Source organism: Delphinapterus leucas, chromosome 10 (assembly GCF_059928025.1).
Source record: "Delphinapterus leucas isolate spDelLeu-1000000601 "Yukka" chromosome 10, BTC_Dleu_Yukka2, whole genome shotgun sequence".
In the NCBI taxonomy this organism is placed as follows: domain Eukaryota; kingdom Metazoa; phylum Chordata; class Mammalia; order Artiodactyla; family Monodontidae; genus Delphinapterus; species Delphinapterus leucas.
Genome location: NC_143138.1, coordinates 52,816,934 through 52,943,634, shown reverse-complemented (window position 1 = coordinate 52,943,634; position 126,701 = coordinate 52,816,934). Strand labels below are relative to the sequence as shown.

Here is a 126,701-nt window from a genome sequence, read left to right as displayed (position 1 = left end):
AAGGCACAGTTGCGATTCCCCGTTTGAAAACAAAACGAAACATTTTATTGTAGAGGTTTTAGATTTACAGGAAAATTGCAAAATGATACATGGAGCTCTTGTATACTCTTCACCTAGTTCCCCCTGTTGTGATCATCTTGAATAATTATTACATTTTTGTGGTACATCCGTCACATCTAAGAAACAACTTTGGTTGGTACATTAACTAAATTCAACATTTAAAAAAATGAAAAAAACTTTTTTCAGTCAATGTCGCTTTTCTGTTCCAGGATCTTGTCCAAGATACCACATTAAATTATTCATGTCTCCTTAGGCTTTTTTTTTTTTTTTTTTTTTGCGCTCTGCTGCACCGCTTGCAGAATCGCAGAATCTTTAGTTCTCCGACCAGGGATCGAACCTGGGCCAGCATCCAAGTCCTAACCACTGGACCGCTAGGGAATTCCCTCCTTAGGCTATTCTCGTCTGTAATCACTTCTCAGATTTTCCTTGTTCCTGATGACTTTAACAGCTTTGAAGAATACTGGTCAAGATTTTTTTTTTTTTTTTTTTTTGCGGTACGCGGGCCTCTCACTGCTGTGGCCTCTCCCGTCGCGGAGCACAGGCTCCGGACGCGCAGGCTCAGCGACCATGGCTCACGGGCCCAGCCGCTCCGCGGCATGTGGGATCTTCCCGGACCGGGGCACGAACCCGTGTCCCCTGCATCGGCAGGCGGACTCTCAACCACTGCGCCACCAGGGAAGCCCCTAATTATATTTTATTGAGGCATAATTTTTTTTAATTAAAAATTTTTTTTTTTAATTTTTGGCTGCACGGCACAGCTTGTAGGATCTTAGTTCCCCAACCAGGGATTGAACCTGGGCCACAGCAGTGAAAGCGCCAGGTCCTAACCACTGGACCACCAGGGAACTCCACTGAGGCATAGTTGATTTACGATATTAAATAAGTTTCAGGTGTACAACATAGTGATTCACAATTTTTACAGGTTACGTTCCATTTATAGTTATTATAGAATATTGGCTATGTTCCCTGTGCTGTACGATACATCCTTGAAGCTTATTTATTTTAAACGCAGTAGTTTGTATCTCTTAATCCCCATACCTATATCTTGCCCCTCCCCCCTTCCCTCTCTCCACTGGTAACCACTAGTTCATTCTCCATATCTGCGAGTCTGTTTGGGCCTCCTTTTCTTTATCTGTGAAATAAGGAGGTTAAACTAGACAATGTAGGGGAAACCGTGAAAATCATTGAAATGGAGCAAAATGATTACTGGGTGTCTTCAGTGGAAAAATAGGCAGACACTATCTGAACACACCCTGCTGGGTCATCTAATTCTATGGAGTATCTGTGCCTTTTCTTGTCTTTGAGCTCTTTTGTAAATTCATAAATTGTAGATAACTGATGGCAATGCAAATGATTCTTTTTTTTTTTTTTTTTTTTGCAAATGATTCTTGTCCATAGGCATGCAAGTAAAGTTTGATAGGTGGAAATGCAATTGAATTCTTTCTTTCCCCGCGTTCTTACAATTGTGTATCAATTTGTAAGTTCATTATTACCAATTGCTTATATATGTGGTTCTTTGTATTATCCTTTGACCCAGTTATAATATCTTATTAGTCCTCTAATTTGTTAACGAGTTAAATAAAATCTTTGACCTATTATTATTTTATATTTTAATGAGTGTCACGATTTTACCGTGTTTAAAAAACTATCCTTTACAAAAATTGCTCAAAAATCCAATGATCACAAAACTATTTGGTAGATAACCATAGTTTTTTTAGGAGGATACTGTGGTGAAAGTGATGAATTGCTTCCAAAATTGCTTAATTTAGCCTGTGGTTATAATTATACACCAGAAAGATATAGATTAAAAAGATCAAATGCTTGCTATACACCTGAAACTAACACAACATTGTAAATCAACTATACTTCAATATTTAAAAAAAGATCAAATACTAGAGAGTAATGGATTTACCAAATACCCCAGGTGTATGCCTGAGTCATGTAGAAGCTAATTGGTTCAAGGTGTTTTCTGAACAGAAATTTTATTGGCCAGGCTTGTACCTGAGATCATTCAGAGTAGAGACTCTTCCAGCCTTTGCCTCGGCTATACTTTGGTAAATATGCCTTTGTCATGTGCCATCTATGTCCACTTGGGGCTTTCTGTTGACAGAAGCAGCTACAGCTTACTACACTGGGGTGGTTTCAAGCAAGACCATTGTGCAAGAAATGATAGTGGAGTAAGATTTGGGGTGGGCAGCCTTGAGAGGAAATGTACATATGGGAGAAGGAATTCTGAAGGGATCTTCACAAATCAGTCAACACTTGTACAGATCTATCTGTAAACCAGGTATGAGCTTTTTCTTTATCCAAGCCTGGTCCTAGGAAACTCTCCACGAGGTCATGGTGTGGCTTGATGGAGGGGCGGCAATGCAACAGGAGTGGGTGTCAAAGGAGAAATAGGTGTTGAATAAGTCCTAGCCATATGCGTATACACCTTGCGTGTGCCTTTTAGACCTGCTCCAATCTGCTCTCGTGTGTACGTGTACCACCACCATCTGAGGATGCAATGCTGCTGCACACCTGACCTCATGGCTTGGCAGGTCAGAGAGCACCCAGTCTACAGAGTTACCAGATTTCTCACAGCCAAGCACCTGGTCCTATCAGGGCTTAGTAACAAACCAGAAACTTTTTCTCAGAAGTAGAATAGTTAATAGCAGAAGAGGGCATGGCTTTGCTCCAAAATTGTACCTATTTAGACTATGATTTTCCTACTGGGGCTTTGTCTGGTACTTTTATTTACCAAAAACATTCAAGTGCTATGCTGTGTCAAAAGGCCCAAGTGGCAGGGTGGCTTGTACCGCAGCCTGGATTCACTGCAGTTTTATTGCTCTGGGACCCCACTTAAAACTGGCTTCTTTAAGGCAAGTGGTCTGGAGCAGCACATTCAAAGGTGGTATAATTTTGCCTTCAAAATCCAAAGAAGCTAAAACTATAAAACTCTTAGTAGAAAACATGGGTATAAATCTTTGTGACCTTGGATTAGGCAATGGTGTCTTACATAGATATGTGGTTTAAGATATGATACTTAAAGCACAGCAACCAAAGAAAAAACAGATACGTTGGACTTCATCAAAATTAAAAACTTTTGTGCATCAAAAGACACTATCAAGAAAATTAAAAAATCACTCACAGAGTGGGAGGAAATATTTGCAATTACGTATCTGGTAAAAGTCTAGTATCCAGAATATAAAAAGAACGCTTACAACTCAACCATAAAAAGACAACCCATATGGGAACATATGTATATGTATAACTGATTCACTTTGTTATAAAGCAGAAACTAACACACCATTGTAAAGCAATTATACCCCAATAAAGATGTTAAAAAAAAAAAAAGACAACCCAATTTAAAAATGGACAAAGGATCTGAACAGAAGTTCCTCCAAAGATATCCAAATGGCCAATAAGCACATGAAAAGATGCTCAACGTCATCAGTCATTAGAGATGCAAGTCAAACCATAATGAGATACCATTTCACACCCACTAGGATGGCTATAATAAAAAAGATGGGCAATAGAAAATGTTGGTGAGGATGTGGAGAAATTGGAACATACATTGTTGTTGGAAATGTAAAATAGTGTAGCCACTTCCAAAAGCAGTTCAAAAACTTAAAACCCAGCAGTTCCGCTCCTAGATAGATCACCCAAGAGAAGGGAAAACAAATGTTCCCACAAATACTTATACATAAATGTCCACAGCAGCATTATTCATAATATCCAAAAAAAAAGGAAACAGCCTGTCAACTGATGCGTGGATAAACAAAATGTGTATCTTATACAATGTAACGTCACTTGGCCATAAAAAGGAGAAAAATACTGACACATGCTACAACATGAAAACATGCTAAGTGAAAGAAGCCAGTCGCAAAAGACCACATACTCTATGATTCTGTTCATACGAAATGTCCAGAATAGGCAAATCCATAGATACAGAAAGTAGATCAGTGGTTGCAGGGCTGGGAGGAGGGGGATGGGGAGTGACTGCTAATGAGTTTGAGAGTTTCTTTGGGGGATGATGAAAATGTCCTGGAATCAGAGAGTAATGATGATTGCAAACCTCTGAGAATAAACTAAAATCCACTCAATTGTACTTCGTTCTTCTTTAATCTGAAAACAGTTCTTCAATCTGTCTTTGTCTTTCATGACATTGATGCCTTTGAAGAATATAGGCCAGTTATTTTGTAAACTGTCCTCCACTTGAGCTTGTCTGCAGTTCCTTCATGTTTAGATTCAGGTCATGCATTTTGGGGCAGAAATGATGTTGTCTTTCTCAGAGCCTTATTTCAGGAGGCACCTGCTGTCAATTTTCCTGGTGTCACTTTGTCTCAATACTGGTGATGTGAACTTGGATTGGGTGCTAAAGCTGCTCTCTGGCAGGTCTTGCCACTGTCAAGTTACTATTTGCCCCTTTACAATCAATATGTAATTTGTGGGGAGGTACTCTGACACTATGTAAAAAACCTATTCCTCGTGAAACTATATCACTAGCTTTAGCATCCATTCACGATTTTCTGAATCCTCTAAGGTTTTTTTTTTGTTTTGTTTTTAAATTTAATTTAATTTAATTTTGGCTGTGTTGGGTCTTTGTTGCTGCGTGTGGGCTTTCTCTAGTTGCAGCGAGTGGGGGCAACTCTTCATTGCGGTGCATGGGCTTCTCATTGTGGTGGCTTCTCTTGTTGCAGAGCATGGGCTCTAGGGTGCGGGGGCTTCAGTAGTTGTGGTGTGCAGGCTCAGTAGTTGTGGCGCACGTGCTTAGTTGCTCCGTGGCATGTGGGATCTTCCCGGACCAGGGATTGAACCCGTGACCCCTGCATTGGCAGGTGGTGAATCCTCTAAGGTTTAAAATGACTTGTTTCTACTCAGACTAGAGGCTGTTTAAATAATTGTTGTTTTACTCCTAAATTAATACCAATTCCTCTACAAAAGGGTTTGTTTGTTTTTAAAAGGCTTGATATTCTCCTGATCACAAGAAGGGCATCCAGGCAGAGGAAAAGTTTGACAAAAAGAATTAAAAAAACAGCAGGGTGCTTTCCTTTTTCTCTTCTCTTTTGTTTTCAAATGCAACCTCTGTGTCTAGACATGGAAATAAACACACAGTTGTTCAGTGTAATTGTATCTATTGTTTAGGGGGCTGAATCAGGCTGGTGGGGAGGACTCACTAACGAAGAGGTTAACACTATTTTTTCCTTCCCACTCAGCACCCATTGGAACAAGTACAGCTTTGGAAACGTAAAATAATGTTTTCGATGTCTTATTTTGATTTCCTTTTTTGGTAGTCCTGGTGATGGTGGGTGCAGATATTGGGGAAGCCAGTGGCTCAGGAGACGTTCTGGAAATAAAATGCTACAGGAACAAGTGATCAGACTTCACTGATGCATGTCTCAGCACACTGCTTCCTGGCTACAGACAACCTTAACTTCAGTTTTCTAAGCCCCAGTTTCCTTATCTGAAAAGTGGGAGGGGATAATAATAGTACCCAACTAATTGTTTAGCTGATTAAATGAGATAAGACACGTGAAGCACTCGGTATGGGGTTGGCACCTAATTAAGTACTCTGTAATGTTTGTTATTATTATCATTATTCAGTGGTCTTAACTGGGCAGCCGTTATTGCAGTGACTGCTTTAGGAGGAAGACTAAGTTGCCAGGCTGGATGCTCAATCCTAAAATCCTAATACCACTGCCTACTAATTTCATCAGTGTAGCCTCAGCCTGTCTGGGCTTTGAAGGGCTTTGTAGCTCCAGGTGTTGCCAATTAAAAGGCAAAGGCCTGAGGACATGTTCACGTCCTGTGCTGCCTTAGAGAGCAGAGCCCTGGGAGGGACAGAAATGCAGGCAGGAGAGCTCCAGCTCTAGAAGGATGGTAAGGGAGTGTCTGTAGCATCAAAATATCTGGGTTTAAATCTCACCTCCTGGGAATGAGTGGTGTGAGTTTCATTACTGTTTATTTTTTTTACTGGAGTGTAGATGATTTACAATGTTGTGTTAATTTCTGCTGTACCGCACAGTGACTCAGATATATATATATAGGAAGCTAGTGGCTCAGGAGACATTCATGGCCATATGTGTGTGTGTGTGTGTGTGTGTGTGTGTGTATGTTTTCATATTCTTTTCCATATGGTTTATCCCAGGACATTGAATATAGTTCCCTGTGCTATACAGTAGGACCTTGTTGTCTATCAATTCTATATATAATAGTTTGCATCTGCTAAGCCCAAACTCCCAGTCCATCCTTCCCTTACCCTCCTCCCCCTTGGCAACCACAAGTCTGTCCTCTATGTCTGTGAGTCTGTTTCTGCTTCGTAGATAGGTTCATTAGTGTCATAGTTTAGATTCCACATGTAAGTGATATCAGATGGTGTTTGTCTTTCTCTTTCTGACTTACTTCACTTAGTATGATAATCTCTACTTGCATCCATGTTGCTGCAAATGGCATTACTTTGTTCTTTTTTATGGCTGAGTAGTATTCCATTGTATATATGTACCACATCTTCTTTATCCATTCATCTGTCAATGGACATTTAGTTTGTTTCCATGTGTTGGCTATTGCAAATAGTGCTGCTATGAACATAGGGGTGCATGTATCTTTTTGAATTATAGTTTTGTCTGGATAAATGCCCAAGATTATATATATCCTGGGATTGCTGGGTCATATGGTAACTCTAGTTTTCTGAGGAACCTCCATACTGTTCTCCATAGTGGCTGCACCAACTTACATTCCCACCAACAGTGTAGGAGGGTTCCCTTCTCTCCACATCCTCTCCAGCATTTATTATTTGTAGACTTAAAAAAAATAAAGATTTATTTATTTATTTATTTTTGGCTGCGTTGGGTCTTTGTTGCTGCATGCAGGCTTTCTCTAGTTGCAGCAAGCGGGCTTCAGCTTCAGCGGGCTTTGTTGCGGTGCGCGTGCTTCTCATTACGGTTGCGGGGCACAGGCTCTAGGCGTGCAGGCTTCAGTAGTCGTGGCACGTGGGCTCAGTAGCTGTGGCTTGCAGGCTCTAGAGCACAGGCTCAGTAGTTGTGGCGCATGGGCTTAGTTGCTCTACAGCATGTGGGAATCTTCCCGGACCAAGGCTCGAACCCATGTCCCCTGCATTGGCAGGTGGTTTCTTCTTTTTTTTTTTTTGCGGTAGGCGGGTCTCTCACTGTTGTGGCCTCTCCCGTTGTGGAGCACAGGCTCCGGACGCGCAGGCTCAGCGGCCTCCGTGGCATGTGGGATCTTCCCGGACCGGGGCACGAACCCGTGTCCCCTGCATCAGCAGGCGGACTCTTAACCACTGCACCACCAGGGAAGCCCCAGGTGGATTCTTAACCACTGCGCCAGTGGAGAAGTCCCTGTAGACTTTTTAATGATGGCCATTCTGACTGGTGTGAGATGATACCTCATTGTAGTTTTGATTTGCTTTTCTCTGATAATTAGTGACATGGAGCATCTTTTCATGTGCCTATTGACACATGACACTGCCTATATGTCTTCTTTGGAGAAATGTCTGTTTAGGTCTTCTGCCCATTTTTTTTTTTTTTTTGTCAGGGATCAATCTCTTTATTCACAACAGCATTTCAGGAAAAGGCAAACTTCGCTTGCTGCCCTTTGATGAGGCGTAGCCTCTGCCCCCACCGGGCGTCTCCATGGAACTCTGCACCCCTTGGGGACCTTCCCTGAACCCCCAGCATGTGGGAGCCCCAAGAGATGACGGCCAGGGAGTAAGGCGAGGTCGGCATCACAGAAGAAAAACCAGGTGGCTCTTGAACCCCGTTCTCTCTGGCCTCACACCACAGTCCAGAGCGCCAGGCAGCCCACAGCACAACTTACTGTACAGAACACCCAAGGGCTCCAAGTCCAGGAAGAATCAAACGCAGGGAGCCAGGGAAAGCTCTCCCACATTTCTGTCCACAATAGCCAGTGCTGTGAGGACAGATGGCCAGCCAGAGGCCTCTGGCCAGCACCGTTCTGCTCATCTTTTTGATTGGGTTGTTTGATTTTGGTGTTGGGTTGTATGAGCTATTTGTATATTTTGGAAATTAAGCCCTTGTCAGTTGCATTGTTTGCAGATGTTTTCTCCCATTCTGTAGGTTGTCTTTTCGTTTTGTTTATGGTTTCCTTTGCTGTGCAAAAGCTTGTAAGTTTGATTAGGTCCCATTTGTTTATTTTTGTTTTTATTTCTATTGCCTTGGGAGACTGACCTAAGAAAACATTGGTACAATTTATGTCAGAGAATGCTTTGAGTTTCATTATTTATATCATTCTTTGGTTCATCAGTTTCCCCATTTGTAAAAAAAGGAATAATATTAATACTAGTATTTATTATATGTTGCCCTGTGGGATATTTGTAAAAGGCAACAGGTTCTGGCTTTGTTAAATCCCCAGGAGCTGTACGCACACAGTTATCTCTCCCATCCAAGGAGGGTGGCTGGACTGGATTGTGCATGTGCGCAACATAGAACTAGATTATTACCAGAGGTAGGTGGTGTTGGTGGATATAAAACAGATCTGGGTTAATCTGGACCAAGAGTCAGAAATCCCAAGTGGCCTTGATAATAATGGCCAGTATTTTTTTTATACCCGTTACCCTGTGCCTGGCAGTTTAAATACTTTACAGAACCAACTCATGACTCTTTACCAAAAACCTATGATGTAGGTTGTGTTTTGATCTCTGTCTTAGAGACTTGAAGTCTCAGGCACAGAGAGGTCACAGCTAGTAAGGGGTGGGGCCAATTCAAACTCAGGCAAGTTCATGCTTTTCATCAAAATATCCAGAAACACAAGGAGGGTAGAACCCAATGTCACTAAAGAGCGAGATCATCACAGACAGTCATCAGACACTTATGTCTTGGTTTATGGAGCCAGGACCTTGCTCCAGGGGCGTTGCATCCTGGGAATTCACCACTGCCTTGGGGAGTTTGTCCAAGTGGGAGCCTCTGTGCAGATAAAACACATCATTGCTCTCTCTGCGGGGGTTTGTACATGCAGGGGGAAAAAGCTCCTTGGTGCTTTTTATAAAAAATAAAAGCCTTGAAAATCCATAACTCTGAGTACATTCTCGGGGTGAAAACAAGTTCATCTCAATTTGCTAAGTCTGGCAACCCCAGGCAGTGGCTGCCCCGGTTTTCCCCTCCCCACCCATCTCTTCTTCCAGAGGTTGCTGCAGGCACTTGCTGAGAGCAAGTGTAGCCTGACTGCACCTTGCCTCGCCTGCCCTGAATCTCTCTTTCTTTCTGCTCCGGGGGCAGCTGTGTGGGGCTCCGCTGTGTTTTTTGTTTCCACTCCCACAGCATGAATACTTAGATTGTGTCCAATTGTCTGTCAACACAAACTACACTATGATAAACGCTCTCATCCTGGTTTCCATATGGGCCAAGATGAAAAATCCTTTGGGACATATAACCAGGGATATATTCTGTGGCCCAGGGTGTGTATATTCTTATGTCACTAAGAAATGCCCGATTGCTCTTCAGAACATCTGCACCACTCCTGCACCACTCCTGCCCGCGGGGCCTGCAGGACCCTATGCCCCTAATCCCAGCCAACACGTGGCATTATCCATCTTTCTAATTTTTGCTGGTCTAAAAAGTGTAAAGTGAACTCTCAATGCTGTTTCCTTTTGTATTTCTCTAGTTACTAGTGAGTTTGAGCATCCCAGCATAGGCCTTTTTGCTTTGTCTCCTATTAATTGCTCATTTTCCCATGGGGTTCCTTCTTGTTGATTTGCAAGAGTCTCTTTTACATCCTAGATATTAGTCAGCTATCAGTTTTAGACATTACAACTGTCTTATCTTTGTTATTTGTTAACTTTTTCCATAGTGTTCTTCATTGAACACAAATAGGTCATCAGTTTTATCAATTTTTTCCTATGGCGTGTGCTTTTTTTTTTTTTTTTGCGGTACGCAGGCCTCTCACTGTTGTGGAGCACAGGCTCCAGACGCGCAGGCTCAGCGGCCATGGCTCACGGGCCCAACCACTCCGCAGCATGTGGGATCTTCCCGGACCGGGGCACGAACCCGTGTCCCCTGCATCGGCAGGCGGACTCTCAACCACTGCGCCACCAGGGAAGCCCATGGCGTGTGCTTTTGAGTTTCACTGTAGTCCTTCTTAACATAGACAGTCTCTCACATTTTCTCATTTTAAATTTATATGTTTATCTTCCCATGTAGGTCTTTAATCTGTCTGGAGCTCACTTTTGTGTGTGGTGTTAGGTAGGGATCCAGTTTTTTTTTCTCTAAAACGTGAGCCTTTTTTTTCAGGACCTTTCACTAAACAACTGCTCTTTTCCTATTGCTTTGTGGTGCCAGAAGGTACCATGTTTGTCCTGTGCCTTCTTGAGATTAGACAAACCAGAAGAAGGCAGAACCTAGTGGGGGACAGAGGGGAGAGATGCCGCTGTTTGGACTCCAGGTATTTCTACATCCAGAAACCCTAACCCTGCCTTGTTTTTGCTTTACTTTTTGTCATTTGCAACTGAAGTGACTATTACAACCATGATGCCTTAATCTAGCTTCTATCTAGGAGAGCATACCCTCTTGACTAAGGCTGCCTGGGTTCCAATCCCAGCTCCACTACTAAGTGGCTGTGTGACTTTTTTTTTTTTTTTTAATCTTTTCTGGCTACACGTTAATTCAACACAAAACAATCTCTTCCAGACTTTACTGAGGTGGCTGACCACGTACGTCCACGACCAAATCTGCCTCTAAACTGGAATTTAGTTGCTGACCCAGCCCCGGCCTCGGCTTTCTTGTCGGCACCAGAGGGCACAGCGCTTCATCTGTAGGTGACTCTGTCGCCTTCCCCTCTTGTGAGTCTTGCAGGTCGCTCTCCCTCCAGACCTTTGGGCCGTGGCCTGCCAGTCTCAGGACGACTGTGGCGCAGGTTAGCAGGCACGATTTCAGGGGGCAGGTGGAGGTAATCCCGGAGATAATGGATACCCTCGTTGGTTAGGTACCAGTAGAAATGTCTCCAGGCAAACTGTTCCTTCACGTACCCTCATGATTTGAGAGACTGCATGGCCTTCATGACGTGAAGATTGGGCACATTCTTGTCTGCCAGCTCGGGGTGCTTAGGCATGTGGTTGTCCTTCTTGGCTACCATCACTCCCTCCTTAAAAAGGAGTTCATAAATGGCAATCCGGTTCCTCTTGGGCAACATCAACATCGCGACGGCTGCTGTGTCCGGGGTCGGAGCTGGAAAGGAAGGGGTATCGGTTGTGTGACTTTGTTACAAGTTACAGGATCTTTCTGGGCATCAGTTTCTCCATCTGATAAAATCAGGGTAGTAATAGTACTTAATTCATAGGATTATGGTGAGGATTAGATGAAATAATACTTTAAAGCAGAACAGCGCCTGGAATGTAATAAATAATAAATGTTATTCACTTGCATAATCCTATGTTCCCAATTAGCTGTGAGTAAATCGTGTATGATTTTGATCTATCTGGTTATATTCTAATTACACCTGAGAGGCCATTTAGGAAGTCATTTAGAAAATTAATTTTGGGGGCATACAAATAAATTACCTCCTAATTGATCTATTTAAAAAGTCCTTTTCAGGAATTCCCTGGTGATCCAGTGGTTAAGGTTCCGCACTTCCGCTGCAGGGGGCGTGGGTGTGATTCCTGGTTGGGGTTCGGGGTGGGCGAACTGGGATCCCGCATGCTACACCAAGCGAGGCCAAAAAAATGAAAGTCCTTTTCCTGCACTGCCTTCTTGGGAACTGTGACAGTCGCTGTCACTAGGTGGCGCCTGAGTGGATTACGGGAGTGTGAAACAGTGGGCCTTAAAGCAGCAGTCCCCAGTTTTTTGGCACCAGAGACAGGTTTCGTGGAAGACAGTTTTTCCACAGTCCCGGGTGTGTGTGGGGGATGGTTCCGACGGTGATACGAGCGATGGTTCAGGCAGTAAGACCGATGGGGAGCAACGGGGAGCGGCAGATGAAGCTTTGCTCGCTCCCCCGCCTCTCACCTTCTGCTGTGTGGCCGGGTTCCTAACAGGTACCGGTCCGCGGCCCGGGGGTTGAGGACCCCTGCCTTAAAGAGCATCTGAGCCAGGGTCAGCTCACCATGTGCCAGAGGGATTCATAGGTGAGGTTAATTTGGCCTGCAAGGAATTCACAAAACGTTTTAAAGTGCATCTGCTAATATTCAAAAATCAGGAGATTCCATATAAAAACCCGACTTCCAGTGCCTGGATACATAGGAAAGCCTGGCAACCTCGGACCTGCAGCGATGCTTCCTTGAGGGTGGGTGGGCTCCTCCAGTCCAGCACAGACCCATTTGTTCCTGTCATTTGTCCCTCCCTGGCTCCTCTAGGCATTTGAGTTTCTAACCCCTACGTATCCCAATCCTTCCCTTTGCATATTGGAGGCTGAGGTCCTACAGAGAAGGGAAGGGCTGGAACTGGAATCTTACCCGACAGAGCAGGGCTCTTTTTTTTTTCTTTCTTTCTGGCTGTCTCTCAAGGCTTGTGTGATCTTAGTTCCCTAACCAGGGCTTGAACCCGGGCCCATCAGTGAAAGCATGGAGTCTTAACCACTGGACCACCAGGGAAGTCCCCAGGGCTCTTTTTTATACCCATGTTGTTTCTTTTACACTTGGTTGTTTTCAGAGACTGACTGAAGCTAAAAAGTGGGTAAGACGTTGTGGAAGAACCGAAATTTGGGAATTTAGGGGCACCAGTTAGATGATTAAAATAAGGTGTGGGGGGACTTCCCCGGTGGCGCAGTGGTTAAGAATCCGCCTGCCAAAGTAGGGGACACGGGTTCGAGCCCTGGTCCAGGAAGATCCCACACGCGGTGGAGCAGCTAAGCCCGTGCGCCACAACTACTGAGCCTGTGCTCTAGAGCCCAGGAGCCACAACTACTGAAGCCCACGCACCTAGAGTCCATGCTCCGCAACAAGAGAAGCCACCGCGATGAGAAGCCCGCGCACCACAATGAAGAAGAGTAGCCCTCGCTCACCGCAACTAGAGAAAGCCCGCATACAGCAGTGAAGACCCAACGCAGCCAAAATAAATTAATAAATCAATTAATTAAAAAAATAAGATGTGGGAAAAAGTAGAGGTCAGTAGGATTCTTTTTCTTTTCTTTGTGCAAAATAACTTCATTGGTTTTGGGGGAAATAATATATATTTAGTGCAAAACATTCAAACAATACAGAAAGATACAAAGAAGAGGGTAAACATTTCCCCAAATTCCACTTTCCATTTATAACTCCCATTCATTTTGGTGTCTATGCTTCCAGCCCTCTCTCTGTGTATTTATAGATACACTTAATATAGGCACTGTCAGGGCCAAGGAGTATCTGGGAGTATGGGGCCTTAAAGTTCCCACACCATCTTCATCAGCTTCCCTCCAAGTAATTCTTTGGTATGGCCCATTGGGAGTTTTTTCAATTATATTAAAGTGGTATAAAAATGAAATGTCAAAACTTTATGCTCACCCCCAACTCTCTTCCAATCAGATTGCTATCCAGCCCACCTATATAGAAATTCTATATAGAAATTCTGGAGCTGCCAGTGCATGTTTCAAATTTTCCTAAGTGAGAACATACAAGTTGTTTTGTAAACTGATTTTTCCACCAATAGAATTCCTAGAATATCTGTCCCTAGTTTATGAATACAGACTTTAGAAATGAATAAATAAATCTCACCTTCAAGAACACCCTCAGCGGACTTCCCTGGTGGTGCAGTGGTTAAGAATCCGCCTGCCAATGCAGGATACACGGGTTCAAGCCCCGGTCCAGGAAGATCCCACATGCCACAGAGCAACTAAGCCTGTGTGCCACAACTACTGAGCCTGTGCTCTAGAGCCTGCAAGCCACAACTACTGAGCCTATGTGCCACAACTACTGAAGCCCGCGCGCCTAGAGCCCGTGCTCCACAACAAGAGAAGCCACCACAGTGAGAAGCACGCGCACCGCAGCGAAGAGTAGCCCCCATTCGCCGCAACTAGAGAAAGCCCGCGAGCAGCAATGAAGACGCAATGCAGACAAAAATAAAAATAAAATAAATTAATTAATTAAAAAAAGAAGAACACCCTCAGCGTCGTCAGGCCAAGCCAGTCATTTAATCAGACTGCTCCATCTGATTGATGACTGGAAAGATGGGGAACAGCTAATCAGAACCCAGTGTGCACATTCTAAAGTCTGTATGATTGCTCACAGTAGGCACTAATAGGAACAATCTTTTTTTTTTTTAACATCTTTATTGGAGTATATTTGCTTTACAATGGTGTGTTAGTTTCTGCTGTATAACAAAGTGAATCATCTATTCATATACATATATCCCCATATCTCCTCCCTCCCACCCTCCCTATCCCACCCCTATAGGTGGTCACAGCGCACCAAGCTGATCTCCCTGTGCCATGCTGCTGCTTCCCACTAGCTATCTACTTTACATTTGGTAGTGTATATATGTCCATGCCACTCTCTCACTTCATCCCAGCTTACCCTTCCCCCTCCCCGTGTCCTCAAGTCCATTCTCTACATCTGCACCTTTATTCCTGTTCTGCCCCTAGGTTCTTCAGAACCACTTTTTTTTTTTGATGACCATATTAGTCAGGTGTTTGCTGTAATAATATTACATAGTAATCAGCTCCCAAATGTCAGTGATTTATAACTACAAATGTTTATTTTTCTCTCACTGGTCTGCACACAGCATGTGGGTGGCCAGGCTTCCCCTGACCTTAGATTTGGGTCTGCTCCACGTGTTTCTCATTCCAGGACCCAGGCTGAAGGGGCAATGGCTATGCAGGGCATTCTCTCCTCATAGCAAATGTGCAGGAGGTCAAGCCAAATTTCACAAATTCATGTAGAGCCTCTGGTCTGTTACAGCCTCTGGTTTGTTACATTCACCCACATTCTCTAGACCAAACCCAAAGTGAGTGAGTTAGAGAAGTGTGCTCCGTCTGTAGTAAGCGATGGCGAGGATGGGGAGGGAAGAAAGAGTCATGAACAAAAATATTATCTACCACAGGGACCAACCAGGATGGGAGATAAAATGAAATTTAGACTAAGACCTATTGTTAAGCCTTATAAATGCAGTTTGAACCCACACGGCTTGAGAACCGCAACTGCTTCATCTAGTGTTGTCCCTTAATCAAAGAACCTTTGTCCTCAAAGACTCTTACTGAAGGCTCCTCTCTGATCGTACTCACTCTGCCTTTATATTTTATATGCTTTATGCTTCTGTATAGTATATGCTTTTTATGCTATTTAAAGTTATGAAGACCTCACCTGGGTCTTTAAAAAAAGGAAAAGGTTAAACTGCCCTATCAATTTTTGATTGCTAAGAGAACTATTTTGTCCTTTCCCTTTCCCTGCCAAAGTTACGCCAATCAGCAAAAACAAATTCTCCTGTGAGTAAAAACAAGGAGTATTGCTGCCAGGCAACAAATGAGAGAGCACTATTTTTATGTTTTTTGGAAGGTGTAGCATCTTGCTCCGCTGTTTCCATGGAGAATCCCAATTGTCAAGTTTAACCAAATGCTGGAAAATTGAAATTTATGCAAAGAGACTAGCTTAGTAAGCAATTACCTTTGCTGTCACAGCTAGGAGAAATATTTCGATGAAACCTCTTACCATAAATCAAGCATTGTCCCTTGGTATCAGTTGACTCAAATTAACACTTTCATGTGTGTCAACTGCTTTTCTAAAGCTATTGCAATAATATTTCAACAAAATCACAAATTGCATGCACACCACTTCCAATATAAATCACCATGGATGTTTGGAGCACATATGAACTACATCAGAATACAGTAAGGAATATATAAAGAATGGTTGTAGACAGGGAACTCCCTGGCAGTCCAGTGGTTAGGACTTGGCACTTTCACTGCCATAGGCCCAGGTTGAATCCCTGGTCGGGGAACTAAGATCCCGCAAGCTGCGCAGTATGGCCAAAAAATAAAAAAAGAATGGCTGTAAACAAAGGTGTCTCTTTTGTTAGCGTGGTAATGTATCAGTTTCTAAAGTTGTTCCCAATAAATTAATAAGAGAAAATACTCAATGTAATTCAGAAAAAGTAAAGGAAATGGAGGGAGGGTGGAGTTCAGAGACCAGTCCTATCAGATATTAAAACATACAGCCTGTCCGGCAGTGACGACCTTCCCATGAGAACTTGCCTCTTGCAAAGGATTTCCTTCATCCCTCTCCAGGAGAGAAGATGAAACACAAGAAGAAGTGCCTGGTGCAGAGCCCCAGTTCTTATTTCATGGATGTGAAATGCCCGGGATGCTATAAAATCACCACTGTCTTTAGCCATGCACAAACAGTAGTTTTGTGTGTTGGCTGCTCTGCTGTCCTCTGCCAGCCTACAGGAGGAAAAGCAAGGCTTACAGAAGGTTGCTCCTTCAGACAGAAGCAGCACTAAAATCACCCTGAATCAAGATGAATGGGAAACCATCCCAATAAACACATTTTGGATACAGAAAAAAAATTATTAAAACATGCAGGATAACCAAACGTAAAATAGAGAGCTAGTGGGAATCAGCCGCATAGCACAGGGAGATTAGCTCGGTGCTTTGTGACCACCTAGAGGGGTGGGATAGGGAGGGTAGGAGGGAGGGTGATGCAAGAGGGAAAAGATATGGGAACATATGTGTATGTATAACTGATTCACTTTGTTATAAAGCAGAAACTAACACACCATTGTAAAGCAATTATGCTCCAATAAAGATGTTAAAAAACAAAACAAAACAAAACAAAAAACATGCAGGATAAAAAAGAAAGGTATCGTTCTGATGAAAGAATAGGCAGCTAAATGGAATAGCATAGGGAGGTATGATAAAGCATATGATCTATTTCTATGGTATATACCCCAAATAATCAAAACTTAGGACTTGAACAAATACTTGCACACCAAAGTTCATAGCAGCATTGTTCACAATAGCCAAAAGGTGGAAACAACCCAATATCCGTCAACAGATGAATGGATAAACAAAACGTGGTATGTACATACCACAGAATATTATTCAGCCTTAAAAAGGAAGGAAGTTCTGATACATGCTGCAGATGAACTTTGAGGACATTATGCTAAGTGAAGTAAGTGAGACATAAAAGGACCTGAATATAATTTTAAAGATCCTAAATGCTGCTGCTGTGCTCTTGCATATTTATTATAATTATGGGCTTTGTTTTTCTCTTCTCCCGTCAAGTTCTGCTCCTGACAAACTGAAGACGTTTCTCTCGTGTTAGAGTTAAGTGATGTTTAGAAGGTGAGGTCAGATAATTATCTGAACTGTTTCAAAACTGGGGAGAGTTATGCTGACTGGCACACAGGATCCAATATACCTATTAGAAATATACATGAACTAAAAAAACAAAACAAAACAAACAAAATGGAATCCAATAAGTTGTGTGAGGGGTCCTGTCCCTGTGAAATGAAAAGGAGAGGTGGTCTAATACCAGCCCAGGCAGCTGGCTATGAACCACAGTGCTTTGGGGAGAGGAAGTTCCAAGAATAGAACCTCCAACTGCAGGCAGCCCTCCTTACCGCTGGGAAGCCACGAGTAAGGGGAATCTACATCAAGGTCAGAGTCCTTCTTATGGGAGTCAGTGAAGGCCAGTCACAGGCAGCAGGCAACACAAAACATGCTGGTCATCCAAGAAGAATGACCCCGTGTGAACAACACATGGCACAATAGCCCAGAGCAGAAGGTGAAAACTTGGATGTCCAGAGGGATCCACTGATGGAGTAAAAGGAAGGGCTCAGGACTTGACTAAGGTGGGACCAGAAGGAACCAGCCCTAGATCTCCCTCTACAACACTCCCCGCCACATGTGATGGTCCAGGTTCCGCTCTAAAGAAAAACAGAAAACTGAGACAGAGTACTAGGTTGTCTCAAAATATACGCACCATACGCTCACTGGAGTGATTTTATGAAAGATCCAGAGGGACTCAAATGGCTTTCCTAGACAATCTGCAATTATTCTACCTGCTGGCTTCTCCTTGGGCTAACAGATGAACACTGAAGGCTGAGTGTTAGCAAGTTAGCTGTTGACACCACTTTCTGAGGATCAGTTTGACTAACTTGTTTTCCTAAAGTTGAGTTGGGATTCAGTCAGGGGGTGGGAGTTTTAAAGGGCAAGGAGGAGAAGGCAGGGCAAGGAAAAGAGAGGGAGGGTAGAAAGATCTTCAGAGAAGGAGGTGTGAGAATAGGACCAGGAAGGAAGTTAGGAAGAAGAAAAGGCAAGATGGGCAATGGAAAGGGAGGGGCGAAAGAAGAAAAGTGTACACACAAGGTTTTTGTTCAAATGGACCTGCCTTACAACCCTCACACAGCAAGAATATCATTCAAACCTTGACTTTGTGTCCACCATGTTAGACTTGCCATAGTGTCTAGAATTATGTCTAAACTATAGAAAATGGATTTCTGTGTCTTCTATTTAGACAAATATTTCAGCCCATAAATGTATTGTTTTCACTTGTATGATGCCAAAAAACTAAAACTAAAATCTTGTTTGACTTAATTTTTTTCTCAGGAACTAAATGTGGTTCCACAAAGACCCAGATACATCTCTTTCTGTTGAGAGGAATAATGCCTTGTTTGGAAAAATGGCATTATTCCAAATAATGTCATCATGGCTGAGCACCCATAATGGTCCGGAAACAGTCACAAACCTGGCTATAAGCAGAAATTGACTTTAGAGCTAAAAGGAAATACTAGCCCTGAAGAGCCAGAATCATCTTGAAAAAGAAAAACAAAGTTGAAGGATTCAAACTTCCTGATTTCAAAACAAACTACAAAGCTACAGTAACCAAAGTAGTGTGGTATTGGTATAAGGATAGACAATAGGCCAATGGAAAAGAGAGTCCAGAAGTAAGTCTACATATTTATGGCCAACTGATTTTTGACAAAGGTATAAAGACCATTCAATGGAGGAAAGAATAGTCTCTTCAACAAAGGGTGCTGGGGGGAGTTCCCTGGAAGTCCAGTGGTTAGGTCTCAGTGCTTTCACTGCTGGGGCCTAGGTTCAATCCCTAATCAGGGAACTAAGATCCTGCAAGATGAAGCATGGCCAAAACAAAACAAAACAAAAAATAAAACCAAGGGGTCTGGGACAACTGGATATCCACATGCAAAAGAATGACTCTGGGTCCCTACCTCACACCATATGCAAAATTATCTCAAAATGAATCCACAATCTAAATATAAGGGCTAAACTTTAACACCCTTAAAAGAAAACATAGGCAATGGATTCTTTTTTTTTTTTTTGGCTGCATTGGGTCTTCGTTGCTGTGCGTGGGCTTTCTCTATTTGCGGCGAGTGGGGGCTACTCTTCATTGCAGTGTGCAGGCTTCTCATTGTGGTGGCTTCTCTTGTTGTGGAGCATGGGCTCTAGGCACACAGACTTCAGTAGTTGCGGCACACAGGCCCTAGAGCTTGAGGGCTTCAGTAGTTGTGGCATGTGGGCTCAGTAGTTGTGGCTCATGGACTTAGTTGTTCCACAGCATGTGGAACCTTCCTGGATCAGGGATCGAACCTGTGTCCCCTGCATTGGCAGGCAGATTCTTAATTAACCACTGCGCCACCAGGGAAGTCCCTGGTAATGGATTCTTAAATATGACATCAAAAGCATGAGCAACAACAACAAAATAGATAAATTGGATTCATCAAAAGTAAAAACACTGTGCATCAAAGGACGTTATCAAGAAAATGAAAAGACAACCTAGAGAACGGGGGAAATTATTTATTTATTTTTGGCTGCATTGGGTCTTTGTTGATGCACATGGGCTTTCTCTAGTTGTGGTGAGCGGGGGCTTCTCATTGAAAGGCTTCTCTTGTTGCAGAGCACGGGCTCTAGGCACATGGGCTTCAGTAGTTGTGGCGCATGGGCTTAGTTGCTCCACAGCATGTGAGATCTTCCTGGACCAGGGCTTGAACCCATGTCTCCTGCATTGGCAGGCGGATTCTTAACCACTGCACCACCTGGGAAGTCCCAGGAGAAAATATTTTGTGATAAGGGGTTAGTATCCAGAATATATAAAGAATTCTTACAATTCAACAATAAGAAGACCATCCAATTCTGAAATGGGCAAAGGACTTGGGTAGACATTCCTTCAAAGAAGATGTACAAACAGCCAACAAGCACATGAAATGATGCTTATTAGTAATCTGGGGAATGCAAATCAAAAAAATGTATAAATACACATTTCCATCTCGTTATGTTTTGGAGGGTTGAATACTGTCTTCTATTATTTGTTCATATGTCAGATGAATGCATTTCCAAAACAGTTGGAGCACAATCACAACTAGTCAATCAAGCAAATTAAGAAATTCAGTCCTAAGACTCTGTTTCAATTGCTATGGTTGGGGGAGCAAAGATGAGTTAGAGGTAGTGCTGGAGATTACAAGATGAGGGAGATACGGATGGATGGAGATTGAGGAAAGACAGCCTAATAAAATAAGGAGCATTGACACACATCAGCAAAGCAAGGTCTCAACCGCCCCCACTCCCTCCTCCACCTCATTTTTGGAGGGAGACAACCCATGCAGATCCAGGGACTCTAATGTTATTTTAATGTTCATATAATCTTTTCTTAAAAATTTGTTTATTTTATTTATTTTTGGCTGTGTCGGGTCTTAGTTGTGGCATGTGGGATCTTTCGTTGCAGCACGCGGGCTTCTCTCTAGTTGTGGCATGCGGGCTCCAGGGCACGTGGGCTCTGTAGTTGTGGTGTGCGGGTTCCAGAGTGCATGGGCTCTGTAGTTTGCAGCACACAGGCTCTCTAGTTGAGGCGTGCAAGCTCAGTAGTTGTGGCACGTGGGCTTAGTTGCCCCATGGCATGTGGGATCTTAGTTCCCTGACCAGGAATTGAGCCCACATCCCCTGCATTGTAAGGTGGATTCTTTACCACTGGACCACCAGGGAAGTCCCAATGTTCATATAATCTTTACCAGAGTGTTTTTTTCCTGTCTTCTCTGACTACTACATAAGTATAACCAGGTAAGCCAGTTCTCCACCCAGAACCATTAGGGACGAGGCAGCCTCGAGTCATCTTGGAAAAGAAATAATTATATGATTCAAGCTAGATGAGAGCCATACTTGCCTCTGGGTGAAATATAAGAGAATATGGCTTAGATGAGGTTAGAAACAAAAGATCAGAATAAGCACTTCTTTAATCTCTTATGAGAATAAGAATTTCAAGCCTCTCTCTGGAACTTTCTACCTGGCCTGGTCAGCTATATATATATATACACATCAAAAAAATAAAATCATATTAAAAAGTTCAAAATCACCCTTCCTTGTCCTTCTGTCCTACTCTCTAGGAGCAACTGCATTTAATACTTTAATTTGTTTATTCTTTTATTGGTTCAGGTTTCTAAATAATTACATTAATATTTTATTTATCAAATTTTGACATAATTTATGGCTTTCTGAATCAGTTTTAAGTCAGAGAAATAAAACCCTCACCATTTAGTAGAGAAAATGTAATAAAAAGGTTGGAACAGTAGTTCTCAACTGAGGGTGATCTTGCTCACCAGGGAACATCTGACAATGTTCTGACAATGTCTGGAGAAATTTTTGTTGTCAAAACTGTGTGGAGGCTACTGGTATCTAATGGGTATATGTATGTGGGTATATATATATATACATATATATATGTATTTGGCCATTCTATTACCAGGTATAATCAAGAGAGAGGCTCAAAATACTTATTCTCATAAGAATATTATATATAATATTCTTGTATATATAATATATAGATATATAATGTAATATATCTTATATAAATATATATTATATAATATAAATTATACATTATATATAAATATATATATAATGTTTTATATATATATATATATATAGAGAGAGAGAGAGAGAGAGAGAGAGGTGTCTGCCAGATTTTAGTTACATTTATATTTAGGTCACTGAGACTAGATATCTTTACTCATTAATGCTGTCAATCATAATTTAATGAGCAGTGTTGTTTATTCACGTTGTAAATGTTAATCATAGTTATATTTCTTTTCTTGTACAACTTTCTGTTCTTTCTTGGAATTAACAGTAGCCTCTTTTTTTGTTTGCTTAGTTTTCTGTGCATTTATCACTAATTATTCTCAAATTCCCCATTAGGTCTATAAGACTTCTTTGATATATGTTTTTTTTATGCATTCCTTCAAGTGCATTAGAAAGTCTATTAGTTTCTTTTCTTTTTTCTTTTCAGTGATCTTCTTCCTGTAAATCTTTCTCCTTTAGTGTCAGTCCTTTGACTATATCCGTAAGTTTCATTACCTTTTTCTTTTTGAAAAATGGTTTACTTTTGTAAAGGAGCTGTTATTATCCTCTGGAACTAATCAGAGAAGTGATGAAACTCTTAACACTTTGCCTCCTCCAATAAAACCTAAGTAGGGTTATTAGATGGATCAGCAGGAGGAGACTTAGAAGTGATTTTCTGAAAAAATTCTCTACCAGGCTGGGCTTCCCTGGTAGCGCAGGGGTTGAGAGTCCGCCTGCCGATGCAGGGGACGCGGGTTCGTGCCCTGGTCTGGGAAGATCCCACATGCCGCGGAGCGGCTGGGCCCGTGAGCCATGGCCGCTGAGCCTGCGCGTCCGGAGCCTGTGCTCCGCAACGGGAGAGGCCACAACAGTGAGAGGCCCGCGTACCGCCAAAAAAAAAAAAAAAAAAATTCTATACCAGGCTAAGGACATTTTTGACACTTGAACCACCAAAAGAAAGTTAAGTATTCTCCTTGTAGTTGAGTAGGGAGGCCAAGATAAAGTTAAAGTGGTAATTAATGACCTAAGAGAATGAGATGAAAAGGTACTTAATTTGAAGGCATTTTTATTTCTCTTAATATTGTTCTATATTGTTCCGCCTTATTTTATCTCATAATTAAGAACTGCTAGTTATATTGACAAAGAGTTATGTTTTTGTAGGAAAGCGTATAAGAGGCTTGAGGTACATTTCTGTTTCATTCTGATAATTCATGTGCTGGATCTTGGGGCAAGCTGCATCATTTACTGGTGAAGGCTGATACTTTATTTATTTTTTAATTTTATTGGAGTATAGTTGATTTACAGTGTTCATTTACAATGTGTTAGTTTCAGGTGTACAGCAAAGTGATTCAGTTATACATATACATATATTCATTTTTTTCCAGATTCTTTTCCCATATAGGTTATTACAGAGTGTTGAGTTCCCTGTGCTATCCAGTAGGTCCTTATATATAATAGTGTGTGTAGGTTAATCCCAAGCTCCTAATTTATCCCTCCCCACCATGTTTCCCCTTTGGTAACCATAAGTTTTTTTTGAAATCTATGAATCTGTTTCTGTTTTGTAAATAAGTTCATTATATCATTAAAAAAAAATCAGATTCCACATGTGAGTTCATCATATATTTGTCTTTCTCTGTCTGACTTACTTCACTTAGTATGATCATCTCTAGGTCTATCCATGATGATGCGGCCAGTGGCATTATTTCATTCTTTTTTATGGCTAAGTCATATTCCACTGTGTATATGTATCACATCTTCTTTATCCATTCCTCTGTCGATGGACATTTTGGTTGCTTCCAGGACTTGGCTATTGTAAATAGTGCTGCAGTGAACATTGGGGTGCATGTGTCTTTTCGAATTATTTTCTCTGGATATACGCCCAGGAGTGAGATTGATGGATCATACGGTAGCTCTACTTTTCGTTTTTTGTTTTTTGGGTTTTATTTTTGCGGTACGTGGGCCTCTCACTGTTGTGGCCTCTCTCGTTGCGGAGCACAGGCTCCGGACGCGCAGGCTCAGCGGCCATGGCTCACGGGCCCAGCCGCTCCACGGCATGTGGGATCTTCCCGGACCAGGGCACGAACCCGTGCCCCCTGCATTGACAGGCGGACTCTCAACCACTGCGCCACCAGGGAAGCCCTGTAGTTTTTTTTTTAAATAACTTTCTTTTTAAGAGTGTTAAGATCTTTATTATTTATTTATTTATTTTTGGCTGTGCCATGTGGCATGCGGGATCTTAGTTCCCTGATCAGGGATCGAATCCGTGTCCCCTGCAATGGAAGTGCGTAATCTCAGCCACTCGACCACCAGGGAAGTCCCCTCATTGTAGTTTTGATTTGCATTTCTCTGATAATTAGTAATGTTGAGCATCTTTTCATGTGCTTTTGGGCCATCTGTATGTCTTTGGAGAAATGTCTGTTTAGATCTTCTGCCCATTTTTTGATTCGGTTGTCATTATCTGTTTCTTTTAAATAATTTTTTACCTCTTCTTACTCTGTCTGTTGGTGTCTCTCTGTTCATTACATTATTTTCCCCAATGAGACAGTCACACAATAATTGATCCCTTTCATCTGATCTGTTTCAGAATTAATAGCAGTCCCAGGAGTATTACATCAGTCTACAGATGGGAAACCCTGGATTTAGTGAATCAAATCCAACTACCTTGCCTTTACTTTTATGGTTGTAGTAGACACTGCTGGTGCCCTGCCCTGATCCCGTTTACTGTGCTAGCTCCCCTCTTCCCAGCTATTCTAAGTGTTGCTGATACTGGCTCAAGCTTATACCCGTCTCTGGAGATTTATCCTTGGCCAGGGGGAGCCACCTTATTGGGAAATGCCTGGGAAGTGCTATTCCCCCTCAGGGCATCAGGCAGCCAATGACTGACTGATACGAGGATACAAAAACTGTCCCCTTGCCTCAAAGGGGACAACACTGTGGTGGCATTCACACTCCAGAACTGGGATCAGGCTGAAATTAGACCTCAGCTGAAACCTCATCTTTGTTTAGCCTCTTCCCCTGCTTCCCTTATCTTTTTACAAGTTTCTCCTGAAAGCATGACTTCGGGGTGTCACTTGTATAAGAATCTCTGCCTCGGTCTCTGCTTCTGGGAACCCAACCTAAGACAATGGTGAACGTTTTCTGGCTTTTTAGCATTCATCCTCCCTTCTTAATAGCACCAGAGTTTCTTCTTGGGAAATGACTTTCCCATCACCCTATCGTGGACAGTCTTGACGTGACTAAAGCTAGGTACCTGACCTTCCATCTTGGAAACTGAAGGGGTTTGTGGAGCATCCTTCCAGTAGATTCTTCCTCTCACTGCCTCGGGACAGCAGGCTCAGGCTTTTGACCTAGACTCCACCAATGTGACATTCTCTCCAGGGATTATGAATCTTGAGTGAGCAATACAAAGATATTGAAGTTCATTTTTCTCATCATGGGCTCCTGCTAGCCTGTTTCTCCTTCTCGACCTTTCTGTGGTTCCTGACTCTTAACTTCCAGCACCTTGATTCCCGCCCACTCCCAAGCTATTTGGTTATCCTTTTGTGAGTTATCCCAGTCCTTCCAGTAGTTTCCCTTTTGTGTAAGGTCTCTCACTCAGGTTCTCTTGCTTATAAGCAAAAGGATCATTAGCGATGCAATTACCTCATTCACTTTTATCTAAGTGCAGAGAGGAAAAGGAACTGGGGCCACATCACTAATTCAGAAGAGGGGAGACTTAGGGCCTCTGAGCTTGGTGAGTAAGAGCCTACCTGGACAAATCTTCTTGCTCCAACGAAGAGGTAGGAGTTTGCAAAGCATCTTTCAACTGAGTAAATTATAATTTCATCTTAGGTGAGATTCTGAATTAATTTATTCTCTTAGAAAGCTGGTGTCTGGGGACTTCCCTGGTGGTGCAGTGGTTAAGAATCCACCTGCCAATGCAGGGGACACTGGTTTGAGCCCTGGTCCAGGAAGATCCCACATGCCACAGAGCAACTAAGCCCATGCGCCACAACTACTGAGCCTGCGTTCTAGAGCCCGCGAGCCACAACTACTGAGCCCACATGCCACAACTACTGAAGCCCGTGTGCCTACAGCCCGTGCTCCGCAACAAGAGAAGCTACCGCAATGAGAAGCCCGCGCACCACAACGAAGTGTAGCCCCCGCTCACCGCAACTAGAGAAAGCGTGCGCGCAGCAACGAAGACCCAACGCGGCCAAAAAAAAAGAAAAAAACTGGTGTCTGGCTTTCAGCCACAAAACATACATCTCTGTCTGAAACCTCCTCTCAGTTGGCATTTTTCCTTTTCTTACATGTTAATGCATTTTTCCTTTTCTTTTCTTATATGTTCATGTAACAGTCCTAAAAACAAAACAATTCAACTTCATGAAGAGAGCTGTACTTCTTAAAAATATCTTCTGTAGGAAAAGAGACTTTCTTATGAGTGGAACTCTTCCCCCTAAATTGTTCAGTTCTGGGATTGTAGGGAAGGAAATGAGCTCAACAGAAAAACCAAAATAGATACACTTGATTCCAGAGGAATCTAAAGACAACCCTCTGTTCTGAGTTACCAGGCAACTGTTTCTCCAAGGATGCTGTCATTTTGATTTTATAGAATAATAGGGTGCCTGAATTTCTGCCTCAAGAGATTTTGGGATAATAATGAGTTCATCTTTTATTATTTAAAAGAAAGTATAAGGAGAAATCTCTCTCTTGCTTGGCACACGTTTCACTCTTTTTTCTTTCAGTTTCTTTGTTGTGTGTCTTCAAAGCAAACAGGTTTTCATCTGTTTGGGATTTTTAAAAAATTTATTTTATTTAAGTATAGTTGATTTACAATGTTGTGTTAATTTCTGCTGTACAGCAAAGTGACTCATGTATGTGTATATATATACACACACACACATTCTTTTTCATATTCCTTTCCATTATGGTTTATCATGGGATGTTGAATATAGTTCCCTGTGCTATACAGTAGGACCTTGTTGTTTATCCATTCTGTATATAATAGTTTGTATCTGCTAGTCTGTTTGGGATGTTTTTGTTGGGTCCTGCTAAGAGTGGACGTGGATGGAAGACCACTCAAGATGTTGATTTTTAGATGCTTCAGATTCTCATTTTATGGTTACTAAGTTGTTTTACCCACAAGGAACAAAAGAAAAAATTGCACATAAACATTGCCTAAAACAATAGTCCTGGGAAGCTCAGCCTTAGGCCTAGAAGCAAGGTCATTGCACACAGGTAAACAAACTATTATTGGATAAAGAGCTGGATAAAGAAACAGGCACATAGATGAGTCTTTTCGTCAGTATTTGAAAAAAAAATCTTTGCAGAAACACAGTTGTTTGTTCAGGTACTTGTGTATTAATCTCAGAATAGAGTTTTCTAAAAAATTCCATGGCTAATTTTCCAGTTTCTTTTTGTCTGTACCATGATTTGTTACTTTTTATTCATTTGTTTCTTAGTGAAAGCCTAAATTGTGCAAAGGTCTCTGCTGGACATGAGTGACTCCAGTGGAAGAGTCCACAGTCCCAGGCTTCAAGGCATCTACTGTCTAGAAATGGGAAGAGACAGGCCAACAACTCTTGAGCAATGATACAGAATGGAAACTAAGTGTGTACAGCTAGGCTTGAAAAGGTGCAGCCTAAGGGGCTCCAGGAGACCATGCATCGGGAACCCCAGCAGAGGCCACACTTTAGAAGAGTGTAGTCAGCAAGTCCCTGCTGCCTGCAAGGAGTGACCTCCAAACCGTCCCCTCCTCCAGGTGTCATTCACTCCAAATTCCAAACTCTAGGAGAAAGCAGCCAGCTGATCCAGAGGTCCAAGCCCTCTGTCTGTGTTGGGCTAATCAGGGAGGACCTTCCTTTTAGGAAGCTGCCGAGACTTTCCACTAAGACCACACATGTGGGGCGTCCCCCAAACAGAGAGCAGCAAATAGGAAGGTGAGGTTAGAGTCTAGAAACAAAGGGAAAGATCCAAGAGTCCACTGCATATATTATTTATCTTTGAATCTCAAAATCTAGGCAGAGTCTAGACACAGTGAAGACAGTTCTTAATGTTATTAGGGGAGAAACTGTCTATAGAAGATTGGAAGTAAAATCATCTACCCCAACCCTTTTATTTTAGAGTTAAGGGAACTAATGCCTTAGATGAATGTGGCCTACTGACATCGAGCCAGTTGAAGAGACTGGATTGCTATTCACTCTCTCACTCTCCGGTTGCCATACCCTGCATTGTTTTTAGGGCTGACGTCCACCTGGCACACACTTGATTGGCTGTACTGGTTGTCAAAATGTTGAAATACTTCTGAACGAGTTGGTAAGCAGCCACTGCCCTGATCCCACTGGTACAGACAATGTCAGGGCTCCATCCTCCACCTGACTCTCTGGGTGGTTTCACCTCCAGCACCTGTTACTCTGCAGCAGCTTCTCAGCCAAGGCACAGAGAGCCAGACGTGCTTGGGGAGGAGATCCCTGCCCAACGTGGCCATGAAACAGTGACCAAGAAGTGCTGAGATAACAAGCGGCTGGCTCCCTTGCCTTTGGTTGGGAGAAATCTGCAGCATAGCTTCAATCCAGAACTTCGTTTGTTTATTAGTGAAAGCCTAAACTGTGCAAGGTTCTCTGCTAGACATGAGTCTATTCCAGTGAAAGAGTCCACATTCCCAGGCTGTGGCATCTGGGATGAGGCATCCCTGAGGGCGTCTGTGATGGTTAATTTTAAGCGTCAACTTGACTGAGACACAGGGTGCCCAGGTATTTGGTTGAACCTTATCCTGGGTGTGTCCAGATGAGATTAGGATTTGAATAGGCAGACTGAGCAAAGCAGATGGCCCTGCCCAGTGTGAGTGCACCTCACACAATCTGCTGAGGACCTGAATAGAACAAAGGAAGGGCGAACAAAGAGACAGAGGAAGGGAGAATTCTATCTCTGTCTGATTGCTGGAGCTAAGACATCAGTCTTCTCCTGTCAAGGACTGGGCCTTACAGCATCGGTGGTCTTTGCTTCCAGGCCTCCAGATTTTGACTGGAAGTTATATCACCCATTCTCCTGAATCTCAGGTCTTCAGATTGACTGCAACTGTCTTTTCTGGGTCTCCAGCTTGCAGGCAGCAGATGGTGGGACTTCTCAGTTTCCATAATCATGTTAGCCAATTCCATATCTATATATATGGAATCATATATGTGTATATATATTCATTCCTCCCTCAGTATCCAGGAGCCCTCGCATATACCAAAATCTGAAGATTCTCAAGTCCCATAGACAGCCCTGTGTTTCTGCATCTGTGGATTCACCCAACCCCTGATTGTGTAGTACTATATATATTTATCGAAAAAAAATCTGCATATAAGTGGACCCATGCAATTCAAACCCATGTTGTTCAAGGGTCAGCTGTACCTGTGTATTCCATTGGTTCTGTTTCTCTGGAGAACCCCAATATAGCACCCTTGCTTGGCTTCCTCTCCTCCCCTGTCTTGCTTCATCCACTTTCTTAATGGCCTTCCCTGGGAACATTTCCTTAATAAATCACTTCCATGTAAATCTGCATCTCGGAATCTACTTCCAGGGCACCTGACCTTCTAGGAAAATTCCCCAAAGCCCCACCTCTCCACGGCCACTCTGGCCCCTTCCGTAGTATGCCCCATACCTCCCTATGACCCAGTAACTACAGGGTTAATGCTTGACCCAGCAAGGACCCTCCTGGACCTTATTTCTAGCCTACAACCAGCATTGGTTGGACTAGTCACTGCCTGGGTCATAGCAGTTGTTAAATATTTTGAATATAACCCTGAACCTATTGAAATGTTACGGCTACAAAATATAGAAGCTAATGAGTGTCTGCTCTACTCACAAAATCTTTCAGTTTCTGGGAAGACTCAAATATGTCAGGGCAGGTTCAAGCCACATGAGCTGGCCATTCTGGCCATGGCTAATTGGACCAGGGATAGACACTGCACCCAAGCTGAGCCAATGAGTTTCTTTCTTCAGAAACTTGACCTGAAAGACACAGCAGTTGGGACTTGTTGGGGCTGAGTCACCATAATGACATCATTGCCCAAAGGGGAAGGTCCATGAATTCCTGGTTCTGCCCTATCCAGGGTTTGGATGTTTAACTCTTCCAGTAATAGCTTTCCAATAAGTTCCCATTTTTGCTTACATTTGCTAGAGTAGCTGTTTCTTGTAACCAGAAGACTCTTAACTAATATCCTGTATTAGCATGTGGAATGACTACTACTCGTTTGTCTTTTTCACAGCCTCCAGCACCTAGCATGGTGCCCAGCATGGGTTAGACACTCAAGAAATATTTGCTGCCTCAATAAACAGCTCTCTGTAGGAAGGAGAAGAGCACCTTGAATCTATCTATCTATCTATCTATCTGATTTGGATAAATATATAGGGTTGAAAACGAGGAAATTTCATCCACATTGCTTGAGTATGTATGGTCTCTGGAGGAAAAACAAATCTGCATGCCTCTTGCTTTTGCTCGTATTTTTTTCTTCATTAAAGTTTCCTCCTAACTAATTAGCCTATCTCATGGTCTATCTTTATTCCTTAAATGGAAAACATTTAATATGCTAATTAGTGTCACATAGCTTTAAGGTAAAAATCTTTTTATAATTTTTATTTTTTGGCTGCATTGGGTCTTAGTTGCGGCATGCAGGATCTTCGTTGCAGTGCACGGGCTTCTCTCTAGTTGTGGCTTGCATGCTCAGTAGTTGTGGCACGTGGGCTTAGTTGCCCCACGGCATGTGGGATCTTAGTTTCTCCACCGGGGATCGAACCCACGTCCCCTGCATTGGAAGGCGGATTCTTAACCACTGGACTACCAGGGAAGTCCCTAAGGTAAAAATCTTAATTCAACATGAATTTAGGAGGTTTCTGAAATACATATCATGTTGGTGAATACATATTCCCAGCTAGTGAAGTAAACCATTTGGGCACCATTTTTTTTTTTTTTTTACGGTACGCGGGCCTCTCACTGTTGTGGCCTCTCCTGTTGCGGAGCACAGGCTCGGGACGCGCAGGCTCAGCGGCCATGGATCACGGGCCTAGCTGCTACGCGGCATGTGGGATCTTCCCGGACCGGGGCACGAACCCGTGTCCCCCGCATCGGCAGGCGGACTCTCAACCACTGCGCCACCAGAGAAGCCCTGGGCACCATCTTTGATGTCCCTATGTCACTATTACTTACTCCATTGATTGCCTTTCTTTAACAGCTCTAAACTCTACACCTCCCACTGCCCAGTTTTGATCTCTTAAGTTAGAAAGGGTAGCAACTGCAGTTTAGGAATTTTGCTTAAATGAAGAGAAAGTGTGCTCATGATAAAGTCTTTTTTTACACTGGTAAAACAAACTAGCTCTGTAAGTAAGGAGAAATAAATTTGGGGATATAAGGTAATGAATGAACCATACAGCTGTATGTTCTTCCCAGGCATCTTGAGAGAGAATTCTAGAAATTTCATTTCCAGAAATCAGGTTGTTGCCATCATCATAGAAAATCACCTCCGTCGAAGGCTGTTCTCTGACACAAAACAACTGGTTTTGCTGGTGGTGGCTTCTCTTGAATCATCAATAAAAGTTAGACAAAATGTGGGTGTAAATTGCAACAGTCAAAACAAGCAGAAACCCAGAGAAAGAAATCTGGGTTGTTCTCCCTCCTGCCTGTCAGCAGAGCAGTCTCTAGTTATTGCAAAGCAATTTGAAGGTTTGAGCAAACAGAATAAGTCCTTTGAAGGACTTGCAGGTATTGCTGCTTAATGAGGATGTCTGGGAAAACCAGAGGCTTGGAAATGAGGCACGAAGACTCAAAGAAAACGCTTTGTGTGTGTAGGAGCAGAAAATGGACTTGAACCAATAAGAACTGTGAAATGTTTTCATTTTCTGCCATTGGAGAAGGATCTGTGTGTGGCAAAGGTGTCACATGAACTTAATAATAGAAAACAGTCTATGAAAGACACCTTCACATCAGAGGGTGTGACAGCTCATGAGAAAGAAGCCTTCTCTTCATGACTCCAGAGCATTACCTCATTTTGCCCTGGGGTGGCTCAAGTGTACCCATCAAAGCAGAGCAGCCATCTGAACGCTGGGAGCACACCCACGAACACTGCTGTTTATTAACTTGGGACCTGTGAAGACAAAGCAATGTCCTCACTTGCAACATGGAAAAGCTGAAGACATTGGACTCTTGCTTAGGTCTCTTGATTCCACCCTTGCAATAGTGAGACCAGGTACCAGTTACTGAGGGCTTAGATGTGCTGGGCACTCAGCTGGGCCATCCTACACACTGTGTCTCAAAATCTCCCGGACAATTCAGTGGGGCAGGTATGAACCCCACCCCCTTCTTTACAAATGAGGGAACTGAGTCTCAGAGAAGTAAAGTGACTTGCCCAGGACCACCCAGTGGGTGGAGAGCTCTATCTGTCCCCAAAGCCCAGGGTCTTTGCTGCACGCAAATGCCTGGAAAAACTGAGGGTTGCTTGCTGCCTCTCAGAGTTGCAGGAAGATGTCCATCGCTTCTCTCTCGCCTTCTTTGCTACATAGTAGCATTTCCTGGCTTAAGTGTGGTCCCCAGACCAGCAGCATCAGCATCTTCTGGAGGCATCTTAGACAGGCAGAAACTAAGGCTTCCCCCCAACGCCAGACCTGCCCTCCAAAGTGGGAGGAGAACTGATCACCTTCCTCACTGTACATTCATTTCAGGCCTTTGATAATGTGCTAATTATCCTGTGAGTTACCTCAGAGCAACTCTGAGAAACAGTTTCCATGTGCTTCAACAAATCTTTGACTTTCAAAGTGTGTCCCTTCAACTGAAAAAGGGGTATCACTTCTGATGATCTCTTGCCAGAACAGAAATCTCCATCAAACAGGCAGGGGAAAGAAGCAAGGGAAGCATTCCAAAAGGCTCTCTGCTAAGGCTGTGGGCAGCTGCATTTACCAGCACCTGGGTATTACCAGGCAAGGCTAAATATTAACACCTAAGAAGATTAGTGGAGATTGCAGGAGGGGGACTCTCATTGGGTTAAAGGTCATTTGCTCTCAAATCTCTTGCTGGGGAGGAGCCTCACAGTGGAAGTGACAAGGCAGGAGGCCAGGAGAAAGGGCACAGTTATGGGGACGAGGCTTAAAGGGATTTCTCTTCTAGAGGGGAAGGTGGATGACCATGGGAAGGGCTTCTTGTGGCTCCAGGTTTTTGGATAGAACAAGGGGTTACTAGGCAAAGGAAATTAGTCAGCAAGAGAGATAAGAAGATAAGGACTAAACTTAAAATACAGCCAAGAGGTTGGCAAATAGAAGAAAGTAGTAATTCCAGACAGAAGAGAGAGAAGAAATTCTTCACCCATGGAACCATACTGGAATCACCGTATTTTGCGATTTTTTTGAGATTCCAACTTCTGGTTCCTTGGAAGTCTAAAGCCCTCCCAAAGATTTCTTCAGATTACCAGGAGCTTATTTTCTTATGGTTCTATCAAGTTTATGGTTTGCACATCTTTCTAATGCTTAAGTCCCTCCTATGAAACTTCATGCAGTGATTATGTGCAGCATAATACATGTTTTTCTTATTCAATGCATAAAATGATTCTGCCCAGAAGGAATTATATCCTGATTATTTTATGGATAAAGAAGGTAATGGTGGCTCAGAGAAGTATAGAAATTAGGCCAAAGAAATACAGCTAGCAAGCTGAGGAGCCAGGATTTGAATTCATATCCATGTGACTCACTGGTGGCCGCCAGTAACCCATGCCTCCTGGTGTTCATGCCCTGTGTGTTCCCTTCCCCTTGCATCTGGGCTGGGCCTGTGACTTGCTGTAGCCAACAGGGTGCAGGCAGAGTTCCAGACGCAAGCTCCTAGGAGCCCTGCGGTCATGCAGGAAGACTGACCTCCCTGCTGGAGAGACCATGTGGAGAGGGAAAAGCCCTGAGACCACATGGAAGAGGAGCCAGGCACCTGGGGACCAGAGTAAGCTAAAGCCCCGGACATGTGATCCCAATGTAACCACTCCTGTTCGCCACCAGCCTTGCCAGTGCTCTGAGCTGAGGCATTGGACATGGTGAACATTATGCTTCAACAGACATCAGGTGGAGCAGAGATGATGGGGCTGAGCCTGCTCAAATCCCTGACCCACAGAACTGTTGAAAAATGCTAAAAATGGTTGCCTTAAGTCAGTGAGTTTTGGGTAGTTTGTTGTGTAGCAATAAGTCACCAAGACACACGCTGCTGTCCTGTGGCTGAGGAGAAAGAGACAGTGATGAACTCACGAGGTCTTTGAATAAGAGGCAAGGAGAGGTGGGGAAAGAGTGGGTTAAACACGATTGTCAGGGTGGAGAGAGGAAAAGAAAGGGCATAATTATGCAGACCTTTAAGTAGGGGAAACAAGAAGTAAAGGAATCCTTAAGTTACCTTTACCAGCCAGCATTTCTGCTCTAGAGCAAATTCTCATGATAGAATTCATGCAAAGAAAATAAAAAGGCAAGATACAGACTATTTTCAACCGGAAGGTAATAGACCAAAGTGTTTAGAGTGGCTGTCTCTGGGTGGTGGGATTGCAAATAATGCTTTGTTAGTCTTGCATATTTTCCAATTTTTCCATATTTTCTACAATAACCTCTTAAAATTTAACTTAAAAAATTTTAATATCAAACAAGCAAAAGTACATGCATTTATTCCTGTCCTGCCCCTAGGTTCATTAGAACCGTTTTTTTTTTTTCCAGATTCCATATATATGTGTTAGCTTTCTGACTTACTTCACTCTGTATGACAGACTCTAGGTCCATCCACCTCACTACAAATAGTTCAATTTAATTTCTTTTTATGGCTGAGTAATATTTCATTGCATATATGTGCCACATCTTCTTTATCCATTCATCTGTCAATGGACACTTAGGTTGCTTCCATGTCTTGGCTATTATAAATAGTGCTGCAATGAACATTGTGATACGTGTCTCTTTTTGAATTATGGTTTTCCAGGGTATATGCCCAGTAGTGGGATTCTGGGTCATATGGTAGTTCTATGTTTAGTTTTTTAAGGAACCTCCATACTGTTCTCCATAGTGGCTGTATCAGTTTACATTCCCGCCAACAGTGCAAGAGCGTTCTCTTTTCTCCACACCCTCTCCAGCATTTACTGTTCGTAGATTTTTTTTTTTTTTTTTCGGTATGTGGGCCTCTCACTGTTGTGGCCTCTCCCGTTGTGGAGCACAGGCTCCGGACGTTCAGGCTTAACGGCCATGGCTCACGGGCCCAGCCACTCCGCGGCATGTGGGACCTTCCCGGACCGGGGCACGAACCCGTGTCCCCTGCATCGGCAGGCAGACTCTCAACCACTGCGCCACCAGGGAAGCCCTGTTTGTAGATTTTTTGATGCTGGCCATCCTGACCGGTGTGAAGTGATACCTCACTGTAGTTTTGATTTGCATTTCTCTAATGTTTAGTGATGTTGAGCATCCTTTCATGTGTTTGTTGGCCATCTGTATATCTTCTTTGGAGAAATGTCTATTTAGGTCTTCTGCCCATTTTTGGATCGGGTTGTTTGTTTTTTTGATATTGAGCTTCATGAGCTGCTTGTATATAGAGAATGGACTTGAGGACACATGGAGGGGGAAGGGTAAGCTGGGACAGAGTGAGAGAGTAGCACTGACATATAAACACTACCAAATGTAAAATAGATAGCTAGTGGGAAGCAGCTGCATAGCACAGGGAGATCAGCTTAGTGCTTTGTGACCACCTAGAGGAGTGGGATAGGGAGGGTGGGAGGGAGAAACAAGAGGGAGGGGATATGGGTATATATGTATACATGTAGCTGATTCACTTTGTTATACAGCAGAAACTAGCACAACATTGTAAATCAATTATACTCCAATAAAGATGTTAAAAAATAATAATAAAATGGAAAAAAAAGTACATACATTTAAAAATTTTCCATATACACAAGTGCTGCAGTAAAGTATTTGCCCTCTGTCCCATCCTTTCTTTCCCATCTTGAACCCTACAGGCAACTCCTTTAACTATTTCTAGTTTACTTCTTTGAGTGGTTAAGTCCACATCCCTAAATAATGTGCTTGTGCTTCTGTTACTTGGTTTATTAACAGGCATCTATTGGTTCCCTGTCTCAAAAGTCTTATTATTTTATTCAATAAACATGTTGAATATGATGTGCAGGTGTCACCAAGCAAGGGCTCTTGTGCCTGCAGTGCAGAAAGCCTCAAAAGACCCAAATTCCCCAATGGCTTCCAGGCAAGCGTTTTTAAAGACAGTGTTAGGGGAGAGGGTGGGAGGATGCATGACGAACTCGTGGAGTTTTTTCTGATTGGTTGGTGGTGAAGTAACAGGGTGATGTTTCAGGAATCTAAGGCTTCTGGTTCCAACCAGTCTAGTATCTGTGTGCTTGTGGTCAGCATGTAGTGTCACCATCCTCCACTTGCATAGGGGTCTGAGTTTCTGCAGAAGAACTCCAAGATATGCACCGGGCTGTTAAGTATATCCCTTTAGGAGGAGCTAGGAGTCCTATGACTCTGTTGTCCTGATCATTAATTGCTTGAGCTTGTTCTTTGGAACTTGGGGAACGCCTAGGAGACTAAAGCCTTTTTTTTCTATGAACAAGAAATGGGGGACATATGGAAGGAATTTTTACCTGGGAAGGCCCCACAGGGTCCTGCTTGGTTTCAGTCCTCCATTTTCTTTGCTATCCCTCAATCCTAAAGGAACAGGGTTTTGGATAGAGAGATTAATCATAAACTCAAGAGAACTCGGTTTTAGGGGGACTCGGTTTCACAGGCACCATTCAAGTACTGGTAAGAGGACAGAGAATAACAAAGAGAGGGCTCCTGCCCTTTTTAGAGCACACATTCTAGTAAAGGGCGATGGCTGATCAAAAACAAAGAAAGAAATAAAATAATATCCAATAATAAAAAGTACTATGGAAAAAACCACATAGGGTATGGACAGTATGGCTGAGTGTATTTTCCAAAAATTGGCTGCAGTAATATCTTCCATTCCACATGGCTCATCTAGATTCTTATCACTCGCCTATCAAGAGGTAGAGTGTATATTCCTTACCCTTGAATTGAGGTGGATTGGTGATTTACCTGTAACCAACAGAACACAGCAGAAGCAATGCCATGTAATTTCCAAGACTAGGTTGTAAAAGGCAATGAAGTTTCCCGTTTGCTGGAATACTTTCTTGAGACTGTCAGCTGCCATGGGAGCAGTCCAACTGCCCTGAAGCTGCCACACTATGAGGAAGCTCAAACCAGCACACAAAGAGAAACCACACGGAGAGGTGCTGAAACTGTAAGAGAAAGAGGTGCCCAGCCAGCCCCCAAGTGTTCCAGCCCACAGCCTGTCCCCCCCCAGCCACCATCTGATAGCTAGCCTGAACGGTGAGACAGAGCCAGCCTTGGAAAGATCTAGAGGTGAAGTGGTCCAGGCAGAGGAAACAGCAAGTTAAAAAGACCCGAGTTAAGAATGAGATTCACACCAAAAGACAAAGACAAGAATTTCCACATTAACTTTATTCACAATAGCCCCAAACTGGAAACAACCCAAAAGTACATCAACAGAAAAATGAATAAACTGGTATTAACCATACAATGGAGTACCATTGGGTCGTTAAAGCAATCAGTTTACTACACTTACATTCCCAGTTCCTCAAAATCATGCTGCGATTTTTCGTTTCTTCATACATCTTGTACATTTGTTTTCTAATGTTTCTAATTGGTTCTCTTTTGCTGTTGAAAGAAGAAATATATGCTTTCTTTACTACATGACTAATATCATTTAGCTTCTTCTTCCTTTTTCCTATTGTTTGAAATGTATTCCATGTTTCTTAAAAATATTCTTGTGAGAGCTCACTGAGTCTTTGATCTAAGGTGAACTGGTTGTGTTCAGGCTGCTTGAACAGCTGAGAAGCTGGAGTTTCTTTTCATAGCACTCCTTGGGGAGTTCCACTGTGTCCTATATACCACATCTTCCTTTGGCAGAAAGGATACTTGAGAGGCAAAATTTCTAAGCTCTTTCATGTCTGATAATAAGTTGGATGCCTTAATCTTTTTTTTTTTTTTTTCTGTCTGCGCTGGGTCTTCAGTTGTGGTGCACGGGTTCTTTGTTGTGGCGCGCGGGCTTAGTTGCCCCGCGGCATGTGGGCTCTTAGTTCCCCGACCAGGGGTCAAACCTGAGTCCCCTGCATTGGAAGGCGGATTCTTAACCACTGGACCACCAGGAAAGTCCCTGGATGCTTTAATTTTTTCCTTTATTTGTGACCTGTTGTTTCTTACCTTCCTAGGAAGATTGAGGGTCTTCTCTTAATCCATGATGTTCTGAAGTTTCCTTTTGGTACCTAGACTTGGGTTTAAAAAAAAACAAACAACTTATTAGACCAGGAACTCAGAAGGCTCTTTCAAAGTAAGGGCATATATCTTTGTAGGAAATTTTGTTCCATAGTTCTTTAATAATTTCCTTCCTTTGGTTTCAACTTTCTCTGTTTACTGACTTCCTACTATTTAGATGTTGAACTTCCTAGGGTGGTCTTCTATCTTCATTACCTCTTCTATTTTCCATTTCTTTGATTTTGTTCCATTTCCTGGAAGAGTTCCTTTTCTTTCAAACTCTGTTGAATTTTTTTTTTTTTTTTTTTTTTTTTTTTTTTTTTTGCAGTACGCGGGCCTCTCACTGTTGTGGCCTCTCCCGTTGCGGAGCACAGGCTCCGGACGCACAGGCTCCGGCCATGGCTCACAGGCCCAGCCGCTCCATGGCATGTGGGATCTTCCCGGACCGGGGCACGAACCCGTGTCCCCTGAATCGGCAGGCGGACTCTCAACCACTGCGCCACCAGGGAAGCCCTGTTGAATTTTTTTATATCTGCCATTATACTTCCAAAGATTTTTCTTGTGCTGTTGACTGTTTTTTTTCCCCCCCACAGTATTCTGTTCTTGTTTTATAAATATAATAGCTTCTCAAATCTCTTTGAAGTCACTTAAGTTTTTTTGTTTTTAAATTATGCTTCCTTCTGTTCTCTAGTTTATCTCCATTTCCTCTGGGGTTAATTGTACCTTTGACATGGTCTTTCTTTTTCATGTTTCAAATTTTCTTAATGTTTTTGGTAGCCCTTTGTTAACTGTACATACCCAAGAGTAAGAGACTGGATAGATTTTTCAAGGTATTTGGTACTGAATCCTTCTGCTGGTGTATATGTCACGCTCTTTCTTTTGGTCCTCAACTGAGAGGTGAAGTGGGCAGGGCTTATTTATGGGCAGACTTTGCTCTAGAATGAACAAGAAGGGAGTAGGCCTTGAGATGATAAGATCTCAAGATTCCAGAATGAGGACAGCTTCATTCTGGGAGCCCTCCAGGCAGTTTAGTCAGTTTCTTTAGAGTCTCTGCCAGATTGTAACAGGATGGTTCCCAATGAATCAAACCTCCCTGTGTCCATGCCTCTTTAACAATGGCTTTGCAGCTCTTCCATCAAAAGATGAAGTCTATTTCTTACCTATTAAACCTGGTCTGGCCTTGTGACTTGCTTTGGCTAACTGAATGCAGCAGAAGTAATGCTATGCATGTTCTGGGGCCTCAGTCTCAAAAGGCTTTGCAGCCTCCAGGTTCTCTCTCGGAAGCATGAGCTAGACTACTGAAGTGATGAGAGACCATGCAGAGAGGGGGCCAAATGACAGCCAGAACCAAGGCTCCAGGCCATCTTAGACCCCCCAGACCTGGTGAAGCTGCCAATTGACTGCAGCCAACCCATAAAATTGTGAGAAATAATACATGAATGTTATTTTATGCCACTAAAATCTGGAGTGGTTTGTTATACAGCCATGATAACTGATACAGAGCTTTAAAATTTTTTTTGTCTGGATTGCCTGTGTTCCACATGTGCGAGGTAGATGCAAAGTGGAGATCTAAATGGTTCAGTTATTCTGAAAACATTCAACTAACCCCTGTTTTCTGTCCTTCACCTTGCAGCCCTCTGCACCAAACATCTCTAAGCCTTGGATCTTTCTTGGTAAGGCAGAGAGGGCTGGTTATCTGACCCAACAGCCCATTCTTTTGTTCCCTACTTAATAGCACCACTCTGATTTTAGCAGCTAAGACTGTATAATTCTAGGGCTATTTTGTAGCTTGAGGCTGCCATATGAAGTTCTAGACAATGGGATCTAAGTGGAAGAGTTCTATGAGGTTTCCTGGCAGACTGCTTAAATGGAATTGACCTGCTAGGAAGGGTTCCTTTTGCTCTCCTGCTCTTCCTTCTTTCTGCTGCCTAGAATGTGGATGTAATGGCTGGAGCTCTAGTTGCCACCTTGGGCCATGAAAGGATGAAAGCTATATACAAAGGATGGTAGGGTTGAAAGACCAGACTGAATCCGATGGCAGAGTGCAGCTGCCCTTTTAGTTATGCAGTGCTTACCTCCAGATTTCTTTTACACGAGAGAGGAATAAGCTTCTCTCCTGTTTAAGGTACTGCTAATTACCACCCCCTACCCTGTTTTATGTAACTGAACCTAATCCTAGCTATTATAATTTGACCTCTGCCTGTCAGCCTGGGATCTTCATCTACTGTCCATGTTTATCTTGGTTGCTTTCCTCTCTCTATTTCATCTCTAGCAGTTCCATTGGACTTTAGAATATTTTCCATATCTCATCTTATTATGCTCTAACTTTTTGAAAATACAGAACATAATTATAATAATGATTTTAATGTCCTTGTCTGCCAATTTTAACATCTGTATCAGTTTGTGTCTACTCCGCTGATCGAAGTTTCTCATATCAAGATTTCCTACAGTTAATTCTCAAGGGGCTACATTCTCTTAGGTTGGGTTCCCCTAGAAGGAGACATGGACACAAGGATTTGAGTTGGGGGTGATGCCAGGAGAACGGGTAGGGGAGTAAGAAAGTAAGACAGAAGGAAAACCAACCAATGCAGGGTATGTTAATGAGCAGGTTACTGCTCCAGGCATCTGTGACCCACTCACACTGGGACCTGTGTGAGATGGTAGAGAACAAAGATGTCCTACCCACAAGGCAAGGAAACAGGGATTTTTAAACACCAACTCCCATTGGTCACTGGTTGATGGTTGCTCCAGGAGATGGCTTCCTGCCCTTGTAGCCTGCCTGTTCAGATGGGCCTGAGCAAGACTCCTGCAGCCAGAGAAAGCCCTCAAGTCACGCTTCTCAGGTGCTTGTAGTAGGAAGTGGTTGCTATATCTGGGAACAGTGTGTGCTGAGGGTATATGAGCAGGACTCTGACAGTGTCTGCAATACACACCATACCTGGAGTCCAAATCTTCATTCAACAAACAAGCAAAGAATGAGCTGCCTTCATGAAGGTCTTTGCCTTTCCCAGTGTGGGTTTCATTGACTCACTCTGACCCAATGCATGGTGTTCCTCCTGATTTATTTTTGCTCCTAGGCATTTCACCAAGCCTTGTGGTTTTTCCAAATGAAGGAAGAGATATTTTATCCTATTATATGTAGTCAGCTGATGGGGAAGGAGGTACCCTTTCAGGCTCTCAAGCACCAGAAGAACATAGCCTTCCTTCTAGCTGGGCAGCCAGCCCCCTGGCCATTCCATCTTCTGTGTCATGATGTAATTTAATTTCTAAAAACAACCCAAGTCTGGAGCCTGATGGCCTGGCCAAGTCTGGTCCATCTGGGCTGCTCTCAGAGAGGCTTGTTGAGAGCTTACACATAGGCCAGAAGTGGTAGACAATGCCCCAAAATTGCAAATGACTTAACCTCTTGGAGACTCAGTTTCCTATCTGAAAAACAAAAAAGAGGGTATGGGAGGAGGCTATCTCTAGGGTTCCCTCAAACTTGAGGACCCTGACTGGGGGTCCTTTAAACTCCTGCAACTCCTTAGCCAAGAGAGTCATCTCTGTCACAGATTCTCTCTAGGGACTGCTGAGTGGAGGCCGCCCCTTCACTCGGTCCCCAGACTCTTGGCCTCATTCCCTTTGACTTTGTAATCCCACACCTGAGAGTACATCCCAACAAAATACCCAGAGGTCAGATTGTCAGCACAAAGGTGTTCACCACACATTCATAGAAGAATGGCCAGATGGTTTATGGCATATCCAGGTGATGGAATAAGATTCAGATGACAGAGACATTGTGAATTTGTCAAAGGCATACAGATTCACACAGCCCATGATATGCTTTATGAAAAACAGGATATAGAACCATGTATGTAAAAGGATCCCAACAGGCTCTAATATATGATTATATTATAAAAGATCTGAATTTTCTTTATATATAGATTTATCTATCTTGTTTATGTATATATACAAGATCAGAACATGAATTACAGTTGATTTTTTCCCTTCTTTACCTTATTCTGTATTTTCTAAGTTTTGTAAAATTACCGGAAGTATGTATTATTTTTATGAACAAAAAGAAAACAAAAGTATTTAAAACAGCACATATCTGGGACTTCTTATTTGTCTGCAGGAGCTCTAGTGTAGGCACCAAGCATCCGCTGGACATCTTTGACTCGGTGGGCTTCATCGTCATGGCCATCACAGGTATTTAGCATAGTTCCCTGCATTCTCTAGATACGGATGATAGAGTCTGAGCCCTGTTCTTTCCTGACTCTTGCAAATGCTGCTGTCTCGGTTTTCAGCTGAGAGTCAATGGCGTCATCTTCTGCCCAGACTTGTGCTGACTCTACAGGGGGAGGGTGACCTCATTTACTTTGGGTGGAGCTGGAGAAGGGGGATGGGAACTGCAGATGGTAAAAGCTTCAATTCCAATTTGCTTTTGCTCCACAGCCAATACCTACAGCTGGATTCTCTGCTTCTTTACTTATAAGCAAATAGACCAGGGCTTCCCTGGTGGCACAGTGGTTAAGAAACCGCCTGTCAATGCAGGGGACACGGGTTCGAGCCCTGGTCCAGGAAGATCCCACATGCTGCGGAGTAACTAAGCCCGTGCGCCGCAACCACTGAGCCTGTGCTCTAGAGCCTGCGAGCCACAACTACTGTGCCTGAGTGCCACAACTACTGAAGCCCACGTGCCTAGAGCCTGTGCTCTGCGACAAGAGAAGCCACCACAATGAGAAGCCCGCCCAACGCAGTGAAGAGTAGGCCCCGCTCGCCACAGCTAGAGAAAGCTTGCATGCAGCAACGGAGACCCAATGCAGCCAAAAATTAAAAAAAAAAAAAAAAAAAGCAAATAGACCTTGCAAGGCAAAAATAGTTGTTCAGAAGTCCATACTGTCTGTCTGTGTGTGTGTGTGTGTGTGTGTGTGTGTGTGTGTGTATTTGGCTGAGAGGCTTGTGGGGTCTTAGTTCACCAGCCAGGGATCGAACCCGGGCCCTCAGCAGTGAAAGCACGGAGCCCCAACCACTGGACCTCCAGGGAAGTCCCCATACTGTATATTTTAAATGTGGGTCACATGGCTCATTTACGAATCAGACCCTGACCCTTGTCACAGGTGCTGTCAGTATCCCACCCATATGTCCTTCGGCTTCGTGGAGAACTTCCTAGTCTCTCTGTCCAAGACAGTCTCTGACCCTGGGAAGTGGGACCGCTCAGTCCACTCTAGGGCAGACCAGAGGCGTCACAATTAATGCCCCACATTCAGCCCTTAGTCCCTGAGGGATGGGAGTCGGTGTATACACACTCCACCTCTCCAGCCTCAGTGGGATGGTTTTGAGGCATGTTCCAGGACCTTCAGAGTCCTCAGAGGATGAAGCCGCAGGGGCCATGACAGAGACCTGTTGGTGAGCATCTGCTTCATTGTTTCTCCACCCTCCTTTCTCCTCTCCCTTACTGTGGTCCTCAATAAACCTCGCGCACCAAAATCCTTGCCTCATTCCATGCATACCTGATAGTGCTGTGGGCCATTTGGAATAAAAGACATCAACTTTATCCTCCCCAAACCAAGGTGGAATTAGGGGTATCAAGTTCACTTACTGCATAGGCCATAAAGCAGGAAAGTACTCTAAATTCCAATGGTTTGAAACACTCTCAGTTGGATATGAGCAATGAATCGTTTCCTGTTACTACAAAGAAAGAACTCATTCTGGACAGTGGCTGGAAAAGAAAAGAGAACCTACGTCATTTCCCTAAAGCACTGGAGACATTTCCTCCCAGGCCAGCAAGAGCTTTGAAATGATTGTGCCCTAAAAATAACATTCTCACTCCTGAATGCGTTATAAAAACTGAAACGGTGGGTTATTTTCATCCACCCCCAGAGCAACTGCTCAGGAACTCTGAACATCGGAGAGGATTATGCAATGACTTGCCACTGTCTTCCGCTTGGCAAAGTAAATCACTGCTCTGTGATGGGCTTTCAAGGTAATGCAATAGGACGTGTGAGGATCCATGCAAGGAGGGAAGGAAAGGGGTGAAGAGTGGGGAGAACGAAGAGAGGATTAGAAAGGGGGTCACACGCAGGGCCTGCCTGCCTTCCTGCTTACCTTGGAGAGCACCCCGCACTCGCCCTCTGCACCTTGCCCAGGAAAGCCCTGATCCTCTCTGCCTTATTCGCCCTGGCTGTGACTTTCCCCACACCACCCCTGGACTTGACCACTGGTCTAGAATTCACTACTGACCTAAACTCCATTCCTGACAGGTCCTTGGAGAACACACAGGCTTTCCAATGGAGTCAGACACTCCCAGCTTCCTGGAAGAAGCCACTGAGGCCACACTTGATTACAACTCAATTTACACAGAGAGCTTTTTCAGTGACGATTATACAGATATCACTGGTGTTTATCATGACTGGAGTACCAGACCAGCCCAACACCTCCTTGGGAAGTGACAGTAAGTCCCAAATAAAGAATTATTTATCTCATATATCGAGAAGTCCAGAGGTAGGTTGTTCAAGCCTAATATAGCAAATTCACAGTGCCCTTAGGAACCCAGATCTCTTGCACTTTTCTGCTCTTCCATCCTTAGCATTTGACTTTCATTCTCTTGACTACAAAATACTACTACCTTCAGGCATCACATCTATATTCAAAGAAGGAAGCCAGAAGGGCAAAATCCATATGTCAGCTGAGTCTTTCCTTCTCTATCACTGAAATAATAATTTTGCGGAAGCCCCATCCAATAGACTGCTGACCGAATCCCATTGGCTAGGAATGGGTCACCTGGTCTGCCCTAACCTGTATGGGAGACTGGGAGACGACATATTTTAACTGGCACATTGCCCCGAGACAAAATTGCAGTTTTGTGAGTGAGGAAGAAGACAAGAGTAAACATCGGATAAACAATTGTTAACTCATGCCATTGAGCCCACCTAAGCACATTGGGAATGGGGCGGTGGAGCAGGCGTCTGACCCCAAGCTTCCCAAGGCTTATCGCAGGGAGCAGACAGGGCCACTGGCTTTGTCCTCAAAGTCACAAAGGGCCTCAGATTTTGTCCTTTGGCCTTATATATATCTTCAATCATTGCATTTTATGTATATGTTAAATTATAAACTTATTAAAAATAAATATTTCAGGGGACTTCCCTGGCGGTCCAGTAGTTAAGACTCTGCCTTCCACTGCAGGGGGAGCAGGTTCGATCCCTGGTTGGGGAACTAAGATCCCGCACGCTGTGCGGTGCAGCCAAAATTTTTTTTTTTAATCTTTTTTAAAAAATAAAAATAGTAAATAAATAAATATTTGAGATATATAGTATCTTTTTTTTCCCCACAATTCCCTTTTGACTTTTCTTCACTAAAAAATTTTCCCAGGAGTTTAAAATATATCCTAGCTGTCTCTCATTTTCTGGCTCTTTTGCAATGACTTAACTAGTAATGATGGGCAGTGGATGGACATATGGGCCCTCACATACAACAAAAGCTCTCTGTGATCCAGGGAAGTCTGTGGGCTAGGTGGGAGCAAAGCAAAGCAAGAGATGTGTGATGCTGTAATTTTGGTTCTACCCATGTGTGGTAGAAGGTGGATATCTTGGGGCCATAGGCCTTTGGATGGTCTTGACCCTACCCAAGGGGCTTCCATAGACACTTCCCAAGGCAGTGCAAAGTTAAACTCCTGCCTCAGTACAGCCAAGGTCTGTTCTCTTAGGCAGGACAATAGACAAGAATTCTGAGTCAAGACCGTGACATCCAGGGCACCCGCTTTCCCCGAACTGCTCCCTGTTCCCCCTGTTTCTCAGCTCTCTCCTGTAAGGAATTTCAGTCTGTCTGCAGACAGGGCACATGCTCTAAGGGAAAAGTTGCTGTATTAGGTTCAGTTGAAGGAAACTGTACGTTCCACTTTAGCCAGTTTCTACTCACTCCAAATTCAGACACCAAAGCACCCCTAGCCTTTGGGTTCCCGTGTACTACTCCAGCTGCACCAGCTGCTTTCCTCCAGTTGTTGGAGAAAACACCAATAATGTTAAGAATGATGCTTTAGACGCTTCTACTCAAAGTGTGGTCCACACACCCACATCATCTGGGAGCTTGTTGGAAATACAGAATTTCCATCCTTACCTCTGATATTCTGAATAAGAATCTTCATTTTAACAAGATTGCTGGTGATTCAAATGCATACTGAAGTTTGGAAGGTCAGCCTTAAATGTTAGCACCTTAAATCATGAATCATAAATCTAGCTCTCTTTGCTCATTCATTCAGCCACCTAATGATTATAATTTGACTGCTGCAGCAGAAATGCCCGACCCAACGTCCTTTTCCTTGCCTTCTTTTTTTTTTTTAATGTTTATTTATTTGCCTGCATCGGGTCTTAGTTGTGGCATGTGGGATCTTCATTGCGGCATGCAGAATCTTTAGTTGTGGCATGCAGGCTCTTAGTTGCGGCATGTGGGATCTAGTTCCCTGACCAGGGATCGAACCTAGGCCCCCTGCATTGGGAGTGCAGAGTCTGAGCCACTGGACCACCAGGGAAGTCCCCTCCTTGCCTTCTTTTTATTTATTTATTTATTTTATTTGTAAATTTATTTATTTATTTTTGGCTGCGTTGGGTCTTCGTTGCTGTGCGCGGGCTTTCTCTAGCTGCGGCGAGTGGGGGCTACTCTTTGTTGCAGTGCGCGGGCTTCAGTAGCTGTGGCTCAAAGGCTCTAGAGCGCAGGCTCAGTAGTTGTGACGCATGGGCTTAGTTGCTCCGCGGCATGTGGGATCTTCCTGGACCAGGGCTGGAACCCGTGACTCCTGCATTGGCAGGCAGATTCTTAACCACTGTGCCACCAGGGAAGCCCCTCCTTGCCTTCTTGATAACAGACTTCAATTTTATTTGGGCAAGCAATATGCCTGCCTAAATGACCACATTTCCCAAGTACCCTTGCAGCTAGATGAGGCTGTGAGATTCTCACCAATGACATATAGGTGGAAGTGTTTATGGGACTAATGGAAACTCTCTGAAAACCAAGTGGTATAGCCTTCTTTCTTCTTTCCTCCTAATTGCTGCCTGTGATATGGACATCACGGCTGGCCTTTAGAAGTCATCTTGGGACATGAGGTGACCTTGGGAATAGAAGTCACAGGCTGAGAATGGCAGAATAGAAAGAGGAAAGCTTATGTCCCGGAAGACACAGTGAAATTACTGTATCAGTCTGGATATGCCGATATAGTGTCATATATTATATCATATGTTGTGTATGTCCAGACTTCTTTTATGGGAAACTTCTATCTTGTTTAAGCCACTGTAATTTTGGGTTTTCTGTCATATGTAGTTGTTATTTAGGTAAGTGTCTAGAACTTATTGGCAAAAAAGAGAGCAAATATTCAGCCCCTTAGCAGTTAAATCTCTCTTTGTACATTAATGAGATTGAGATTCTGGTTTATACATCGGTCTCTCTGAACTCTGGTAATGTGAATCTGTCCCTGAGAAATGACCTGGTGACTAAGTGTTGGGGGAAGGGAAATAAGGGTGTCAGCCGGGAGGACCACCAGGTGGCCAGCTGGTCCCTTTCCAGTCAGCACCCCTCTCTCTTGCCTTTCATTTTCTTCTAATGTTAGTACATACTATTAGCAAGAAAAAGGAGAAATAAAAAGCCTAATAATTTCAGACAGACTAATCCATTGTTCAATCTCTAATCAACTTATTTGTAAACTGTTTTCTGAGTTATGAAGAGTTAATTTGTCTTTATAAACACATCAATATTCTAGACAGAACATCTCTTTTGAAGACTATTGTTCTATTCTTATTATTAAGCATGGAGAATTTCACTGTAATTCTGACATCTTAAATTATTTTCCAAACTACAGTTACTAATGGTAATATTTGTTGTATGCTTTCTACCTTACAAAGCCCCTTCACATACTTAGTTTTATTTAATCCTCTACAGCCCTGTGAGTAGGTATTCAACCCATCAACTTATAGATAAGGGAACTAAGATTCAGAGAGGTTAAGTAATGTGCCCAAAGTCACACAGCCAGAAAGTAGTAGTAATTTCACCAGGCTCCTGGCCACAGTGCCACACTGCTCTAATCCTTTGCAGGGCCTCACTTAATGGGGCCAGAAAGGATATACTGGGAAGTGGCACATAGCGTCCTCTTCCATCACATCATATAGCCTTTGCATATTTATGTGTGCAATCGTCTTTTTTATGTTTTTATTTTTTATTATTGCTATTTTTAAAAACATCTTTATTGGAGTATAATTGCTTTACAATGGTGTGTTAGTTTCTGCTTTATAACAAAGTGAATCAGCTATACATATATCCCCATATCTTCTCCCTCTTGCATCTCCCTCCCACTCTCCCTATCCCACCCCTCTAGGTGGTCGCAAAGCACCGAGCTGATTTCCCTGTGCTGTGCAGCTGCTTCCCACTAGCTATCTATTTTACATTTGGTAGTGTATATAAGTCCATGCCATTCGCTCACTTCGTCCCAGTTTACCCTTCCGCCTCCCCATGTCCTCAAGTCTATTCTCTACATCTGTGTCTTTATTCCTGTCCTGCCTCTAGGTTCTTCATAACCATTTTTTTTTAGATTCCATATATATGTGTTAGCATACAGTATTTGTTTTTCTCTTTCTGACTTATTTCACTCTGTATGACAGACTCTAGGTCCATACACCTCATTACAAATAACTCAATTTCGTTTCTTTTTATGGCTGAGTAATATTCCATTGTATATATGTGCCACATCTTCTTTATCCATTCATCTGTCAATGGACTCTTAGTGCAACTGTCTTTTTACAGCTGCAGGTTACACACAGGCTGCAAGCTGGTTTAAATTTTTCGTTTCTTTCAGAGGTAGAAAGGACATGAGGTTATCCGCTATTACGTACCCCCATCCCTCACATAAAGTCTCCAAAGCCCAAAGAAGTGAAACAATGTAATCCAAGATCTCAGTTAGTTAGATACAAGTCCTAGACTAAACCCCCAAACCGCTTACCTCTGGCAGAGTGAACGCTCCTCCTAAAACATCCTTGGTTTGTGTATCAAGATGCAACACTGGATGCTAGTTAGATCTGGCCCAGACTCCCACTGATTAACACCAAAATGAATCACTGGCTGCTCTAGGACCCGCATATTAGTACAGGAATGAGTCCACCTAGAAGCCAGAGCTTGCACAGCAGCTACTGTCTTAAATCAGCACGTGATTACCTTTTTTTTTTTTTTTTTTTTTGCGGTACGCGGGCCTCTCACTGTTGTGGCCTCTCCCGTTGCGGAGCACAGGCTCCGGATGCGCAGGCTCAGCGGCCATGGCTCACGGGCCCAGCCGCTCCACGACATGTGGGATCTTCCCGGACCGGGGCACGAACCCGTGTCCCCTGCATCGGCAGGCGGACTCTCAACCACTGCGCCACCAGGGAAGCCCACGTGATTACCTTTGAACTACCCTGAACTGATATTTGAAAAAAGCCTGAAATCAATCACTACATAGCTTTAGACTAAGTATTACTCTACTGGGCTGTAGACACATAACCAGTTTTATATGTAAGCCCCAAGCAGCCAGCTTATTTTGCAATGCAGGAGCTGTTTCTTCCACTGAGCACCAGATGAAGTAGCTGATTTGCAGTTAGGCTTCATGTTGTATGAAAAAACCTGTACCTTTACTAGAAGCACATTCAGTGTGGCCAGCCAGCGCCCTACGAGAGGCAGGTGAGCAGTGATGTGCCAGTTAGCTGGCTCTCTGAAATAAAGCATCCTGATTTGTAGCATTTGTGACATCTATGGGGTGAATACTCCCACCATAGCCAATTTCAAGCTACCAATGTGATGTCACTGAACACAGAGTTGGGAAGAGATGTGCACGTTTGCTCCAGTACCCGACTGAGAGCCGAGGACTGACTTGCCTGACTCAGAGATCAGTGGATTCTATCTCCCACTTTCCTCTCATTTCAGAATTCCAGAGCATACGTCCTGAATATCAGACATAATTAGCTGCATGATTGAATATTTTTGTTCTTTTCTGTGTTTTGTTTTTTTGGTCAAATGCATTTAATTGAGTCAATGCAAATGAATTGTACCTCTGATGTCTGTCTCACCTTTAGTTGAGAAACAGGTAAATTCTTTCATGCTCAGATAAAGTGGATCACTTAGATGATACTGTGGTCACTTGGGAACGAAAGGTCCCTCTGATGGCCGGGCTGAATTTACGAAACACCGAAGAATGTGTTCTTCCATCTCTACCTCAGTCTCAGCAATACCCCCAGATTCCTATCTGCCTTGGTCTCTCCAGGCAAACAGAATGAGGAGCCAGCTTCATGCTGGCAGCAACTTTAATATCCCCTACGTGCACGGATGTGTGGAAGTTGAAACTTTATTTTCCATCACTTTTTGTTATGTTGGTGGATATTATTTATGCAAGGTAATAAAAAGAAAGTACATTAGCTGTATCCCACTAAAAATAAAAAATTAGAATTAGTATAAAAGCATTAAAATTTTTTTTGGCAAGAATCATATTCTTGACCTTTTTATTAAGGTCAATATGCATATATTAAAGTATATGATGCACATTAATCTTAAATGTACAGCTTAAGGAATTTTTACCTAGGTATACACACACGACTAACACCCAGATCAAGACCTAGAACATTTCCAGCATCCCAGAAGTCTTCCTTATGCTCCTTCCCAGTCAGTATGTGCCCCGCTCACACACACCCCCACACCGCCCCGGCCACCTGTCCCAGGTATTTTTTTATTATTATTATTATTTTTTTTTTGTCTGTGCTGCACGTCTTATGGGATCTTAGACCCCGGTCCAGGGATTGAAACCGGGCCCTTGGCAGTGAGAGTGCCAAGTCCTAACCACTAGACCGCCAGGGAATTCCCTGCCCCAGGTATTTTAATGTTTGTTGTTGTTTTTCTAAAGATAATTCTTAATCATAGGCTCATAAAATGGTAGAATTCATCCAAAATGCTTATTGTACTGACAAGGCAATGGAAACTTAGAGGCCAAGTGACCCTCCCAAAATTGTCAATTTGTTGTCTGGGCTGCTTCTAGGAGCCAGAACCCAATTCTAGTCCAGCGGTTCTTAATGTGTGTCCCCCAGACCAGAAGCAACGGCATTATGTGGGAACTGACTATAAATGCAAATTCTTACGTAGCCCCACCCCCACCTCCTGAATCAGAAACTCTGGGGTGGGGCTCAGCACTCTGTGTCTGGACAGGCTCTCCAGCTGATTCTCATGCTCACTCAAGGTTGAGAACATCCCACTCACTTCACTCATGTGCCTGCCTCACCCCTACAGGTGTTTGATCTGTGAGGATTGAAAGAGACAGTGTATGAAGGATCCCTAACATGGAAGGAAGAATATCTAGCTTGGTGCCTGGCATGCAGTTGATTCCAAAAATGTTAGTTTCCTTTCACTCTGTTTATTCATCTTGATCCCAGAAAAGGACGTTGGCATCTATTTCCAACTTTACCCTTATGCTCAGTTGTTCAATGTGTACATATAATCGAGAAGGGATATAATTGAGATGGCCAACAAAATGGGTCACATCTAACAACGTGAGGAGACCAAAAAATGAAAGCAAATCAGGGGAGAAGAAAGAGACTGAAATTCTTCAGTCTAAGAAAATAAAGGCCAAGAGGAGACACAATCAAAACCATAAAATCTTGGACTTCTCTTGTGGCACGGTGGTTAAGAATCTGCCTGCCAATGCAGGGGACACGGGTTCGAGCCCTGGTCCGGGAAGATCCCACATGCCGCGGAGCAACTAAGCCCGTGCGTCACAACTGCTGAGCCTGTGCACTAGACCCCCGCGAGCCACAACTACTGAGCCCATGTGCCACAACTACTGAAACCTGCGCGCCTAGAGCCCGTGCTCCGCGACAAGAGAAGCCACCGCAATGAGAAGCCCGCGCACCGCAATGAAGAGTAGCCCCCGCTCACCACAGCTAGAGAAAGCCCGTGCGCAGCAACGAAGACCCAACGCAGCCAAAAAATAAATAAATAAATAAGTTAAAAAAGAAAAACAACTATAAAATCTTAGACAGAAGGTGTGAAAAGTGAGAATTTTGTTCAGGATATATTCCTTCCTTCTCTGCCCCACCTGCATGGGAAAACAGGACCTCCACATCCCATGGATGCTGGGCTTGGCCATGTGGTTTGTTTTGGCCAATGGAATGTGGGCAGAGCCGACACGCTGTCAATTCTGTGTGTGTGTTTGTGAGCTCTGCACCCGGGCCTCTGGAAGATTCTGACCTCCACCAGGAGAAGCACGTGACCCGGGTAGCCACTAGCCCTCATCCTGGACCACAGAAGGAGCCCTGTGAAGCAGACCCACAGTCTGAAACCGATTCCAGCTGACCTGCAGACCCACAGCCATGAATACATGCTTAGTGTAGTGTGCTGCTGAGTTGCGGGGTGCCCTTTTATGCAGCATTATTGCAGCGAAAGCTGACCACCCGGTATATCTGGTGACAAACTTTTATAATTTCCTAAACGCAAGGACCAGGCATCTAGACATTGTTTTGTGTGAAACTTCAAAAGAGAAACCATTTCTATCTGGTCCCTCTTCTTTAAAGCCTCCACTCTCACTCTCGATGTCCCCTCCCTCCATTGCCCCCGATTGTTTGGTTTCAGTCATACACTGTGGGTAGATTTTCCCCATCTCCTTATTTCCTCAAAATGAGCTGTCCTTTGGGCCATTCCTCAGAGTTTTACTTCCTCTCCAATGATGATATTAATTAAAGCTAATAATAAATAGTGCTTTCTACGAGGTAGGGAATGTTCTAAGTGCTTGACAAAGTTTAACTCATTTAATTTTCACAGCCGTCTATGTGGTAAGTACTATTTATTAATTTCCATTCTGTAGATGAAGAACTAAGGCAACAGAAATTAAGTAATGGCTCCAAATAGCACAGGGTTAGTAAGTGGACGAGTGAGGATTCAAGCCGGGTAATTTGACCCTCCACTCCAAGCTCTTTGCCGTTGTCCTTTCCTTTTTAGTGGGGGGTTAAATGAATCAGCTAATCTACATTAACATTAATTAGGTATCCAGTATTGGTTTATTATTTCCTCAGATACCATAATGTCAGGGACTTCCCTGGTGGTCCAGTGGTCAAGACTCCACGCTGGCAGTGCAGGCGGCGCGGGTTCAATCCCTGGTTGGGGAACCGCGTGCTGCGGGGCCGAATAAACCCCCCAAAACCATAAGGCCATAACTCATTACGTGTGCAAAGGGCGCCCTGAAGAAATGAATCTAATGATGGAATTTCGCCCTGTGACATGCCACTAAGTAGATAATTTGAAGGAGATTTTTTTCCCATGTCCCTCGGATCATACTCTAATTTCAAGAGGGCCAAAGAATTAGCAAACTCAGACTTTGAAAGAAGAAATTTTGGCAAAAAAAGGAAGTGACTCTTGTCTTTGGACAGTGCGTTCTCCACATGCAAATCACATGACTGTCAATGCACACCTGAGTGTCGCGGAGGGGGGCCCTCCTACCAGGTTCCTCCCCAGGATTTCAGACTCCGCCTCCTCATGCTTGTTTGGATCCTGGCAGCTTCGGTTCTATTGTTCCTGCATCGTGTCCGGATACAAAACTCCATCTCCTTGGTGGCTCCTGCAAGAATATCAATGAGACTAAGCATAGGATTGTTTTCTATTTTTACTGAAAACGTGTTAAGACACAGAGGAGGGGATCACATCGCAGATCACACAGTCTCTGCCATCTCGCGAGGCCCCATCCAGCGCCTCAGGTCACCCCCCTCTTTCCAAAACCACGACACCCTCTGTACACAGAGCCTTGGGTGTGCAGTCCCCAAGCTTTGGCTGCTTCTCTCAAGAGGACCAGGCCTACCAAGCCATCTGTTTCTCTAGCTTTCAGCTACCCTTTCCCCTAAAATTCTGATAAATCCAAATTTCTCTATCTTGTTACTGTAAGAAGTACTAAGGAAAGTGGTGGGCTATGATACCATTCCCCAACAAGAAAATCTACTTGAAATGAATAAAATAGTTCAGCAAAATTGGTGGATAAAGGATCAATATACAAACAGCAATAGCATGCTGATATACCAGAAACCAACAATTACATAACCTTAATTTATTATTATTCCATTAATAAATAACAAATGAATCAATGCCATTTAGCCTATTTAACCAGAACTATAGGGTACCTAGTGATAAGTCTAACAGAAGATATCTAATAGAACAATTTAACTCTTCCTTTGAGGGAGAGTGGATTAAATAAACTGGATTATTCATACAGCAGAATTCTGTATAGCAACTAAAATGAAAGATCCAAGACCCTCCTATATATCTACATGGCTCAATCTTGAAAATATAATATTGAGTGAAAAAAGCAATTTGTAAAATGTACACATAGTATAAAATTCCTGTAGGGACTTACCTGGTGGCACAGTTGTTAAGAATCCACATGCCAATGCAGGCGACATGGGTCCAATCCCTGGTCCGGGAAGATCCCACATGCCGCAGAGCAACTAAGCCCGTGCGCCACAGCTACTGAGTCTGAGCTCTAGAGCCCTCGAGCCACAACTACTGAAGCCCGCATGCCTGGATCCCGTGCTCCGCAACAAGAGAAGCCACCGCAATGAGAAGCAGACGCACCGACCGCAGCGAAGTGTAGCCCACCCACCCCAGCTCGCCGCCACTAGAGAAAGCCCGCGTGCAGCAATGAAGACCCAATGCAGCCAAAACTAAATTAAATAAATAAATTTATTAAAATAAAATTTATGTAAAAATTTTAAACCTACAATTGAATATACAAATATACATCTGCATGAGAATGAAATTCACCTATTTTTTTTTAAAGATTTTGTTTTTGATGTGGACTTTTTTTGTCTTTATTGAATTTGTTACAATATTGCTTTTGTTTTTTGTTTTGGTTTTTTGGCCATGAGGCATGTGGGATCTTAGCTCCCCGACCAGGGATCAAACCCGCACTCTGCTTTGGAAGGAGAAGTCTCAACCACTGGACTGCCAGGGAAGTCCCAAAATTCACCTATTTTCAGGATGAGCCTACCTCTAAGAAAGAAAGGACTGGAAAAGTGGACTTCCTTTAAAAAATTCTAAGAGGATTGTATACCTCAAATTTATACAGTGTTATATGTCAAATATATTCGATAAAAATAATTTCTAAGAGGGAAAGACGTTCTATGGTGATATTATGTTACTTTTATATAATGTGCATATTATTAATGCATATTAATATAACAATAGATATATATTACTTTTTGGTGTTTATACGTTTGAAATATTTTATGATTAGAAATTGAAATGGAAATTTTATATGGGTTCAAAAAAGGATTTCAATGAGATAACGCTGAAAAACCTTTCATCTTCTTTAATTACTTTATTTTGCTCTAATCATGTATATTTCTAAATGTCCAAGACAAAAAAAGGAAAACGAAAATTTGGTCCTTAGCAGGAAGCTAGAGAGGCTAACCAAATGTTGTAAAATAAGAGATCAAACTCCCTGATTGAAATTTTACCATTATGGAAAGATCAGATCAGATGTGCAATAACTTGCCCTTATTTTGAGAGGTTTTTAGGTAATCCTGAAACAGGGCAAGTCAGTTAACAATCCTGCACCTCAGTTTTCAGATCTAGTGGCTGAACTAAGAAGTCCCATCCAGGTCTAACATTTTATGAGATCCTAGAACCCTACGCTCTTCGTGTGAGCTTCGAACTCAGATCAGCTTGCCTGGAAGGGCCTGCTCCTGGCAAAAGTTAAAAGCAGTCTCTTTTCTGTCAGCTGGAGAGAATCAAACAGGGAAGGCTCAGAATACAGAGGACAATGTGGAGAGGAAATCAACACCTAGACTTGGCAGATCAATTAAGAACTGGCAGTGAGGGGAAGGATGCTGAGGATGTCAGTCCTGCAGGTAAGACAATGACTGCCCTGCCCTCTTTGACAACAGCTATGTTTAGGAAACAAGCATTATTTACTTTGTTCTTAAGTGTGGGGCTATTTTGAATTCTACTTTAACATGTATACATGCATCTCATTAACTATAGTAAAAATTGGATGGTAATTTAAATATATGCTATAAATTCAATAGTTGCAGTATGTTTGAAATAATTATTATAATGGTATAATGGTTATGGTTTTTGTTTGTTTTTTTGGCCGTGCCGTGCAGCATGCCAGATCTTAGTTCCCTGACCAGGGATCGAACCCGCGCCCCCTGCACTTGGAAGCTTGGAGTCTTAACCACTGGATGGTCAGGGAAGTCCCCAATAATCGTTATGTTTTTAAAGAAAAAGAGTCCTTGGTTTTTAAAAATATGTATTGAAATATTTATGGGTGAAATAATACTATGTCTTGGATTTGATTTAACATAATTCAGAGATGGAAGAAGAGGGTGAGAATCAAACTAAAATAAGACTGGCCATGTGCTGGTAACTACTGAAGCTGAGTGATGGGTTCATTATACCTCCTCTCTACTGTGATATATGTTTGACATTTTCCATACTATAAAAGGTAAAAATACTGTCGGTAAAATAAAATGCTTCACAAGCTAGCTTCTTTCCTCAGTTATCTCAGTTACTTGTAGAAATTCTACCCACTCTGACTTTAGGTGCCACCAATTGCCTGGCGCATTTTCCCAATCTGTTCCCACAACATTTGCTTGCCATGCAATGACAAACTTTTAAATCAACGTTGAAGTGGATTTCATAATGATCGAATTCTAAGAAATTTTCAAAGATTGGAATTTTCAGCTTTTCCACGGAGGAAAACTACTATAGTCTCAAAACTACCATAAGTCTCCCATACTGGATGGACCAGTAAAGCATTTCTTATAGAAAAACTGAACTCAGATTTGTTAAGTATTTACAATATGTCAGGTATTATTTGAGTTCACTATTTTTTATTTAACGAAGATTGATTTAATTAGAAATACATATTATTATCTCCATCTTAGAGATGAGAAAGCTTGACCTTGCCCAGGTCATACTGCTAACATGTTTGGAGCCAGGATCTCAGTCTGCAGATGGATAAATCCAAAGCCTGAGTTCTTTCTGCCGCATATCCTTGCTTTGTGGTCCAGCAGTATAGATACCCACTTGGAAGCTTGTTAGAGATGCACTCTCAGGCTCCATGCCAGTTCTACTAAATCAGAATCTGCATTTTAACAAGGTTCTAAGGAATTCGTGTGCACATTTAAACCATTTCAACGTTGAGAAACCCTGCTCTACAAAACACCTAATAACCTTATTTCAAATAAGAATAACAGTAAATATTTCTGCTGAGTCCTCACTATACGTCAGATTCCATTTGTTTACCTCACAACTCTATTAGAGGTGAGGAAACAGGCTTTACAGTTTAAACAACTCCAGGGTCACATAATAAGTGGCAGAGTCTAGATCTGAACTCAAATTGGTCTGATTCTGGAGCCTGGGCTGTACCCATGACCCCATGCACCTCACTGCAAACGCTGAATCCAAACACTTTATTTCATCTAAATGATGCAAATCAGCTATCTTTTTCTTTCTTTCTTTTCTTTTCTTTTCTTTTTTTTTTTTTGGCTGCATTGGGTCTTCATTGCTGTGCGGGCTTTCCCTAGTTGTGGCGAGGGGGGGCTACTCTTTGTTTCGGTGTGTGGGCTTCTCATTGTGGTGGCTTCTCTCTTCTTGTGGAGGACGGGCTCTAGGCATGCGGGCTTCAGTAGTTGCAGCATGCGGGCTCAGTAGTTGCAGCACATGGGCCCTAGAGCTATAGGGCTTCAGTAGTTGGTGAGTATGGGCTCAGTAGCTCCACAGCATGTGGAGTCTTCCTGGGCCAGGGATCATACCCGTGTCCCCTGCATTAGCAGGCAGATTCTTAACCACTGTGCCACCAGGGAAGTCCCTGCAAATCAGCTGTTTTATCTCTTGATTTATCATTAACATTGTTTAATCCAATACTTAGGTTTGATGGTGTGGACAGAGTCTAAAATGTCAGACTCAATATAATATTGCTGCTATTTAAAAGCAAAATTTTAGGGCTTCCCTGGTGGTGCAGTGGTTGAGAGTCCGCCTGCCGATGCAGGGGACACGGGTTCGTGCCCCGGTCCGGGAAGATCCCACATGCCGTGGAGCGGCTGGGCCCGTAAGCCATGGCCGCTGGGCCTGCGCGTCCGGAGCCTGTGCTCCGCAACGGGAGAGGCCACAACAGTGAGAGGCCCGCGTACTGCAATAAAATAAAATAAAATATAATAAAAGCAAAAATTTAAACCATGAGGTCACATGACAATATACTCCTTAGGCTAGAGCCGGTGTATTAAAAAATATATATGTACTAGGGTGAAAATTCTATTAGGTTACCTGTCATCATTTACCAATGAACTGAAATAAAAGATGAGGTTGATTCTTTAACACAATCCTGAGATTTTCTGAGGAAGAATCAGATAGGACATTCTGCTTCCCGATTTCACCTTTACAGTACTTGGCAACTCTAACTTTCTGTTCTCTTATAGTAAAAGTTGAAGATCATTAGAATCTCCTTAAACACCTTCGAATAAACAACTCTTTAATCTTACATGATGTAAAATAACTGATTCATTTTGCTTATAAGAAACTTCCCACTGGGCAATTCATTCATCCTCTTTCCCATGTGGGGAAAATGTAATGTTTTTGTTGGTGCAGAATATAATAGGTTATATTCTAGGCTTACTTTTAGTAAAAGCAATAAGAGACCACAATTAGCTCTAGACTAAAGTAGACTAAATTGTTATGAACATGAAATCACCTGCAGCTCCAAAAGACAGTGCATTTCTAAAAATGCCATGGAATTTCATATTTTTTGCCTCATGTAGAGCCCCCAGAGCAGAAAAACTTAATGACCTTGATGATCTAGTGTTGGCAGATCTCAATCTATAAAGTCAGTTATTAGATATCTTCTCCTTTAGGAAGTAAAGAGGCTGGCAGAGTGTAATTCTGGAAATCTAAGAAGTAAGTGGCATTAAAATCACTATTCTTTTGAAAAGGTAATGGACTTGAACTTCAGAGTATCTGATTACAAGGAAATGAGATCCTCCAAAAACATATGTAAGAAGTATCCAGCTAAGAATATATTAATCAGTGAAGCTTTTTCTTTCTTCTTTTTAGTGGGAAAGAACAGATTAAAACAACAATGACAACTAAGCATTCTAAAAATCCTAATTGTTCTGTATTAAAAATGAAGAAACATTCTTCTAGCCTAAAAGATAAGTCTCTTTGTTTTCCCTGTGTCTCACAGAGCATCTACTCCATATGAATGTGGATTGATTTACAGGTTGTTACCCTTTTATTCATCACCCATTTTCCAGGAATGAACATGGATATTGTGGTGAGGAGCTCAGTCAAAAATGAAAAGACAATTCTAATTATTGTCTTATTCTGGAATTTAAAAAACTATTCAGGGCATATTATTTTTCAGTGATACATTTATAAGCAAATGAAACATTTTTTCTTTGTAAACTGTAATCCTCAAATATGCTTGTACACAAACACACACAAATGCATACACAAGCATTTGTTTTTTTAAAAAGGAGGGGCATGGATTTCATTTTAGACCCAGAAATAGAGGAGATTCTCTTCTGCTGTTTCCTATGAAGGGGGGAAAAAAAAAGCCCCTAAAATTGTCTATTTCCATCTTCTCCTGTCAGGTATTTCCCCATCTCTTTCTTTGTCTAAGATATGAAGTTCTGTCAGGGCTCACCTGATAAAAATCCTAGGTGAGTGGTAGGAGAGAGGTTAGATCTGTAATTTAGAGGGACTGGTGACTGAAAAGTGAATTAAATACCCATCATTGTATTCATTCTAAGGAGGTACTTAGAGTGAGATAAAAACGACTCAAAGGAAAGCAAAGAAACCAAGATTCAGTGTCTCTTTTCCCTCTAATTGGATCCCTGGATCTCCTGCTGGAGAGTAAGAAAGGACTTACTCTTACTTACTTGTAAGCAAGGACTCTGCCAATTCTAGCATTACCGTTTTGTCTCAAATGTCAGGGATGTTAACAACAACAACAACAAAAAATTCATACCATGTAGGGCAGGGCACTCTTTAAACTCTGAAGTTCGTTCTGACACTTTTATTTTTCAAGTTGTTCACAAAGTCAGATTTTAAGGGGCCACTCATTGCCTTGTTTATTTCCTTTTTCTTTTGGTTTTGGCTTTTCAGCTGGCATTTCTATCAACTGTGATTGCCAGCATTTGGCGCAGCGGGTGAAGCAAGTCTTGTTTGAAAATCTGCCAGAGGCGGCCTGTGGAAGCTGGTACGACAGGAAGCAGCTTGAGGGGTGGCTGCTTTGTCTCAGTTCTCAAACTCAGAGGGAGGCATCCCTGGCAGAAAGAGGAAGTGGCCTGCATCCCCCACCTCAGCCCTCCAGAAGGCTCCCCTCCCTAAGCAGTTTTCTGCAGAGCTCTTGCGCCTGACAAATGATTGCTTTTCTTGAGACACAGAAATCCCTAACTGTGGCCTTGAGGAAGCTGATGAGTAAGCAGAGGATGATGGTTGACAGAGAGAGAAGAGAGACGTAGCTCCCGAGAGATGGTAAGATGGAGAGAGGAGCTGTCCCTTCTCTGACTAGTGTTCCATTTCCCACTTCCAGGCGCCCAGGCTCAGCTGAAACGAAACCAAAAAGGATATCTGGGGCACACCCTGGGGTACCCCAGCAGGACCTAAGTCTTCCCCATACAACAGCAGGATACTATTGAATATCATTGAGACACCTAAAGAGGCCCAGAGCCTTCAAGAATAGGTAAATCAGTGCTCAGGCAACCTGTTAAAGTAGCAAGAGGACCTGGGATACTTTTATATCAAAAAGCGGTTAAAATATTGTAAAAGAGAGCTCCTGCTTTCCGGTGTTGAAGAATTGTTTTGTATCCCCTTCTCCTCTTGAAACACACACACACATCGTCATCGTCATCATTCTGAAATTTTAGAAACCTGGTGACAAGCAGTAAATCTGTTTCTTTATTCATACCTTCAACAAATCTTCACCGAACGTCTGCTATGTTCTAGGCACAAAGTGCTTGGGGTACGTTAGTGAAGCTCTCAAGAGCTTAAGTTCCAATAAATAAGTAAATTCTACGGTCAGCCCTCTGTATCTGCGGGTTCCACGCCCACAGATTCAGCTAGCCTCAGATTTAAAATATTTGAAAAAAATTCCAGAAAGTTCCAAGAAGCAAAACTTGAATTTGCCATGTGCAGGCAACTATTTATATAGCATTTACATTGTATTTACAACTAGTTTCACAGCATTTACATTGTATTAGGTATTATAAGCAATCTAGAGATAATTTAAAGTATATGAGAGGATGTGCATAGGTTAAATGCAAATACTACCCCATTATATACAGTTGAGCATCCATGGATTTTGGTATCTGTGAGTGGGTCCTGAACCAATCCCCTGCAGATATCGAGGGATGACTGTACTATGTTAGGAGGTAATAATCAGTACATTTTATACTATGTTAGAAGGTAGTAAGTGTTATGGGAAACAAAAAGGCAAGCAAGGTAAGAAGAACCTGGAATTGCAGGGGTGAAGATTTAAGTTGCAGCGTTGAATGAGGTGGTAAGGGTAGACCTCATTGAGAGGCTGAGAACTGAGCAAAGACATTGGAGGAGGAGAGGGAGTTAGCCAATTAGCTATCTGGGGGAAGATATTGGTTTGGGCAGCTCCTTATCTCCTTCAAGCCAGAAGGAACAGCTAAATCAAAAGGATACACAGGGCTTCCCTGGTGGCGCAGTGGTTGAGAGTCCGCCCGCCGATGCAGGGGACACGGGTTCATGCCCCGGTCCGGGAAGATCCCACATGCCGCGGAGCGGCTGGGCCCGTGAGCCATGGCCGCCAAGCCTGCGCGTCCGGAGCCTGTGCTCCGCAACGGGAGAGGCCACAACAGTGAGAGGCCCGCGTACCGCAAAAGAAAAAAAAAAAAAAAGAAACATACAAAAGGATACACAATATGTTTAAGGAACAGCAGTGGAGTCAGTGTTGCTGGATGGGAGAAACTGAGGGACAGGGTGGAGCAGAAAAGTCCAGAGAGGCAGTGGAGGCCAGATTCTGTAGAGCCTTGTGGGTCATTGTAAGGACTTTGGCATTTACTCTGATTGAAATAAGCAGTGGCTGTGGGGTTTTGAGTAGAGTAACACCCTGGTGTGTGGGGGTGACGCTGGCTTATGGATCTTAGATCTCCAACTAGGGATTGAACCCAGGCCTCGGCAGTGAAAGCACCAAGTCCTAAACACTGGACCACCAGTGAACTCCCTTCTGGTCCACCAGGGAACTCCTTTTTAAAGGATCTCTCCAGCTATCATGTTGAAGAGCCTTTTACAGCAATTCAGGCAAGAGATGATAGCTCAAAGTGGTATCAGAGAATGAGTGATAAGAAGTTGGATTGTGGGTATATTGTGAAGTTAGAGACTCCAGGATTCCTAATGGATTCAATTGTGGAGTGTGAAAGGAATGTTGGAGTCAAGAATAGCTCAGGCAACAAGGAGCTGCTACCCAGTGGAGAAGGTGATGGGTGAAGTGGGATTTGAGGGGAGAGGTCAGCAGCTCAATGTGGAGCATGTTGAGTTGGAAACGTGCTGTTAGACATCCAAATGGAGATGTGGAAGAAGCAGTTGGGGGACTTCCCTGGTGGCTCAGTGGTTAAGAATCCGCCTGCCAGTGCAGGGGACATGGGTTTGATCCCCCGTCTGGGAAGATCCCACATGCCGCAGAGCAACCGCGGAGCAAGTAAGCCCATGTGCCACAACTACTGAGCCTGCGTGCCACAACTACTGAAGCCTGTGCACCTAGAGCCTGTGCTTCGCAACAAGAGAAGCCACCACAATGAGAAGCCCACGCAGTGCAACAAAGAGTGGCCCCTGCTCAACGAAGAGTAACTAGAGAAAGCCCGTGTACAGCAACGAAGACCCAATGCAGCCAAAAAAAAAAAAAAAAAAAAGCAGTTGGATGTATTAATCTGGAGTTCTAGATGGAGCTCTGGGCTGCAGAGAGAAACCTGGGAGTTTTTATCATACAGATGGAATTTAAAGCAACAAGACTGCATGAGATCACCAAAGGAGTGAGTATAGATAAGAGGAACAAAGGCTGAGCCCAGGAGTCCTGTAACATTAAGTGGTCGGGAAAATGAGGAAATGGTGGAGGAGACTGAGCTAGTGAGGCAGGAAAAAAAACCAAGAGAACATTGTGACTCGGAAGCTATGTGAAGAAGGATATTTAGAAGGGGTGATCAGCTGTACCATATGCTGCTGAAAGGTCAAGAAAGATGAGGAAGGCGAATTTACCATTGGATTTAGCAACAAGGAGATCATTGATAAGAAGAATAAGCAGTTTCTGTGGAGTCATGGGGTAAAAGTCTGATTGAAGTGGGTTCTAAGGGCAAAGGGGAAGAGGAATCGAAGACAGCATATAAAGACAAATATTTTAAAGAGTTTTGCTGTAAAAGGGAGGAAAGAAATATAGCAGTAGCTGGTGAAGGAGCAGGGTTAAGAGAAAATGATCCAGTTGAAATCAATAAATGATTATATAGCGAAAGAGGGGGGAGAATTGTTGGAGCACAGTGGAGGTGAGGAAATGAAATCTACTGCACAAGTGGAGAGATTGCTTTAGTGTAAGGGTATGGATTATTTGTCTATGATAACTGGCAGGATAATTGTTATGACAGTGCAGGCACTGGAAGGGGGTATATGGGTTAGTGGAAATCTGTGGAAGTTCTAAGTCTCCAAGTAGGGGGAAAAAAAAAGAACACGTAACAAAGGATTAGCAGTCAGAATGACTTTGGATTTCTCAGGGACAACACTAAAATCTAGCAGACAAGGGGTCAAGGCCTTGAAAAACCTAAGGGAAGATAATTTGCCACTTAAGAATTCTACACCCAGGCAAACTATCACTGACTGCCCTCAGGCTTCTGGTAGGGTTGCAAATGTGAGACACTGGCAGGATACCGCAGGGCAGAAAGAGCGGTTACTGCTGTGTTCCTTTACTCAAAGCCAAAGATCTTGCTGATCAACGCTTTTCCTATAGCTGCAGCTCTCTGGATTCTAGCAAACATCCCTTCCTTTTTCCCCTTCAGCCCTAAATCTTCCTGCTGTTGCTAGCCGCATCTCCTCGGATCAGTCACACCTTTGTAAATAGTTCCTTCATTAAGCTTTCATCTGGGCCTTGATTGAATACACAGGTCTCCAAAAATGTAGCCATACACTTTTATCTCATAAAACTAATGGAGAAAGTTCTCCACTAAGATAAGAAAGAAGACGACACAGGAATGAGGCAAAGAGAATCTGCAGAACAATGGTGAAAGGAGATTTCAGGATTAAATTAGGAATCTCTTTTGTATTACGTACAAAGAACAACCAATTCCAATTGCAGCAGGCGGGACGGCAATGACAGTGCAGGAATTCCACACCCGCTGCGGGGTTTGTGGACCCGACTGAAGAGTGGGAGGGAGCACTGTTCACCTGACATACCCCAGCGCGCCCAGCTGCAGCCTAGGGCTGCGGAGGCGGTGGCCAGAAGCGCTTCAGCCCGCTGAGCTCAGGAAGACTGGGGCTGCAGGACGGCGTCCCGCCGAGCCACCTGCGCACGCGCATTTCCCCCCTTCGCCGGCCGGCGGCCTGCTGCGCACGCGCAGCTCGCCGTCTCTCGCTCCGTCAGTCCCTGCAGTGCCTGGGCCCCACCCCCGCAGGCCCCGCCCCGCTGCCGTGCGCCGAATGCTGCATATCCGGGTTCTCGCCTCCGCCTCCGCCGCCGCCGCCGCCGCCGCCTCCGCCGCCGCCTCCGCCTGGCTCATTCAGCTTTGCTGGGAGCGGTGTGTTCCCGACTAAGATGGCGGCTGTGGGGCGACTCGGCTCTTTCGGTTCCTCTCCGGCGGGATTAACCTCGACTTACACGGGCGGTCCCTTGGCCAACGAGCTAACCTCGGGCAACGGCGGCGCCGCGGCAGGGGACGACGAGGACGGGCAGAATCTTTGGTAAGGACCGCACCCTTCCCCGGTCCCCGCCGGCACCCCCGGGCCGGGGACGCCCCGGGGTCGCGTGCCCGCCGGAGCTCGGCGCCCTGCCCAGGCCGCCGCGTTCTCGGCCGCCCCCGCCCGGGCGCGCGAGGCCGGTGCCGTTCCTCCCGCGCTGGGCTCCAGCCTGAGCGTGCGCCTTGTTCCCCGCCAGGTCCTGCATCCTTAGCGAGGTCTCCACCCGCTCGCGCTCCAAGCTCCCCGCGGGGAAGAACGTGCTGCTGCTGGGTAAGTGCCCCCACCTGCTCCCCCCTGCGCGGCCCCCCAGCGTGGCCTGGGTCTGTGTCCGCCCGCCGCTCTCTGGCTCGCTTTGTGCGGACAGCCGGGGCTGCCTCCGCCCCGCCGCCCGACCTGTGGCTGACAGCTGGGGGAGAAGGAGAACAGGGACCCCTGACCCGGGACCTGCAGGGACCCGCCCTCCCCTGAAAGTTTCTCCTCCCCTGGGTGTGTGGGGTTGGCCCTGACAGCTTCCTCCGGGAAGGACAATGCGATAGCCCCATCTGAGAGATTCTAGTGGCTTGGGGTTTACCTAGAAAATAAGGACGTTTTTTCTTTCATGACAAAAATTGGTAGCAGGAGGCTCTTCGCGACAGCTCCAGTGCAAATGGCATGCTATCAATATTTAATAGCCGGCTCTTTGTATAATTTACAGAAGCTAGAAATGAGGCCTGGTGTAGTCGTGATAAATGTAATTATTTGATTCAGCTTTTACGGGTACAGTGGGCTCATGTTGCAGCTGTCTTTTTCACTGTCACTTATAATTCTGAAATTTGTAAAGTGCAGTAAACGTTTACCTTTCTCGTTCAGTCCCTTCGGCCTGATGGGTGTAATAATGAGAAATGGTCTAACGTCTCATCTCCTGATCTATATTCCCTCTGCTCTCTGGAAGTTATGTATTTTGTTTCTTTACTGACTCTGGGGGTGGACGTGGAGAACAATTCACAGGTTCACATTTTTGCAGGCTTAGCTCCAAAGTAACTTAGAGATTTCTTTCATATTCTTTGGATGTGAAAATTTGAAGTTTGGCTTATAGGATGATCGTTGAATTTTAAAACTTTGGTTTTGATGTCTCAAGACTTTTTAATGTTCATTTAAAAACAGGAAGGGAAACAAAGAAGTCAAATGATACTTGTCAGGGTCCGCTTTTAATGGGAATGTTTAGATAGAAACAAATCATTTTTCATGAACTCTTGACAGTCTACAGTATATGATTCTTGGCGTTATTTAAAGTTACTGGAGCTAGTTGAAAAATTAGTGTTACCTTTTTTTTTTAAAAATATATATCACTTTATTTATTTTCATTTTTGGCCGTGTTGGGTCTTCGGTGCTGCGCTCCGGCTTTCTCTAGTTCCGGCGAGCATGGGCTTCTCATTGCGGTGGCTTCTCAGGCTCTAGGCGTGCGGGCCTCAGTAGTTGTGGCACGTGGGCTCAGTAGTTGTGACACACCAAAAAAAAAATCAAATACTGCCATTGTAAAGATAAGTTTCCTGAATTTTGCTTTCATTTTATAAGTTCCTCCCAATTATTCCTGTGCATTAGATGTTAGTTACATGGTTCTGTTTTTAGTGAAACAAAAGTGACAGTTTTGTTCATTTCTTTTTTTTTTTTTTTAAATAGATGTTCGTTTCTTAACGTTCCTAATTTGCACTGAGGTTGCACCATGCTTTTTTTTTTTTTTTCTTTTTTTTTTGGCGGTACGCGGGCCTGTCACTGTTGTGGCCTCTCCCGTTGCGGAGCACAGGCTCCGGACACGCAGGCTCAGCGGCCATGGCTCACGGGCCCAGCCGCTCTGCGGCATGTGGGATCTTCCCAGACCGGGGCACGAACTCGTGTCCCCTGCATCGGCAGGCGGACTCTCAACCACTGCGCCACCAGGGAAGCCCTAAATTTCCTTTTATATATGCTTTTTTTTTTTTTTTAATTTATTTTATTTTTTGGCCACACCATGCAGCACGCAGGATCTTAATTCCCCAACCGGGGATCAGACGTGTGCCCCTTGCAGTGGAAGTGCAGAGTCTTAACCACTGGACCACCAGGGAAGTCCCTTATATGAGCTTAATAGTTCATAAAGCTCCATCTAGTATCAAGTTATACAAGCTTAAAATTAAAAAAAATTTTTGAGTACTGTTACTATTGGGATTTTCATCAAAGTCCTTTTCAGCTTTGGAAAAAGCTGATAACAGATTTTTATACTGATTACATAAATAGGGTTAATTTTCTAGAATACCTCTGAAGATTTCTTAAAGACATTTTACCATCACATATTACGGCCGCATTCAGTTTATGCTGGTAGAGGGGAGAAATAGAGAAATAGGGATTGTGGTTTTCTTTGTTATGAGTTTGAAGGTGCTAGGCAGGAGGATGCTTGGCCCTAATATGTCTTTCATGAATTACGGTGATCTCTGGAGTCTCATATTTAAAAAACCAAATCTGAGACTATAACAAGGTTTTACATTTCCAACAACTGTATAGAATAGGAACATTGATCAAGGCTTAAGTACCCCAAACACAAATTGCAGTTTAACTTTACCTTGCTACACGGCCTCCCTTCCCACTGCCTGTGGGTGAAAGGGGTCAGAACTAGCAATGTGTGCATGTGTGTTAGCCATCCTCAAAGCATTTTCATACGAATCTTAGTTTGCCTCCTCTGTCCCCCTTTCCCCATCCCCCCCAAAACCTGGGAGATAGATGTTAACACCAATTATAGATGAGGTGCTGAATCTTGGAGACCTGTTCAGTGAGTTTTCCGAGGTCACACAGCTGTAAAGACCCTGCCTTCTGTGACTCTGGCGTGGTTTTCCAACTTGATAGAAGTCCCTTCGAGGGAGGAAGTGCCACGTACTCTTCCTACTGCATAACTTTTTTTAAAAGGCCATCTTTGAGTAAAAATACTAATGATTATTTTAAAGTAAAATCCAAATATTTGTTGGATTCTAGGATGTAGCTTAATGAGGGACACGTCTGTTGCCATGGCATTTGTGTTGAAGCAGTCATTTACCCGGGCCTGACCCCTAGTGAAACCCAGAAACACTATGGCATTAGCATTTAACCATTGTTTCATGAAAGATTTTGCGAATGAACTTGTTTGTTCGTAATATTAAAAGGAAAATCTTTTTTTAAAAATATTTATTTATTCATTTGGCTGCATTGGGTCTTAGTTGTGGCACGTAGGGTCTTTCGCTGTGGCGCGAGGGCTTGTGGGCTCTGGAGCGCGCGGGCTCAGTAGTTGTGGTGCGCTGGCTTAGTTGCCCCACTGCATGTGGGATCTTAGTTCTGACCAGGGATCAAACCTGTGTCCCCTGCATTGGAAGGTGGATTCGTAACCACTGGACCACCAGGGAAGTCCCTAAAAGGCAAAATTTCTTGTGCATGTGTTTTAAGTAGGATTTAACTTATAAATGGACCTTTTAAGAACTGTTTTTTCCTCTTTACCCTTTATATTTAATCAAACTTTACTACAGTGATGGTAATTACATGTATTTCAATAGCTGTTTTTGAGGGCACTTTCTCCATACCTTGGTTACTTAACCATGTTTTGATAAGAAAACTACCTAAGGAAAATAACAACAACGATACTTAAAATTTATAGAGCACTTACCTGTACCAGCCACATAAGGATTGTTTACATACTGTGATTATCCCCTTAAAGATCAGGAAACAAACACAGAGCTGTTAAGTAAATTGCTGTGAGGTTACATAGCCAGAAAGGGGCAACATCAAGATTCTGAATTGTGCGGCCTGGCTCCACTGGACTGTCTCTGCAGGAAGAGAGCTTTCTTTGTAGGAAAAGCAAAAAGATGTCTAGCAGTTATTAAGGAATTTTATCTGATTCTCTGTGATGTAATCTGTCTCACTGCAAAAAAATCTCGCTGATAAAAGATTAATTGAATTCATTGTCGGTGAAGATACATATGTAGCCCTGGACCCCAGCACAGTGCCTGGCTTACAGATAAGACATCAGTATAACTTCCTGATTTAAGGCCAGCATGAATTAATGAAAACTAGTTGGTCCTTCCGGTAAATCATGTAAGCCTCATTTTTCTCATCTGTAAATTGAGATATTTGGATTTAGTCATCTCTTAAGTCTTATCTCTTCTGACATTCTGTAATTATTTCTAATTGTAAAGCTTGTGAGTTGTATATTTTTAAAGAAATGTTTTGAGAACATATTGTAATTGGATTTAAATTAGTAAAGTATTTCTTTGTATATGTGGGCTGTTTGATTCCACTCAGGGAAGAAATCTCGAGTCTGCATTTTTCCCTGAAGGTGATAATTCAGGATAGTGTGCAGCCAAAAAAACCCCCACAAAATACTGAGCATCATCAGGAGTAAAACTGGTTTCTATTATGTTTGAATTATTGCAAGTAGGAAACCTCAAGATATACACTGGACTAGAGATCTGTTAAGAGAAGTAACTTGTCAAGTAAGTGAATGGTTTTCTGTGTGAGGACTTACTCTAAAAATAATGAAATTGTTCAGTCAGAAACTTAATTTTGGGAGAAGTTGGGATTAAAGATCCCCAAGGTTATATGACTTGTGGGAAACACAGATTTTTATCAGTTGATGCTGTTTTCTGGCATGATTGGTTATGGGCATGTGATGCAAGGAATAGTGGTACCACATATATGATACTGGACTGGTAATTTTCAAAGGATTAAGGAAACTATTGCCTGTTATGTGTCACTACTGCTAAAAAATATGTTTTTGAGAGTCCAGTGGCATATTGATATTTTATGATGGTCAGCAATCTATTAAGGCCACATAGTAAATAATCCAGGCTCAGTGAGCCATAATGGTCTCTGTTGTAACTACTCAACTCTGCCCTTGTAGCCCCCAAAGAGCCATAGATAATCCATAAGTGGATGGGTGTGGCAGTATTTAGTAAAATTTTATTTGCAAAAACAGGCAGCAGACCAGATTTAGCCTGTGGGCTCTTTGTAGACCCTTGCTTTAGGCTATTACGGGCATCAATTTTATCAGTAAGCACAGGTGCCAGTTAATAGAGGTTTCTGGTTAATGGAATATGATGTTTGGCCCCTAATAGGTGCTCAGTAAATAAACATTGGATGATTGATGACCAGCTTTTACTTTATTCCAGCTAGAGGTATAGTTTCAATGCAGGTTTAAGAAATGTCAAGAGTGGTTCATATATTTCCCCTTAGTGCTGCTGTCAAAAACAGAAAACAGAGCTGGAAGAGCTACAGATGTCAGCCAATACAGTGGTAAGTCAGCTGGTGTGAAGTCCATGTGAGAGAAGGTCAGCAAAAGTACTTTGAAAATGCAAAACACACAGGAGCTTTGAGTTAGGAAAAAGAAAAGACCCAAGTTCAGCATGGGACTGTTACTATTGAGTGACCATGGACTAACATTTTGGGGCCTTATTTGTAAAGTCAGGGCAGTGGCTGTTAGACTGCACAGGTAACCTCTTTATTTATTTGTTCATCAAGCATTTATTAGAACGTGCTGTGCATAAAATGCTCTGCTGGGTCATCTGGAGGAAACGGGGCTCACTAGGTCCCTGCCCTCCAGGAGCTTATAACCTTCTGTGGGGAAAGACTCAAAGTATATAGTAAAAAAAATCAAATGTCAGTCTGAAATAATTGCTAAATAGCTTACATAAGTTATTATGGAAAGGGTGGTATCTGAGTAAAATTTTGCTAAGTAGGGTGGGGAGGAGGACACTGCAGGACTAAGGGAACGTGTTGCTGTAGCTAAAAACCTGGTGAAAAGGCCTGGGGCGCTCAGGTGTGGAAGAGTCCTTAACTAGAGGCCCCCAGGTGTGGGAGTCAGCCCTTCCTACCATTCGAAGCTGTGGGATTGTGGGGCAAATTACAGCCTCCTAACTGAGATTCTTTCATAGTTCCTGGGATTAAAAGAACTGAAAGAAATTATGTGTAATATACCTTCCTCTTAAAATTAGTGTTCACTATTTTAAATTATAAAAGTAATACATGTTTCTTGCCAGAGAGAGAGAGAAAAAAATGAGGATAGGAATGTTCATTTTTTCTATGTGTATATTTGTTTCTTAAACAAAATAGGCTCATACCTTGTGTTTTGAAGTCAGATTTTTTTTCTTTATGTATCAGAGGGGTTTTTTTGCGTGGCAGTAGATATGGATTTCTTCCCTTTTAATGACTGAATAAAATATATGGTTCTATCATAATTATAAGATTGGTAAACAGATTATTATTGTTATACCCCATTTTCCACTTGCCAAATATTATCTTTGGGATAAATTCTTTTAAGTTGAATTGCTGGGTCAAAAGTATATATATTTTAAGTCTTTTTGTATATTACTAAACAGTATTTTTGGAAAGCTGTACCATTCTACATTCCTACCATCAGTATGTGAAAGTACTTGTTTGTCTAGCACTATTGCTGACACCAAGGATTATTCATTTTAATCTTTGCCTATCTAGTAGGCAGGTTAAAAATTGGCATGTTAATTTAAAGGCAGTTTTATTGTACAATATATATCATGTTTGTTAATTAAGAACTATTGCATTAGTGTGACTTTGACCTTCTGGAGCATAGGAACTGTTAATAACCATTGGATCAGCACTTGTTGGCTTTGGTGAATGTTTACTGAATTAAACTCAGTGGTTTTCAGATCATGTCTAGTCAGGCTGCAAGAGTGAGAGAAATGATTTTAATGTGATGTGGATTGCTGAATGATGATATTCAAAAGTGGGGAACTGATGGGGTGGGAGTATCATATATTATGCTTGTTACTTGAGTGTTGCTAGGTGCTTTACTGTGTAGCATGTTCACTGTTTTGGAGAAGAGGGCTTTGAACCCCAGGTTACACAGCTGAGCTAGGATTCAGGGTTGGTTTTGTCTAACTTTCCACTGTATGTGCACTCCTTGACGTATTGGAGGGAGGTAGTCTTGAGTCACCGGGTGCAGATGCTACAGCTGGTTAAGTTTCTCCCTGCTCTTGCCGGCTGAGGAAAGGGAGGAGATGCTCTTTGTGAGATGGACAGCAGATCAAAACCCCCCACCCTATCTGGGTCATCAGATAACTTATGGAAGGCCATGCAGAGGGTCCAAGCCCAAAAGTATCTCCAGTGATGACTCCTCATGGCTCTTGTCACCAGAGCTTTCAGGTAAAATAGGATGATTTATTTTATATCATACAAAGCCAAGTCAAAAATGTTAATTTTACAATGTTGGTATCTTACTTGGGTAAAGAAGGAATATGGCAGGTTAGAATTCTCTCTGTCATGATGCTGTGGACCATAAAGTTTCCTACAGAAGTGTGGAAGTGTGAATCAAAGGTCTGCATAGAAAGCAGGCATCAGGCACACAAACCTGTGCTGAGCAAGAAGAGTACAGTGCTTCAGCTTTCCACAGTAGCAGGAAAGGAAACTGGGAGGAAAGGGAGGCAGAGTGCTGCTTGATTTTACCTTTTGTCATCCCTGTCTGTCGTGAGCTGTGGGGGAGAAGACTGGAAGCTGCTCCTGATCAGTGACAGTGATAATAGTGTGGAGGAGCGTTGCTGGATTTAAATCCTGACCGACCCTTCTTTAGCAAATTGCTTAATCTTTCAGATTATACTGTTTGCCTTTTAGGATTATCCTGAGGATTGTATGAGGTAATGTTTGTAAAACACTTCAAACAGTGGCATACATGGAAAGTGTTCAAGATAGCTGTTGCTAACGTATTGTGTGTACTTAGTGTTCTGACTGCTCATTTTCATGATTCATGTTTTTATGTTATCTTTTTAAAACACTGTTGAGGTGTTATAAAAAATTTTTTTCTAGTGTATCACTGATCAAGGAGGTATGAATTGTAATAGTCAAAGAATTTTAAATCCATCACTTCAGAGATTTGTCTGGATTTACCTCCCCCTCTGTTTAGAAGACAGGGAGCAAATGGAAATACCTGACTTGTCTGGGTTCACACATCTTATGGTGACAGTGTTATAGTTGGAAATCACATCTCCTAGATCTTCACATATTTAATTCATTAATTAAATTATCATTATAAAGTTTATGGACAGTACATTGTATTGTTGAATTAGATCTTTTGAGGACGTAAAACAATATCATGAGCACACCTTTACCTCTATACTGTTTTGGTGACTTTGTGTGGAGTTTTTCTTTTGTAATCAATTTGGTTTTCAAATTTGAGCTGAGAAGTGAGAGTTGATGGCTGTTACTGCTTTATGGTAAAACCGAAGTTCTTTTAAGTGCTTGGATCCTCTACTTGGTTCACTCACAGAGAGTGACTTATTTGAATAGGGTTCAGACAAGTAATTTGAAATACAGGCTTATTTGCTATGGAGAATTTCATTGTAATTGGATCAACAAATCTTTCCTCCTTTTGGTCCATCCACTAGGACAGGGTTTGGCCTATAGACTGTTTTAGTATGGCCAGCAAGCTAAGAATGGGGTTCGTTTGTTTTTTACATTTTTAAAGAGTTGGAGGGGGGGAACTAAAGATAAATATGTGACAGAGACCTTATGTGACCTGCAAAGCCTACAATATTGCTATCTAGTCCCTTACAGAAAAAGTTGCCCAGTGCCTGGATGAGGACATGAAAATAACTTTAATAGAATTTGATCTAATGAGAAGTTACGTTTTTTTAAAATTTTTATTTTATGTTGGGGTATAGTTGATTAACAATGTTGTGTTAGTCTCAGGTGTACAGCAAAATGAATCAGTTATGCATATACATGTACCTATTCTTTTCCAAATACTTTTCCCATTTAGGTTATTATAGAATATTGAGCAGAGTTCCCTGTGCTGTACAGTAGATCCTTGTTGGTTATTTTAAAAATAGTTGTGTGTACATGTCAATCCCAAACTCCCAATTTATCTCCACCACCACCCCCCCCACCACCGCCTGCCTTTCCCCTTTGGTAACCATAAGTTTGTTTCATTCTGTGAGTCTGTTTCTGTTTTGTAAATAAGTTCATTTGTATCATTTTTTAAAATTTATTTATGGCTGCATTGGGTCTTCGTTGCTGCACGCAGGCTCTCTAGTTGTGGCGAGCAGGGGCCACTCTTCTTTGCGGTGTGCGGGCTTCTCATTGTAGTGGCTTCTCTTGTTGTGGAGCACGGGCTGTAGGTGTGCGGGCTTCAGTAGTTGTGGCTCGCGGGCTCTAGAGCACAGGCTCAGTAGTTGTAGTGCGTGGGCTTAGTTGCTCTGCAGCATGTGGGATCTTCCTAGACCAGGGCTCAAACCTGTGTCCCCTGCATTGGCAGGCAGATTCTTAACCACTGCGCCACCAGGGAAGCCCCACTGTATCATTTTTATAGATTCTGCATATAAGTGGTATCATATGATATTTGTCTTTATCTGTTTGACTTACTTCACTTAGTATGATCATCTCCAGCTCCGTCCATGTAGCTGCAAATGGCACTATTTCATTCTTTTTAATGGCTGAGTAATATTCCATTGTATATATGTACTACATCCTTTTTATCCATTCCTCTGTTGATGGACATTTAGGTTGCTTCCATGTCCTGGGTATTGTAAACAGCGCTGCAGTGAACACTGGGGTGCATGTATCCTTTTGAACCTTGGTCTTCTCTGGATATATACCCAGGAGTGGGATTGCTGGATCATATGGTAGCTCTATTCTTAGTTTTTTAAGGAACCTCCATACTGTTCTCCATAGTGACTCTACCAATTTATATTCCCACCAACGTAGGAGGGTTCCCTTTTCTGCACACCCTCTCCAGCATTTATTGTTTGTAGACTTTTTGATGATGGCCATTCTGAGTGGTGTAAAGTGATATCTCATTGCATTTTTTTCCCCCTTTGGCTGCATTGGGTCTTCGTTGCTGCGCGTGGGCTTTACTCTAGTTGTGGCGAGCGGGGGCTACGCTTCGTTGCAGTGCGCGGGCTTCTCATTGTGGTGGCTTTTCTTATTGCAGAGCACAGGTTCTAGGTGTGCGGGCTTCAGTAGTTGTGGCTCATAGGCTCCAGAGCACAGGCTCAGTAGTTGTGGCACGCGGGCTTAGTTGCTCCACGGCATGTGGGATCTTCCTGGACCGGGGCACGAACCCGTGTCCCCTGCATCGGCAGGCGGACTCTCAACCACTGCACCACCAGGGAAGCCCCTTGCTGAGTATTCTTGGTTGTAGGTTCTTCCCTTCCATCACTTTCAATATATTATGCCACCCCCTTCTGGCCTGTGGAGTTTCTGCTGAGAAATCAGCTGATAACCTTATGGGAATTGCCTTGTATATTATTTCTTTTAATAGTTTTTCTTTGTCTTTAATTTTTGTCAGTTTGATTGCTATGTGTCTCAGCATGTTCCACCTTGGGTTTATCCTGCCTGGGACTCTCTGTGCTTCCTGGACTTGGGTGACTGTTTCCTTTCTTTCCCATGTTAGGAAAATTTTCAGCTATTATCTCTTCAGATATTTTCTCAGGTCCTTTCTCTCTCTTTTCTCCTTCTGGGACCCCTATAATGTGAATGTTGGTGTGTTTAGTGTTGTCCCAGAGGTCTCTTAGACTGTCTTCATTTTTTTTCATTCTTTTTTTCTTTATCCTGTTCTGCGGCAGTGATTTCCACCATTCTGTCTTCCTATCTGTTCTTCTGTCTCATTTATTCTACTATTGTTTCTTTCTAGTGTGTTTTTTATTTCAGTTATTTATCGTTTATTTCTGTTTGTTCGTTAGTTCTTCTAGGTCTTTGTTAAACATTTCTTGTATCTTCTCGATCTGTCCCTCCATTCTTTTTCCAAGATCTCGGCTCATCTTTACTATTATTACTCCGAATTCTTTTTCAGGTAGATGGCCTATCTCCACTTCACTTAGTTCTTTTGGGGTGTTATCTTGTTCCTTCATCTGGAACATTTCCCTCTGCCACCTCATTTTCTCTACCTTACTGTGATTGTGGTTTCCATTCTGCAGCCTGCAGGGCTGTAGTTCTTCTTGCTTCTGCTGTCTGCCCCCTGGTGGATGAAGCTGTCTAAGAGGCTTGTGGAGGCTTCCTGGTCAGAGGGACTGGCTGCTGCCCTGGTGGGTGGAGGTGGGTGTTGTCCCTCTGGTGTGCGGGGTTGTGTCAGGGAGCGTGTTTAGTGGGGAGCTGTGTGCTCAGGAAAACTTTAAGTATTAGTCTGTCTGCTGATGGGTGGGGCTGTGTTCCCACCCTGTTGGTTGTTTGGCCTGAAGCATCCCAACACTGGAGCCTACAGGCTGTTGGGAGGGGCCGTGCCTTGGTGAGAAAATGGCCGCCTCCAGGAGGGCTCACGCCCCTGAGTACTCCTCAGAACTACTGCTGCCAGTGTCTTTGTCCCCGCAATGAGCCACAGCTGCCCCCCGCCTCTGCAGGAGACCCTGTAATACCAGCAGGTAGGTCTGGTCCAGGTTCTTATGAGGCTACTGCTCTTTTCCCTGGGTCCTGATGTGCATGAAACCTTGTGTGCGCCCTCGAAGAGTGGAGTTTCTGTTTCCCCCAGTCCTGTGGAATTGCTGCAATCAAACCCTGATGGCCTTCAAAGCCAGATTCTCTGGGAGCTTTTCCTCCCATTGCCAGACCTGCAGGCTGGGGAGCCTGATGTGGGGCTCAGAACTTTCACTCCTGTAGGAGAACTTCTGTGGTATAATTATTTTTCAGTTTGTGGGTCGCCCATCCGGTGGGTATGGGATTTGATTTTATCGTGATTGTGCCCCCTCTTACTGTCTCATTGTGACTTATTCTTTGTCTTTGGATGTAGGATATCTTTTTTGGTAGGTTCCAGAGTTTTTTTGTTGATGATTGTTCAGCAGTTGTGATTTTGGTGTTTTTGTAAGAAAAGGTGGGCTCACATTTTTCTACTCTGCCATCTTGTCTTGGAAGCTCTAGTTATGGTTTTTTTTTTTTTTTTTTTTTCTGTGCCCCATGGCTTGTGGGATCCTAGTTCCCTGACCAGGTATTGAACCTTGGCCATCAGCAGTGAAAGCATGGGATGCTAACTGCTGCACCACCAGGAAGTTCCCTGATTTGTTTTTAAAACACCTTTAAAATATGCCCTCTTTAAGAAAACCTAATATAGAAATGCACATTTAGATGAACTATTTAGAGAATAATTTTAACATCATCACTAAAGAGTGCTTTGTAGAAGGGCTTTCATCTTAGTCTGTTTAAACAGGAACTCTCTGCTTGTACAGGTATATGTTTACAGATCATTAACTGTTTGGCTGGCACACTTAGTGTGTCTGTTTCGCTGCCAGCTGAAGGCTCAGGAATTGAAGATAAAACTTTCTTAAAGTTCATAGATGTTACGTAGGTGCATTCTTTCAGCATTGTTTGAAGCCACACAGGCCCCATTGTCCTACTTGCCACTCTAAAGGTATATTAATTGGATAGAATGAAGTATGTATGTAATTTTTACTTTATTTTACTCATACTGTTAGGCTCTGTGTTGTGTTTTCCAAAAATGACTTGGAATTTAATGGCTTTTGTTTATTGAATGGTTAGGCCATTAAAGATGATTTTTAAATGTCCGTCAATTCAAAACATAGGCATCCTGAATTTTAACATTTTTTGATCCTTCTAATTGTATAATAGAATAAAGAGAAGGTTCATGACAGACTTTTTAGTATCTTCAAACTTAGTTCAGCTTGGCTGTGGCAAGGCAGCTGAATACTGACAACTCGGTACAGTGACTAGAAAGTTTTCCTAAGTTTAGTGAAGGAGGTATGTTTTATGATCTGTTATTGATGAGAGGGAGCCGCTTGAATTTTATAGGTATGAGTGATGAATTATTATAGTGGATTGTGGTAAAGGCCCAGGATAAGCAATGACAGATGAGGTATAGTTATGAAAACAGAGACTCCGTGCGGTTGTGATTAAGAGATAAGAATGTTGGTAAAGGATCTTCTGTGTGTAGGACAGGTGCTGTAGAGTGAATGAGTCCCCTCAAATTCATGTTAAAATTCTGACCCCCAGTATGATGGCACTAGGAGGTGGGGTCTTTGGCAGCTGATCAGGTCATGAAGGTGGAGCCCTCATGAATGGGGTTAGGGCCCTTACAAAGGAGATTCCAGAGAGCTCTCTCACCCTTTCTGCCATGTGAGGACACAGTGAGAAAACTGTCCCTCACCCAGGAAGCCAGCCCTTACTAGACACCAAACCTGCCAGCACTTTGATCTTGGACTTCCCAGCCTCCAGAACTGTTAGAAATGCATGTCTGTTGTTTAAAGCCACCCAGCCTATGGTGTTTTTGTTATAGCAGCCCAGAGAGACTAAGATACGGTTTCTGGTTTTGGCGAGCAAGCAAGCAAGTACCCGTTAAGAATGGGATAATTTCTTTCCTGTAAGCATCTTAAAAGCAAGGACTTTATATCTTGCTTACTGTTAAGATTACTTGCCCAGAGAATATTTGTTGAAAGAAGGGGACAGACGTGACACACTGAAGGAAACACACAAATAAGCTGACACACTACAGTGAAGTATATGACACACTGAAGGAAACACACAAATAAGCTGACACACTACAGTGAAGTATATGAAGTGTGTGGTATGTTGTGGAAGTACAAAGGAGGGTGCTTAACCAGACTTCTGGAGTAAGAGAAAGCTTCTTAGAGGAGACTAAACTGAGACAGGAAGGATAAGGTAGGGTTCTCCCAGGTGCAGTGAGGGGAGGGGAAGAATGTTCCAGAAAGAAGTGAAAGCGTGTGTGAAGATTTAGAGTTGAGAGAGCAAGGCCTCTCTGCTGCACTGGAAGAGGTTGTGAGTGGCTGGAGCCTAGCGTGCAGGTGGTGGGACATGGTGAGAGATGGGCAGGAAAGGTGAGGGAGCCTTTGCAAGGGACATTGGCCTTTACAGTTTGCCCTTTACTGCGAGAACAGCAGGAAGACCCTTGGGGTTTTTTTTCTGACATTTTATGAAAATTCCCAACATATGGAAAAGTTGAAGGAATTTTACAGTTAATATTCATATACCCAAACCCAGTTCTTCCATTCACATTTAACTATTTTTGCCTTATCATATGTGTCCCACCATGCAACTATGAAAAAAAATGCATTTCAAAGTAAATTGCAGATGTTGGTATATTTCCCTTTAAATACTTCAGCATGAATATCATTAACTAGAATCCCTTTCAGGGTCTTAAGAGGGAGAGTGGCATGATTCAGGAAGATCACTCAGCTGCAGGGTACGGAATGGATTAGAGCGTGGTATGAACTTGGTGAATGTTCACTTTTGAGTGGTATGTTTATATAGTGAGAGAAGAGAACTGGGAGGCCGATGGGTTAAGACAGAGAAAAAGCAGTCTAACAAGTAATGTGGTTGGAAGATGTGTATAACCCTAGAACAAGACTATATCTTTGCAAATACCTCAGATGAGATTTCTGGAAATAGTAGGTAACAAATGAGATTTTGTTTACAGAGTATGTCTTCATTGGCCTCTGTAGACCTTTCAGGAAATCTGTTTTCAGATGTCTGCATTTGCCATCAAGACAAATCATGTCAGAGTTCATTTAGGTGTAAAAAAAAAAAAAAAAAGTGACAGCAACAGAAAATGGTCATTATAATTGAGGCTTAAGACTTATTTTAAAATGTGTAGAATATGAATGTTTAATTTTCAACCATCTGTAACTTCCAAATGTCATTAAAGTTGAAGACGGGAGAAATTTTGTTCCCAGAAAGACTTTGTTTCGGCAAGCAAAGTACGTCTTCAAGCATCTTGAGAATCTTCTTTGTTAGGTTTAGAATATTCTTGAGAATAAGATATTCTTCTGTTTTTCTTCCCTCATTGTATTTTCTTCTGAGGACAAAGGGGAGTTGCACTCTTGAGAAGGTTGACTTGGATTCTCTTGGGAGGTTTGGATTACTGTCACCATGTTCCCACAGTCTTTGTGACTGTGGCCTGGCCTCAGTTTCCTCATCTCTAAGTAGAGAGGGTTAGAGCTCCTTATAACCTGTATGTGTTTATGAAATGTTCTTTATTCTCATTGTGAACACTTGTAATTTGTTACCAGAAATGAGAAATTTCAAATCACAGAATGGGAGGAAAAAATCTCTAACTACCATATTTACCGTATTCCATTTATTTGGCAGTATACTCTTTTTTTCCAAATTTAATGTTGTAAAATTTTTCTTAAAATGGGTCCCCAAGGGCTTCCCTGGTGGTGCAGTGGTTGAGAGTCCGCCTGCCGATGCAGGGGACATGGGTTCGTGCCCCAGTCCAGGAAGATTCCACATGCCGTGGAGTGGCTGGGCCCGTGAGCCATGGCCGCTGAGCCTGCGCGTCCGGAGCCTGTGCTCCGCAACGGGAGAGGCCACAACAGTGAGAGGCCCACGTACTGCAAAAAAAAAAAAAAAGGGTCCCCAAGTTTTAAAATTCCAGGAGAGAAGAAATTAGTATAGTAAAACAAACTTTCCCAATCCTTAGAGGTAGAATCAGGAGAATGGGAACATAACCATCCATCACTCAGAGGCTGCCCACAGAGAGGAATGCATTAAATCATTTTTCTTTTTCTTCTGAAAATAAGTGACCCCTGGAAGCAGGAGTGTCTTATTCTTTTGTCATAATACAAAAATAATAAGCAGTATGTTTAATAGTCTTCTAAAGATTTAATTATTGTTTATTTGTTGTATATTGGAAAGAGGGTGCTTTGGAGTTCAATTCATATGAATTCAGATTCTGGCCTTGTCATTTCCTACCTGTTTGAGACTTTGGATAAGATACTTTAACAATTCTGAGCCCCAGGTATCCTCAAATGGGAGGTAATCATCATTCCGCTAGAGTTGTGGTTGTGTTGGAATTACTGCTGGTTAAATGCATACGGTAGGCACTGTGTGTTTGCTGCTCCTGCTGCTTCCATAGAGATGGAAGCAGAAGCCAATGATGGTTCTGTTTGACTAGGCTGTGGGCAAAGGGAGGTAAACTACAGTCCTTTAATTTTTCTTATATAGAAGCACATTGATGGACTTGAAATTTCATCCCTTTTCTGTCCTGACTTCTGAGGCTTTTGCATTAATGCACACTAAAGTTTAAAAACCCTCCCAGGACTTCCCTAGCAGTCCAGTGCTTAAGACTCCGTGCTGGGACTTCCCTGGTGGCACAGTGGTTAAGAACCTGCCTGCCAGTGCAGGGGACACAGGTTCTAGCCCTGGTCTGGAAAGATCCCACATGCCGTGGAGCAGCTAAACCCGTGTGCCACAGCTGCTGAGCCTGCACTCTAGAGCCCACGAGCCACAACTACTGAGCCCACATGCCACAACTACTGAAGCGTGTGCACCTAGAACCCATGCTCCACAACAAGAGAAGCCCGTGCGCTGCAACGAAGAGTGGCCCCTGCTCGCTGCAACTAGAGAAAGCCCACGTGCAGCAACAAAGGACCAACGCAGCCAAAAATAAATAAATAAATAAAATTTATTTAAAAAAAAAAAAAAGACTCCGTGCTTCCACTGCAGGGGGCATGGATTTAACCCCTGATCGGGGAACTAAGATCCCGTATGCCGCAGGGCACGGCCCCCCAAAAAAAAGAACCCTCCCTAGGTGGGTAAGGGGACAGAATTTGTATTTGTTCATTCAGGGATTTGTGAAACTTGTATTAATATCTTGGCATATTTTTTTGTTGTTTGAGACAGTCTGTCAGTGGCTACTGTGTAGGAGGATTAGGAATATACTTTTCACTATGAAGAGTTAATAGGTACTGGAGATGCAGCAGTTATCAAAACACAAAAATGCCTGTTCCTCTGGAGTTTTGGGGGGTAGGGAGTGACTAAGCAAAAAAAAGAAAAAGCCGTATTATGTTAGTAAGTTCAATGGAGAAAAAACAAGAAGCAGTAGGGGTGTTGGGAGGTTGTGATTTTATTGATTGATTGATTGAGGTTGTGATTTTAAATGAGGTGGTTAGGGACAACAGCCTACCTGAGGAAGTGATATTTGAGGGAAGTTACGAAGAAGCTTAGGTAACACATAGAAGAGTATGTTCTAAATAGAGGGAACAGTGGATAAGGGCCTTGATGTGGGACTCTTTTATTAATAATTATGTAAGTGAATGTTTGGGGGGAAAATGCAAGATAATGATATTAATACTTCTGTGCATATTGAAATGTGAGTTCTTTATGGGACATCCAAATAATGATGACCAGTAAGTAGTTCAGGAGAGACTGAGGCTGGAAAGAAGTCTGTGAGTCACCAGATTATAGGTGGTATTGAAGTCTTGTGTGGAGATTCCACTAGAATTATATGTAGAGCGAGAAGAATAGAGGTCTGAAGAAGGAACCCTGGGAGACACAAATGTTGGGGGCGGGGGTGGAAGCTTGCAAGGAAGACTTAGGACCAACCACCTAAAGGTAAGTGGTAGAACAGGAGGGGTGGCGCGACTGTAGCTGTGGCAAGGGAGGGTCTTCTCTGCCCTCTGTTTCCCTTAACCTCTCTGCCAGCTCCCAGCCAAATCAGCCTTTGAGTTCAGCTGTCGCACCACACCACTAATACTTTAGTTAAGGCCTACCTCATTTCTTGCTAGGACTCCAGTAATTGTCTATTATCTAGTCTCCTTACTCCCAAACCTACCCTTGTCAGTCACTCTTCCACACCTCTGTGATAGCAGTCTTCCTAAAATACCTAAATACTGCCAGTGACTCTTCAGGATAAAGCCTAACCATCTCAGCCTGGCATAGGATGCCCTTTGTGATCTGGCATTCCCTTTTTATTCTCACTTTCTGGCTCCTTTTCCCCCTTACATTCTGAATTTCATGCATTCAAATTATTTGTCCCTTCTAGAAGGACACTTCTTTGTCTCCAGGCCTCTGTATATGCTTTCCTACTTCCTGGAATGACTAACTCTCTGTGGTTCATTAACACTACAAGATCTGGCTGAAGTGTTACTTTCTGTGCAAAGCCCTTTTTGACTTCCAAGCAAATCCAGGATCTTCCCTTTGCTCTGGTTTCCTGCTTGTTGCACATCTCTAGTGCAGTCCTAATGACAGTATCTTGAAATTGTCTTCTGTTTGTTTTCCCTCTCCAATTTATGAGCTCCTAGGACAGCAACTTTGACCTGTGGATCTTTGTAATCCTAGCGCTTGGCTTAGTGTAGTAAACGTCTAAGTGACATCTAAACGTCTGAGTTCTCAAAGTGTGGTCCTTGGACCAGCTGCATCAGCAACACCGGAAACTTGTTAGAAATGCAGATGCATGGGCCCCACCCCAGACTTACTGACTCAGAAAGCCAGGAGGTGAGGCCCAGCAGTGTGTTTTAACAAGACCCCCAGGTTATCCTGATGCATTTTTTTTTTTTTTTTTTTTTTTTTTTGCGGTACGCAGGCCTCTCACTGTTGTGGCCTCTCCGGTTGCAGAGCACAGGCTCCAGACACGCAGGCTCAGCGGCCATGGCTCACGGGCCCAGCCGCTCCGCGGCATGTGGGATCTTCCCAGACCGGGGCACGAACCCATGTCCCCTGCATCAGCAGGCGGACTCTCAACCACTGCGCCACCAGGGAAGCCCTCCTGATGCATTTTTGAGAACCATTAGTCCAGTGAAATGAATGATGGTCAGCATTCACTGGGGAGGAGTTTCCACCACGGTGAAAAGCCCGCGCACCGCATCGAAGAGTAGCCCCCACTTGCCGCAACTAGAGAAAGCCCGTGCACAGCAACGAAGATCCAACGCAGCTTAAATGAATAAATAAAATGAATTAAAAAAAAAGTATTTATGTATTTTATTTTTCACTGGTTAACCTTATGATGTCCATTTTAAGCATGATCATAATGGAGCTCATGTCATTATCATAGATATTCCTGTTTTCAACCCAGTCTGTATTTTGATGGACCATTTTAATGGTTCACTGCAAAAATAGTACTGAAAAGTAAATACTCATTTAGTGGCAAGTTCTTTATTGCTTAGTTAAGTCTATACTTATTGCTGTGAAATGTTGGAAATGGTTCAGAACCATTCTGACCAGTACAGTTGAAAATAGCACTGACTGCTCTGGGACACTTTCTTTTGAGTTTGGCATACATACCTATGTGGCCACTCTCTTCTCTGTTCCGTCTGCATCACTTGGCCTCAGCTTGGTACCAGAAGGTTGATAAACACCAATGCAGAGGTGGGTACTGCAATTTTCTGACAGCATTTAGATATAAAGATAGTTATTCAGAAGATCCAGGACATATAGAATTTTTTAAGTGCTTAACATGAAAATGAAAATAACTTTTAAATTCTCAGAGAACTCATGAGTCTTCAGAAATAAGTCCTTAGATCCAAGAAACTTACCTTTATTAAGTACCAATAACACAATATTGCCAATAACAAAATAAGTCCATGAAATAGTAACATGTAGTATTTAAATAAATTCACAATATAAAAGAAACTCACCAAAACATTGACTAGCTAGCCTAGTTTCCAACTTTTAAAATTTGTGCCAAGTTTAAATCACATGATTTCTTGCTATTAATATTTTTTAAGTCTACATTTTATTTTTGTCTATTCTACATTCTCTGTGCCCTTGTTTTTGCCCAACTCACTATCCCCAATCCTCACTCCTCTCCTTTGCGCATATTTCTTATGGCTTCATGGTTTTGGTGAGGCTACAGTCACAGTTCCCTGCCCAGGTCAGTTTTTATGTATTAGCCTTCCTCCATGAGTGGCCCTTAGGTATGCACATAACCCCAGCTGGGCCAACTTTACCTGAGAGTCTTCAGACTGAAAACTGACAGAGTCTTTTGTTCCTTGTAGATTAAATGAGGATGGCATAAGAGTTGAGCCTCCTGAAAAATACCCATAGAGGAAGCCATTTGTAATAGGATGAAATGAGACTTAACAAGAGGAGCAGAGATACCAAGAGAGAGAATCCTGGAGGTGAAGTCTGCATCTTCACCTGTATAATTACCTAGTTATTTTCCATCAAATTACCCTTTTGGTTGAAGCTCGTTCCAGTTGGGTTTTCTCTTGGCACACTAGAAAGCATTCTTTAATAATCCATATTATAATTTTAAAGATTTGTCCTTTTTTACAGGTGAAGATGGAGCTGGAAAAACAAGCTTAATAAGAAAAATTCAGGGAATAGAGGAGTATAAGAAAGGAAGAGGATTGGAATATTTGTACTTAAATGTTCATGATGAAGACAGGGATGGTGAGTGTCGTTTATTTGTAATGTAAATTTACTGAAGTCTTTCCAAGTTGCACTGCTGTCCATATTAATATTAGTCTTTGACTTTTCTTAGTGTGTCATTTTTTACTAGGAGACCTACTGTGTCATGCCAGTCAGTAAATAGTTATGTTAGGGCATACTTTTATTGGTTTGAGATTGGGATTCATATAGTGGTATTTTTAAACGTCTTAAGGTATTGGTGTGCAGACTTTAGCTTTCTTGCTAACCTTGAAGAATCTCAAATTTTCAGTTCATTTTCCCTCCGATAGTGAAATAATAGTATCCTATGATTGTTTTGCCCTCTTTTTACCATCGTCTCATTTTTCGACATGAAAGTGGCATTTACTCCCCAGCTTTTCTTATCTGATCAGCCATTTTTTTCTTCTATAGATCACTTGCCTTCTCATTTTCGTATATAATATCTTGAATATGCATGGCTCTATCTGCTGATGGTAAGAATAGAAACATGTTATTCAGTCTGTGGTTTGGGATTGAGAAATATGAAGTAGAGGATGCTGATTTTCTGTGTTGGCAGTTAAATCATTTTCTTGAGTATTCATTAGGACTTTACTGAATTGGTAGATGTAACTCAAGTAGGTGAACCTTGCCAAAGGAGACATCTCCTGTGGAGATGCCTTAAAATACCAAGTAGTATTGTTAGTTGGATGATGAAATGACTTTATCCTGTTGCCTTGGTAACTTTCTTTTGTCTGTTGTAGATCAAACAAGATGTAATGTATGGATCTTGGATGGAGACCCGTATCACAAAGGCCTCCTTAAATTTTCACTGGATGCCATTTCTCTGAAGGACACTCTAGTTACGTTGGTTGTTGATATGTCAAAGCCTTGGACTGCTTTGGATTCTTTACAGAAATGGGCAAGTGTTGTTAGAGAACATATTGACAAATTGAAAATTCCTCCTGAAGAAATGAAAGAAATGGAACAAAAGTGTGAGTAGTCTAGAAAATAGATTTCAAAGACAAAATATCCTAGCTGACTATCACAATTGTCAGGAACTTTTGACTTTGAATAAGGTTTAATGAAGGAAACTCAACGAGAGTACTGCTTTTGAAATTCAGTTTGAATGATGTGCTGTTTTAATATAGTTTTACATTGGAAACATACACATAACGGCAGACTCTTTAGTAGAGGCGCCTTTTCTTCTTTGCCAAAAGGCCGTATGTGTTCCTTTTGGAAAGCGGGTTTTCAGGATAAAAAAATCTGAATCTTTCTTCAGCTGCTCATTTTCAGTAGTCTCGTTTCTTGATAAGTAGAGCAATCTTTATTAACCTTGTCAAAATGAAGTATGTCCATAAAGATGTTGAGTAACAACATAAATATAAAGATGTTAAGCTGGTTTTATGATTTACAAAGTACATAATATATTTTGTACGTGCCCATGTAAGTTGGAAATTTTCATGGAAATTCTGAAAATGATACGGGTCATTTCTAACAAGTTGTAAGCCACTTGTCACGGTTCTTAATTTCACTGGGAGCTCTTCATATGTCAGTGTTGCACTTTGCTTAAGAAAATATACAGATGGTATGCTGCTGTTCTTTGCTATTGTTAGCCGATAACTTTTAGGGGAAATTTGACAGCTCACTGGAATTTATATGCACGGAAACAGTAAAAACTTAAGAGAATGTATGTCCTAAATTATTGAAAAGGGTGTCTAACTGCTTTTAATCTATACCTTTTTTTCCTTGTTGGCCATTACCTCTGGGGCTTTTCTCCCCCCTCTCAAAATTTATTCTATAGCAGTCAGTGGTTTTCAGTGTGTGGTCCTAAGACCAGCAGCATCAGTATCAGTACAGTTGAGAGCTTGTGAGAAATACACATTCTCAGGCCCTTTCCCAGACTGCTGAATCAGAAACTGCTGAAATCTGGTGCATGCTATAACTTGAGAACCAATTAGATTTCAGCCTCTGATTTGAAGGGTAATAGCTACCAGAGCTGCTAAAGGTATACGCATGCCCCTCTGTTCCTGGTGGAATCATGCTCAACTGTTCAAGATTCCCTCCTCCTGACCCCATGTAAGTTCAGGACAGTTTTCCTTCTTTGTGGCTCTGTATAGTATTCCCCCATATACTGTTTTAATCCTGTGCTGTGGATAATTTGTTTCCAAATTGGTTGTTTTGCCTTTAAACATGAAAATCAGTTGTATGGAAATCGCTGTGTGTGTGTATCTGTCACTGGCCCCTTAAGAATTGCTTGAAGAGTAAGTACTAAATCAAAGTATACATTGTTAACGCTCTTGGTGTATTCACATTAACTTTTTTTTTATTCAAACAGAAAATCACAAAAATTATAATCATCAGTTCACTCAGTCCTGTGTAATTAATTTTTTTTCATCTTGATCTTTTGTTAGCACTTTTATGAATCCATCAGTTCTCCATTAGAGTTCTGAAAATGCTCATTCATTCAGTTCAGCAGTATAGTCAGTTACCAGAAACCTGTATTGTCAGAGTCTTTTCCATGAATTCCTTGAAGATGAAACCCTTTTATAAGAACATTTTTGCAAAAGCATCAGAGTACACCCGGAACTCTCTGTAAATGACAAAAGACTTAAAAATGACCACGGTTAAAGATTTGATGAGGGCTTCCCTGGTGGCGTAGTAGTTGAGAGTCTGCCTGCCGATGCAGGGGACGTGGGTTCATGCCCCGGTCCGGGAAGATCCCACATGCCACGGAGTGGCTGGGCCTGTGAGCCATGGCCGCTAAGCCTGTGCATCCGGAGCCTGTGCTCCACAACGGGAGAGGCCACAGCAGTGAGAGGCCCGCGTACTGCCAAAAAAAAAAAAAGAAGGAGCAGTCATGAGGGTGACAATCCCCTAGATAAAACTCTGAAAGAGGCAGGCATCCTTGAGGCCCCAGCTCCTACTGGAGGATCCTTAAAAAGAAAAAAAAGAAAAAAAAAGATTTGATGAAAGTTCATAATAATGCAGTTGACAAGGAAATTCAGTTATTTCTGAGATATACATTTTAAATAACTAGAATTATGACTTACAACATTATACCAGAACATATAAGATTTTTAGAAATTTCATGTAGTGTCTGAAACATTTATATTAACATATTTCCATACAAATAACCCAAAGAAAGTTTAGTGTTAGTTTTTTTGTTTGTTTTTTTATACTGCAGGTTCTTATTAGTCATCAGTTTTATACACATCAGTGTATACATGTCAAACCCAATCGCCCAATTCATCACATCACCATCCCCACCCCACCACGGTTTTCCCCCCTTGGTGTCCATACGTTTGTTCTCTACATCTGTGTCTCAACTTCTGCCCTGCAAACCGGTTCATCTGTACCGTCTTTCTAGGTTCCACATACATGCGTTAATATATGATATTTGTTTTTCTCTTTCTGACTTAATTCACTCTGTATGACAGTCTCTAGATCCATCCACGTCTCAACAAATGACTCAATTTCGTTCTTTTTTATGGCTGAGTAATATTCCATTGTATATATGTACCACATCTTCTTTATCCATTTGTCTGTCAGTGGGTATTTAGGTTGCTTCCATGACCTGGCTGTTGTAAATAGTGCTGCAATGAACATTGGGGTGCATGTGTCTTTTTGAATTATGGTTTTCTCTGGGTATATGCCCAGTAGTGGGATTGCTGGATCATATGGTAATTCTATTTTTAGTTTTTTTTTTTTTTTTGGCGGTACACGGGCCTCTCACTGTTGTGGCCTGTCCCGTTGCGGAGCACAGGCTCTGGATACGCAGGCTCAGCAGCCATGGCTCACGGGCCCAGCCGCTCTGCGGCATGTGGGATCTTCCCGGACTGGGGCACGAACCAGTGTCCCCTGCATCAGCAGGCGAACTCTCAACCACTGCACCACCAGGGAAGCCTTATTTTTAGTTTTTTAAGGAACCTCCATACTGTTCTCCATAGTGGCTGTATCAATTACATTCCCACCAACAGTGCAAGAGGGTTCCCTTTTCTTCACACCCTCTCCAGCATTTGTTGTTTGTAGATTTTCTGATGATGCCCATTCTAACTGGTGTGAAGTGATACCTCATTGTAGTTTTGATTTGCATTTCTCTAATTATTAGTGATGTTGAGCAGCTTTTCATGTGTTTCTTGGCCATCTGTATGTCTTCTTAGGAGAAATGTCTATTTAGGTCTTCTGCCCATTTTTGGATTGGGTTGTTTGTTTCTTTAATATTGAGCTGCATGAGCTGTTTATATATTTTGGAGATTAATCCTTTGTCCGTTGATTCGTTTGCGAATATTTTCTCCCATTCTGAGGGTTGTCTTTTCGTCTTGTTTATGGTTTCCTTTGCTGTGCAAAAGCTTTGAAGTTTCATTAGGTCCCATTTGTTTGTTTTTGTTTTTATTTCCATTACTCTAGGAGATGGATCAAAAAAGATCTTGCTGTGATTTTTGTCAAAGAGTGTTCTTCCTATGTTTTCCTCTAAGAGTTTTATAGTGTCTGGTCTTACATTTAGGTCTCGAATCCATCTCTTGAGTTTATTTTTGTGTGTCGTGTTAGGGGGTGTTCTAATTTCATTCTTTTACATGTAGCTGTCCAGTTTTCCCAGCACCACTTATTGAAGAGACTGTCTTTTCTTCATTGTATATCTTTGCCTTCTTTGTCGTAGATTAGTTGACCATAGGTGCGTGGGTTAATCTCTGGACTTTCTATCTTGTTCCATTGATCTGTGTTTCTGTTTTTGTGCCAGTACCATATTGTCTTGATTACTGTAGCTTTGTAGTATAGTCTGAAGTCAGGGAGTCTGATTCCTCCAGCTCTGTTTTTTTCCCTCAAGACTGCTTTGGCTATTCGGGGTCTTTTGTGTCTCCATACAAATTTTAAGATGATTTGTTCTAGTTCTGTAAAATATGCCATTGTTAATTTGATAGGGATTGCATTGAATCTGGAGATTGCTTTGGGTAGTATAGTCATTTTCACAATATTGATTTTTCCAATCCAAGAACATGGTATATCTCTCCAACTGTTGGTATCATCTTTACCTTCTTTCATCAGTGTCTTATAGTTTTCTGCATACAGGTCATTTGCTCCCCTAGGTAGGTTTATTGCTAGGTATTTTATTCTTTTTGTTGCAGTGGTAAATGGGAGCGTTCCCATAATTTCTCTTTCAGATTTTTCATCATTAGTGTATAGGAGCGCAAGAGATTTCTGTTCATTAATTTTGTATTCTGCATCTTTACCAAATTCATTGATTACCTCTAGTAGTTTTCTGGTGGCATTTTTAGGATTCTCTATGTGTAGTATCATGTCATCTACAAACAGTGACAGTTTTCCTTCTTCCTTTCCAATTTATATTCTTTTATTTATTTTTCTTCTCTGATTGCCGTGGCTAGGACTTCCAAAACTATGTTGAATAATAGCGGTGAGAGTGGACATCCTTGTCTCGTTCCTGATATTAGAGGAAATGCTTTCAGTTTTTCACTATTGAGAATGATGTTGGCTGTGGCTTTGTTGTATATGGCCTTTATTGTGTTGAGGTAGGTTCCCTCTATGCCCACTTTCTGCAGAGTTTTTATCATAAGTGGGTGTTGAGGTTTTTCAAAAGTTTTTTCTGCATCTGTTGAGATATCATATGGTTTTTTTTCTTCAGTTTGTTAATATGGTGTATCACATTGATTGATTTGCGTATATTGAAGAATCCTTGCATCCCTGGGATAAATCCCACTTGATCATGGTGTATGATCCTTTTAATGTGTTGTTGGATTCTGTTTGCTAGTATTTTGTGAAAGATTTTTGCCTCTATATTCATCAGTGATACTGGTCTGTAATTTTCTTTTTTTGTAGTATGTTTGTCTGGTTTTGGTATCAGGGTGATTGTAGCCTCAAAGAATGAGTTTGGGAGTGTTCCTTCCTCTGCAATTTTTTGGAAGAGTTTGAGAAGGATGGGTGTTGTTAGCTCTTCTCTAAATGTTTGATAGAATTCACCTGTGAAGCCATCTGGTCCTGGACTTTTATTTTTTGGAAGATTTTTAATCACAGTTTCAATTTCATTCCTTGTGATTGGTCTGTTCATATTTTCTGTTTCTTCCTGGTTCAGTCTTGGAAGGTTATACCTTTCTAAGAATTTGTCCATTTCTTCCAGGTTGTCCATTTTATTGGCATAGAGTTGCTTTTAGTAGTCTCTTAGGATGCTTTGTAGTTCTGCGGTGTCTGTTGTAACTTCTCCTTTTTCATTTCTAATTTTATTGATTTGAGTCCTCTCCCTCTTTTTCTTGATGAGTCTGGCTAATTGTTTATCAATTTTGTTTATCTTCTCAAAGAACCAGCTTTTAGTTTTGTTGATCTTTGCTATTGTTTTATTTGTTTCTATTTCATTTATTTCTGCTCTTATCTTTATGATTTCTTTCTTTCTGCCAACCTTGGGTTTTGTTTATTCTTCTTTCTCTAGTTCCTTTAGGTATAAGGTTAGATTGTTTATTTGAGATTTTTCTTGTTTCTTGAGGTAGGCTTGTATAGCTATAAACTTCCCTCTTAGAACTGCTTTTGCTGCATCCCATAGGTTTTGGATCATCGTGTTTTCAGTGTCATTTGTCTCTAGGTATTTTTTGATTTCCTCTTTGATTTCTTCAGTGATCTCTTGGTTATTTAGTAACGTATTGTTTAGCCTCCATGTGTTTGTGTTGTTCACGTGTTTTTCCTTGTAATTCATGTCTCATCTCATAGCGTTGTGGTCAGAAAAGATGCTTGATATGATTTCAATTCTCTTAAATTTACTGAGGCTTGATTTGTGGCCCAAGATGTGATCTATCCTGGAGAATGTTCCGTGCGCACTTGAGAAGAAAGTGTAATCTGCTGTTTTTGGATGGAATGTCCTATAAATATCAATTAAATCTATCTGGTCTATTGTGTCATTTAAAGCTTGTGTTTCCTTATTTATTTTCATTTTGGATGATCTGTCCATTGGTGTAAGTGAGGTGTTAAAGTCCCCCAGTATTATCGTGTTACTGTCTATTTCCTCTTTTATAGCTGTTAGCAGTTGCCTTATGTATTGAGGTGCTCCTGTGTTGGGTGCATATATATTTATAATTGTTATATCTTCTTCTTGGATTGATCCCTTGATCATTATGTAGTGTCCTTCCTTGTCTCTTGTAACATTCTTTATTTTAAAGTCTATTTTATCTGATATGAGTGTTGCTAGTCCAGCTTTCTTTTGATTTCCATTTGCATGGAATATCTTTTTCCATCCCCTCACTTTCAGTCTGTATGTGTCCCTAGGTCTGAAGGGGGTCTCTTGTAGACAGCATATAGATGGGTCTTGTTTTTGTATCCAGTCAGCGAGCCTATGTCTTTTGGTTGGGGCATTTAATCCATTCACGTTTAACGTAGTTATCGGTATGTATGTTCCTATGACCATTTTCTTAATTGTTTTGGGTTTGTTTTTGTAGATCCTTTTCTTCTCTTGTGTTTCCCACTTAGAGAAGTTCCTTTAGCATTTCTTGTAGAGCTGGTTTGGTGGTGCTGAATTCTCTTAGCTTTTGGTTGTCTGTAAAGCTTTTGATTTCTCCATCAAATCTGAATGAGATCCTTGCCAGGTAGAGTAATCTTGGTTGTAGGTTTTTGCCTTTTATCACTTTAAGTATATCATGCCGCTCCCTTCTGGCTTGTAGAGTTTCTGCTGAGAAATCAGCTGTTAACCTTATGGGAGTTCCCTTGTATGTTATTTGTCATTTTCCCCTTGCTACTTTCAATAATTTTCTTTGTCTTTAATTTTTGCCAATTTGATTACTATGTGTCTCGGCATTTTTCTCCTTGGGTTTATCCTGTATGGGACTTGCTGCGCTTCCTGGACTTGGGTGGCTATTTCTTTTCCCGTGTTAGGGAAGTTGTTGACTATAATCTCTTCAGATATTTTCTCTGCTCCTTTCTGTCTCTCTCCTCCTTCTGGGAACCCTATAATGTGAATGTTGTTGTGTTTAATGTTGTCCCAGGCTGTCCCCAGGCTGTCTTCATTTCTTTTCATTCTTTTTCTTTATTCTGTTCCGCAGCAGTGAATTCCACTATTCTGTCTTCCAGGTCACTTATCCGTTCTTCTGCCTCAGTTATCCTGCTGTTGATTCCTTCTAGTGTAGTTTTCATTTCAGTTATTGTATTGTTAATCTCTGTTCTTTAATTCTTCTAGGTCTTTGTTAAACATTTCTTGCATCTTCTCGATCTTTGCCTCCATTCTTTTTCCAAGTTCCTGGATCATCTTCACTATCATTATTCTGAATTATTTTTCTGGAAGGTTGCCTATCTCCACTTCATTTAGTTGTTTTTCTGGGGTTTTATCTTGTTCCTTCATCTGGTACATAGCCCTCTGCCTTTTCATCTTGTCTGTCTTTCTGTGAATGTGGTTTTTGTTCCACAGGCTGCAGGATTGTAGTTCTTGCTTCTGCTGTCTGCCCTCTGGTGGATGAGGCTATCTAAGAGGCTTGATGGGAGGGACTGGTGGTGGGTAGAGCTGACTCTTGCTCTGGTGGGCAGAGCTCAGTAAAACTTTAATCCACTTGAGTGTTGATAGGTCGGGCTGGGTTCCCTCCCTGTTGGTTGTTTGGCCCGAGGCAACCAAACACTGGAGCCTACCTGGGCTCTTTGGTGGGGCTAATGCCAGACTCTGGGAGGGCTCACGCCAAGGAGTACTTCCCAGAACTTCTGCTGCCAGTGTCCTTGTCCCCACAGTGAGCCACAGCCACCCCCCGCCTCTGCAGGAGACCCTCCAACACTAGCAGGTAGGTCTGGTTCAGTCTCCCCTGGGGTCACTGCTCCTTCCCCTGGGTCCTGATGCGCACACTACTTTGTGTGTGCCCTCCAAGAGTGGAGTCTCTGTTTCCCCCAGTCCTTCGAAGTCCTGCCATCAATTCCCACTAGGCTTCAAAGTCTGATTCTCTACGAATTCCTCCTCCCGTTGCTGGACCCCCAGGTTGGGCAGCCTGACGTGGGGCTCAGAACCTTCACTCCAGTGGGTGGATTTCTGTGGCATAAGTGTTCTCTGGTTTGTGAGTCACTCACCCAGCAGTTATGGGATTTGATTTTATTGCGATTGTGCCCCTCCTACCATCTCATTGTGGCTGCTTCTTTGTCTTTGGATGTGGGGTATCATTTTTGGTGAGTTCCAGTGCCTTCCTGTCGATGACTGTCCAGCAGCTAGTCGTGATTCTGGTGTTCTTGCAAGAGGGAGGGAAAGCACGTCCTTCTACTCTGCCATCTTGGTTCCTCTCCCACATTAACTTTTTTTAAGTAAAGGTTTTGACAATTTTGCAAACGATTTCTAAAAACTTACTAGTATTGATAATATCTCCCTAGTTTTTATGGGGGTTATAGGGTAAACATGGCTCAAGATTGCACCTAGGTAAAGAGGAGGAGACCTGAATAAAGGGTTTTGAGAAAGGAAGTTAATATTAGAAAGCCATCTGGAACTGTCTTTTAGATCGTGGAAACCTTCCACCCCCCCCACGTATTTATATTTTCTTCTATCCTTTCAGTGCTGTTTGTGAATTAGAGAGGGTAGAGGGACAGAGCTCAGTTGTGACTTGCCCACAGTAATTTGCACAGATTGAACCAGGCCTGCATTGAACCCCACTCTTTGGAGCCACTCAGTGTTTTATTCTGCCTCCTGATAATTAATGTGGGTCCAGAGTTTCTGTACTGTCTTTGAATTGGATTTCTCAAAACCTTTTTGTTTCTTACACAAGACTAAGTGTGAACTCTAGTAACATATGTATTTAGACGGCAGAAAAGCTACCTGTTGAAATAAAAAGCCATTTCTAAACTATGTATTAAATTATTTACTTTGATTTTCAGTGATTAGAGACTTTCAAGAATATGTAGAGCCAGGAGAAGATTTCCCAGCTTCTCCTCAGAGAAGAACTACCGCATCACAGGAAGACAAAGACGACAGTGTGGTTTTACCTCTGGGTGCAGATACACTTACACAGAACTTGGGCATTCCAGTACTAGTAGTTTGCACAAAGGTTAGTTTGCTTCCTACAGATTCTACTACTGTTACTAACCAAGGATGAACAACTGTTTTATTTTCTAGGCTCCTTTTGGAGTTGACACATTAGTTTTCCTAGGTAACTTTTCTTAATAAGTAGATATAATAGTTTAAAATATTGAATGATATTCACATGTTTGTTTTGTGAACTTAATCATAGTTTTCTTTGAAAGAAAATGTTACTTCAGATATTCTAAAATTTGTGATCAAATTTCATTTTCCTAATTCCAGTTAGACTTCAAATTGTATAGTCAGTTTAGTGGAGATAGTTACAGGTAAGATGAAAACTATCAACTTCATAAAATAAAATATTTTTCCACAGTAAGTTTTATATACTAATATCTTGATATTAGAAAATGTACTTAAAATAAAATAGACTTAATTTTAAAGATGTATCAGTACTCATTATGTAAAGTTGATATGCAGTTATCAAAGGCCTTTTATTTATTTAAGAGATTCTGGTAGGATTACTATTATAAAAATTCTGTTAATTTAGTTCTGTCACTGTATACACTTTATAATACAATCAAATTTCCTTTAAAAAATAATTTAAAGGTCATCTTCTCCCCATTTGGTCCTAAGTAGTATGTCTTTACTGTGTAAGCCATGGAATAGTTAAGATAATTACAGAACATATAAACGCTTTTGAGATCTAAAATTATTATGTTTTTTGTAATGTAAAATTTTCACATCTGAGTGAAGGAGGGTGTGGAATTTGTTCACCTTTGGAATAAAAATGATAAAAAATTTTAAATATAGCTTAAGTTTTACTTTAAACACTACAAAAATTATCAATAACAAAGGAATGTGGGGGGGAGCATTTAAAAGAATTAAGTCAAAGTCTATTGTCTGCTTTTCAAATGGTGATTCAGGTGTAGTTAATTGTTACTTATATCTTTTGCATAAAACTGTGCTTAAACTCTTACAATAGAATCCTTTTGTCTGTGGTTTGTTTGGGTTTTATTTTGTTTGGCAAAGAGCTGTTTATTGGCAGATATTTTCCTGTTTTTACACCACAACTTGCCTTATAAAAAGCTCTTTATTTTTCAAAGAAAAAATGTCAAGCTTTAAGGGGACCTGAATCAGTATCAAATGAGTCATAGATTGTAAAATTTTCAAGCCAAAAGAGATCATCTACAGTATTTCACAGAATCTAAGACACCGTCAGTTCTGCTTCAGTTTAAGAGCTTTTAAAGTGTGTGGGGGGATGGGGGAATGTGTGTCTCAGGATAGATGAAGAATGGTTGTTCAACTCAGTTTAAAGACGCTTGAAATTGAGACAGAGAGACTAGGTTTCTTGCCAGATCCTCATATTTCAGTTAAAAATGTTTTAAAAAGTTTACTAAACTGTCATGCTTCACCAAAAATGTCATAAGTCAACAATATAATAAGTATCTTTAATACTTTGAAATAATTACTCTCAGTGTTCTATAACATAGACAGTATGCTATATCATGTTTATTTAAGGAGACTGTCCTATGTTATATATATGCATAACAAAAAATTACATATCAAAAAAAATGACATCAAATTTGCCCCCAAACTAATATTAGGTATGATGGACATTGTTTATTTTTAAATTTCATAACCTTCAATTCACAAAAGTTTTGATGAAGTTATTTGGATATCATGATGTCTGAACATGCCTTAATTTTTTTCCTAACATTTTTTTTTGTAGCAAGCAGAATTCAGAATTGTTTCATTGATTGTACAGGTGACATTTCAGAAATAGCCTGTAATTCCCCTTTTTTGCTGTTGGTGAAGTTGAAGTGAGAGTGAATAAAAGCACCAGAAAAGAAATAAAGGTCAATTAAGAGCTATCAAATAAGCAGAGGAACAAAGGGGAAATAGTGAGAGGTGCAGACTCCCTGGATATACAGAGTGTTTTATAGAACTAGAATAGATTTTAGATCTTAAAAACTTTGTTCTAGGACATAAGTCGTTGAGTTAGCAAGTATGACCGCCCATTATAAGCTTGTCCTGTTATTCTTCATTCCTTTATGTACTAAAACTTTCTCTTTGGTGTTCTCATCGCATTCAATATATCATAGAAATCAGAGCTTTTTAAAGAAATAAAAGTATTCATTAGTCTTACGACTCCAACTAAAAGTCTCTAGACGTATAGGAGTAATTAATATTCTAGGTTCTACTGATTCAGTCACTGTATCAGAGTGGTAGTTTTGTGATAATCCCTCACCCAACATTGAACTGTTTAAATCATTATATTATTATTTAAAGTTAATATTGTTTTTAAAATTATTTTAACTCATTAGTGTGATGCCATTAGTGTGTTGGAGAAAGAACATGACTACAGAGATGAGCATTTCGATTTTATTCAGTCTCATATCCGGAAGTTTTGTTTACAGTGTATCCTTTTAATACATTGATTGGTGCAGTGTTCCTTAGCTGTTTGCTTGTTTGTTTAAGTAAAGGAATAAATCGATGACTTCAGAAATTCCATAAACTTTTTTCCTCCTGCCTCTGGTTGGAAATTTCAATTCCCAAATCATTTATATCTAGGTATTTTGAGATATAAAAGCAAGTATTGAAATATGTAACTTTGATTTGCTGTTTTTAAACTACTGTGATTAAGAAAAATAATGATCAGACTTATGTAGAAAATTCTAATGAGTTGGCATTGAAAACATTCTTGCAGAAAACTGGTATTCATTTCTTGGGGGTGGGTGGTAGGGAAAGATCAATATTTGGGTTTGTGTGTTCTTGTTTTTAATTTGTTTACTATGTTATCTCCACTATAGTCTAATGCAGTGGTTTTTAAATCTGGCTGTGCTCATCTAAGACTTACTGAATTGGAACATTCCAAGGGGAGGCTGGAGAATCTATGCTGAATTTTAAAAAAGCTTTTCTGGGTAATTCTGATGATCACAAGGTTAAAAAACCTAGCATAAGGAATCTTGTGTAGTCTAGGTTGCAAGGATTATATGAGCCAGTGAGTAACATTTACAACTAAACAAAGGATAAAATGAGTGAATGCTTTTAAGAGAATTTCGTGTTGAAAACTTCAGACAGCTTGAGAGCACCGAAGAGAGGTGTTCTCACTTGCCCCCTTGGATCAGATGTTTTGCATTTGCATTCACCAATCAAAGCTTTTGGGTCTGAAAAGTGAAGAAATGATAGATAGCAGGAGTAGACAGGAATAAGTAATGTACACACGTTTATAGTATCTGTAGTTTTTCATCGTCATTAATGGACGTTTAATTTAAGGACCACTTGGCAAGAGCCTCGTTGAATAATGAATAAGATCACTTGACACTGGGAGTTTCCCTTTTCCCTTTTTCCTTCAGTACTTTGTCCTCCATGGCACTTTCTCTTCTCATGTCACATAATGGTTAGTTGGATTGAATTAAAGGGCATTTGTCTGCAAAAGAAAACAGAAAGAAGTAATTGAAGTAGGTGTTGATAGCCTTTTTTGTTATCTTTGCAGATTAGAAAATTTGAGAACAAATAGTCTCTTTAAACATTTATTTAAAGCTACACTTGGAAATGTACATATAGAGATGTAATCAGGAAGGAGACTGTCCACTACAATAATTACAGACCTTTAGTAGAGCTGGTTGATTTTAAAACAATACAAAACAAGAAATCACTTCAAGAGAGTGAGAGGGGGGCTGCCCTGGTGGCGCAGTGGTTAAGAATCTGCCTGCCAATGCAGGGGACACGGGTTCGAGCCCCGCCAGGAAGATCCCAAATGCCGTGGAGCAACTAAGCCCGTGCGCCACAACTACTGAGCCTGCACTCTAGAGCCTGTGAGCCACAACTGCTGAAGCCCATGCGCATAGAGCCCATGTTCTGCAACAAGAGAGGCCACTGCAGTGAGAAGCCTGTGCACTGCAATGAAGAGTAGCCCCCGGCTCACCGCAACTAGAGAAAGCCTGTATGCAACGACAAAGACCCAACACAGCCAAAAATAAATAAAAAAAAAAAAAAAAAAAAAAGATAGTGAGAGGGGTGTGTGTGTGTCAGTGAGGACAATTCAAAATCATCTGTATTTTAAAAATTAAAAAATTTTAATCGCATTGTAAATTTTCCAGCTGTGTAAATCTTCCAAATTATAAATTGGCTCTCGTGAGAAAGATCATTCATGAAAAGTTCACACAATTAAGCATTTACTTAAGATTATGATGTTTGTTTCTACCAAATTAAGTATTATGACAAGTAGTATTTAGCCAATACCATTTTAAGGTTCATAAGCCTTGGTTTGTTTCCTAGAAAATACGAGTATCCTAATTCAGAAGTTAGACTATTCTCATCATTTCCTCTTGGCCTGAGTCACCATCTCTCTTGAGACCCAATGGCTAGTGCTAGCATTTTGGTCATGAAGTCTACTTTTGCCTTGGATTGTTCCTGAAAGCTTCCTGATGGTTCTTGATGGTTCATCTTCTCTGTTCAGTGGATCTCCTGAGCTTTCTCCCCAAAGTCCTAATTCCTGGACTAGTAAAAACTATAAGAGACATTAGTGCAAACCACTTTTGTTGAAAAGGCAAAACAGCTTTTGATAAATAATATCCCTCCTTCATGAAGTTTAGGAAGGTTAAAGACAAAAATAAATTGCCTCTTCATATGCTTTAAATGTAGAGGTAGTAGTGGTGTCAGTTATTAAATTTACCTTTACTTTCTTGGCTAATGAGATTTTTGCCCTCCTAAGTTAAATCACTTATGTAGAGATAGTTTTATTTGCATCTTAGCCTGTATATAAGTATTTTATAGTTTTGAAAGTCTTGATTACCATGTAATTATACCTTTGGAAATTATTTTTGAAACCAATATGTATAAATGCTAAGCTGAGAACACAAAATTTTATGGTACCTGTTGATAGAGTTTGTCCAAAAATTTCTTTAACGGTGTTCGTTCAGATGGTGCAGCACTTATTTACACTTCAGTAAAAGAAAACAAAAATATAGATTTAGTATATAAATACATTGTTCAGAAACTCTATGGATTTCCCTATAAGATTCCTGCTATTGTTGTGGAAAAAGATGCAGTATTTATGTAAGTATACTCTTAAATGTATTGTTTTATCATGTGTTGTTGCTCCAGTTCAATGGTGCATCATCCTCATCATCTCATTTTCATTTGAAGTGAGACCAGTAGACTTTTCCATGATGAGTAGGTGAGAATCTGTTCCTAGATGGTTTTATGTATAACCCGCCTTGATTTATTTATCTTTGCCTTTTAGTTTTACTGCTGGCCTGAACCCTTTTGAAAGGCTTGCTATTATAACTAAACTATCTATTGGGTGCATATATCAATGTATCTACTCACTAATTGGTTATGATACATAAAGGACCCAATGTATAATCTAGACATGCTTTGAAAAGTTATCTGAATAAATTGGGAGGTAAAAATAATTACCACCTTCTCCCCAAGAAACCTGTAATGACAGTTTTAAAATCAGGAAGATTGATAATAATTTTAAGTAGAAATTAGTAAACTTGAGTATTATAATAAAACTGATTAATTTTCCGTAATTGGTCAAATTTAACTTCATAAAAATATTCCCCTTAATATGGTCATGGATTGAATGAAAGAATGACTATATAAACGCTTGAGAATTTGTCATGTGCATTTCTTTCTAGTCCAGCAGGGTGGGATAATGATAAGAAGATAGGAATATTACATGAAAATTTTCAAATGTTAAAAGCAGAAGATAATTTTGAAGACATCATAACTAAACCACCTGTCCGAAAGGTAACAGTTTTAGTATATAGTCTTAATATTTAGGCTTTTAAACTGAGGGGGAAGTCCATAATTTTAAGATTGTAGGTAGAAAGGTAAGGGGGGTCCTTTTCTATCAATTTGTGTACTTTACAACCTAGAGCTCAACCAAAAGCCGAGAATACCTTGTTAGAATAATTGTATTGGCTTCTGTCTGTCTAGGCAGATCTTGCATCTTCATGGTCATTAGTTATTCATACTAGCCCACGGCTGTCCAGGGGCTGCCAGGTTCCTAGATTTAATTTTAGTCTTTACTGTTACATGTCATTCTTATAACTATTAAATCTCGTTTCAGAAGGTATTCTTCTTTTATATATCTTGATTTTGCTAAGCAGTATATGGTGTTTTATGGTTAGATAGTATAGATGCTTATGAAAAGTTGTATAAAAATGAGTGTTTGCATGTAGTACTTCTCACTGGCTAATTTGAACGTGTTTCGGGAAAAAGTAATTTTGATTTAACATATAATAAAGTTCTTAATTAAGAACCCAAATATTTACATTGAGTAGTTAGAAATAAGAAAAGTAATGTCAAATGAAAAATCAAAAAAAAAATCGGTTGGTGTGTTACTTGGTTTGGATGTCTGTTAAAAGAAATGCACACATCAAAAAAAAAAACCCAATTTTTCCCATTCTCTCTTTTACCAGCAAAATTGTGCTCTAAGTTGTCTTTTATTCATTTTGCAAATATTTATTGAGCCACTGTTTAGGCACTAGGTGCTGAATAGGAGGGTGATGCAGTAGTGAATCAGTATATATGCCACCTCTCAAGTGGTGATCAGTGCTATGGAAATGAAGCCGAGTGAGGGAAGGGTGAATGAGAGGACCGAGGTGGGGAGGGCTGCAGTTTTAGAAATGATGAGGGCATGTCTCTGATGAGAGGGGAGAATGTTGAAGGCACAGGGAGCAGGAAGTGCACATGCCCTGAGGCAGGAGTGTGTGAGGGGGCCAGAGAGGCTGGAAAAGAGCCCCAGAGGACCAGAGTGGTAGGAGAGAAAGGCCTCATCATTAGGCTGCAGTCAGGACTTTGGATTTCATGCTGAGTGGGATGGAAAGTGATGGGGGTGGGGGGGCGAGTTTGAGCACAGGAGTGATATAATCTGACCTAACCTTTCAAAGGATCGCTCTGGCTACTGGGTGGAAAAATAGACTATGGCGTGCCTTGTACAGAAATAGGAGGAGCAGGAGACATTTGCAACTCCTTTTTTTTCTTATTATTCAGCCGGTAGAAGAGGCATTATGTTTTTATTTCAGGGAAACCAGGGACAGGTTGATTTTCACTCAGCTGGGATGTTATTGGCCCTTTTAAAACACCTAACTGTTGCTTAGCAGATTTTATAAGCATGACTGATATGCCTGTGGCTCTCAGGTTGTGCTGTCTAATACAGTAGCTACTAGTCACATACAGCTTTTAAATATAAATTAAGTACAACTAAATAAAATTAAAAATTCAGTTTCTCAGTTACAGTAGCCACATTTCAGCTGCTCAGTAGCTACAGGCTAACGTATTGCACAGCACAGATATAGGATATTTATATTATTGCAGATAGGTATTGGACAACTCTGCTTAGGGCCTTGGGGAGGGGAGCTCACCCATGTAAATATGGTTTAGGTAATGTTCATATTCTTGGTGTTTTTTTAAAAAATTATTCTAATCTAGAGAGTAAGTTGTGAATGACATTAACATAATATATGAGACTTGCTCATTTATGCGTTGCTCATTTCAGTTTGTGCATGAGAAGGAAATTGTGGCAGAAGATGACCAAGTGTTTCTTATGAAGCTACAGGTATGAAATTACATCAGAAATAGACTTAGTATGATTAATGGTTAAACTATTCTTGTACATATTTTCTTTAAAAATACAGCAATACATGCCTGAGTATCTAACCTAGAGTTTTGTGTGTTTTTCAGTCCCTTTTAGCAAAGCAACCACCAACTGCAGCTGGAAGGCCTGTGGTCAGTATTACAGATTTTGACAAAATTATTAAAATGCAGTGCATATTGTTTTAGTTCTTTTTTTCTTAATTATATACCTGTCTCAAATGGGTATGCTTTGATATAAACTTGAATTAAGGATTCTCCTGGAATTTGTGAGATTTTAAAAGATAAAACTTCACTCCCTTTTAGAATATTGAAATCATAAATATCTATTTTGCAACATTTGTCCCACATGAGTTACTGTGCCAAACCATTTATATGTGCTATTTTATAAATCCTCACAACAGCCAGATGAGACAGGTCCCCCATTTTGCTGGTGGGGAAATGGAGGCTTTGGAGGACATCATGGCTTGCCGGAGGTTTTACAGCTGGTGGGATGGGATGCAAGTCCAGATTGGAGTCCAGATCTGACTCCCAAGCTTATACTCATAACCACACCTCATATTCAATATGTTCTTCTTTTTCCGTTGAAGGGAAAGTTAGTATTCTAAAATGCAGTGGGTCTCTGGTATTCTAATAATGAGGGCACAATTGCTAAACACTTCTGCCCAGGGCTTGCAGCGTAAAGGGACCAGTAGAAGATATGGGGGACAGTTGCAAAGTAGTTTCCTTTTGTGATAATTTCTGTGAAGTTGAAAGTTTCAGGGTTCTGTAATTATGGCTTTCCTATTTTTACTTAGGATGCCTCGCCAAGAGTCCCAGGAGGCTCCCCTCGAACACCAAACAGATCTGTGTCGTCCAATGTTGCCAGTGTGTCACCCATCCCTGCTGGGTCAAAAAAAATTGATCCAAACATGAAAGGTACATTTCTCTCTTTCTTAGAGAAAGCAACACAATACATTTAACAATCTGTTTTAAATGCCTTTTGCCTTTTAAAAATAACTCTCTAATTTTTTAATAATTATCTTATGCTCTTAACACTCATATTTTGTTTTATATATGAGTAGATTAGAGAAGTTACCCAGCCTCAAAAGATTAAACTTGAATTTGGAACATTTTCTGTGTATAGTTCTACAATGATAATTTATAGAAAAGTTGAATGCTTTGAGTACAAGTTTTTTATCTTAACCTTTTTTTTTTTTGTAGCTGGAGCTACAAGTGAAGGTGTCCTGGCAAATTTCTTCAATAGTTTGCTGAGTAAAAAGACTGGTTCCCCAGGAGGCCCTGGTGTTGGTGGTGGTAGCCCTGGAGGTGGGGCTGGAGGTGGAAGCAGTGGTTTACCACCATCTGCCAAAAAGTCAGGTATAGTTACCTGGAGCTTTTTTTTTTTAAACAGCTTTATTGAGATATAATTTACATACCATGAACTTTGTTCATTTAAAGTGTACAATTCAAAGTTTTAGTATATTTACAGACATACGTAAACCATTACCATAATCTAATTTTAGAACATTTTCTTCTCACTAAAAAGAAACATCCAACCTATTAGCAGTTATCCTTGCCTAACGCCCAGCCTATTAGCAGTTATTCTTCCCTCCCCTGAAGTCCTCCTAGGCAACAAACAATGTTTTCTGTCTCTTTGTATTTGCCTATCTGGAGATTTCATATAAATGGAGTCATATAGTTTATGCCTTCTTTAAAATAATGTTTCCGAGGTTCATCCATGTTGTAGCATATGTATCAATATTTTGGTTTTTTTTACTGCTGAAAAAATTCCATTGTATGGATATGCATACATATTTTATTTATCCATTTATCAGTTGATGGACATATGTTTTCATTTCTCCTGGGTATATATCTAGGAGTGGAATTGCTGGGTCATGTGGTAACTCTATGTTTAAATTTTTAAAGAACCGCCAAAGTGTTTTCCAAAATGCTATACCATTCTACATTCCCACCAGCAGTTTATGAGGGCCCCAGTTTTTCTCCATCCCTTCCAACAGTTGTTATTGTTCATCTTTGTGTTTTAGTTGTTTTGTTTTTTTTTGGTTTTGCTTAACCAAGTCCAAAATGTCTCTCTATTTGTGTGTGTGTGTGTGTGTGTGTGTGTGTGTGTGTTTTAATTGAAATATAATTGATTTACAATATATTAGTTTCAGGTGTACAACATAGTGATTTGATATTTTTATACATTATAAAATGATCACCACTTGTCCATCTTTTTGGTTAGAGCCATCATTTTGGCTGTGAAGTTGTATCTCATTGTGGTTTTGATTTGCATTTCCCTGATAGTTAATTATGTTGAGAATCTTTTCATGTGTTTAATAACCATTTGTATATCTTCTTCGGTGAAATGTCTATTCAAATCCTTTGCCCATTTTAAAATCGGGTTATTTCTCTTATTGTTGAGTTCTAAGTGTTTTTTATATATTCTCTTTACTAGACCCTTATCAGATGTAGAATTTGCAAATGTTTTCTCCCCCTGTGTTGGTTATCCCTTCACTTTCTTGAGTGTCCTATGAAGCACAAAAGTTTTGAATTTTGATGAAGTCTTTTCCTTTTGTTGTTTTTATAATTGCTCTTCAAGCAGACTTTTTAACCCATTCTCCTTTTTAAATCACACCTTCTTGCCACCTTTTTCACAAGTACCTGCAGCTACCATTTTTGAACATTTTACAGGTTTCTGGGTATAAATTGAGTTATTTTCTGGCTTCTCACACTCTCAGTGTTGAAGATTACCTTTCTCAGTACTGCTGATTTAATTACCACTCACTCATCTTTCCAAATTCCGAAATTTTGTTGCTATTTTTCTCTTTTACTGTTCTTATTCTATGCCTTTAAAAAAGTATACCTTTATGAGATTAAATGGTAGGTGCTAGTTTTACTTCTATTTGATAACAGACCCCACAATTTAAAATGAGGGAATTTAGGGGCTTCCCTGGCGGTCCAGTGGTTAAGACTGTGCTTCCACTGCAGGGGGTGCAGGTTCGCTCCCTAGTCAGGGAACTAAGATCCTGCATGTTGCGTGGTGAGGCCAAAAAAGAAAAAAAAAAAAAGGGAATTTATTTTTAAATTAAGGATGTTTATATAACTGTGTTTTAGATAAAGTTAATGAAACTGTTGGCAATTGTTAAATGAAGACACATTGGTGTTAAGGATATTTTGACTTATGTCTAAATCTTGGTTTCTTTTTCTTTAAATAGGCCAGAAACCTGTCCTATCAGATGTTCACGCGGAACTAGACAGAATTGCACGAAAACCAGTTACAGCTTCTCCTGCAACACCCACATCTCCTACGGAAGGAGAAGCTTCTTGAAGATACCAAATAAAGCCATTTATTCAGTTTTCTGGGATAATGTAAACTTGCCTCTGCCTTCTCCTTCAAAAGTGGAATTAGGGAGCTGGAGTGCTTTTTCAGATGGACTAATAAATTCATGTCTTTTTTGTGTATGTGGTTGCCCATTTTATAAAAGGGAAGTATACAGAAGAAAAATTATCCTACACTATGTAGGATTGCTATTTGCATTGCCACTTTGCGTAAGGAAGTAATTTTGGATTTTGAAAAACTCAAATTTATAGATCTGAAATACAGCCATGTGATCATATTCTAAAGGCTACTTAAAACATATAGGAGGGTTTGAGAAGGGCAGAAAATAATATGCTTTGGGCATTCGACTTACTTGGAAGGAAGTCCAAGCTTATTTTAATTAAGACTATTAAAAAATCATTAAAAAAAATTATGTGTTAGTTTTGCTGGAAAAGAAGATCAGTTGTCAGATTTTCCACACCAACGTAAATATACCACCACACATGGAATATGCTCAGAAAATGATCAGATAGCATTTCATACACTAGTCATTGTCTCAATCCATGATCCTGTAAGTTGTCATCAAAATATGATTTAGAAATATTGGTCAAGATTTGTTTCTTTAACTGAGAAGAAAAGAAAGCACACTGCCTAAAATGTGTAAAAGAAAAATGCAGAGGTTGTTAAAACGTAAAGAGGTAACAGTCTTTGGATTTGTCTATATATATATATATATATATATATATATATATATATCTACATATATCTATCTGTCTATATATATATCTATATATAGATAGATAGATAGATATATGGCTCTGCCTTAATATACCCCTTTTTTGTTTGTGGCTTTCAACTATAATCAGTTAATAAAGTATTTATTCTCTGCATTCAGGTTGAAATAACTTGTTGCATTCTCTTATATTTAAATTTGTATTTATCAGATAATGAATAAGATTTGTTAGTATTTTAAAGTGTTTGACTTAATAGGATTATTAAGCTTTCTGATCTTCTTTCTAAGAGACGAGTACATGAGATTCACTGCCTTGTCAAAGGAATTTACCTTGATCAGTACATCTTCCCCATAAACATGTCTTGAACTACAGAATCTTACATCAGCATTCCTAGTAGTAAAAATAGAGCCTTTTATCATTATTTAATGGACACAAGCTGTTTTAAAAGTTTGGCAAGTGCTCTGAAACATAGCTACTCCCTTACAGGTGAGATCACCTGGTAATAGTTCCACCTTTTCAATACTCAGATTTCAGTCCTTGTTTTGGAACCTTCATGAGAACAGTTTGATTTTCCTACTGAAGTTCAACTAAAGAACACATGTACATTTGACCTATTGTGTAATTTCAGATAATTGGGGGACAATGGTTACTACCCTTTTCATTGGTCTTTGTTATAACTTTAAAATATATATTCCAAAGATTTTTTTTTCAACAAAATATTTGAGGACAGTACCTCTACTATCAAACATAATTCTTTCATTAGAACTTTAAAATCTGTTTGGTTTTATAATAGTATTTGGCTCCTAATGGTTGAATGTAAATACTAAAAATATATGAGAGGGTTATAATTTGTTTCAGTGTGGGAAAAACTTAGGATGTTTGTGGGCATGGAAAAATTAATTTGCAAAAACATTTTGTTTAATAAAATATGAGATGAAAAATGCCATTGATAAAATCTTCAGTCCGGTAGGGGTTCTGCAGTCCTGGTGTTGTAAAGACCGGTTTTTCTAAACTAGTAGTACTTGATGAAGTAAGTGAAACTAATGAAGAGAATTGCAGACTGTGCATTATGGTATACTTTGGTATGTCTCCTGTGTTTGCATGTCTAGACCAACTCATGTTTTTTTTCTGTGTGACATTGGAGATGTACTAGAAAATCCTCAGAATTACATTGTTACCTAAAGTAATTGTAATTGTTCACTTTATATGGGATTCAGTTTTAACTAATCAAAAATCTTGTGTTTACTGTGTTTAAACCTATTTTTGTCCCTTTTTTTTTTTTTTTTTTGCGGTACGAGGGCCTCTCACTGTTGTGGCCTCTCGCATTGCAGAGCACAGGCTCTGGACGCACAGGCTGAGCGGCCATGGCTCACGGGCCTAGGCGCTCCGCGGCATGTGGGATCTTCCCGGACCGGGGCACGAACCCGTGTCCCCTGCATCAGCAGGCGGACTCTCAACCACTGTGTCACCAGGGAAGCCCTGTCCCTGTTTTTGCAAGGAAATTTGTTTTTAAACTACTTAATCTTTTTTGTTTGTTTTTTTAGCACTTTTTATTGAAGTATACAGTACAGAAAAGTGTACAAGTTACAGGTGTATGGTTTGAAATATCACAAAGTGACCACATATAACCAGCATCAGGATCAAGAAAGACGGCGTTATTTGCACCCCAGGCGCTTCCCTTGTGCCCCTTGTCAGTCCTCCCACCCACCAAGTAACTACTGCCCTTTCTTCCAAAGCTGTAGATAAGTTTTACTTATTTTTAAGCTTTATATAAATGGAATCTTACATTTATATTCTTTTGTGTCAGGCTTCTTAGTTAGTATTCTGTGGTTCCTCCATTTTGTTGCCTATAGCAGTAGTTATCCATTCTCATTGCACCATAGTATTTCATTGTGCAAATACACTAATTTTTGCAGTATGCTATTGATGGGTGTATATTAGTTTCCTATTGCTGCTGTAACAATTTACCAAATTTTAGTGGCTTAATACAGTTTTATTATCATACCATTCTCGAGGTCAGAAATCCAAAATCAGCTGTACTAGGTTAAATTAAACTGTAAGCAGGGCTGGTTTCTTTTGGAGGCTCCAGGGAGCATCTGTTTCCTTCCTTTCCAGCTTCTGGAGGCTGCCTGAATTCCTTGGTTCCTGGCCCCCTCTCCATCTTCAAAGCCAACAGCATAGCATCTTCTACTCTCTGCTTCCATCACATTGTTTCTCACTCTGACCCTGCTGCTTCCCGCGTATCAGGATCCATGGGATTAAACACTTTGGCCCACGTAAGTAATCCAGTATAAGCTCCCTCAGCACGTCACTCGTCTTGCTTGCATGGTTTCTGTAAAGAAATTGGATGTTATTCTTAACCTTTGCTCCTCCATAGGTGTTTTTTTCCTTTGGCTTCTTTTAAGATTTTTTAAGTCTTTGATTTTATGCAGTTTGAATATGATATGCCTAGGTGTAGTTCTTTTGGGGAGGTGGTTATCCTTCTTAGTGTTCTCTGAACTTCCTGGATCTGTGGTTTAGTATCTGACATTAACTTTGGGGAAATTCTCGGTCATTATTGCTTCACATACTTTTTCTGTCATTTTCTGTCTTCTCTCAGGCATTTTCATGTATATGTTACAACTTTTGTAGTTGTCTCACAGTTGTTGGGTATTCTGTTCCCTCTTTTTCTCCCCCAGTCTTTTTTCTCTTTGCTTCTTAGTTTTGGAAGTTTCTGTTGACAGGTCCTCCAGCTCAGAGATGCTTTCCTTAGCCATGTCTAATCAACTAATGAGCCCATGGAAAGCATTCATCATTTGTTAGTTTTTTTTTAATCTCTACCTTTAAAAAAGAATTATTTCTTAGAATTTCCATCTCTCTGCTTACATTAGCCATCTGTTTTGGTGTGTCTACTTTTTCTGTTAAAGCCCTTAACATATTAATCAGAGTTGTTTTAAATTCATGGTCTGATAATTCCAACATCTCTGCCGTGTCTGAATCTGATGCTTGCTCTGTCTCTTCAAACTGTGTTTTTTTGCCTTTTACTTATGCCTTGTAACTTTCTTTTGATAGCTGGACATGATGTACTAGGTAAAAGGAACTCCAGTGAATAGACCTTTTAGCACTGTGGTGGTGAGGTGTTGGGGAGGGGAGGCATTCTGTAGTCCTATGATTAGGTCTCAGTGAACCTGTGTCCCTGGGCTGTGAACTTCATAAGTGCTTCTCCATCCCCCCTGCCCCCTTATACACCATAGGTGAGACAGGATGGCTAGAGGGAGCTGGAGCTGGGTATTTCCCTTCTACCAGGCTGTTTAGGCTCTGATAAGCCCCAATTAAGGAGGCTCTGATAAAATGGCTTCTCTTGAGGACAGGCCTTGTTAAGAACAGAATACTCTGACTTATTTCAAACCGGTTACTTTCTTCCTTCCCCTACTGGAAGCACCAGGGGATTTTTCTCTGATTTTCCCTTTGAGACCCTGGTAGGGCTCCAGGAGGTAAAACTCACAAAGCAGTGGGGATCCCCTTCTAACTGGAGGTTTTTTTTTTTTTTTTTTTTTAACTGGAGGTTTTAAACTCAGACTTGTCTACTCTGAGCCTCTAGCAATTTGTCAGTTACAGTTCCAGCTTTCTTACCCCAGCACTGTCTCCCTTAGAGGTTTCTGCTTGGAAGTTTCTGCTTCAGTAAGTTGTGGTTCTCTGTGTCCACCTGCCTGCCTCTCCAATATGAAGGACTGCAGTTGGCCCTGTGACCTCACTCCTCTGACAGATCTAAGAAGAATTGTTGATTTTTCAGTTCAGCTTTTTACTTGTTAGGATGGAGAGATGACTTCCAAACTCCTTACTTGGTGGACCAGAATCCCAAAGTCTAATTTCCCCCTCTCAAAATCCTAATCACACCTGCAGAGTCCCTTTGCCAAATAAGGTAGCATTCACAGGTTCCAGGGATTAGGATGTGGACATCCTTGGGGGGCCAGTAGTCAACCTACCACAAGATGTTTGGGTGGTTTCAGTTTTCCAGTTGCTGTTACTAATTGTGTTGTTATGAACAGTCTTGAATGTGTCTTGTGGAAAACATGTTCTCTCTGTTGGGTGTATATGTAGACATGGGTTGCTGAATTCAAAGGCTATGTGTATATTCAGCATTAGCAGGTGTTAAATGTTTAGCAAAAGTTTTTCCAAAGTTATAAGAGGTCCCATTCCTGGGAGAAAATATTTGCAAATTATATATCTGATAAGAGTATAGTATTCAGAATATATAAAAACTCTTAAAACAATAGGAAGACAGCCCAATGTTGAAATGGACAAAGTATTTGAATAGATATTAATTCAGAGGAGATATATGAATGACAAGCACATGAAAAGTTACTTGATATCATTAGTAATTGGTGAAATGCAAGTCAAAGCCACAATGAGATACCACTTCACAGCTGAAATAAAAAATAAGTGTTGGTGAAGATGTGAAGAAATTAGAACTCCTGTACATTGCTGGTGGGAATGTAAAATGGTACAACCACTTTGGAAAACAGTATGGTTAAACATATAGTTACCACATGACCTAGCATTTCCACTCCTGGATATATACCCAACAGAAGTGAGAACGTATGTCCTCACAGAAACTTGTATACAAATGTTTATAGCAGCATTATATATAATAGCTAAAAGGTGGAAACAAACAAAACATCCATCAGCAGACAAATGGGTAAACAGAATGTGACATATCCATACAATGGAGTATTTTTCAGCTATACAAAGGAATGGGAATTCCCTGGTGGTCTAGTGGTTAGGACTCTGTGCTTCACTGCCGAGGGAACTAGGATCCTGCAAGCCACACGGCGTGGCCAAAAAAGAAAAAGGAGTGAAGTATTGATACATGCTACAACGTGGATGTACTTTGAAAGCATGTTAAGTGAAAGAAGCCAGTCAAAAAGTCAGAATGTATGATTCCATTTATATGGAATGTCCAGAATAGGCAAATGCTTTGAGACATAAAGTAAATTAGTGGTTGCAAGAGGAGAGGGCAATGAGGAGTGACTGCTAATAGGTATAGGGTTTCTTTTGAGGGTGATGAAAATGTTCTGGAATTATACAGTGCACAGTCTTGTGAATATACTAAAAACTTGACGTCGCTTCAAAAGGGTGAATTACATATCAATTTTTTTAAAGGAATTCGCATTACTACCAGCAGTATATGTGTTCCAGTTGCTCTACATCTTTGCATACACTTGCTATTGTCTATCATTCTGGCAGGTTTTTTATTTATACAATAGGATCTCATTGTGGTTTTAATCGTATTTCCTTAATAACTAATGCAATTAAGCATGTTTCATGTTTATTGGCCATTTGGATATCCTCTTTTATAAAGTACCTGTTTAAGAATCTTAAGAGTCTTCTTTTTTTTATCCCCCTCAGAAAAATAGGGAGATATTTGACTTTTTCTTACTATCTCGTTCTTTACGTATTCAGAATACTAGTCCTTGTCAGATACGTATTGCAAATATCTTCTCTCATTGTGTGGTTTGGCCTTTTCACTCTCATTGCTATCTTTTGATGAATAGAAATTGATTTTAATGTTCCATTTGCTAGCTTTTCTTTATGGTTATTGATTTTTTTTTTTTTTTTACCTGTTTTGAAGAAGTCTTTGCTTGCCCTCAAGGTCATGAAGATAGTCTAAGTTTTTTTTTTTTCTAGAAGCTTTATTGTTTTACTTTTCTACAATTCATCAATTCATCTGGGATTGATTTCTGTGCATGGTATGAAATAGGGGATAAAGGTTTTTGTTATTTTTTTTAGTGTGGTGTTCAATTAATTCATTACCACTCTGGTGGGGGGGGTATCATCCTTCTGAACTGCAGTGTCACCTGGGTCATAATTTGTCCATTTATGCATGCATCTGTTTCTGGACTTTTTGTTCTTTTCCATTTGCCAGTTTCTCTACCCTGTACCAGTACTACAGTCTCAATTTCTGTAGTTAAAAAAAAAAAAAAGCCTTTATCTGGCAGCCTAAGCCCTCCCCTGTTGTTTTTCCTTAAGATTGTTTTTGCTATTCTTGACCCTTTGCATTTCCATATAAACTTTAGAATCAAGTGGTCAGTTGCCACACCAAAGAAGTGGCCTTTTTTTTTTTTTTTTTTTTTTGCGGTTTGCGGGCCTCTCCCGTTGCGGAGCACAGGCTCCGGACGTGCAGGCTCAGCGGCCATGGCTCACGGGGCCCAGCCAATCCACGGCATATGGGATCTTCCTGGACCGGGGCACGAACCCATGTCCCCTGCATTGGCAGGCGGACTCTCAACCACTGTGCCACCAGGAAAGCCCAGAAGTGGCCTTTTGATTGAGGTTGAATTTATGGATCAATTTGGGGATAATTATCATATTTACAGTATCTTCCAAGCTATGTACAGGAATATCCTTCCATTTAGATAGGCCTTCAGTCTCTCCTCGCAGTGTTTGTATTTTTCAGTGTATCATCTTGCACCTTCTTTTGGTAGATTTTTTTCCAGCTAATTTTTTTAGGCCATTTTATTTTTTATTTATTTTTTTGGCCACGCCGTGCAGCTTTCGGGATCTTGGTTCCCTGACCGGGGATTAAACCCGGGCTCTCAGCAGTGAAAGCTCAGGGTTCTAACCACTGGACCACCAGGGAACTCCCTTTTTGATGCTGTTTTAAATGGCATCCTTTTAAAATGTTATTTTCTTTGTTGCTGGTATGTAGAAATACACTTTTTTCATATTGATCTTATCCAGCAACCTTACTCAGATTCATTTGTTAATGTTCATCCGTAGTTTATTTTACATGTGTCCTGTCTACAGTCCTCTGCTCTCCCAGCTGAGCTATTGAAAGGTGCACCATCTGTAATTTATTTTATATTTTTCTACATATAATTATGTCATCTGCAAATAACGAGTTTTAGTCTTTTCTAGTGTTATCTTGCTTTGTGACGCCTATGCTCCAGTATAGGATTCTATAGAACCGAAGAGAGGAAGCATCTTTATCTTGTTCCCCATCTCAGAATGAAAGCTTTAAATTTCACTATTGAGTGTATTTGCTGCATGCTTTTTGTAGATACTCTATCAGAAAGAAAGTTCTCTTCTTTCCTAGTTACTTTATATCATAAGTTTTATGAATGGGTGTTGAATTTTATAAAATGTTTTTTTTATTAGATAATTTTTCTGTTAGTGGTATCAGTTACGTTACCTTTTAGAAATATTAAGCCAACTTTGTATCCCTGAAATTAACTTGATCTTGATGTATTTTATTATATTGCTGGATTTGGTTTGCTAATATTTTATTAGGATTTTACATCATGCTCCTGAGAAAAATTGTCCTGTAATTTTCATGGTTTTGTCAGTGTTTGATATCAAGATTATGTTGAAATCATAAATCAAGTTGGAAAGTATTCCCTCTTTGTAAAGAGTTTGTGGGACTTCCCTGGTGGTCCAGTGGCGAAGACTCTGCTCTCCTAATGCACTGGTTCGATCCCTGGTCACGGAACTAGATCCCACATGCCACAGCTAACACCCGGCTCAGCCAAATAAATAAATAAATATTAAAACAAACAGTTTGTGTAAGATTGGTGTAATACTTGTTAGTTTTGCTTCTTTAAAACTATCAGATATCAATTTATAAGGCCTGTTGTGGAACTTAACAGTAGCCCAAATGGTAATATCTGTTACAGTTTTCGTATGTGGGCTTTCGTTTTAGAGAAAGTACTTGCTTTTTAAACTGGTAAAATGCCAGAATACGGGAATTCCTCTTTCATGTAGCACCTTATTAATGTCTTTATCAAATAGTGGTTCCCCATGCTGAAATAGGATTGTAGACAATGATATCAGGGAATTCTCACTATATGTGTAAGAGTTATCCTGTGATCATGATCACTTCAGAGACTTATAGGAAAAATTGTAGTCCATACATACAATAAAAAATACATGAAGTAATTAATGTGAAGAGGTATATGAAATTCAAGGATTTATTTATTTATTTTAGTGCTACGCGGGCCTCTCACTGCTGTGGCCTCTCCTGTTGCGGAGCACAGGCTCCGGGCGCGCAGGCTTAGCGGCCATGGCTCACGGGCCCAGCCGCTCCGTGGCACGTGGGATCCTCCCGGACCGGGGCACGAACCCGTGTCCCCTGCATTGGCAGGCAGACTCCCAACCACTGCGCCACCAGGGAAGCCCAAATTCAAGGATTTTTAAAAGGTATTTCTCAATTAGATAATTAGAGAATATATGGATAGAGTTATACTTTGAGAAATAATCATAAAATAATGATGCTTCCAATTTCTCAAAATATGACTATATATATAGAGAGAGAGGGAGGGAGAGTAATATATACAGACACACACGTTTGGGGCAGAGTAGTACCTTGATCTCATTGTATCACCAAAATCTGTTTAGAATTAGTTGGTGACAATTCTTTTCTGTCTTATGTTGGGTTAAGATTTTTTTCTAAAATTCAAATATGGGTGATTCTTAAAACTGTTGGTCACAAGACTCCTTCCCCCACCCCCTGCGCGAGGCTTGGGGGGGGTCTTAGTTCCCCAACCAGGGATTGAACCTGGGACCTCAGCAGTGAAAGTGCTGAGTCCTAACCACTGGACCACCAGGGAATTCCCAAGACTCCTTTATATTTGTACTTATTAAGAACCCCAAAGAATTATTGTTAATGTGGTCACTTATCTGTATTTGCCATATAATAAATAAAAGCTGAAAACTTTAAAATATTCATTTATAAATAACAATAGTTAATTCCATTACATGTTAAAGTAACTTTTTATAGGAAACAACTTTACAAAACTAAAAGTATGTAGAAGGGTACTGTTGTTTTACATTTTTACAAGCTCTGATGCCTGGCTTAATGGAAGACAACTGGGTTCTCTCATCTGCTCTATTCCGTCTGATCTGATGTGCTATTTGAATCCCAGGAAGAAAATCCAGCCTCACAAATACATAGGTGGAAAAAGTAGGAGTATTTTAATAGCTTTTCCAGATAATTGTGAATTTCCTTTTCTGATACTAAAGCTTGACAAGTGTTAGTTTTTTAAAGGTTAATTGCAGTGTGGAATCCATTGGTCTTTCTTGCCCTTTGAGTGGATTTTTACCCCTATGTGATTTTGTAACATTATTCACTGGATTTAGAAAATATCAGTTCACTGAACTACAGGGTTCTTCCAAATATTGACATGTCCCATTATAAAATGTCTCCCCAAATCACATATTTTTAGTTATTATCAGATCTCATTAGAAAAGATTAAGTGGTGGGAAACTGTCAGGCTGAGTGATGGATACAAATTTTCCAAGATTCTGATTTTTTGAAAGTTCAACTTTTATCAGTGTAACAGATACTGTCAGTTTTATTCCTTGTACTGACAGGCTCACTTAGCTTATTTCTGAGAAAATGTCTGCCAAATACATCTGAAAAACCAGTTGGGCTGCGAGTAGTTCTTTCAAGTAAGCCTGGTGGAAGAAGTGGCCAGTTCAGCTTACCACTCAATAGCACAAAAACACTTCTGTAAGCAGCAGAAGTGGTACACGTGTCCTTCCATTTCCTCACACAGAATTTTAGAAGATCTGGTACTAAATGGTTGCAACTTAGTGAAATTAATTTTTACTTCATCAAGGGAATTCTTAAGTGAACTTGGCTTTATATTTTCCCAGAGTGGTAGAGTGGTGAAGAATACGCTGACTACAAGTTCAGTTTGGTGCCACTGCCTTGCCTTGTGCTAGAGTGCTAGCAGTTTTACTCCACCTGCGGTGCAAACAAATGTTCACACAGTGAAAAAGGCAGATGACCTCTTAGTAGTTGTATGAGAATAGTTTTGACTTTATGGAATCCCAGAAAAGTTCTCAAGACCTATAGGGGTCCTCTGAGCACACTCAGAACTGCCATTATAACCCAGTAGCCAAAATCAGTCATTTGATTTTGTCCTGTGTTGCCTTAGAGTTTAAAACAAGGCTTTGGTTCAGAAATTTTGGTTGACGTCCTGTAGGATGTGACTCTTCTAAACATTTTCTGTTAAAGTGTGTTCTGTCTTTAATGCTACAACTTTGCCAGTAGTTACCTGGGTTAGTCTCCTATTATTCTGTGTTTTGTGCGTGTGCACTCTGGTCTTTTCAAGTCCTACTCAGATGGGAAATACTATTAAAATGATAGGTGAGGGCTTCCCTGGTGGCGCAGTGGTTGAGAGTCCGCCTGCCGATGCAGGGGACACGGGTTTGTGCCCCGGTCCGGGAAGATCCCACATGCAGCGGAGTGGCTGGGCCCGTGAGCCATGGCCACTGAGCCTGCGCGTCCGGAGCCTGTGCTCCGCAACGGGAGAGGCCACCATAGTGAGAGGCCCGCGTACTGCAAAAAAAAAAAAAAAAAAAAAAAAAAGGTGATAACCAAATCTTTTTTTTAATTAAAAAAATTTTTATACAATTTTTAAAGGTTACTTTCCATTAACAGTGATTACAAAATATTGGCTCTATTCCCCATGTTGTACAGTGTATTCTTGAGCTTATCTTACACCCAGAAGTTTGTGCCTCCCACTCCCCAACCCCTGTAACCATTAGTTCTCTGTATTTATGAGTCTGCCTCATTTTTGGTTATATTCACTAGTTTGTTGTATTTTTTATATTCCACATATAAATGATATCATATCTGAGCCTGGAGCAGCCACCTGCACCTTGTGTTCCTGTCTCCCTGTGTCTGTGTGCTGCCCTGGTCCACTCTCCTTGAATTCCCCCTGGTTAATCCCCTAGTATTTGTCTTTCTCTGTCTGACTTATTTCACTTAGCATAATGCCCTCCAAGCCCATCCACGTTGCTGCAAAGGTCAAAATTTCGTTCTTTTTAATGGCTGAGTAGTAGTCCATTGTATATATGTACCACATCTGCTTTATCCATTCATCTGTTGATGGATTCTTAGGTTGCTTCCATATCTGGCAATTGTAAATAATGCTGCTATGAACATTTGGGTGCATGTATCTTTCCGAATTAGTGTTTTTATTTTTTTCGGGTATGCACCCAGGAGTGGAATTGCTGGGGATAGCCACATCTTTTGCTGTACTCCCAAAGCTTTTGCTGCTCTTTAACTGCAGTAGATGCTTAATATCTCGAGAGCATTAATTTTCAAGTAAAGTAGTCTTAGTCCAACCCTACCTTGCAAGATATGAGCGTCTTAGCCACCACCTCCTCCTTAAATGGGCTTTGTAAAGCCACGAGCATCTTCATATGCAAGAACTGCAGTGCCAGGATGCTGTGGAAGACCGTGGAAAGAGGCAGAAGAGCTGGATTACTCCATTTATTAATCCCGTGACTCTGTAAGTCATTTATTGTTCTGTAGCCTTGGTTCCATTGTCTGTGTGGTGTCAAGGACAACCTGCTTAGGTGTAGAGTTACAAACGTGGTAAATGAAATTGAGGCTGTGGGGTCCTTTCTAAACTGAATCGTTGCACAGATTTAAGTTTTCATAGCCGCCGGGAAGGAGTTTTAATTTACATAAATTCCTTAAATACTAGTCCCATGATTATTCAAGTATGTTTAGCTATCTGCTCTAAATATATTAGTGTAATTAGACCACTTCTGAAACACCTACTGCCTTGTATGCTTGTTTCTATAAGAAAAGTTATATATATACACACATATATATATTTATACATGTGTATATATTTATACATATATGTATAAAATGGGATTATACCAACTGATAGCTATTTGTAAAGATAAAATTAGATCTATACCTGACATCAGTCACAGGAATCAACTCCAAATGTATCAGACCTAAATATAAAATATGAAACCATAGAATTACTAAACGAAGACATAAAATTGTTTTGTGTCTGAGTGGGGAAAGGCTTTCTAACTTTAACTCAATCCACATGCAATGAAAGAAAAATTTTATATTCACCTACCTAAAAATAACTGGGGGAAAAAAAAGCATGATGGCAAAAAGCACCATAAGCAGAGCCAAAAGACAAGCAAAAAGTTTGAGAGATAGTAGTTGTATCACAGATAAAGAGCTGATATACCTAATATTTGAAGAACTCTTAAAATAGAGGTGGGGGAACTAAAATCCTTATAGAATATAAATAGGCAAAAAACATGAACAGACAAGTAAAACATAAAAATAGCTCTTGAACATATGTAAGTATGTTCAGTTTTCCTCAGGGAGAAATGCAAATTAAAATTACACCAAAATCCTATTTCTCCCCATCTGAACGAAGAAAATTCAAAGCTTGATTCTACACTTTGTAGGAGATGTGGAGATGTTGGAGAAACAGCTGTGTTCACTATTCCTGGGAGTGCAAAACAGTATAACCTCTCGCAAGGGCAATTCACAGTATTTAACACAACTACACAAACTTAATACTTACCTACCTAGGAATTTACCCCAAAGATACATATCTGACAATACAAAAATAATATTCACACAGTTATTCATTGTGACATTATTTGTAATTGCAAAATATTGGAAACAAGCTAAATGCCTATTCATAGGAAATTGGGTGAATAAACTGAGGTATGGCCACTCAATGTAATTATTCAAAAAAAACAAAACCAAAGAACGAAGCTGATTTCTATGAACTGACATGCAGGAACTTCAGGACAGTGTACGTCTCTTTCCACTAAAGAAACACAGGGGAGATAACCAGAAGCAAACAAAATGTTACCTGCAGAGGGTGATTGAGCAAAATGAGACAGAACAGATAGACTGAACACCTAAGTGTACCTTTTTGTATGTTTTTACTTATGGAACTTTTGTTTATGCTTCACATTTTCAAACACTAATACTTAATCGATGATGAGGGGAAAACAGATTGTTTTCTGGAATCTTTAATGACGCTCAGTGTGAGGTACCCTGTGTTAAGAGTGGCCTTCTAATGACAGAGACACCCTGTAATCTAAATCCCAAACTGGACCCCACCCTCTTTTCCCAAAGCAGTCAAAAGATTCCACCTTGCTCCATCACATCTCCCACCCAAGCAATCAGACTGTCCTGAACTAAAATACCCAACTGATATTAAGGAAGGAGGCTAAGTCATCTAGAGTCTTTTCCCCCCAAATGCCTCTGAGGAATTAACTCCGCGCACAGGAGTGCAGAAAGTCTAGAACGAAAGGCATCACTAACATTCCTTTGCCATCGCAGCCCTCTGCTGGTATACATAAAATGTGGAGATTGAAGAAGTTACTTGCTTATCCTCTAATCTTGTTGATAAACTATCATCCCTAGGAGATTTCTGATCCAGACTTTTCTTTGCTTACTTGGCACAACACAGCACCAAACACTGAAGTGTTTGGAAACGTTGACGAGGAAAACTTGAGACCTTTTTCTTTGCCTCTGTGACACTACTTCTGTGTTCTCCTGCTCTCTAAACATGCCTTTATTTCTGTGACTCCTGTTCACCTTCTCTCGCACTCCTGCCAAAGTCCTAGCCTAAATCCTTCTTCTCTCTGTAGGTTCTTCCCTTGAATTTTTTTTTCTTTTTTTTTTTTTTTCTGGCCGCGCAGGTTGGGGGATCTCAGTTCCCTGACCAGGGATTGAACCCAGGCCATGGCAATGAGAGCCCGGAACCCTAACCATTAGGCCACCAGGGAACTCCCTTTCCTTGAACATTTGTACAGTTCTGTCAGTTTGATGAGTTTCCCAAATGTTTTATCTCCTCCAGATCCATATTTGAAACTAGGTACTAAGAACTCCACTTGAACTTACTTCTGGCACGGAAACCTTGGTGTGTCCTAGTCTGAGTTCTTCACCTTGGCGTTGTTTAGACAAAAGATCCAAAACCTGAAAATAAGGCCGAAGGATTACCAAGTGCCCTTTCAATGCCATATATCAGACTAGAGCAGTGCTTTTCAAAAGGTGGCCCTGGACTAGCAGCATCAGCAGCACGTTGGAACTTGATATAAATACAAACTCCCAAGTTCCACTCAAGATCTCCTGAGTCAAAAACTCGGGGTGGAGCCCTAGAAATCTGTGATTCAACAGGCATTCCTGGTGATTCTGCTGAGAATCTGAGGTAAGAACTACTGAACTAGAGTGGGATTGTCAGACTGTGGCTTGTAGGCCAATCCGGCCCAGTGCCTGTTTTTATAAAGTTTTATGGGGATATGGTTGCAATATAGCATTTATTTATGTATCACTTATGGCTGCTTTCACTCTACAACAACAGAATTGAGTACTTACGACAGAGACTGCATTGCCCTCATGGCCTAAGACATTTACCATCTGGCCCTTTACAGAAAAAAGTTTACAAACTCCTAAACTACAGCATTGTCCCCCACACCCTCTGAAGGGTCATCAGTGGTCTAGGGAAAGATAATTTTACTTACTATTTATTATTGAATTGGGCCCAAAGTCTATAACGTTAGATGTTAATTATAGAAGATATATAAGCTACAAATAATTTTTTGTCTTTATTTTTATTTATTTTAATTTTAAAGGTTGAAGTATAGTTGATTTACATTGTGTTAGTTTCAGGTATACAGCAACTTGATCAGTGAGACGTATATCAATTTTTTTCAGATTCTTTTCCCCATATAGGTTATTACAGAGTGTTGAGTTCCCTGTGCTATCCAGTAGGCCCTTGTTGATTATCTATTTCAGTGGTCCCCAACCTTTTTGGCACCAGGGACCAGTTTCATGGAAGATAATTTTTCCACTGACCTCCCCCCTGCTGCCAGTGACCCACGGGGCGGGCGCAGGGGTATGGTTCAGGTGGTAATGTGAGTGATGGGGAGCGGCACATGAAGCTTCACTCTTTTGCCCGCCACTCACCTCCTGCTGTGCAGCCCAGTTCCTAACAGGCCGGGACCAGCACGGGTCCGTGGCCCGGGGCTTGGGGACCCCTGATCTATTTTATATATATTAGTGTGTCTATGTTAATCCCAATTGCTAATTTATCTCTCCACCCCTACCTTTCTCCTTTGGCAACCATAAGTTTGTTTTCTAAGTCTGTGAGTCTCTTTCTGTTTTGTAAATTAGTTCATTTGTATCAGTTTTTAGATTCCACCTATAAGTGATACCATTATATTTGTCTTTCTCTGTCTGACTTACTTCCCTTAGTATTATAATCTCTAGGTCCATCTGTGTTGCTGCAAATGGCATTATTTAATTCCTTTTTATGGCTGAGTAATATTCCATTGTGTATATGTACCACATCTTCTTTATCCATTCATCTGTTGATGGACATTGTGGTTGCTTCCATGTCTTGGCTATTGTAACTAGTGCTGCAGTGAACATTGGGGTGCATGTGTCTTTTCGAATTATGGTTTATCCTGATATATGCCCAGGAGTGGGATTGCTGGATCATATGGTAGCTCTATTTTCAGTTTTTTAAGGAACCTCCATAGGGCTCTCCATAGTGGCCATTACCAATTTACATTGCCACCAAACAGTATAGGAGGGTTCCCTTTTCTCCACGCCCTCTCCTGCACTTATCGTTTGTAGACTTTTTGATGGTTGGCCATTCTGACTGGTGCGAGGTGATACCTCGTTGTATTTTTGATTTGCGTTTCTCTAATTAGTGATGTTGAGCATCTTTTTGTGTGGTTTTCTCTTTTTAAACAGTGTGAGTAAAATTTACCTCTTGAAAGTCTACCCGGTTTTGAATTTATTTTTCTTTTTTTAAAAATAATTATTTATTTATTTGGCTGTGCTGGGTCTTAGTTGCGGCACGTGGGATCTTTGTTGCCGGTGCGGGATCTTTAGTTGCAGTATGTGAGATTTTTTATTTAGTTTCAGGATGCAGAATCTTTTAGTTACGGCATGCGAACTCTTAGTTGTGGCACGTGGGGTCTAGTTCACTGACCGGGGCCCGAACTCAGGTCCCCTGCATTGGGAGCTTGGAGTCTTAGCCACTGGACCACAAGGGATGTCCCTTGAATTGTTTTTTGATGACCTACCCCAGGACATTTCTTGAGGGCAGGTGTCATATACAGCCCCTCAGGCCTTGTGAAGATGGAAGTGCCCGTAAGTCGAGGTTTTAAAGTTGTTGTTGTGGGAAATAGCCACAAGGTGGCAGGATTTCTTCATGTCCAGGTCTGGTTACTCAGGCAACCAGAGCCTTAGCGAAAGTGGTGTTCCTGGGTTGTCAGTTAGAGTGGAATGTGCCAGAACAAAGGCCCAAGGACTTGTGTCTCATTACTTCTTACCCTTTACTTTTCACCTTTCCCCAGACAAACCCGAACCCCTAGAAAACCGCTACACTGAGGGTGCTTTCGTCTGGAGGTGGGGCGATTCTAAGGAAGGAGGCTGGAGGTGAGAACCCCACCACCAGGAGACGTGGAGACCAGGTGAGTTTTCAAAACTCTTCCAGCCCAGAGGGTCCACCCTTCTTTGCGTGCACTGGGCTTGGTTTAGCTGTAAGCGGGCCCGCCTGAATCTGGAGATTGTGGTCCCATCCGGAGGGGACCAGGCACTAGAGGGCCAAGGGGTGCTTATTTGATGGCACATCCTTTCTAACTCCCTGAATCCCAGGGTAGTCCAGCCTTGAGACCCAAGCCTACTCAGGCTCCAGGGATGGGACACCAGCTTGGGTCACCAAGGCCTGAGGGGAATATAGTAGGTGTTTCTTTTTTTTTCTTTTTAATTTAAATTTAATTTTTATTTTATATTGGGGTATTGTTGATTTACAGTGTTCTGTAAGTCTCAAGTCTCAGCGACTTGATTCAGTTATACATAGACATATATCTATTATTTTTCGGATTCTTTTCCCATATAGGTTATTACAGAGTGTTGAGTAGAGTTCCCTGTGCTCTCCAGTATCCAGTTATCCCTGTTGATTATTTTATATATATTAGTGTATCTATGTTAATCCCAATCTCCTAATGTATCCCTCCCCCCCACCTTTCGCCTTTGGCAACCATAAGTTTGTTTTCTGTCTGTGAGTCTGTTTCTGTTTTATAAATTAGTTCATTTGTGTCAATTTTTAGATTCTACCTATAAATGATATGATGTTTGTCTTTGTCTGACTTACTTCACTCTTTTCTGATAGAAGTGAAAATGATTTCTCTGCTAGAGTTAATCACAAAGGCAATAATTTGTGATTATTACAAATTAGCCATTTAGCTAATGGCTAAACATTAGCCAGTTTCGGATCTAACCTAGTAATCTTATTCCAGCTTTTTTTTCATACATAGACACACGCACAGACATATACACACATACCACGATCTTTCATGTAATTCTCTGAACCATTTTGCGTTCTTTTGATTGCTAGTAAGTTAAATAAGTCTTTGAAGCATGCTGACATACTTGACAAACATACCGTCATGTTTTTCACTTTTTGAAGTTTATACTTTGATCCTGACAAGAGTTAATTCCTCCTATGTTCCTTGTCTCTGTCAATCTTTGTTATATGGCTTGAAATTTTAGCACCTGTTCCAATTCCTTCCTTTTTCTTCAAACACATCAATCGCCAAATCGCTCTGGTTTTCTGTCCCACAGGGTCTTTTCAAGCCACCCCTTCTGCTCTCTTTCCATGACCACTGTCTGAATTTGAGCCTCTCCTTCCTACTTCCAGAACTTCTACAACAGCCCCTACCTGGCTGTTTGTAACCAGCCCAGTCTACACAAGGCTGCTAGAAAAATATCCTCAAGCAAGAGCTCTGGTCATTTCACTTCCCTACTTCGGTGGTTCCTCATTGTTCAACAGTAAAGGAAAGCCCTAGTTCCTTAGCCTGATTTCTAAGGCCCTCCAAAATCTGACCCTCAGTTTATCCTCCTTGACAACCCTTTGTCCTTCCAACCTCTGTTCTATGTGCAGTCTCTTTGCTTTCCATCCCGTTGCCCCTCTGCCTGCAGTGCCCTCTGTCCTCTTTCTGCATGTCCAAAGCTTAGTATTCTTTAACCCCCAGCTTGAAGCTCTACCACGCAGATCCTTTTAGCTGAAAGTCATTTCCCTCTACTCTGAATTCCCAAAACATTTACTTTGTATCTCTTTTATGGCACATACACTTTGTTTTGTGACCTGGTCTGTTATGTATGTTTCTTGTTTCTGTGGCCTCTTTGTTGTTTTTTTTTTTGCGATTCACGGGCCTCTCACTGTTGTGGCCTCTCCCGTTGCGGAGCACAGGCTCCGAACGCGCAGGCTCAGCGGCCATGGCTCACGGGCCCAGCCGCTCCGTGGCATGTGGGATCTTCCCGGACCGGGGCACGAACCCGTGTCCCCTGCATCGGCAGGCAGACTCTCAACCACTGCGCCACCAGGGAAGCCCCAAGGAGCTTTATTTTTAACTTCGCAGATGATTCTTCGGCACCCTGAAGTTTGCGAATCACAGGCTACATTCTATCCTCTTCTAAGTTCAAAGAGAAGCAGAGAACCTTTTTAGACTTTCCCAAGTGCACCGTAAACGAACCAAGAGCGTTGAGAGTCGTCCATTTTTTCTCCTCTCTCTAAGTGTCCTTCTTCTTTGCAACGTTCCCTTAATATTTTATTTTGAAAATATCCAAACACAGAAGTTGAAATAATTGTGCAGTGGACACCCATGTACTACACCATTAACATGTTATCACAGTTGCTTTATCACAAATCTCTCCTTTCATTCATCTCTCTATTCATTAACTCATCTTTTTTTTTTTTCATGAATTTCAAAGTAAATTTCAGACACAGGTAGTATCTAATTTGGGATGATGCTGACTTGAAGAATAACAAGGCAATGAATTCTTGTAGCCCTTGTGAAAGCACAGTGGCTTTATTGGCCAGGATTGGTGGCTGCTTGACCTCAGCAAGAGGTTAAGAATGTGTTTAATCAAAGACAGAAGGATAGTTTGGGTTGACTGTGGATTATCTCCCTGCCCCACCACCCTCATCCTCTGCAGCAGAGTAGTTTCTGTTTGTCTCTATTCATTTGAATGGGAGCTTTTGTTTTGTTGCTGGGAGAAGAAAGGGAGGTTTGGGGCTGTGGAGAACGGAAGATAAATGTGGAAGCAGAGGGCAGCAGTAACCCCTCCCTTTAACACTGTTTCAAGGCCCTAATGGAGAGATGGGTTACAGGCTGAGGTTGCTGGCTTAGTGGTTAGCAGCAAGGCCATGAGTCAGACTGCCTAGGCCTACATTCTACTTGTCCCTGGGTGTTTGACCTCGGATGTGATACTCAGCCTCTTGGTCTTGTTTCTGAACCGAACTTGGGTCCTCTTGCCCAGCATACAGCAAAGCCAGTTTACTGACACTGGGTTGTAGTAAAGGAAAGTACTGCATTTATCGGAGGGCCCAGCAAGGAGAATGGACAGCTCATGCTCAAAAGACCCGAGCTCCTCGATGGTTTTCAGGGGAGGGTCTTAAAGGCAACATTTGGGGTGAGAGTTGCAGAGGACATGACTTTCTTCTGATTGGTTGGTGTTGAGGTAACAGGGTGGTGTTTCAGGAATATTTTTTTGTGTGGTATGCAGGCCTCTCACTGTTGTGGCCTCTCCCGCTGCGGAGCACAGGCTCCGGACGCGCAGGCTCATGGGCCCAGCCGCCCTGCGGCATGTGGGATCTTCCTGGACCGGGGCACGAACCCGTGTCCCCTGCATCGGCAGGCGGACTCTCAACCACTGCGCCACCAGGGAAGCTCTGTTTCAGGAATATTAATCACCAACCTTCTGGTTCCAACCAGTCTGGGGTCTATGTGCTTGTGGTCAGCATGTAGTCACTATCCTCCACCAGCATGGGGGTCTTAGTTCCTGCAGAACAACTCAAAGATCAGTGGTCAGATTATGTGTATATATCCCCTGAGGAAGAACTAGGACTCTGTTTAATCCCTGAGCTATCATTTCTTGACTGCTTTTCTTTTGTTTCTGCATTCCTCACTTCCATAATTAGTAATTGCTTGAATCTGCTCTTGGGAACTCAGGGAAGGCCTAGGAAGACTAAAGCCTTTTATTAAAAACAAGAACTGGGGGACATGGAGGGGCTTTTTTGTACCTGGGAGGACTGGGTTCCAGCCTCAGTTTTCTCATCTGTAAAATGAAAGTAATTACAGTACCTACATTATATTGTTGTGGAGAAAATATGTGTGCCTAGCATGTAACTTGATCAACTTCAGTTGCTAAAATATAATTACCTTCCTTGATGAGTATCTTTAAGTTCACACAAAATTAACATATAGG

General features: G+C 41.5%; 1 protein-coding gene, 1 non-coding gene and 2 pseudogenes across 4 annotated transcripts; 2 read left to right on the top strand and 2 right to left on the bottom strand.

Annotated features, from left to right (window-relative positions):
- Window positions 1-10,288: 10,288 nt before the first annotated feature.
- Window positions 10,289-11,208, bottom strand: LOC111164282 (small ribosomal subunit protein eS10 pseudogene; annotated as a pseudogene).
- Window positions 11,209-15,962: 4,754 nt separating this feature from the next.
- On the top strand, window positions 15,963-16,444 carry LOC111164283 (small ribosomal subunit protein eS27-like pseudogene; annotated as a pseudogene).
- Window positions 16,445-64,748: 48,304 nt separating this feature from the next.
- Window positions 64,749-106,060, top strand: DYNC1LI1 (dynein cytoplasmic 1 light intermediate chain 1). Of its 3 annotated transcripts, XM_022553769.3 has the most exons (13): window positions 64,753-64,992; window positions 65,186-65,259; window positions 84,943-85,059; window positions 85,797-86,027; window positions 94,864-95,033; window positions 97,330-97,423; window positions 99,931-100,066; window positions 100,654-100,765; window positions 102,519-102,578; window positions 102,704-102,748; window positions 103,411-103,531; window positions 103,817-103,972; window positions 105,814-106,060. In XM_022553769.3, exons 1-13 carry the CDS (start codon window positions 64,847-64,849, stop codon window positions 105,924-105,926), a joined length of 1,575 nt encoding a protein of 524 aa, XP_022409477.2. In that variant the 5' UTR covers window positions 64,753-64,846; the 3' UTR covers window positions 105,927-106,060. The 3 variants fall into 3 exon arrangements, with proteins under 3 accessions (XP_089775100.1, XP_022409477.2, XP_089775101.1); XM_089918974.1 differs by lacking the exon at window positions 103,817-103,972 and having other exon boundaries at window positions 64,749-64,992; XM_089918975.1 differs by lacking the exons at window positions 84,943-85,059; window positions 85,797-86,027.
- Window positions 106,061-115,163: 9,103 nt separating this feature from the next.
- Window positions 115,164-115,236, bottom strand: TRNAE-UUC (transfer RNA glutamic acid (anticodon UUC)). Its single transcript has one exon. It is a non-coding gene; the product is annotated as a tRNA-Glu (tRNA).
- Window positions 115,237-126,701: the final 11,465 nt, after the last annotated feature.

What these genes read in the sequence shown, in the direction of transcription:
- DYNC1LI1 (XM_022553769.3), top strand. Translation starts at nt 64,847, where the DNA reads ATGGCGGCTGTGGGGCGACTCGGCTCTTTCGGTTCCTCTCCGGCGGGA. An exon ending in TCATGATGAAGACAGGGATG is followed by an intron (nt 85,060 to 85,796) that starts GTGAGTGTCGTT and finishes TGTCTGTTGTAG; the next exon opens with ATCAAACAAGATGTAATGTA. An exon ending in GAAAAAGATGCAGTATTTAT is followed by an intron (nt 100,067 to 100,653) that starts GTAAGTATACTC and finishes ATTTCTTTCTAG; the next exon opens with TCCAGCAGGGTGGGATAATG.